The sequence below is a fragment of the Equus caballus genome, chromosome 9, assembly GCF_041296265.1.
Source record: "Equus caballus isolate H_3958 breed thoroughbred chromosome 9, TB-T2T, whole genome shotgun sequence".
Lineage (NCBI taxonomy): Eukaryota > Metazoa > Chordata > Mammalia > Perissodactyla > Equidae > Equus > Equus caballus.
The window spans coordinates 80,959,752-81,103,930 of record NC_091692.1 but is presented as its reverse complement, the minus strand read 5'-3'; the positions used below and the strand labels follow the sequence as shown (position 1 = coordinate 81,103,930).

Here is a 144,179-nt window from a genome sequence, read left to right as displayed (position 1 = left end):
AATTATGTACCATTTCGTTGATTTTATAACTAACAGTGCTAAGAGAAGCACATTTAGAGAACCTCATAGGCATATATTCATTCCTTCAGCAAATGTTTATTGAGCATCTCCTGTATGCCACACACTCAACGAGAATGGAGTGTGGGGACTACTTAGCCCCTTTTCCCACACTGAGCGTCAGAGGCTGGACTGTAATAGTTACAGCATTCTGACCGATACCTCACTGCAGTTAGAACTAGAGAGGTTCTTTAACTCGGTGTTCTACAAAGGGGACAGAAGGACTTGTTTGGAGAGACTGTCTCTTGCCTCCAGAATGAGTACTATACCCTCAACATGTTTACCTACAACCAACCACACAGAAGGGGCAGCGGTGTCAATACGGGCCTCCAGCTCCTCCTCACGGATGAGCTGATGATCACCCCCAACCAGGGGCGCTAAGTGAACCATTCGGGTTCAGGCTGGACTATTCTTTCTGGTCCTAGGGATCCTCATGTATTTCCAAAGTTTCTGGTTCTGTACCGTCTGTACTAGAACAGTCACTTCTTCCTTCAAGGCCCTTTTAAGTAATTACAGAAAGGTTCTTCATTTTGGCTTATCTATTTGTTCAAAGCACAATCTTCAAGTGAGAAGTCTTTACCGAGAGATTTCTATAAAACAGGCTCCTCAAAGGCTGGCCCTCTGCCTTTCATATTCCTGAGAGCGATGTGGCAGCTCTCTATCCCTTCATCCTGAGCACTCTGTATATGTCTTCTTTTAGGACAGCTTTGTCCTGTTCATCAGGGTCTAACTTTGCAAATGGTAGGCATGCAATAGATGTTGGGTGGGTGAACGGATGGCTGGATGGCTGGATGGATGGATGGATGGACAGATGGATGAATGAATGGATCGATGGATGGATGGATGGAGAGATGGACAGGGAAGGATGGATGGAACCTGCCTCCCTATAACTTCTAACTCTGTTCTCCAAAATTTATTTAAAGCAAATGACCAACACTTCCTCTTCCTGAATGGTACGTATCTGGTGTGTCCCAGGTTTCCAAGCACCAGTGAGTACAAACCTGTCACTTTTATAGTAATCCCAAATCTTGATGATTTAAGCCCACATTCAGCAACACTAAGTCTAGCTTTTTAAATAAGCATTCTCCACCAAGAATTTCTGTGAATCATCAGGGGTACTTACTACTATAAGATGAATGTGCTCAAGCCCCCACTAGCTTGTGAATCCTATGTAAGGTCATTTTCAAGGTCCTGATGAAATGGAGATTCATAGAGAATCAGAGTCATGGCCTTCAGGCTTTATCATGCTTCTGCTCCATTACTCTGAGTCAACCATTCAACCACCAAAATTCCAACCTCTGTCAGACTACTAATCTCCACTTTTCTTCTCCTTCTACTGCCTAAGACCAGCTACTTCCAAAGTTCCCACAGAGCCACGCTGGGCCCCTAGTGACACAGTTCTTTCCTTTAATTCCCAGAGTACAGCACTTTCAAGAGAATGAGAGAATGAGATCAAGGGTGCCTTGCATTAAGGGGGAGTAATGAGGAGGCACATCCTACATTGTACCTGCCACCAGCGATCCCTCTAATCTCCAGGCCTCATTGCTCAGTCTGGTCCACTCAGTCAGATGTCTTCTTCACGCAGAGTGAGTTTCTTTCAAGAAGCTATTTTAATCTCATCTAGCAAGGATTGCTTTGAGGAGCCCTGGTCCATCAGACAGGCCTGAATATGTCTAAACTGTAAATGAAGACAGGGTTCATTTGGCTTCCCTCCCACTAGGCTCCTGAACCTCATGCAAAACAAAAGGTACAGATGGACATCTGTTTTCAGTATTCCTAAACATTCTGTGAAAGGCAATAATTCCACAAACACTGTAGGACACAAGGGGTGACTTGCGCAAACACACTGAGGATCTAGCTCCACACAGAACATCACAAAGTCTTATTTCCAACCCAGTCAAAATACCCCATCACAAGTACTTGAATGGACACTGTCTCATTTAGGGAGGGCTAAGCTGCAGAATGAAGACTTACCAATAATCCTGTGACTAACAAAATATACACAAGTTTGTCTCTTATGGAACAGTTCAACAATATACTTTTCATGCAGCTCAGCTCCATAGGGTCATTCAGGAATCCAGGCTGATGGTGGTTCTGCTATCTTCAGTGGGGAGCATCTGAGGTCCTTCTAGTCATCACCATTTCAACCAGTAGGAAAGGGGGAAAAGGTGTGAAGGAGTGGGCAAGCAACGTTTCACAAGTCAGCCCTGTAAGTGGCACACACCCTTCCCCTTACATTCCAATGGTGATAACCTGGTCACATGGCCACAGCTAGCTGCAGGGGAGACTGGGAAATGTAGTCCCTCGGAGAGCAGCCACATACCAGCTGCAACTCTACTACTCTAGAACAAAGGACAGCAAACTATAGTCTAAGGGTCAAAATCCTTGAGCCCCCCAGATTTTATAACCAAAGTTTTACTGGAGCACAGCCACACCCATTCATTTACATATTGTCTATGGCGGCTTACAGGCTACAAAGGCAGAGTTGAGCAGTTATGGCAGAGATTTTATGGCCTGCAAAGCCTAAAATATTTACTATTTTTCCCTTTATAGAAAACTTGCTATTCCCTTTCCTAGAAAAAAGGAGAACAGGTTCAGTGGGACAATTAGCAGTATACACTTTCAAAATTTATCTCAGAGAGAGTGACATCAACATCACAGCAGAGTGAGCTCTTCTCTTAATCTCTCCAAACAAGATACAACGAAAAGGACATTCATAAACCAATAGAGGACTTTCACACAACACGACAGACATCTCAGGGATCCACACAGCCAAACGTCTGAACATGGGGCTGCTGGACACCCCCCAGGAGGCAGTGGAAGGAGGTAAGCGGCTCTCCTCTCCCTTCCAAGTGGCAGTGACTAGGGCAGGGGTGGCCAGTGCATGACTCTGAGAAGAGAAGGGGGAAAAGGCAGCCCTAGAGGGAATGCTTGCTTTCTTGGAGTTGCCTCCTAGCCTGTGGGAATGCTCCACACCAAGGCAGCTAAGCAATCACAGGGGTGTCCACACCAAGCCAAGCAGCCCAAGTGGGCAGACAGTGCAGAGCAGGAGTGCACAGGATCGTGCATGTGAAAGAAAGTGCCCCTCTCCACCGCACCTGGCACACCAGCTCAGCTGGTCAGCAGGAGCACAGGATCCCTGCCACAGCACCTGTGCCTATGTGTGTAAAGCAGCAGTGGCCAGCAGGCAAATGCAGATGGGCCCTGTCAGCCTAGCTTCCAACAGACAGGCACATCTGCCAGGGGTGCAGTGGGCTCAGAAAACACAGCTCCTGACCCCCTAGTAGTGGCAGATGGAATCTGCAACCAGATACTACCACTATGCAACAGCCAAAGTCCACCCCATCAAATAGCGTGAAGAAGTATATTAACACTCCAGACCAAAAGGAAAATGACAAGTACCCAGAAATCAATCCTGAAGGCACAGAAATTTACAATCTAAGCAACAGAGAATTCACAATAGTTATCATAAAAAACTCAGTGAATTACAAGAAAATTCAGAAAGACAGTTCAATGATCTCAGGAATAAAATTAATGAACAGAGGGAATTCTTCACAAAAGAGACTGAAACTATTTAAAAAAAAAAAATCAGAAATATAGGAGGGGGCCAGCCCTGTGGCTGAGTGGTTAACTTCATGGGTCCACTTCACTGGCTTGGGGTTTCACCGGTTCAGATCCTGGGTGCAGACATGGCACCGCTCATCAGGCCATGCTGAAGCGGCATGCCACATAGCACAACCAGAGGCACTCAAAGCTAGAATATACAACTATGTGCTGGGGGGCTTTGGAGAGAAGAAGAAAAAAGAAAAAAAAGAAGATTGGCAACAGATGTTAGCTCAGGTGCCAATCTTAAAAATATATATATTTTAAAAAAAATGTTGGAGGGGCTGGCCCAGTGGTGCAGCGGTTAAGTGCGCATGTTCCACTTCGGCGGCCCGGGGTTCACCAATTCGGATCTTGGGTGCAGACATAGCACTGCTTGGCAAGCCATGCTGTGGTAGGCATCCCACATATAAAGTAGAGGAAGATGGGCACAGATGTTATCTTAGGGCCAGTCCTCCTCAGCAAAAAGAGGAGCATTGGCAGCAGTTAGCTCAAGGCTAATCTTCCTCAAAAAAAAAAAAAAGGTTGGAGATGAAAAACACAATGAATGAGATAAAGAAAAATCTGGAATCCTTAAAAAACAGAGCTGATACTATAGAGGAAAGAATTAGTAATGTAGAGGACAGAAATATAGACATGCTGCAGATGGAGGAGGAGAGAGAACTAAGACTAAAAAGAAATGAAATTCTCCAAGAAATATCAGACTCAATTAGGAAATGTAACATAAGGGTCATAGGTATTCAGACGGAAGAGAGAGAGGGAGAAAGAAGCAGAGAGCTTCTTGAAAGAAATAATAGCTGAGAACTTCCCAAACCTGGGGAGGGAGCTGGAATTACATGTAAATAAAGCTAATAGAACTCTTAATTACATCAATATAAAAAGACCTTCTCCAAGGAATATATTAATAAAACTGGCAAAAGTCAATGACAAAGAAAAAATATTAAGGGCAACAAGGCAGAAGAAAATAACCTAGAAAGAAACTACCATCAGGCTTTCAGCAGATGTCTCAGCAAAAACCTTACAGGCTAGGAGAGAGTGGAATGATATATTCAAAATACTGAAAGACAAAAACTTTCAGTCAAGAGTACTCTATCCAGCAAAACTATCCTTCAGATATGATGGAGAAATGAAAGTTTTCCCAGAGAAACAAAAGCTGGGGGAGTTCATCACCACAAGACCACACCTAAAAGAAATGATCAAGAAGGCCCTCATACCTGAAAAAAACAAAGAGAGGGTTTACAAAGCCTTGAGCAAGGTGATAAATAGACAGAGAAAATCAGAAAATCATAGCTCTCTATCAGAACAGGTTAGCTAACACTTAATTATAACATTAAAGATAAAGGAAAGGAAAACATCAAAAATAACTATAGGGACTTCATTTCAAACACAAACTCACAACACAAAATGGGATAAGTTGTGACGACAACAACGTAGTGATGAGGAAAGGGATGGAACCTGCTTAGAGTAAGGAAATAAGAGACTATCAGAAAACAGACTATCTCATCTACAAGATCTTTTAAACAAACCTCACAGTAACCAATAAACAAAAAACCAGAACAGAGAACCAAATGCTAAATAAAGAGAAGACTGAGAAAATCATCATAAAGAACCACCAAACTGAACTGGCAGTCTGAAATACACAGGACAAGTAACAAGGGAAATACAGAACAACTGGAAAACAAGAGATAAAATGTCAGTATTAAGCCCTCATGTATCAATAATCACTCTAAATGTAAAAGGATTGAATTCTCCAATAAAAAGACACAGAGTGGTGGGATGGATTAAAAAAACAGATTCAACAATATGCTACCTCCAGGAAACACATCTCAGCTCTAAAGACAAACACAGGCTCAGACTGAAGGGATGGAAGATGATACTCCAACCTAATGGCAAACAAAATAAAGCAGATGTTGCCATACTTTTATCAGCTAAAGCAGACTTCAAGATAAAAAAGGCAAAGAGAGACAAAGAGAGGCAGCATATAATGATAAAAGGTACACTCCACCAAGAGGACATAGCACCTATAAATATATACACACCTAACACAGGAGCACCAAAGAACGTAAAGTAACTATTAACAGACCTAAAAGGAGAAATGAACAGCAACACAATAATAGTAGGGGACCTCAACACTCCACTTACATCAATGGATAGATCATCCAGACAGAAAGTCAACAAAGAAATAGTGGAATTAAACAAAAAACTAGACCAAATGGACTTAATAGATATATATAAAACACTCCATCCAAAATCAGCAGAATATGAATTCTTCTCTACTGCACATGGACCATTCTCAAAGATAGACCATATACTGGGAAACAAGGCAAGCTTCAATAAATTTAAGAAGATTGAAATCATATCAAGCATCTTTTCTGACCATAATGCTATGAAACTAGAAATCAACTACAAGAAAAAAGCTGGGAAAGTGACAAATATGTGGAAACTAAACAACATGCTACTAAACGAATGGATCATTGAAGAAATTAAAGGAGAAATCAAAAAATATCTGGAAACAAATGAAAATGAAAATACACCATACCAACTCACATGGGAGGCACCAAAATCTGTCCAAAGAGGGAAATTCATAGCAATACAGACCTACCTTAACAAAGAAGAAAAATCTCAAATAAGTAATCTTAAACTAGACCTAATAGAGCTGGAAAAAGAAGTAACAAAGCCAAAGTAATCAAAAGGTGGGAAATAATAAAAATTAGAGCAGACATAAATGAAATTGAAACCAATAAAACAGTTGAAAGCATCAACAAAACTAAGGGCTAGTTTTTCAAGAGGATAAACAAAATTGATAAAACTTTAGCAAGACTCACTAAGAAAAAAAGAGAGAAGGCTCAAATAAATAAAATTAGAAATGAAAGAGGAGAAATTACAATGGATACCACAGAAATACAAAGGATTATAAGGGAATAATATGAAAAACTATATGCCAACAAATTGGGCAATCTAGAAGAAATGGATAAATTCTTAAGACTCATACACCCTCCCAAAAGTGAATCAAGAAGAAATAGAGAATCTGAATAGACTAATCACAAGTAAAGAGATTGAAATAGTAATCAAAAACCTCCCAAAAAATAAAAGTCCAGGACCAGATGGCTTCTCTGGAGAATTCTACCAAACATTCAAAGAAGATTTAATACCTATCCTTCTCAAACTATTCCAAAAAATTGAAGAAGACGGAATGCTTCCTAACACTTTCTACAAGGCCAACATCACCCTGATCCCAAAACCAAACAAGGACAACACAAAGAAGGAAAATTACAGGCCAATATCACTCATGAACATAGATGCAAAAATCTTCAACAAAATACTGGCAAACCAAATACAGCAATACATTAAAAGGATCATACACCATGATCAAATGGGATTTATACCAGGGACACAGGGATGGTTCAACATCTGCAAATCAATCAACGTGATACACCACATTAACAAAATAAGGAATACAAAGCACATGATCATCTCAATATATGCAGAGAAAGCATTCAACAAGATCCAACATCTGTTTACAATAAAAACTCTCAATAAAATGAGTACAGGAGGAAAGTACCTCAACATAACAAAGGCCATATATGACAAACCCACAGTCAACATCATACTCAATGAGGAAAAACTAAAAGCCATCCCTCTGAGAACAGGAACAAGACAAGGGTGCCCACTCTCGCCACTCTTATTCAACATAGTACTGGAGGTTTTAGCTAGAGCAATTAGGCAAGAAAAAGAAATAAAACTTATCCAAATTGGCAATGAAGAAGTGAAACTCTCACTGTTTGCAGAGGACATGATTTTATGAACGGAAAACCCTAAAGACTCCGTTGGAAAACTATTAGAAATGATCAACAACTACAGCAAAATTGCAGAGTACAAAATCAACTTGCAAAAATCAGTTGCATTTCTATGCCCTAATAATGAACTCACAGAAAGAGAACTCAAGAATGCAATCCCATTTACAATTGCAACAAAAAGAATAAAATATCTAAGAATATACTTAACCAAGGAGGTGAAAGACCTATACAATTAAAATTTTAAGACATAATTGGAAGAAATTGATGATGACATAAAGAAATGGAAAGATATTTCATGTACATGGATTGGAAGAATAAACACAAAACGTCCATACTACCTAAAGCAATCTACAGATGCAACGCAATCCCAAACAGAATCACAATGACATTCTTCATGGAAATAGACAAAAAATCCTAAAATTCATATGGGGCAACAAAAGACTCTGAATAGCTAAAGCAATCCTGAGAAAAAAGAACAAAGCTGGAAGCATTACAATCCCTGACTTCAAAATGTACTACTAAGCTATCGTAATCAAAACAGCAAGGTACTGGTACAAAAACAGGCACACAGATCAATGGAACAGAATTGAAAGCCCAGAAATAAAACTACACATCTGCAGACAGCTAATCTTCGACAAAACAGCCAAGAACATACAATGGAGAAAGGAAAGTCTCTTCAATAAATGGTGTTGTAAAAACTGGACAGTCACATGCAAAATAATGAAAGTAGACTCTCATCTTATACCACAAGCAAAAATTAACTCAAAATGAATTAGACTTGAATGTAAGACATGAAACCATAAAACTCCTAGAAAAAAAACATAGGCAATACACTCTGACTTCAGTCTTAGCAGTATCTTTTCAAATGCCGTGTCTACTCAGGCAAGGGAAACAAAAGAAAAAATAAACAAATGGGGCTACATCAGACTAAAGAGCTTCTGCAAGACTAAGGAAACCATGAACAAAATGAAAAGACAACCCACCAACTGCAAGAAAATATTTGCACATCAATCTAAGGAAGTATCATGTATCCATTTGGTTCAGCTGACCAGGAAACTTCTGGGAGAAAGTGAATGAACTTTTGGTAAGAATACAAATACAAGGGCCAGCCTGGTGGTGTAGTGGTTAAGTTCGCACATTCCACTTCAGGGGCCCAGGGTTCACCAGGTTCAGATCCCAGGTGCGGACCTACACGCTATTCATCAAGCTATGCTGTGGTGGCATCTGACATACAAAGTAGAGGAAGATTGGCACAGATGTTAGCTCAGTGACAATCTTCCTCAAGCAAAAAGAGGAGGATTGGCAACAGATGCTAGCTTTGGGACAATCTTCTTCACCAAAAAAAAAAGAGAAAAGAATACAACCTGTTAAGTTATTTTATAACTTAGAGCTAAATATAGACCCCATAATTAGATATTTTCATTCAGTTTCAGAGGGTCATTTAAAAAGTATGTGGCTAAAATGAAGAAGATAAATTGTGGCAGACTGCACTATGGAAATACTTTGTCCCGAGCAAAAAGTTTCAGAGGGACCAAAAGATTGTAATCTGATTTACAAATTGCATTTTTGGAGAGTGTTTTTTGTCAGTTTATGAGCACGTTTCCAATCTAGTATTCAAAATTACATCCGGTACAGACAAATCAGACAATGTATGTGTGTAAGTTTGAACTTCCCAGCCACCTTGCCTTGAAATTGAAAACCCCCGGCTTCTTATCAGTTTAGGGAGAAACGTTTATAGCTTTAAGCCTGTTGAAATATCCAGTGGCCATAATCTTGACTTGTTAGAAGCAACAGAGGACATTTGTTGTTTTTTCCACCTAGCACTCCTGCAGTGCCCTTTGGGGAACTCTTCGTTGCACATTTCACATGGCCTGGTGGCCCATGGGTAAAGGCATGTAGCCTAAGCTGCAGGCTTGGACCCCATCCCTGGACAAGTCTAAGAATGACCTGTCACAGTGTTCTCTGGATTTGCTGTATGGATTTGCTGCATCGACGTTCAGAGAGACACATTCTCTCTCCACCAGGACTGCTAAGCTAGGGGTCTGGGAGTTGGGGGCTGTGGGTGGACATCCATGTTGTTGCAACTCAACAACAAAAAACACAAACAATCTGACCGAAAAATGAGCAGAGGATGGGAACAGACATTTTTCCATAGAAGATATACAGATGGCCAACAGGCACATGAAAAGATGTTCAACATCACTAATTACTAGGGAAATGCAAATAAAAATACAGTAAGATATCACCCTACATCCATTAGTATGGCTATAATTACCAAGACAAAAAATAACAAATGTGGGAGAGGATGTGGAAAACATCTGTACCAATCTTCCTCTATTTCGTATGTGGCTTGCTGCCACAGCATGGCTGACAAGTGGTGTAGGTCTGCACCCGGGATCTGAACCCACGAACCCTGACTGCTGAAGCAGAGTGCACTGAACTTAACCACTACGCCATGAGCCAGCCCCCAAAATTGCTCATTTTTACAACTAGGATCATGAAGACATGAATGAGAGCTAGTGCTATATAATGCCAAACATCTTTTATTTGGAATTATATGAATAAAGGCAAATTCCCAAAATTTCATCTTCAAGAAGGAAAGTTGATAAATGTATTTTAGAGCCACGGTTCCCATCTGCAATTGAAGACATTCTTGGGTATCTCAGATCATCAAGAGTGACACAAAATCTTCAAAACAAAACGAATTTTACATCAATTTTATTTTAAAAACATATATAAATAGGCCAAATAACACTCAAGCCTGAGGGGGCTGCAATCTTTTTAAAGAACATAATAGTCCAAAAAGACTAGTACTTATTGCTGATTCAGCTCAGTTAGCAGCCCTCTTCAGACAGCAGCACAACCGCTAGCAAATATTTAACGTGCACTTTTATAACGGGCATGAGATTCACAGAGCCGTGAGCCACAGCCTCACCCTCAAGGAGCTTACAGTGTAGCTGGAGAGAACGAAACACCCAGAACAGACACAAAGTCCACGCATCTATCATAACAAAAGCAATTACTGCGTAAGTCATCACAGGGTTTAACAAATGAGCCATAGGAGTACCTTAGCAAACACACACTACGTCAAGTTTTAACCTGACATATCAACAAAAAGTTTTTATTTATTTTCTGTTCACCCATGTTTCAACTCAACTGAACTAGAACAGGAAAACATAATTCGAAGCCAAAGGTACCATTATGTTTGTTGTCCCAACAAAGGGATGGATGGTTCATGTCCTAGAATTTCTCCACGCTTCTATATCCAGATGTCAGTAGTTCTGACTGCCGAACCGATGCACAAATTCAGACAGGGAGTAGACAGCTCCCCACCCTACCTCAGGATCCATGCTGATGAAATCATTCAGGTTCATTTTGGAATCTAAAAAAGGACACGAGAGAAATGTTCACTGAAAGCATAATTTTGGTTTAACAGCAATAAAACAACCCAGAAGACGAAAAGTAAGGAAAATTATTCAAATAGATAAGAGTTCAACATCACCTCTGTGGTATTTCTTGTCTCAAAGGCATAACCTTAATCTAATCAGGACAAAACATCGCACAAACCCAAACTGAGGGGTCCTCTACAAGATAACTGACCAGTACTCTTCAAAAGTGTCAAAGTTATAAATGAAAAGGAAAAAAAAGGAATTGTCACAGATTGAAAGAGACTGAGGAGACATGACAACTAAATGTAATATCCTGGGCTAGATTCTAGACCAGAAAAAAGAAATCAGTAGGAAAACTTCCAAAATTTAATTAAGGTCTACAAGTTAATATTGTATCAATAGTATTACGTCAATATTTTTGTATCAATTATATTATTTTCTTGGTTTTAATAATTACACTATGGTTATATAACATGTAATGTTAGGGGAATCTGAGTAAAGGTGTATAGGAACTCTCTGTACTGTTTTAGCAAATTTTCTAGATGCTAAAATTATTTCAAAATAAAAAGTTAAGTGAAAACATGCATGAATAATCATACTGCCAGTTTATAGGACTCAACTGCCAATTTACAGAGGAAATTCAGAGGATACAAAAAAGATACAATCAGCAAAATTCAGACTATTTCTCCTAGGCTCAGTTTCTTCAAGAAATAAATTACAAGAAAAAAACAAAGAGATGGACAAGGAATCTGCACATTAAAAAAGATTCTTAAGAGACATACCAACCAAGCACAATCTGGGGATTTTATTTGGACCCTGATTCAAATAAGCAAACTGGATGAAAAAAGATTATGACTTTGTGAGATAACTGTGAATCTGAACGCTGACTAGAAAGATATAAAATAATTTTAAAGAATTACTGTTAATTTGTAGATGTAGTAATAGTATTGTGGTCATATTTTTTTTAATAAGAAATTCTTGTATTTTAGAGAGTCATACTGAAATATTTAGACTTGAAAGGACATAATATCTGGGATTTGCTTTGCTATCAAAGTAACACGAGAAGGGGGAAAGTGGATGAGATATAAATAAATCGACTGGCCAGGAGCTGATAACTGTTGAAAGTCTGATATACTATTGTGTCTGGTTTTGCAAAGGATTTAAATTTTCCGTACTAAAAAATTTTTTAGGTGTGTACAGATTTCTGCTTCTGCCCATCAAAGAACTGTTATGGGAAGTGTACTTCCACTGTAATCTACCAGAAAACTGGACAATATACATGAAGCAACTGTTTCCAGACACTGGACAATGGGCAGCATCCGACCATGACTCCTGAGGAAGTAGAAACAAGCGAGAGAGCCCTCGGATCACTCCAGCTTGCTGCCCCAGGCCATTTCCAGAGCACAGCATAGAGCGGGGAACACAAACAGCCGGGCAGTCTCCCTGAGGTGAGAAGACAGAGGTGGAAGTCCAGGAGGGCCCAGGCAGCTAGATCTGGGGAAGGAGAGTATCAGAAGAGGGAGCTGTGCAGAGAGAGTTCCAGAGACCAGAGGGGACCCACCCCACGCACGCGCACACACACACCCGTCTTTAGCTAAGTACTGATCTCACAAGGCCAGGGAAAGAAACACCAGGAAGTAGCTGGTCTAATAACCCCCAGAACTTCCACAGTCCCCACCAGTGAGGGTGGAGAGAATTCCTAACACACAGGCATTTGGTAGAGTCCTCAGATGGGTCATGCCAGAGGAGTGGGGCTGAATTAGTGGAAGGCTGCTCTCAACCTGCACTCAAGATGCTTAACAGCAGCCTCGAAGGGATCCAACTGACTCCAACTAATTTAACTGCCCGCCAGAAGAAAATCCAACACCATTTTTAAAAAGCACTTCAAGATCCAGAAACTGACAATGTAAAATTCACAACGTCCAGCATCTAACCAAATATCACAAATCATACAAAGAAACAGGAAAATATGACCCAAATCAATCAACAGAAACAGACCGAAATGACAGAGATAATGGAACTAGCAGACAAGGACCAGCATAAATACTGTAGGTTCCATATGTTCAGAAGAGTAGAGTAAAACATGAGCGCGAGGAAGAGAGAAATGGAAGATAGTAAATAAGCCCCAAACGGAATTTCTGGAGATTAAAAATAAAATATGTAAAATGAAAAAAATGCACTGGATGGGATTAACAGCAAATTAGTTAATGCAGAAGAAAAGATCAATGAATTTACAGACAAAAGAACTATTCAAAATGAAGCACATACAGAAAAAGTCTGAAAAATATGAACAGAACATCATTGACCTATAGGAGTAATATCAAGCCATTCAACATACGTGTAGCTGAAGGATAAGAATAAAAAAAAGAGAGGGGTGAGTCAGAAAATAATGGCCAAATGTTTCCAAATTTGACGAAAACTATAAATCCACTAATCTAAGAATTTTAACAAACCTCAAGTGGAATAAGCCTAAAGAAAACTACACTACAGTCCATCATAATTAAATCGCTGACAACTAGTGATAAAAGAGCTAAAGAACTGAAAGAAAAACCATGTGAAGCCAGCATTCATTACCCAACAAAAATATCTTTCAAAAAGAAAGGTAGGCACTTAGGACATAGAAAACTAGAACAGTCACTACCACCCTTAAACAAAAAAAGCTAATCGGCAAAACCAGAACTTTTGTTGTAGTCATCAGAGAGCTGGGGATGCAGGATGACCAAGAAACTGGAAACAAAGGAGAGACAGACACCACCAAGGAGAGGTGGGCGGAAGTTCTTGCTTACCTGGGTAGATGCCAGACTCCACATAAGCAGGATGTAAGTCGGCTAAAACGTTTAACAAATTGCTAAAGGAAACCTCAACTTCTGAAATACAATAGTATTGGTTTTCTAGGACTTCTAAATATAATTAAATAAAAAATGATTACTATCTGCAGGCATTCATTACTTAAAAAGATCAAGGCACAAAAACAAAATAAAAATTTAAAAATGCATATATATGTATAACAAATAAGCATTTGCCTATAACCTCCCCAAGAGGCACAATCACATTTCTATTTACATGAAACTAGTCATTGAGCTCAGCACAAATTAGCCAATGTTACTGTAACACATCTGAGGGCAAGAAGATGAGTGGTATATGCAGACAAGAGGCAGCAGGGGCTCAGAAAGAGGAGGGACAAATTTGGTGTACTCTGTAATTCAGTCTAAGACTTGGGAAATGTCCTTAAAAACTGAGCCATGGGTAGCTGATGCTGGAACTGAGTCTTTAGGGCAAGGCTGTACAATTGGAAATCTAAGCTTCCTTCTTATCAAGAAAAAAAAAATGAGTTCCTTTCTTTAAAATACATTAAATGCTGAATTGAAAACAGTGGTCCTACAGACAAATGGCCCCCAAAATTAGTAAGTGAATAGGCTTAATCTTAATGCATAACACATCAAATATACTAAATTTTAAGTCATAAAAGTCAATCCCATAACTAAATGCAGGGGACTGAGTAAAGCGGCTAGTAAAATATCTAAAACACGTGTTAATTTAAAGTTTGACGTTTTCTTGAACCATTTTTTTCTTTTTTTTTAATAAAACACTACTAATTAGCGAACAGTAATTCCCACTTATCCTAACTTTGAATGGATTCCTTTGATAAATACAGGGCTTGAAGTAACGAATTTACCACATGAAAGAACAATACAATGTGGTTAAATTATTACATGAGAAACCAACATGTTTACCCCACAGTCAGAGCAGACTTCTTTTAGTTTCAACCCCAAGTTCAGAGGGCCGCCGATGAACTGATCACACATGTGGCAAAAAAAGACATTGTTTTCCCCATAGAAACCCCTCCTCAAGCACCGTGTGCTACCTGACCTGCCACTTTCTAGCTGTGCCCCTTTGGCAAAGGGCTGATCCTTCATGACTTCCACCTTCTATCAAATGTGGAAAGGAAAGCTTGCCCCGTTGAGCTGTGGTGAAAACTAAATCAAACTCATATGTAAAGGGGCTGGCAGAAAGCCTGGCACAAAACGGCACCTACTGGGTACCAGTCATCAAAACCCAAAGGGATGACTCAAATAGGATCATGGCTGACGTGGTGTTTACTGAATGCCAACTATGCACTAGGCTCTGCATTAGTGCTCATGTCCAAAAGAGAAATGGGGAGCTGCCCAGGGTGCATTGTTCCAGACCACGCGCTGTACAGCCAGTTGTCCAAAACTCAGAGGTAGACCCATCAAACCGCCTCCTAACCTACGAGCTATCCCATTACTAACGCTGAGGCTGGGAAGCAGGCTGGTGGACCAAAAAGCAATTCCAATATAAATGTTAAACTTACAAGAGCTTTTCACGGAAAGCCTCAAAAATCAGTTTGCATCCTCTTTTAGTGTTCACTCCCTTCGAATATGCCAAATATATTTTTCACTTTCTTCCTTGCTGAACTCTGAATATGGCTGTCCTATTTTTCGGACATGTTGCACAGCTCACAGAGCACTTTCACTTAGACAGTATCGTCCATGAGATGGGATGATCTCACCAACAAATGGCAAGGCTGTGAAGTACTTACAATCATAAATAATGTTCCAAACTCATGTGAAGGCCAAACAATAGCAATAGGGCGAAGAATGCTTTATCAACTTAAATCTCAAGAAATTATTAATTGGCCTGATGCCTAAAAGCACATAACTGAGATGAGCGGTACCATAAAATCCGCTGGCTCTCACCTCCCTCTCATGCAGATTTTATTACAGAGCCAGTGAAATGACATGTCACACATCACAAGGCTGCACTGGGGATTTCTTTCACCGTAATGTGAAACCCTACCACAGGAGGGTGCTACAAGCCCCACTGTTAAATGACACAAACACGCAGATCTCCTGAAGTCCAGTGTCCCAGCAGTAGGTACAACCAACACTCCAGCAAGTGCCGTGGTTCTGCTCCTTATCACCTCTCCTCTCCCACGGGTTCTTGAGCCTCCAGTCCTGCTCTCTGTACCTCCTTTTCTGAATCTAATAAACAAACAGAACTATACTCCCACTTCCCTCCTTCTACTCAGAGAGTTTTAGTAAAAGAATAATGCCATTTTTGTCTTTGGTGAAGGGGAAAAGCTGAGCTGCACAGTGACCGGACATCTTTGGCTCACCTCCAGTTTCAATGCACGGATAGGACGGAGGAGGTTCTCTCCAGTTCCCACTGGAATCTTTCATGTGAGAACGGTCAGAAGCAAAGTTCTTCAAATATGAATCTGCACGGATCACTCTAAATTTCCTGCAGATACATCAACATTCATTTATATCAGGGAGGTATCACAATTGAAATTCTAACTCAATTTTTATACAGATTCATTCTCTAGGACATGCACAAAACTACGTGGGCATTTTTACTATTAGTAATACACGAATATACATGCAGCTTTATTACCTGTCAAAGAAGCCACGAGAAATGATCAGCTGAAATCCAAAACTACAAAGGCACAGAAAGATATCTGGTTCCCTTTATTTACTCAATTATGTATCAGGAGCAAAGAGCATAATTTTCAGGTGCTGCCATCACAGCCCTCAAAATTTTGGCATCATAAGGCATTCAGCTCCCCCACCCCACCCCGCCCGCCCACACTCCCAAAAACAAGAGTACAAGAAAATCCCCAAAATGACTTTAAGAAAATGTCTGGGATCGTATCACACAAATTTTTAAAAGACTGCCAACCATTTATACAGTGGACAACTTTTACAACTTTAAAATGTTTTGAATTATCTGGGTAGTCATTTTCAAGTATCAATTCAATGGTGATGCCAAGACAAGTGATCTTTACGAAAGAAATGCAAAAACAAACAAACTCTGTGTACTTGTCAAAGTATGACTCCAGAAAGTAGGAAAATCCACCCTGAATTTCCTCACCTTCTAAACTGTGGATGGATGTCCTCATCAGACTTAAAGGCGTCTTCTACGTAAATGTCAAAGGGACAGGGAAATGGCAGGACGGTGTCGAGATCGTAAATGAAGCTCTGTCCTCCACTTGAAACATGAAGCAAGACAACATGGTAATCCTAGAAGTCAAAGTTGCTGAAATTAGCCAAGATACTTTATGACGGTGAATTCCAACATTACAGTAATAACGCATATATATCATGAAAAAGGGAAACAAGGCTAACACAGCCCTCCTTATGACACCAAAATAAAACAAACACAAAACACTGAAATCAGATCAAATGTCTAGTGACAGGGAACAGTTAACTAAAAAGTGGAAATGTTCATATACATTAATAATGTATACCCCTTGACCCAGCAATTTTACGTCTAGGAATCTATCCTACAGAAAATGGCCATACGCATGTAAAGAAAATCTCTGCAGCATTGTTTATAATAGTGAAAATACAGAAACAACAAAAACCCACCAAGAAGGGAATAGTTAATAAGCCACGATGTGGGAATATGATGGAATACTGTGCAGCTGCTAAAAACAATTAGATAAATTTATGTGGAAAATAGAAAAAGGTCCATATTATACAGCTGGAAGGAAAAAGCATCTGCAGGATATGTATTATACATTATTTTTAAAAAGCTTTGTGTATATAAAGACACACACGTGCCTTCAGAAATACATTTGCATGCATATGAATACAGAGGGAAAGTCTGCAAGGATATCTTGCAAATTATTAACAAATGGAACTGCTTAAGGTTAGCAAGGAGAGGGGAAGAAGGACTTTAATTTCTTGTTTTATACTACATTTGTAATTAAAAGAAAGAAAAAGCTTGGTTTTCTACTTTTTTTTTTTTTTTAAATCAGCCAAGCCCTAATCCATAACCATCAAGGAAGATGGATAAAGAGAACTTCTCCCACACAGCTCAGGCACAGTGCCTATGGGAATTCCCACTCTCACTCCCAGACACTGGGCACTGCCGGGAGGGATGTGAGGGAGGTTATCAAGGGGCACGAGGGCAGGCTGGTGCTTTGAGTTCCTCAGAAGACAAACGCTCTCAGAGGGAACAGCAGTGAGAGAGAAAAAGTTCAATCACATTAGTACACTAGTAACACCGTCTTACATTTCTAGTGCTTGGGAGCTTACAAAGCACTTTCTCAAATGTTATTTCATTTGACCCTGTGAGGTGGGGAAGATAATTAATTGCGACTGGCCATGGTGCACCATTAGAGCCTGAAGTGCTTCCTTTGGCTCCAATTCTATCTTAGTAAAGCAGAAACAGCCTCAGAAATGGATGCTTTTTCCCTGTACTCCTCGTAATGCAGCCTACTCTCTAGATAAATAAACCAAGAGCTGCTCCCCCTGTAAGAGTCCACAATTCTCTTCCCCTGGGCTTGTTCACATTACTCCCCTCCATCCGCAGCAACCGTCTCCACCTCTCTCCCCACGTCCATCACTTGAGCTCCGGCTCAAATGCTTTCTCCCCCCGAGTCCATTTTTGACTTCTCCCACCCCCAGCCAGAAGTAGTCTCTGCCTTACCCAAAATCTCTTTCTCTCTTGACATCTTCTACCTCATAGTACAGTTTTTCTGAAGTACATACTCTCTATTATTTGTGGGAAACTCTTCTGTTGAAACACAGATATGAAGATGAGAAAGATAAGTCCTGACCCTCAAGGAAATCCCAGAGAAGTGAGTGGGACATGGAAGAATTGTTGCCAGACAGCACGATGATGAGACAGAATAAGGAGGCAGAGAACATGCAGGTAAGGGAATCCTGAAGTCGGGGAGCCTGCTTCAAACCTCAGCCCTTCTACCTACCAGCCTCAGTTTCCTCTTTTATAAAATGGAGATAACTGCAGTGTTTACCTCAGAGTGTTACTGGGAGAATTAATGAGATTATTTATGTAAATGTGTGGTCTTTCTAAAAGCCAACCAAGAAACAGAGGGAATGGAGGCCCAACTGCCAAGAAGAGTTTCACTGAGGAAGGGCAGCCATTGCTGAAGGGAGAGCTTTCCAGAAAGAAGATATGACTTGTGAAAAGGCATTAACAGTGAATACCTGCAACCTGCTGGTTAGTTCAGGTCCATATTCCTACATACCAGACGGCTGATGACTAGGAATTGCCTTCCTAGTGCAAATGTGGAGCCAAGGAACGCAGATTTAAGCAGCAGCCTCACTCTCTGAGCTGGGTACAGGGCTCGCCCAATTGCCAGGGAAAGACCGGGGGCTGGGGGAAGGGATGCCCAGCTAGAAGGTGATCTGCTCCTTGGGGTTTGGTTTCTCTACACACTCCAGGGGGCCTACCCATTTCCTACAAGAGGACAGCAGTGAGGCACGGATAAATCCACCAGGGGGCACGGGGAGACTTCCTGCAACAGGATTCCCCACCCTGAGCTGCCATGAGATGTCGTGTAAGGGGGACATGACCACACGTCCTTTCCCTAAGACAGGAAGCAAGGCCATGACTCAAAATCAGCTGAGTGGCAGCACTGGGGATGACTTCTAGGGCAGACGGACAGTCTGCAACAGGGGTTCCGTGGCATTGCTAACAATAATAGCTAACACCTCTCGAGCACCAGGACCTGACACCACACCAGATACCAGGGTAATGCTTCAAAAGCATTCTTTCAGTTAAGCCCTCAACCCCACGGACCAGTGGAGGACACTGAAGCAAGAGGGAAAATAATATGTCCAGTTCACTCAGTGCAATGGAGGCCTGGCACTTAACCCCAGTCTGCTGACTCCGAGCCCTCGCTCCTAACCCAACACTGCTGGATTTGGGCTTTAATGCTAGAGCAGATCAGCTGCTGGTGAAGGAAGCGGGAACGTGAGCTCCATGAGGCCAGAGATTTGAGTCTATTTTGTGCCTGGCATGTAACAGGCTCTCAATAAATATATATGAAATAAATGAATGAAGGCAATTCAGATGATCTTATTTTAAATAACTATCCAAAACTAGACGTCTGTTACATAATCATGAATGGAGTTTTTCTTTTTCTTGATCTTCGTGTTTATTAGCATAAACAATTCCGTTCTTCAGGGGACCAGGTGAGGGTGACATAGACGTGACTGGAAAGGACGCAGGCCTGACACCTAGTCCCGCCCCGATCGGCTAGATGACCTTGAGCTACTTGCTCTGCCTTTCTGGGCTTGTTTCCTCACCTGAAAAATGAAGGGGATGGAGTAGATCCGTGTTTTTCAAATTCCAGTCATGTCACCTGGCAGTTTGCTAAGAACAGTAATTCCTGAACTCTTCTCTGAATTGACTAAATCAGAAAGCTGTATGCTTAACACAGTCTCCAGACAATTCTAATGTGCAGCTGGACTAGATCCCGCTAAAGTTCCTTCCAGTGCTAAATGGATCAAAGTCTAAAGGATCATAAATATATCTGCCACATCAGCCATTTAAAATCTTTGCTATAATAATGTCAAAATTAAAAGAAAGCATGCCTGTTAAGTGCTTCTCTCTGAGGCCAAATAACATCTATTCTCAAGAAGTCAATTTATTAATAACCATCATAGCCTTTCTCTACTGGCCTATCGTTTCTGCTTTACCAAAACGTAAAGACCACACGGGCAGTCCAGCCCAGCGGCGCAGCATTTAAGTGCACACGTTCCACTTTGGTGGCCCGGGGTTCGCTGGTTCGGATCCCGGGTGCGGACATGGCACTGCTTGGCAAGCCATGCTGTGGTAGGCGTCCCACGTATAAAGTGGAGGAAGACAGGTACGGATGTTAGCTCAGGGCCAGTCTTCCTCAGCAAAAAGAGGAGAACTGGCAGCAGATGTTAACTCAGGGCTAATCTTCCTCAAAAAAAAAAAAAAAAAAGACCACTCAGGGATTACAAGTACTAATGCCTCAGAGGTTCTCTGTATTGACCATCTTACCCAGATCACAGGTCCATCTCCAGGTCTTGCCTGCTGTTTCCAGATAGGTATCTATGAAACACAATAAACTTCATAAGCCACAACTTCAGTTAAACCACTAGTACATTCTTTAAAGAAACACAGAGAGGAAAAATAAAATATTTCTAAGCAACCAACAACCAAGGTGAAAGAATGAGTGAAGAAGAAGAAATCCAAATCCTGCCACATGTCCTTAACAATGAAAGAGCAAAAATTAATTATATGATGTTCTTTGGAGAGTAGAAAGAGACCTGGACTAGGAATCAGGCCTGCCAGGTTCAAGGCTTGCTTTCCCGCTTAATTATTCATGGGACCTCCCTAAGTCTCTACTTCCTCATCCATAAAACGGAGACAGTTGTCTGAACTTTGCCTACTTCACAATGTTTCCATTAGGATCAAATGAGATGATGCTTGCAAAAGCGCTCTATAAAATATGAAGGGCTTACTTTTTTTAATACTTTACATAGGTTTACTATAGTTCTATCTAAACTCCAGAGACAAAGAAATCTTTACTTCAAACCCGAGATACGTGACTCTAATCTAAGCAACTTAAAAAGCTTTAACTTAATATGTAAAGAAAACAGACTTAATCTGTGTAAACACACCATCACTTATTTCCTTACTACAAGGAAGGAACTAAACTCTTCTAAATCAACTATGCCTCGTAAGGAAAAAAAATCTCACTCAAAAATAAATTTTACAATGTTGCTGTATTTTATAAAGCAATTTTAGAAAAGTACTAAACCCACGTTATATTTAGCTTCTAATATCATCTTAAATCTCGTTTTCTTTCTGCACTCACTCGCCAACTTACCATCTTCCTCTCATTAGATATGAAGACAGCGTAACACTCTTCTAAAGGATACTGGTCATGGTTTTTGATGTATTCACAGAGTTTCCAAATATTTTCTTCACTGAAATAAAATGATTGTTTAGTCAATATAATTAAGCAAGAATGCTCTGTCTTCCAAATTTGAACAAAAGACTGATAATGTCCTTAAAAAGTTGGAAGAAACCTCAAACATGGTCTTATCCAACAACTGGGTAATGTTTGACCCTCCTCTAAAACATCCCCCACAAGGTGTTACCCTACCTATACTGTGTGTGCACACCTCTCCAAACACAGAGCTCATTATGCCCCCCAGCAGTGCTTGCGTATGGAGGCATTTGATAACTGATCCAATGCTATGTCAACATTCTACAAGCTCTGGGCCCCGTTATTGGTATACAGCTGGCATTCCAACCCAGGCACTTAAAATGCAAGAAGCTTTGAACATCGTGACCTCTCTGAGGGTCTGCTTTTCTGATTTGTAAAATGGGCATAATTACATCATATTATAAACACTCAATAAATCTTAGTTAACATTGGTTCCCCACTCCCCTTAGGAATGGGCAGGATGGGTATTTTGGATAGGAGGGCTGCCGGCTGGAAAGGATGGGGGCAGTTATGTGATCTGTCCAGGAATTCTTTCAGAAGGAGCCCCTGGGAGTGGGATTCCCCAGACCCTTCTGGTAAGGAGGAGGTCCTGACTTTTAGAAAGTTCTCTCTCATACTGAACTGAAATCCAGCTTCCTGTAGCTCTGCCCCAGATGAATCCCTCTTTTATATGACAGGCCTTTAGTTATCTGAAGCAGTGGTCAGAACCTAAGTAAAGCGATGCCCAGTGGATCAAACCAAGCCACAGTGGTAGCCACAGACACACTCCCACGTGGGCAAGAACAGTCAGTGCTGGCTGTGTTCAGAGCCCAGCCTCTGTGTTCCTGTCTTTTTCCAACGAGCCACACAGCACCTTTGTTCAAAATAAACTACACCAACACTCTGCTCACACACACAACTCAATCTGTCAAGGCCTAATTTCCAGCCATCTACACCACGCTACCTAAAAATGAAGCAATGAAAGGCATTGAGGACTGTCACCATTTTATGGAGTACATACTTTCAATTCACAAGTCTAGCCCTTCTCTACTGTCTCAATGCTCCGTATGACCAGGCTTACAGTACCGAGGTTGAGCATCCGTATTTTTCTCCTATGATTTTGTTTTTCTCTAAAATATCTTAAGAAACCTTACAGAAAAATGGGTGGTAGAGGTAACAGCAGAAAATTGCTACTAACTACTTCCAAAGGATATGTAGAATGGAGTAACAAAAATTTACTGTTTCATAACATGTAATAGCCAAAATTTTTTCAATCTGTATGTTCTAAGACCAAGTTTGGCAAAGACATCTGTCTGTCCAGCCTATAGATGTTTTGGAGAGCTGACCACAAACGTCTTCAACAACTGTGATGTACAAAGCACAGTGCTGAGTGCTTAGGGGCCATAATGATAAATTATACCTCACAGACGGAGAGAGGAGACACACAGATCCATAAATAAGCAAGCATCATAGAAGGCCATAAAAGATGCATAGAGAAAGCATAGAGGAGGGAGTCATTCATTTTAAGGGATGTGGGAAGATGGAAGGGGGATAGGTCACTAGTTTCTTCTTGTTTTTTCCCCTTCCCCCCATCCCGAGGATGGGCAGAGTTAATGCAGAGAGTTTGAGAATTCATATGAACCAAGCACTGGTGGGGGAGGCTGAAGACACATGTGACTTGGACACACTTTGCCTATTATTTTTCAAAGATGTGTGAATGTTACATAGGGAAAAATCAAATTTAAACATAAGAGTTACTGAACTTGTAGTCACTTTTCATCATCAATTTTTTTTTGAAGAGTACAATTAACATCACGTAGGAGGATCTCAAAACTTCTGATGTTAATAAAAAGAGGGCGTTAGGGGCCAGCCCCATGGCCAAGTGGTTAAGTTCGCACGCTCCACTGCGGCGGCCCAGGGATTCGCCAGTTCGGATTCTGGGCATGGACATGGCCCTACCCATCAAGCCATGCTGAGGCGGCATCCCACATTCCACAACTAGAAGGACCCACAACTAAAAATACACAACTATGTACTGGGGAGCTTTGGGGAGAAAAAGGAAAAATAAAATCTTTAAAAAAAAATTTTTTTTAAATCTAGACGCACTGAACAGTAGGACCGATAATATGGAGGAAAGAATTAGCAGTTTGGAAGATAGAAATATAGAAATGCTGCAGGCAGAGGAGAAGAGAGAGCGAAGACTAAAAAGAAATGAAGAAACTCTCCGAGAATTATCTGACGCAATTAGGAGATGCAACCTAAGGATTATAGGTATACCAGAGGGAGAAGAGAGGGAGAAGGGGGCAGAAAGCCTATTCAAAGAAATAATGGCTGAGAACTTCCCAAACCTGGGGAGGGAGATGGAACTTCATGTGACAGAAGCCAATAGATCTCCAAACTTTATCAATGCAAGTAGACCAACCCCAAGACATATAGTAGTGAAGCTAGCAAAGGTCAACGACAAGGAGAGAATACTAAGGGCAGCCAGGCAGAAGAAATTAACCTACAAAGGAATCCCCATCAGGCTTTCAGCAGACTTCTCAGCAGAAACTTTACAGGCTAGAAGAGAGTGGAATGATATATTCAAAAATCTGAAGGACAAAAACCTACAGCCAAGAATTCTCTACCCAGCGAAAATATCCTTCAAATACGATGGAGAAATAAAAACTTTCCCAGAGAAACAAAAATTAAGGGAGTTCATTGCCACCAAACCTCCTCTTCAAGAAATGCTCAGGAAAACCCTCATTCCTGAAAAATCAAAAAAAGGAAAGGGACTACAAAACCAAGAGCAACAGAGATAAGTAGAAGGACAACAACAGAGAGTAGCAGCTCTACATCAGAACAGACTAAACCATGGGACGAGAAACAAAGGAAATTGAAGAGAACCAGAAAACAAGACATAAAATGGCAGCGGTAGGCCCCCACATTTCAATAATCACTCTAAATGTAAATGGATTGAACTCTCCAATCAAAAGACACAGAGTGGCAGGATGGATCAAAGAACAAGACCCAACAATATGCTGCCTCCAGGAAACACACCTCAGCCCCAAAGACAAACACAGACTCAGACTGAGGGATGGAAGACAATAATAATTATCCAAGCTAATAATGAACAAAAGATAGCAGGTGTCGCTATACTAATATCAGACAAAGTAGACTTCAAAGTAAAACAGGTAAAGAAAGACAAAGAGGGACAGTATATAATGATAAAAGGGACTCTCCACCAAGAAGACATAACACTTGTAAATATATACGCACCCAACACAGGAGCACCAAAATTTGTAAAGCAACTCTTAACAGAACTAAAAGGAGACATCAACAACAATACTATAATAGTAGGGGACCTCAACACCCCATTAACACCAATGGACAGAACATCCAGACAGAAAATCAACAAGGAAATTATAGAATTAAATGAAAAATTAGACCAGATGGACTTAATAGATATATATAGAACACTTCACCCAAAAACAGCAGGCTACACATTCTTCTCAAGTGCGCATGGAACATTCTCAAGAACAGACCATATTCTGGGAAACAAAGCAAGCATCAATAAATACAAGAGAGTTGAAATGATATCAAGCATCTTTTCTGATCACAATGCTATGAAACTAGAAATCAACTACGAGAGTAAAGCAGAGAAAGGTGCAAAAATGTGGAGACTACACAACACGCTACCGAACAAACAATGGATTATTGAAGAAATTAAAGAAGAAATCAAATATTATCTGGAGACAAATGAAAATGAGAACACGTCATACCAAATCATTTGGGATGCAGCAAAAGCAGTCCTAAGAGGGAAATTCATCACAATACAGGCTCACCTCACTAAACAAGAAAAAGCTCACATAAGCAACCTCAAACAACACCTAACAGAATTAGAAAAAGAAGAACAAACAAAGCCTAGAGTCAGTAGAAGAAGGGAAATAATAAAAATAAGAGCAGAAATAAATGATATTGAAACTAAAAAGACAATAGAAAGGATCAATGAAACAAAGAGTTGGTTCTTCGAAAAAATTAACAAAATTGACAAACCCTTGGCCAGACTCACCAAGAAAAGAAGAGAGAAATCTCAAATAAATAAAATTAGGAATGAGAGAGGAGAAATCACAACAGATACCAAAGAAATACATGGGATCATAAGAGAACACTATGAAAAACTATATGCCAACAAATTGAACAACCTGGAAGAAATGGACAAATTCCTGGACTCTTACAACCTCCCCAAACTGAACCAGGAAGAAATGGAGAATCTGAATAGGCCAATCACAAGTAAAGAAATAGAAACAGTAATCAAAAACCTCCCCAAAAATAAGAGTCCAGGACCAGAGGCCTTCTCTGGAGAATTCTACCAAACATTCAAAGAAGATTTAATACCTATTCTTCTCAAACTATTCCAGAAAATTGAGGAAGATGGAGTACTCCCCAACACATTCTATGAAGCCAACATCACTCTGATCCCCAAACCTGACAAGGACAACACAAAGAAGGAGAACTACAGGCCGATATCACTGATGAACATAAATGCAAAAATCCTCAACAAAATTCTGGCAAACCGAATACAGCAATACATCAAAAAGATTATACACCATGATCAAGTGGGATTTATACCAGGGACACAGGGATGGTTCAACATTCACAAGTCAATCAACGTGATACACTACATCAACAAAATGAGAAACAAAAACCACATGATCATCTCAATGGATGCAGAGAAAGCATTCGACAAGATCCAACACCCATTTATGATAAAAACCCTCAATAAAATGGGTATAGAAGGAAAGTACCTCAACATAATAAAGGCCATATATGACAAACCCACAGCCAACATCATACTCAACGGACAAAAACTGAAAGCCATCCCTCTGAGGACAGGAACAAGACAAGGGTGCCCACTTTCACCAATCCTATTCAACATAGTACTGGAGGTGTTAGCCAGAGCAATTAGGCAGGAGAAAGAAATAAAAGGAATCCAAATAGGCAATGAAGAAGTAAAACTCTCGCTGTTTGCAGACGACATGATCTTATATATAGAAAACTCCAAAGAATCCACAGGAAAACTATTAGAAATAATCAACAGTTACAGCAAAGTTGCAGGGCATAAAATCAACATACATAAATCAGTAGCATTTCTATACACAAACAATGAACCAACAGAAAAAGAACTCAAGAACTCAATCCCATTCACAATCGCAATGAAAAGAATAAAATACCTTGGGATAAATTTAACCAAGGAAGTGAAAGATTTATACAATGAAAACTATAAGACTTTCTTGAAAGAAATGGACAACGACATAAAGAGATGGAAAGACATTCCATGAACATGGATTGGAAGAATAAACATAGTTAAAATGTCCATACTACCTAAAGCAATCTACAGATTCAACGCTATCCCAATCAGAATCCCAACGACATTCTTTACAGAAATTGAACAAAGAATCCTAAAATTCATATGGGGCAGCAAAAGACCGCGAATTGCTAAAACAATCCTAAGTAAGAAAAACAAAGCTGGAGGCATCACAATCCCCAATTTCAAAACATACTACAAAGCTACAGTGATCAAAACAGCATGGCACTGGTACAAAAACAGGTGCACAGATCAATGGAACAGAATTGAAAGCCCAGAGATAAAACCACACATCTATGGACAGCTAATCTTTGACAAAGGAACTGAGGGCATACAATGGAGAAAAGAAAGTCTCTTCAACAAATGGTGCTGGGAAAACTGGACAGCCACATGTAAAAGAATGAAGATTGATCATTCTTTTTCACCATTCACAAAAATAAACTCAAAATGGATCAAAGACTTAAAGGTTAGGCCTGAAACAATAAGTCTTCTAGAAGAGAATATAGGCAATACACTCTTTGACATCAGTTTCAAAAGAATCTTTTCGGACACTATAACTCCTCAGATGGGGGAAACAATAGAAAGAATAAACAAATGGGACTTCATCTGACTAAAGAGTTTCTTCAAAGCAAGGGAAAACAGGATTGAAACAAAAAAACAGCCCACTAATTGGGAAAAAATATTTACAAGCTACTTATCCGACAAAGGATTAATATTCATAATATACAAAGAACTCACACAGCTTAACAACAAAAAAACAAACAACCTGATCAAAAAATGGGCAGAGGACATGAACAGACATTTCTCCAAAGAAGATATAAGTATGGCCAATAGACACACGAAAAGATGTTCATCATCCCTAATCATCAGGGAAATGCAAATCAAAACTACACTAAGATATCACCTTACACCCGTTAGATTGGCAAAATATCCAAAACCAAAAGTGACAAATGTTGGAGAGGTTGTAGAGAAAAAGGAACCCTCATACACTGTTGGTGGGAATGCAAACTGGTACAGCCACTATGGAAAACAGTATGGAGATTCCTCAAAAAGTTAAAAATAGAAATACCCTATGACCCAGCCATCCCACTACTGGGTATCTATCCTAAGAACCTGAAATCAGAAATCCCAAGAGTCCCATGCACCCCTATGTTCATTGCAGCATTATTTACAATAGCCAAGACGTGGAACCAACCTAAATGCCCAGAAACTGACGACTGGATAAAGAAGATATGGTATATATACACAATGGAATACTACTCAGCCATAAAAAAGGACCAAATTGTTCCATTCGCACCAACATGGATGGACCTGAAGGGTATTATGTTAAGCGAAATAAGCCAGAGAAAGACGAACTCTATATGACCCCACTGATAGGTGGAAGTTAACACATAGACATGGAGAACCGCGGTGGTTACCAGGGAAAAGGGGGGGTGGGGGGAGGGCACAAAGGGTGAAGTGGTGTGCCCACAACATTACTAACAATAATGTACAACTGAAATCTCACAAGGTTGTAATCTATCATAATCTTAATAAAAAAAAAAAAATCATTGTTTGGGGGCTGGCCCCGTGGCCGAGTGGTTAAGTTCGTGCGCTCCGCTGTAGGCAGCCCAGTGTTTCGTTGGTTCGAATCCTGGGCGCGGACATGGCACTGCTCATCAAGCCACGCTGAGGCAGCGTCCCACATGCCACAACTAGAAGGACCCACAATGAAGAATATACAACTATGTACCGGGGGGGGGCTTTGGGGAGAAAAAGGAAAAAAATAAAATCTTACAAAAAAAAAAAATTTTTTTTTTAAAAAGAGGGCCTTATTCTTGGAAATGCTAGGAGTCACTGTTGGAATAGAAAGAGTCCTGGATTTGGTGTGAGTTCTGGCACCAATGTAACTGGTTAAAAAAAAAAAAAAGTGGGATGTGTGATGATAATGTCCTAACCTGTCAGTTGATTATTTTGATAGTAGAAAGGCTAACAAAGCAGCATTAGGGTCAACATTCTGCAAGGGTTACTGGGGATGGGCTGAGGTCAGAGAAGCATAGAGAAGGGGAGGATTCCTGCCACACAGCAGGTGCCCAACAAATGCCGGAAAAATACAAAACAATTACAACCAAATCTGAGTGCTCTGCAAACCACACAGTGCCACACAAATACTGCCTACCACTATTATCATTAAGCTGGGTCTTAAAGGTTAGTAACATCTGACAGAAGCTAACAGAAGCAGAGAGAAGGCATTTATTTCAAGTCAGAAGAACCCACAAAAACAAATGTAGTAAGTAACAACTGTACCTATCTGATGTGTTCAGAGAGAGCGAGCACTGTCCTCACTCAGAGGTGACTTTGCCCCCAGGGGACATTTGGCAATGTCTGGAGACATTTTTGGTTGTCACAGATTGGGGGAAGGTGCCACCAGTAGAGGCCAGGGATGCTGCCTCACATCCTACCACATACAGGACAGCCCCCCATAACAAAGACTTAACATACTCAAAACGTCAACAGAGCCAAGGGTGAGAAACCCTGGGGTAGAGCAGAGAAGGCAAGTTCAAAATGAGGTTGGAGGAACAGACAGTGCCAGATCTTAGAGGGCCTGCTATGCTCAGGATAGACTTTACTGTCTATGCCTGTATTCCTTGAAAAGTAATCGATAGAACAGACTCAGGCCCCTGCACTGCGCTGCTCACACATCCAGACTGTCTGAGGTGGGACCCTAAGATCTACACGGTTTACAAGCTTCCAGGTGATTCTCCAGCACATTCAAATTTAGAACAGCTTTGGGCAGTGTGAAGCCAGCGAAAGTTAGAGACCTGACGGGACAGGAGCGAGCTGGACAGGGAGGCCTGCTAGGAAGGACTGGAACAGGCCCTGACAGCCAGAGAGGGAAGAAACTAAAAGGAGAAGATCTATTGAAGAGACATTCACTTCCCACCATTCTTCCACCAAATCACTCCAACTGTGCCAGCCTCCTTGGTGTTCTGGAACACTCATGGCACACTTCCTTCTCAGATCCTTTGCACCTGCTGCTCCTCCTGCCTGGAATGATCTTCCTCCCATATCCACAAAGCTCCCACCCTTTTTCTTCAGCTCTCTGTTCAAATATCACCTTATCAACAACGTCTTCCTTAAATATCCTAATACTGTAGTTTCACTGGAACACAGCCATGCCCATGCATTCTGTCCACGACTGTATGAAACAGTATGAGTCACCATCCCTCACCTTGTTTTATTTGTTCTCACAGCACTTAACACCACCCAAACATGGCTTACCTGTTTTTGTCTGCAAAACCTAAGAGCCATGAGATCTTACCAGACCAGGGAAATCTATTTTGTTCACAGCTATATCCTTTGTGCCTAGAATCATGCATCACACACTCCAAGTGCCTAGTAAACACTTATTGAATGAATGAATAAAATAATGAATGGACGTTATGGACAAGAGCTAATAGGATTTAGGTGAGAGGCAGGGCAGAAGCATGGACTCAGGCATTGCAGAGGTTCTGGTTTCAACACCAAGACTTGCTACATCTGTGATCTTGGGCAAACAACAGGCACTCTGTGGCTCAGCCTTTTCATTAGTAAAATGAGGATAATGATGGTCATGGAACCTGTCTCCCAGGCATGGATGGAAGCACTTGGCACTAGGCCTCACATGCAGTAGGAGCTGAACAAATATTAAGCTCTTGGTGGCAGTGATTTGTTGACCAGCTGAAAGAAGAAAAGGAGGTTTCAGCCGGCCCTAAGGTTTCTTGTGCAGGGACTGGAAATTGGGGAAGAAGTCATTACTCAGGCAAGGGAAGTGCAGCTGTGGGAGTGAAAAGGACAAAGGTTAGGAGTGATGCTTCTGCTACGCAGGCGGCCTAAAAGAGGGGTACAGCGTGTGGACTCAGAGCCAAACTCTGCACGTACATCCCCATTCCTTCACTCACTAGCTACGTCCTTAGGCAAATTACTTGTACCCCTCTGTGCTTCAGTGTTCTCATCTTCAAACTGCAGAGAACAACACTATCTACCCGCGGTGGGGCTCCTGTGGTTCAAATGAATTATTTTACAGAAAGCACTCAGAATTACAATGCTTGGCATGCAGCAAGTGATGTGCAAGTGTAATCGCCATCAAAATGACAGCACAGCGGTTAAGATCATGGTTTCTGGTAAAAGAGGTCCCAAACTGGATTCCTGGCTGCTACTAGCTGGGTGACCCTGGCAAAGTTACTGCAAAATCTCTGTGCCCCCATTCTTTCTCAAAATTAAAATGACCTTCGCATCAATGTGCAACCACACAGGCTTCAATGGAGTTAATTTCCAAAGGCTCTCTGCCCTCCACCCTCGCCTCCAATCCCCCTTCCTGGCCCCCAAGCACTGAGATCCCGCCGAGAAACGTCCAAGCGAAAAGCGCCAGGCAGAAGTAATGCACCACCGACCCCACTGTTCCTGGGGAATCCGTCCCCCAATCCAAATGCCCACGCTCTACTCAAGAGACGAGGGCTGCCATTCCCGATCCCTCCTCCCCGCAAACTGCAAAACTCGCCAGTCGAGGCCCCGAGCGACCCCGGGGAGGGGCCGGGAAGAGGCGGGGCCCGGCTGGACGCCGCGGCCGAGCGAGCCGGGGAGATGCGGAGGCTGCACCCGCGCCCGCTCACCAGTAGCAGCTGTTGTAGACGCAGGCGTCCCGCGGGGGGCTGGCCGGCTGGTAGTGGGCGGCTGCGGCAGTGGGGACAGCCCCCTCCATGGCGGGCTAGCTTGCGCCGGGGTACCGGCCTGAGACGACCCGCCTGGAACAGCCCCTGGGCAGAGGGGGAGGAGCCGGCGTAATGCGGCCCGCGCTCGTCGTCGGGGCGGCGTGGAGGGAGCCGGGGGCCGATGCTGCAGTTCCCGGGCGGTGGAGCCTGGGACGGGGCGGGCGGGGCCTGGGCGGGGCGAGCGGCGCAGGTTCCCTGCCCGCGGGGCCCCGGCGGGAGGTGCAAATCCGAGTGGGTGGAGCCAGGGGCTGAGCGGGCGGACCCAGGGCGGCCCCGAGCGGACGGGGCCGGATCCGGTGGGCGGAGCCGGGACGGGACGCGTGGTGCAAGTTCCGGAAGGGTGGAGCCGGGGCGAAGTGGGCGGATCCGGGGTGGGGTGAGCGGCGTGAGTTCCCATGGGGCGGAGCCCGGGGCCAGGAGGAAAGCGTGTTCCGAGTAGGCAGAGCCCGGAGAGGTGGGTGGAGTCAGGGGCGGGGCGGCGCGATGGTTCCTGCTGCGGCGGGGCCAGGCGTGCTGCGGGCCGCGGTAACGGCGAGGGTTTGGTCAGCTGGGGGACACGAGAGGTTACAATCAGGGGTGGGCTTGGTGTTGCTAAGCCCTTGGACCCTGCACGGCGCTTCGTGAGTCTTCCGGAGGAGTCTGAGACCCCTCCTCCAACCCGGGCCGGGTTGCCAGCTGGGGAGGAGCCAGATGAGACGCCGAAGGCTCGACTGCTGCGAGTGAAATAGGAGAACCTTGTGTGTGAAAAACGTAGCTTTAGCGCTTGGAGCCGAGAGTCTGCGAGAGCTGGGGAAAGAGGAGGGAGGGGGCCGGTTGGTTCCAAATATGTCCGCGTCAAGACGGTTTTAGAGAGGCATATCACCCCCAAATCTCACCGTATTCGAGCATTTTTTTTAAGAAGGAAAATTGTATATATTGGTTCAGAAAGATAGTTTCCTTGATGTACTAAGTGAAAAAAGTTTAAAAAAGAGTCCGCATGGTATCCATTTTGTGTTAATCATGCATTTGTTTATTTGCTGGCAATCTAGAAGGAAAGATAACCAAACTGTTAAAACAGTGTATATCTCTGGTGAATGAAGGTATGGAAGGCTTTCACTTTGTGCTTTATAGCCTTCTGAATTGTGTGTATTTGCAATGGTCGTAAAGAGCTGATCAGGGCGCTTCCCATTGTAAAAACCGAAATTTTTAGCTTGGTTTATAGGCCATCTACCGTCAGATTTTCTCAATCTCATGAGTTCTAAAGACTGAACATAAATCCTTGCTTCGGTTATCAGTTTATTGCCCCTCAGCTCTGAATACACACTTCAATATAGGCTCTATGATAAATAGTGGATTTCCTTTAAGCATTTCTCCTTTAAAGTGAGCACAATGTTAAGCCTTCTCAGTAAGGTGTGCTGGAGGAAGAAGCTTCCTGCAGTTTCTGGAATTGGAGGTGGTCAAGAGAACATTTAGCAGGGTCTGCCCCAGCTACAAGCCCAGACATGGTCCGTCTGTGACCTTGCAGCTTTAGCTTGACAGTCATCTGTCTGCAGCCCTCTTGACACAGAAACCAGAGTCCCGCGAGACCTCGAGGCAGCCACCTGCCCCTACTCCTTCTGCAAGCCCTTCATGGTGTGCACGCAATTACCTGTGGCCAGCAGGGTCGCACACTGAGTTTTCCCTTTCCCCCATGCCTCCACTCTCCGCAGGCAATCTGAGGCCCTCTGCCCCTGCTGGCTCCAGGCCTCCCAAGGCATTCCCACACCACTGGTGGCCCATGCCAAAGGTGATAGCTCGCCTTTACCCCTCTTCTCTACTTTGCTTAATGGAAGTTAAATGTCAAGAATTAACTATGATAAAAGTGTAGCTGTAAGATACAAAGAAACTCTATATGGTACTTAAGGCTGAGGAAGAGTACTTAAGAAGGACAAGTATGAAAGGGGTTTGGACCTCGTTGGAGAAGGTGTAGGTTGGCTACCAGATAGCAGAGAAGTTCACTGGTTTACCCAGGCTGGAGATGGTCTGGAGCTGCTGGGCAAGCGGTAGAGAACAGAGTACAGAAGAACCAGCAGTCTCTGCCGTAATGTGCTTTCTTTATGCTTTAAACTTTCTCTTACAAATAGGAATTGCTTTTTAAATTGAAAAAATATCATATTTTAAAAATTCATATGATTTCATTATTTTCTTGTTGTTAGTGCTGTTGAGTCGATTCCTACTCCTAGTGCCCGTGTGTTCAGCAGAGTGAAACCCTTCCTGGTCTTTTTGCATCATCCTCTCACCTTCCGGTGCTGTATCAGACAATGCTCCCCTCCTATTCTTAGAGTTTTCATGGCCAATTTTTTTAGAAGTGGGTGGCCAGGTCCTTCTTCCTAGTCTATCTTAGTCTGGAAGCTCTGCTGAAACCTGTCCACCACGGGTGACCTTGCTGGTATTTGAAATCCTGGTAGCATAGCTTTCAGCATCACAGCAACATGTAGCTGCCACAGTATGACAACTGACAGACAGGTGGTGTGGTTCCCTGACCAGGAAGCAAACCCAGGCCTGGGCCACCGTGGTGAGAGCGCCAAATCTTAACCACTAGACCACCAGGGCGTAGTAGAGACTATAAAAAGGGATATGGTTTCAGAGGAGTAGGAGGTGCTTAGAACCAGATTCTGACCTGCAAACGCCAGTGATCTGGATGAGGAAGAAATAAGAGATGCACTCAAAGAAGCCAATACCCAATGAAATCAGGATGTTAAAGGGCAAGGTTTTGGAGGAGGAACACATAACAAAGGAAAATATAAAAAGAGCCACAGATGTGAAAGGGGAGATTCAGGAAGTCTACAGCACATAATACACTGTGGTTTAATAACAAAAGGGGGGTTAATTTTTTATTGGGGGAAGGGATATTTTCAATGCTCAATGTTAAGAGCTAGAAGAAAAAGGAAGAGATAATCTGATCGCTTGGGACCCTATGATATGATGTGATCAGACAACTGAAAGAAAACAGAAATACCCAACATCGATTTTGCTTGCATTTTGTCTATTAAAGAAAGTGACCCTCAAGCTTGAAAGAATAAGGAAAATAGCAGCAAGAGGAAATTAAAGCTAAGATAGGTGCAGTGGTAGAAAGCACCAAGTTGCCTTAAATGGGTTAAAAATCTTCAGACCCAGATGAGTTATATCTCAGTAGACAAATGCTTTAGATTATGACCCCGAAGCCTTTCTTATGGATCTTTAAGAAAATGTTGGAGGAGATGACATAAGGGTAACTATGACTATTTCCTGTCTTGAGTTTCATAAAAGGAAAAAATATGTGCTCCAGACTGGATGCTTATTCCCAGGATGATTTGAGACCATGAAGAAAAGGTGATTATTTAGGGGCCTTTAGTGGTTTACCAAGTCCATTTCGTGTCAAATGGACTTCATTTCATGATCTTGGAAGAATTAATTGATCATTAGAATAGGATTATAGCACAAACAACGTAATTTGATTCTAAAAAACAGCTGGCCCAGTTGTCTTAGCCATGACTCTCAGTTCAAAGTGAAGGCAGAAAGGCTGTTTATCAGCTCGTGTAACAGGAAGGACGCTGAAGTGGCTCTCACAGTCAAAGGATGAGCTGCCGAAACTGGGGCCTCAGGGGACCAAAAGCAGAACTCATTTCCCCAGGCCTTCTTTCTCCCGTCTCTCAGTCTGCTTCTCAGGGCTTGGCTTCATTCAGAGGTGACTTCACCTCTTGCTGTGGGGAGGATGGCCGCTGGCAGCCCCACGTTCATATTTTCCAGGCTTGGCAATCCCAGTGGAAAGAGCAAACATCTTTTTCCTCACAGCAATCACACAGAGCGACTTGTACCCTTATTTTTACATTTCTGTACTGCTTGAATTTTTCACATGTATTACTTTCTAATAACGAATTTTTAAAAATAAAAAATTTCTAAATAAAACCATTTATCAACATTAATATAGAGAGCTGCATGGACAGACTATTGCTCACTTAACTTTCCCCCTACTGCTGTACATTTAGTTTGTTTTGAGATCCTACTTTATAAATAAAGCTGCGATCAACATCGTTGTACATAAATCTCGATCCATGCTTCTGATTATTATTTTAGGATGGGGTCCCAGAAGTGGAATTCCTGGGCCAAAGGTTTTCAATATTTTCCAGGTCTCTTGATACATGTTGCTATATTGCTTTTTAAGAAATGGGCCTATGCTTCAATATCACATTGAGTATTATTATTTAAAAACAAAGATACAGGCAAAACCTCTGGCATTCTCATTGTTATTTTAATTTGCATCTATCTGATTACAACTTTCCTCTGTTAAAGGGATAAAAGGCAGCAAAGTATTAAGGGAACTTTGGGGAGGAGCATCTCACTATGTGGGGGGTGTTGGGCTGGGGTGGAATGCCTGTTATTATTTGTCTTACTTAGAATGGGATGGGAGGAAGGCAGAAGTCCCAGGGCCCTCTGCACAGGCCAGCCCATGCCCCTGGAGTTAGACTCAGGGCTGTGTACCACACCTTGCATGGGAAAATTGGGAAACTGAAGTATATTCAGGGGAGGCTAACAAAGAGGGTAAATCTGAAAAATGTATCATAAAATTATAAGATATCTTCCCAGCTCACTTCCTGTGCCCATGTACCTTCTCTCCTGACCCTTCATTCCTCAGCTCTGGAAGGGGTGTCTGTCTCACGCGGCCTCCAACATTTGTTGTGTCAGTGTCCGTTCTAGGAAACCACTAGTGAAATTTCCCTTTCAGACCTGAAGGCTGTATACCAGTCAGAGTTCTTGGTTGCAAACAACAGAAATCATCTCTGGCTAACTTAAACAGAAAATCAAATTTACTGAAAAGATGGCGGAGAAGGAAGGTTGAGCGGGGCCTGGAGGGGAGGAAGCACAACCAAGTCACATTGATCAATGCTCCAAGAATCAGCTGGTGAGGATGCCACCGTTAATGCCCCTACCTCTGTAACCTCTGCTGCTGCCACCACGATTAAGCAGCCGTGCATCTTTAGGTCACTCCTTCGAGAGGCAATGAATTCCGAGGTGGGAGCAGCCCTCTGACCTGCGGTCACACGCCTGAATCCTAACTGCCAGGTTAACTGGGAAATGAAGTATCTGTCCTTGTAGGATTTCCATCAAAGGAGGCCATCCCCTGTTTAACCCAAACCACACAAAGAGAAAATCTCTCAGATAGGAGAGGTGTCTGTTTCAATGGCAAATGGCAACTATGATCCCCCCACCTGCATGTGATTAATGGTTTTCCCCTTTTGTGGGAAATCCACGAGATTAGCTAATGGATTTAAGGTCACATTTACAACATTCTTGAAAGAAATCCCTGTCCAAATTGATGTTTACTTTTTAACATTGTTACCAAAGAACAGAAAGAGACCCACCTATGACCTCATCTCAAATGAGGTAATGGATTTAGGATTAGCTCTCACTTCAGCCCTGATTTCTGTCTCACATAAGGTAAAAACAGTTGATCCACTTTAAGTAGTCAGGGGTTCGGGGAAAGAACCTCAGTTTCTACTGCCTCTTCTTTTCCTAAATCAAGTCATTCTTATCTACAATAGCTAAGACTTCAGAAAAGGAAAGAACTTTCACCCGCTGAAGACCAGTTCCAGACCAACTCTTTAAGTTCCCTAAGGCTGCTGTAACAAATTACCATCAACTAGTTGTCTTAAAAAAACAAAGAAACGGTGGCCGGCCTGGTGGCACACGGGTTAAGTTCACACGTTCTGCTTCTCGGCGGCCCGGGGTTCGCAGGTTCGGATCCCCGGTGCGGACATGGCACAGCTTGGCAAAAGCCATGCTGTGGTAGGCGTCCCATGTAGAAAGTAGAGGAAGATGGGCGCGGATGTTAGCTCAGGGCCAGTCTTCCTCAGCAAAAAGAGGAGGATTGGCAGTAGTTAGCTCAGGCCTAATCTTCCTCAAAAAAAAAAAAACTCCAGAAATGTATTCTCTCACAGTTCAGGAGGCCAGAAGTCCGAATCAAGGGGTCAGCAAGGTTGGTTCCTTCTGGTAGGCTCTGAGGGAGAATCTGTTCTGTACCTCTCTCGGCTTCCAGTGGTTGCTAGCAATCCCTGCTGTTCCTGGGCTTATCGAAGCATCACTCCAATTCCTGCCTGCATCTTCACATCACCTTCTCTGTGTTTCACATCTCCCTCTCCTTTCTCTTATGACACCAGTCATTGGATTTAGGGTCCACCATATAAATCCAGGATGATCTCATGTCAAGATCCCTTAATTACAAAGATCCTATTTCCAAATAAGATCACATGAACAGGTACCAGAGTTTAGGACATGGACGTATCCTTTGGGGTACACAAATCAACCGACTACACCAAACAAAGGTTGAAACAAGTGTGCTAATTCTTAATATTGTTAGAGGGAGAATAAAGGAACAGAGAAAACCTTTCGGATGGTTCTGCCTCTTGGTGTTCTGAAATTTCTATTTCTTTATTTATTTTAAAAGAACTAAAGTGATGGCTGTAACTTCCATGGCAGTCAATTTGGTAATAGCTAACAAAATTACAAATGCATATGCTTTTTGGGTGGAAGTGCTTTTTATAAATTTTTATTGAGGTATAATATGCATAAAGAAAAGTAAACATATCATAAGGATAGACTATGCTACTTTAAATATTGTTCTTTCCTCTTTCATTTATAGTGAGCAAACAATCATTTAAAGGTTCTTTCCTACTGTAAAAGTAATATACATTCAATGCAAAAAAAAATCAGAAAGATTGAGAGAGTGCAAAGAAACTATGCCACAACCATAGTACCATCCAGAAATTAACCATTACCATTTTGTTGTTGTTTCTTCTGGGTTCCAATGCAAGTATACGCATATACTTTTTAAAAAAAAAAAAAAGATGAACCATATGATACCTATTTCCTTGTAGTTTCTTAACAAGTTACAGTGCATTGTGCACAACTCTCCATATAATTAAATTAACACAGTTACATCACAATTTTTTTTTAATATTTTCTTTTTGCTTCTCCTCCCCAAAGCCCCCTGGTACATAGTTGTATACTTTAGTTGTGGATCCTTCTATTTGTGGTATGTGGGATGCTGCCTCAGCATGGCTTGATGAGCAGTGCTAGGTCCGAGCCCAGGATCCAAACCGGCGAAACCCTGGGCTGCTGAAGCAGAGTGTGCAAACTTAACCACTTGGCCATGGGGCTGGCCCCTACATCATAATTTTTAATGACTATATAGCATTCTTAAGTGAGGCCCCACTGAAGGACATTCAAGTTGTTTGCAGTTTTTTCACATCACAAACAATGCTCCGATAAACAAGATGGTGCAGACATTCTTGAAAACTTTTTAAAAGGCCAAATTTTTGTGGGTGTGTGAGGAAGATTAGCCCCGAGCTAACATCTATTGCCAATCTTCCTCTTTTTGCTTGAGGAAGATTGTTGCTGAGCTAACATCTGCGCCAGTCTTCTTCTGTTTTATTTGGATTGCCACAGCATGGCTTGATGAGCATTGCTAGGTCTGCACCAGCGATCCAAACATGTGAACCCCAGGCTGCCGAAGCAGAGCTGGCGAACTTAACCACTAGGCACCAGGCCAGCCCCTTAAAAGGCCAAATTTTAAGTGCAGAATATACAATAACTTCTATGTCTTAAATGCACATCAAAAGGAATTCTTGATATTCCCTCCAAACTTGCTTTAGCCATAGCTGTCTCCATCTAAGTCAGGTGGTTTCATCTTTCCATTAGCTCAAGCAAAAAAACAGACAGGAAAACAAACATTGGAGTCATCCTTGACTCCTCTCTTTCTCTCATGCCTAAATCCAATTAATCAGCAAATTCAGTTGGCTCTTTCTTCCACATATACCCAGAATTTGACCATTTCTCATTACCTCCACTGCTCATACACTGGTCTGTGTCACTGTTATCTCCTGCCTGGATAATTGCAATGGTCTCCTAACTAGGGTTGCCAGACTTAGCAAATCAAAATGCAGGACACCCAGTTGAAATTTAAGTCCAGATAAGCAACAAATTCTTTTTAGTCTAAGTATGTCCCAAATATTGCATTCTCTGTGCAGCAGCAAGAGGGATTCTTTCGAAAACTCAGAATGTCACTCCTCTGTTCAAAACTCTGCGATGCCTTTTCATCTCACTTACAAGAAGAAGTAAAAAACCTTAAAGCTGAGGCCCTTAACCCTGCAGGATCTACTCCTCGTCACTGTTTCCTCTTTGATCTCATTGGCTTCCCTGTCCTCCCCTTCCCTCTGCTTGCATCTCTCTTCTCCCAGAAATACCTTCCCTAATCGCACTGTTTAAAATTTCACGCTTCCCTTCTCTTTCCCTACTTTTATATTTCTGTGTAACACTTAGCACCTTTAAAAAATATATCATTTAATTTATTGTCTTCCTCCTTCCACCAGGATTCAAGTTCTATGAGGGCACTTTTGCTCTTTTTTGTTCACTGCTGCCTCCCCGGTGCTTAGAATAGCGCCTGGGACATAATAGATGCTCAATAAATATTTAATTTATTGAATTAAGGAATTGTACTTATCGAATTAAGGAAACGTAGTCATCCAAATCAATAACTTTTTTTTTTTTTTTTTGGTGAGCAGCGATTGGCCCTGAGCTAACATCTGTTGCCAATCTTCCTCTTTTTTTTTCTCCCCAAAGCCCCAGTACATAGTTCTATAACAAATAGCTTTTGTTTCTGTTTCACTAGACTCCTTTCACATTGCGATCATTCAGCACGTTGTCTATTTCAAAGTTGTCAGGTAATCGCTGTAATCTTAGAGAAGCCATTTTCTGTACTTCTGTAACCGTAGCTAACATTCATACATACAGACACAGTTCTTAGGTATGATTATATTTTAGAACTTGAGGTATTATTATTAGAGTTAATTTACAGATGAGGAAAGTAAGACCTGGAGAGGGGAATAATTTGCTCGAGATCGTCTGCGTGGGATAAGGCAGCGCTGGGTACAGAACCTGTGTTCTTAACTATAGTGCTCTGCCAGCTTGCTTTTAGCTCCTTTTCTGTTTTCTTTTGGTATTAACTTGTTTTGGTTAAGCTATCAGTACAAAGCTGTTAAGGATCAAAGTCAAAAACTGTCAAAGGCCAAGTGCTTTCTCCCCCTCCAGTCAAGGACTCGGCATTTTGCATTTGAACCCTGCAGGGCGGGAAACGGCAGGCAGGTGTCGGGAGGGGCGGGGAGGGGCCACCAGACCCCCGCCAGCCAATCAGAGCGGGCGGGAGCCTCCCCTCCCCCTCCGCCATCCACGCGCCAAAATTCCAAACGGGACCACGTCCGCTACCCGCCGTCTCCCTCCGCCGAGCTCCGCGAGCCGGAACTATGTAAGAAAAAGAAGTCAGCGTTCTCCCGCCCCTGTTCGCTCAGGTGCTCGACACTGGAGGTGCAGGTTCTCCTCAACTTCGGCCCGAAGTCCTTCCCTCTACAGATGGAAGGAAAGTTTCGAGCCTGCGAGTGTCGGGTGGCGGCGTGGGCGGGACATGCGGCGGAGGGATTCCGGGCGCGCGCGCTGCGGCCGCTGGCGCGGAGCTTGTGGCGCCAGAATTCGGAGCGCGGAAGAGCCTGAGCGGCTGCCGTCCCCAGCTCGGGCCCATCTCCCGCCGCGGACGGCCGGGCGAAGCGGCCAGAAGATGGTGGTCCTCCGCAGCAGCCTGGAGCTGCACAGCCACTCCGCCGCCTCAGCCACGGACTCCCTGGACCTGTCCAACGAGTTCCTCAGCCTGGAGCAGATCGGCCGGAGGCGGCTGCGCTCAGCGACCGCCGCTGGGCAGTCCGCCGTCACCGCGGCCGCCGCGGGCGTGAGTACCGGCCTGGGGCGGGCCCCTAGGGCCGGGCCTGGGGGACCCGTTGCCCGGGTGGGGCCTGGGGGGTGGGCGGCGCGGTTGGGGTGACAGTTGGGGGGAGGGGCTGGGAGGAACGGGATCGAGGACGAGGGAAAGCGCAGCTTCTTCCACCGGAGCCCCGAGGGGTGCGGGGCGGGTGAGGAGACGGGCTGCCTGGAAGAGGGCTGAGCCGTGCGTTCCTGCCGACTTGGACGCAGGGGGAAAGCGAAGCCCTCGGAGCCGGAGTGCAGTGGGAGGCCGGGCCTGGGGTTGGGGCTGCCCCGCCCCCCGCCTCCCTCCCCTCCCTCCGCCAGTCAGTCGCCCAGGCTCCCGCGCGAGGTCCCCATCAATCGAGTGTCACACGCTTTTACAGACTGTATGCGAGATGAATCTTTTCGGGGCCACGGGAATAGAGATTGTAATTCAGGTTCCCCGCCCTTCCTTTACGATCCGGAGAGGTTCGGGAATAAGAGCACAGTGCATAATACCAGGTTGCACAAGGTGAGGGATGGGGACCGACGTGAAGCCCCGTGTCAGCTCCACGAGGGTGGATAGTTAGGGTATCGGCGTTACAGAGGAAGAAGCGGACTCAAGAAGGTAGTCAGTCCGTGGTCGATCTGAAATCGGAGCCTGGATTCTCTGCCCCCAGAACCTTTCCCTTCCTGTTACATCCTGCTGCAGTTATAAACAGTGTCTGTAGGGGAAGTTTCCGAGGGGCTGGAACAGTCAAGTCCTCTCGAAAGAAGGGCTTCTCCGTCTAGGTCTGAAGTCCAGATGGGATTTGCGATTGGCCGAGTTAAGGCTGAGGGAGAGTCCCTCCACCTCCCCACCCCAGCTGCTGGGAGAGGCACGGATGGAGGGGGCAGTGTTAACAATGGGTTGGAGAAGTTGAGGAAGCAGCCCCGTTCAAGTGAAGGCAGCAGGAAGCAGTATAGTTGTGTTGGAGGGAGGCTGGGGATGGGGGTGGGAAAAATAGGACCAGAGAGGGAGGGTTAGGAACTGGGAAGTCAGAATGAGAGACCAGGGGGAGGGATGGCAGAGTGACAAAACATAGTGAAGGGAGGGATCCCTGTAGGAAATTTGCTGTCGGTATCTGTTGTAGATGCCCCATCCTAGTCGCTCCTCTACTGAAGGGAGTGAAAGAGTCTGTTCAGTCTCTGACATGGTGCTTCTGCATTGAAAAAACAAATTCCTGACTTGCAAGAGCTGTTTCTCAGTCACATGCACAAGTTGGTAGACATCTCGGGGGGCCAGACACTTCTGCACTGAACTCGGGTCACTTGACTTACTAGCTCATGTTCAGAAAAGCTAATTATTTCGGTGAATATTCGTTGACTGTTTATCATCTTCAGGAACGATGCTAGGTCCTGTGACTGTAATGATGTACTGAATACTGCTTAAGTAACCGGCACTTAAAACAACTGTTAGGTTTTTTTGTCTCAGCTTGCCAAGCATCAGCAGGTTTCTACATTTGTTAAAAGGGGTGATACCCACCACGTGGGTAGTGAGGATTAAATGTGTTCATGCGTGTAAGGAGATTACCTGAACGCTTGGCATGTAGTTAGAACTCAGTCATTGTCGGCTCTTAAGACCATGGTCAATTTTATTTAATGGCCTCTCCATCTTTCCATTTCTTCAGATCAGAAACCTTAGAGTCATCCTTGACTCCTCTCTCGTTTCATGTTAGCAAATTTTGTTCCCTTTACTTTCAAAATATATTCAGAATCTGACAAGTTCTTAGCTCCCCTCCATTGTTGCCATGCTGGTTCAAGCCATTATCTCTTGCCTGGATTATTAAAATAGATTCTTGACTGACCCCCCTGCCCCCCAGCAGTCAGTTCTCAATATAGCTTACAGAGTGATCTTTTTTAAAGTCAAAACAGTTGATTATTCCTCTGCTCAAAAATCCCTATCTAACAGTCAAAGTTTAAAAGTTTGGGAGCAGCCTTATGCCCTCCTAGCCCCTTCCCTTTATAATGACATCCTCTTGCATTCTTTCTTTTGCAAAACCTAGTCTATTCGAGCCTCCCTGGCCCAGCTGCTTCTGAATACCAGGGCCTTTACACTGCTCTACCCTCTGTTGGGCATACTCTTCCCCTGGATATCAGCATGACCTGTTCCTTTACCTTTTGCATTTTTTTTAATTAAAAACAAAAAAACCTCAGAAAAGAAACTTGTTTTTTACGTCAATTATGCATTTCAGAAACTTAACTCCTTGATCACCCTGATTGATTGGGTATTTCCTGGTCTCCTCAGCCATGTATTTATTGACAGTGTTTAATAACGTGTTCCAAGAATTTTACAAGTATTAACTCAGTCCTCATAACATTATGAGGTAGATGTGGTTACCTTTGTTTTGCAGATGAGAGAACTGAGGCACAGAGACTTAAATAACTTGTTCAAATTCACCTTTATATAAGCCACAGAACTGCGAGTACTACCTAGGAGAACCTAGGAATCCGTCTCTTTCAAGTCTGCTAAAATTCCACCTTTTCATTGATGGTGACCCTAACCACCCTATTTAACATTACAAACCACTCTGATTGACATGCCCTTTTACTCTGCTTCATGTTCCTATAGCACTTACCACCTTCTAACATATTCTATAATTTCCTACTTTTTAGATATTTTTCTCTCTCCCTAAATCAGAATGTAACTCCATAGGAATCTGGATTTTGACCTTTTGTTCAGCAGTGTATTCGCAGAACCTCAAACAGAACCTAGAGTATAATAGGTGCATAAGAAATATTTCTTATTGGTTGTCATTGCTCTAAAGGACCTTGGTCTAGCGGAGGAGACCTAACAGCAACGTACAGAGACTGTTTGCCATAAGTGTTGTGTCAGTGGTGTGTAGTGGTTGAGCAATTAACACTCCGCTGGATGTTGTACGGTGGAAAGAGTTTTTTTCCTAGGCCAGGCTTTCCAGTAGAGATTATACCTTTTTGAGACATAGTACTCCTCTCTTCTGTAAAGCCTCTAGACCAAATTATGGTCAGAGTGTTCCTTGGTGAACATGGGATTGGATCAAAAGAAATGGATAATCTTGAGGGGTAATGTATGTATTAGTGCTGACAAAGCCCACCAATACTAAAAATGAAACGTACGTTTGTGATTGGAATATTTTCTCATTTACGGACTTTATACATTCATTTGATTTAATTATAGCTTGTTTTTTACATCAGTTATGCATTTCAGAAACTTAACTCCTTGATCACCCTGATTGATTGGGTCTTTCCTAGTCTCCTCAGCCATGTATTTATTGACAGAGCATTTCTTAGGGTAGGTTACTTTTACAGATGGTTGAATTTATTCATGTTAGTTCGTTAACTTGAATTTTTCTTCATCTAATCTCAGAGGCTGACCTTATCTTCGAATTCTGAAGGTACCTACGGTCCTATCTATTTATTACCCACATTCTACTTTTACACTTTGAATATAGTCTCACTCAGCTGAGCTTAAGGCTGTGTTAGTTTTTTTTTTCCCTTTACTTTTATGGGTTCCCTGAATTTTTGTTTGTTTTTAATTTGTTTTTTTGCTTTTTAAACTTTTATTTTCATCCTACCATCCTTATGAGTTTGGATGCCCCTTCTGTGGTTTCTTTTTTCCTCTGAATCAGATTAGCCATTGTCTATTTCTGTGCTTTCACAGGTCTGAGGCTCTTTGATTCATTAAATTTAGAGTTGTTTCTCACGCTGAAGAGTCACTTAAGGATAGATAGTAGGGGGGGGGGTTTTGGGTGATGATTGTGCATTACTTTTGGGTTGTGTTTACATACATTTTTATTCTTCCGTATGTTGTTAGGTAAAATAAAACATGGTGTAGTATGTAGAAGGTACTATTTTGGGTTTTTTTTTAGTAGTATGTTTATTTAAAAGTCTGGAAAGATGTTCCAGACTCAACACTGACGTGTATGACATATGTGAGATTTTTAAAAACTTGAAGCATAACACAACACAGAAAAATGAAAAGTATACAGCTCAATGTATCACAAAGAATGGATAGGGAGATTTTGACATGTGGCAATAAATCTTGCTCCCTGGAGTTAGGTGACGTGGCTGCTCTGCATTTGAGAGAGTGTGCTTGGTTTTGTGTAATAATAGGTAGTCCATTTTTGTCAGTTTGTGTTAGACTGGCCCTTGATTTTAGGCTTAGAAGTTGCAACTTTTAGAACAGAGATCTGATGAGTTAGTGTTTAGGATGGATTATAGTCAACAAATCTGGAGTTTGGAAGACCAGTTAAAAGATTATAATGTTAATAGCTACCATTTATATAGCACTTGGTATGTGCCAGGCAAAGTACACACATGCACATACACACATGCATTTGCCCTATAAAGTAACTATTATTATTATATTCATTACAGATACGGAAACTAAGGCACAGAGAACTTATGTAATTTGGACAAGGTTACCCAGCTGTAAGTGACATGGCAAGAATCAATCCTAGGTAGTCTATCTTTAAGAGTTTGGGCTCTTAATAAGTACACTGTTATCACAATAGACCAAAGCAGAGAAAACTAGAGCATAAATATACTAGGAGGAATGGAGAGAAAAATACCAAATAATACTGCAAGGAGTTTGAGAGTTGTTCAGATACAGGGAGGGAAGGTGGTGTTGTTTCCAGCTAAATTGGTGAGCAACAGAACATTGAGAATGTGATGCCAGAGTTTGGTGAGAGGTTAGGACTATATGTCTTTAGGAGTCATCTTTGTAGAGGTGATAGTTGAATCCTTGAAGGTGAATAAAAAACATAGCAAAACAAAAATATTTAAGAAGGTCTGGAGCCATGGCTGTATTTTAAGGGTGAGAAGAGGATGAATTATGTAAAAAAGAATGTCATGTAAACCAGAGTCAAGGCATTTAAAGAAGGGAGTGATCAACTCCGTAGAAGTCAATGAGGTAGAGCAGAGGCCGTTGGCTTTAGCTATTGGGAGATAGCTTTAGATCTACTGAAAGAGCGGTAGAGGTAAAAATCAAATTGCTGGAGCTTGTGGAAGACATCAGTGGTGAGGAATTAAAGATGAAGCTGAGGAAGGATGTCACAACTGGATATACTAACATGTTTACCATTGTGCATTAAAATTTACTGCTGTTCAAGCTTTCAAGGAGGCCTAAGTCTGGATGAATACATTTCATAGCATTATTATAACTGTGATTTAAAAAATCCTGTTTAAACGTCATTTGTTGAATTGATATTTGAATTGACTCAACCAGCTGACCCCCTCCATGCATTTTTTTTGTTATGAATTTAAAGCTTTAATAAGCTTGTTTTTTTGTGGGAAAACAGCATATTAGAATATTTCTCTTATGCAATTGTGTCTACTTTGGGGAAAAAACTTTTGTTATTCTATTGTTGCATGCTCCCTGTACTAACTTACTGATTCTGCAAGATTATAACATACTTAAAAATCTAACGTATATTTTTTCCTCTTTTAAAACTTCACTTTTAAAAAACTATCAGTGCTCTCAATATTTAAGTAGATTTTAGCTAAAGAATAAATGAGAACACTACATCTACAGGTTTAGTTTTCAGATTAAGTATCTTTTCTCTTTGTTTTTTACTTCTTAGGAAATTTTTTTCTAGTAATACATATTGGAAAAATGTAAAAAAAAGAAAATGGAAGTCCCCATTTCTATCATCCAGTGTTAATTAACTGTTAACAGTTGGCATTTAACTTACCTCTAGAAAATTATTTTGATTAGCTATATATTAAACTGTGACTGATCTAGTAACGGTGCTGGTTTCCTTAGATAATTATATGTACACAAAATAATTCATCTAGAGGCATTTATAACACACAGAAATTGCAGATAACCTAAACGTAATACATTAAACAGGTTGTTAAATAGATTCATGTAATGATTGAAATACTATTCATTTAAAAAAAATTTTAGAACGATATTTAATGACATGGGAAAGTGTATTACTAAGAAAAAGTTACAAAATATAATAGTATTATGTATTATCCCAATTTAAAAATAGTACGAATATGTTTGCATGGGAAAAGAATGGTTTATGCACCAAAAGGTTATCTGGTTGTCTGTGGGTAGCTGGAATTAAGGGTGACAGTTTCATCTTTGTGCGTTACATTTTTTTCAATTATATTGGATGTGTATTGCTTTTATTTTTATATTGCTTTTATGTAAACTTTTTTGAAAGTTAATGATATTTTAAAATTCCCCAGTGTGTATTTCTATATAGCTGATTCCCCAAAAACCTGTTTTGTTTTTCTCTCCACTCTGTTAAGGAGAGTCTTTCTTAATGCCTAATGCTTATTTAGGAAGGATGAACTAAGCCGCTCACCATGCACATCAAAGATTCACTCATACCATTTATAAGATTAAATCTTCCAGGTTTCTCAGGGAATCTTTTCTTCTCAGTATTTAGCACCCCCTTCCTTCTCTTTTCTATGGAAACAAACCTTTTATTATTATCCCCGGGAATATAGTGACATTTACTTTTCCTTTTTTATTGTAATAAAATATAGATAACATAAAATTTACCATTTTAACCCTTTCTAAGTTTACAGTTCTGTAGTATTAAGTAAGTGCATTCACATTGTTCTGCAACCATCACCACCCTTCATATCCAGAGTTTTCATCTTCCAAAACTGAAACTCTGTGCCCAATAAACGCCAGCTCCTCGTTCTTCCTCCTCCCAGGCCCTGGCAACCACTGTTCTACTTTCTGTCTCTGAATGTTGCTACCCTAGGAGGCTCATTTAAGAGGAAACATACAATATTTGTCCTTTTGTAACTGACTTATTTCACTTAGCATAATATCTTCAAGGTTCATCCATGTTGTATCAGTATGTTAAAATTTCCTTTCTTTTTAAGGCTTAATAATATTTTGTTGTATGTACATTTTTTTTAATCCCTTCATCTGTCAGTGAACACTTGGATTGCTTCCACTTTTTGACTGTTGTGAATAATGCTGCTTTGAACATGAGTGTACAAATACCTGTTCAGGTCCTGCTTTCACTTCTTTTGAGTGTATACCCAGAAGTAGGATTGCTGGGTCATATGGTAATTCTGTGTTTAATTTTTTGAGGAATTGCCATATCGTGTTCCACAGTGGCCGTACCATTTTACATCCCACCAGCAGTGCTCACAGGTTCCACTTGCTTCACATCCTTGCCAACACTTACTTTCTTTTTTAGATAATAGCCATCCCAAGGAGTATGAGATGGCATCTCATTGTGGTTAGATTTGTATTTCCCTATGACTAGTTATGTTCAACATCTTTTCATGTGTTTACTGGCCACTTGTATATATTCTCTGGAGAAATGTCTGTTCAAGTCCTTTGCCCATTTTTAATTTTTTTTTGTTATAACATAGGAGTTCTTTATATTGTGAATATCAGTCCTTCGTCAGATATATGATTTGCAAATTTTTCACCTATTCTATGGATTTCTGTTTCACTCTGTTGATAGTGTCCTTTGCACAAAGTTTTTAATTTTGATCAAGTCTAACTTATCTATTTTTTTCTTTTGTTGTCTATGCTTTTGATGTCATAGCTAAGAAGTCATTGCCAAATCCAATGTCATGAAAGTTTTCCCCTATGTTTTCTTCTAAGAGTTCCTAAGGGTTTTTGTTTTTGTTTTTGAGGAAGATTAGCCCTGAGCTAACATCCGCCGTCAATCCTCCTCTTTTTGCTGAGGAAGACTGGCCCTGAGCTAACATCCATGCCCATCTTCCTCTACTTTATATGTGGGACGCCTGCCAAAGCATGGCTTGACAAGCAGTGTGTAGGTCCGCACCCGGGATCTGAACCAGCAAATTACGGGGCACCAAAGCAGAATGTGCGAACTTCAGCGCTGTGCCACTAGGCTGGCCCCCCACTAAGGGCTTTTTGTTTGTTTGTTTGAAGATTTTATTTTTCCTTTTTCTCCCCAAAGCCCCCCGGTACATAGTTTTATAGTTTTAGTTGTGGGTCCTTCTAATTGTGGCATGTGGGACGCCACCTCAACATGGCTTGATGAGCAGTGCCATGTCCTCGCCCAGGAGCCGAACGGGGGAAACCCTGGGCCGCCGAGTGGAGTGTGCAAACTTAACCGCTTGGCCATGAGGCTGGCCCCTGTTTGTTTTTTTTGAGGAAGATTAGCCCTGAGCTACCATCTGCCACCAATCCTCCTTTTCTTTTGCTGAGGAAGATTGTCCGTGAGCTACCATCCATGCCCATCTTCCTCTACTTTATATGTGGGACGCCTGCCACAGCTTAGTTTGATAAGAGGTGCGTAGGTACACACCTGGGATCTGAATCAGTGAACCCTGGGTTGCTGAAACAGAGCATGCGCACTTAACAGCTGCACCACAGGCCAGCCCCCCTAAGGTGTTTTTTTTTTTTTTTTAATTCTGTATTCTATACATTTCTAAGCTGCCATCTAAAATCTCCCCACCCCCACTGGTTTAAATAGTTACAATGGAGATCTATTTGTCATCTTTTAATGTTGATGTTAAAAAATAAAACTATTACATCAGACTTCTACAGGTCCACTGGTCTAAAAACCATAGTTATTTGATACCTGTCTTGGAACAGTAAAAAATAATACATGAACAAGCGCTTTTAGTGGTCAGAAATTTTACCTTCATCGTTTTTTTCCCCTTTTAATTTGCATTTCCAATTCATTTAATGTACAGCATTTTATCTTGATACATTTGTATGCTTGAAAGTCATTTATTAATTATCATTTCATACTTGTAAAACAAAATTTGACTTTTTTTCCATTTTTCTGTTATTGTAAGGCTCCAAGGAATAAAATTTTTATGTATTGAATTATCACAGTTATTAATATTCAATTGATCAAAACAGCGAAAGCATTACCTATTTTGATTCAAAATGATTAAACGTAGAAAGTAAGATTTCATTAGGATTTCATGTGGTTGAGTTCCCCTCCTCACTCAGTTAGTTCATGGATCTGTGGGTGAGTCTTACTTATTGCTGAAAACGTTTGGCATCAGTTCCATTGTTTTTATAAATGTAAGCACTGAGAACATTGTTCATATAAATAAGTAGATAGTAATGAAGGGAGTTTTGTTTAGCAGTGCCTCGCAATTTTTCTGGCTTTTATGCTGAAAATCACTTGCCAAAAATTATTTTTAATGGTCTTTTAGCTTGATTAGGTCTCCTTTCAATTTTCTTGAAAGCAAATAATTGGAAACCATCTAACAAAGGAAAGGATTTGTTGCCTATTTTGGTCAGTCTTTTTTTTTTGTGAGGAAGATTGTTGCTGAGCTAACACCTGAGCCCAGTCTTCCACTGTTTTGTATGTGGGGGATGCTGCCACAGCATGGCTTGATGAGCGGTGTGTAGGTCCACATCCAGGAGCCCCACTCACAAACCCCAGGCCACTGAAGTGGAGAACACAAACTTAACCACTACCCCATTGGGCCCGGTGCCAATTTCTTAACACCTACACTAGTGTTTTTCTTTCTTTGGTTTTAGGAAGTGTTTAATGCCTTGAGGCAGTCCACGATAGTAAGATCCAGAATGAGTGAGAGATATGACTTTGTTTTGTAAAATGAGAGAAAGGTAAATGAAAGAGGATGCCTTGTGTTAAGGTGCCTTCACAGGCAGATGAGTTTTAAGGAAAAGTACATATGAAAGTTGAGAATCTGGAAATAGATTCCCTTAATATTTGCCTTGGAAAGTCTTATGTTACACTACACTGATCTAAGATGTAGATGGTTGTTTTAAAGATAATATACCTGCCGGGGCTGGCCCCGTGGCCGAGTGGTTAAGTTCGCGCGCTCCGCTGCAGGCGACCCAGTGTTTCGTTGGTTCGAATCCTGGGCTCAGACACGGCACTGCTCATCAAACCACGCTGAGGCAGCGTCCCACATGCCACAACTAGAAGGACCCACAACGAAGAATATGCAACTATGTACCGGGGGGCTTTGGGGAGAAAAAGGAAAAAAATAAAATCTTTAAAAAAATAAATAAATAAATAAAAAAGTAATATACCTACCTAAAAGTGTTGATATTTTTTTCAAACATCCTTAAATGTAGGTACACTGATAAAAGTGGTAACAAATCATACACGTCACTTAATATTTTATGAAGTACTTGTTTAATTCTTACACAGATGCTTGTATAAATATCCTTATTTTACTTGTGAACCAATCAAATATTCTGCCCAAAACTAATGACAGAATGTCCTGATAAAACAATGAAATGACCGAATAAAGCCAGCCTAAGGTGGGGGGCACTGTTTCTAAAACACTGCCTGTTTTTCTAAAATTGTCAATCTTCAGAGTAGGAATGCATGAATTAGAGTTGATAGGTACTATTGCCTTCTCTTCTAGTGTAAAAGTATTCTTTATATGATTTCAGAGAGATGTGTATGAACTTTTGAATACTTTATGACAGAACCTCTGTAGCTCATAAAGCAGCCCACTGACTTAGAGAACCTCTGGTCTATTGAGCAAAAATAAAGTTACATGGAGTTTCTGTGGTTTTACAACAGATTAACTTACCTAAAGCCAGTCTCTGAATTCAGTTGTTTCATTATCTGGGTGAAATAGATAGTAATAACTCCTTTTTGTCATCCAAGCCAAAATTACAATTCTGATGGTCCAGTTATTTTAAGGTTGCTGCCAGTGGTTGCATGGCAGACAACGAATGGTGTGTGTATCTTTCTAATTTCTGTAGCCTTAAAATAAAGGTGTACTTACTGTTATGGACTATTACAACTTTTTATCACTAGTGGAAAACTAAACTCTCTAGACAACTTATTATGAAATAGAACTATTCATAATAGTTCATAAATAAATATATTAGCCATTTCATAGACGTTGCTAATATTTATCATAAAATGATTGTTTATTCTAAATATTAACTTTCGTAGCTCCCTAGAGAGATGCAAAATGATTCTGCACAAATAGCAGTTGTTACAAATTTATAATCAGAGAAAACTCCTAGGAGGAGTTTAACTTGGGAATTTTGACTAAAGAAAAACTTAGATGGCTTTCTTAATTTTTCTTAAAGGATGGGTCTTCAGTTAAGGAAGTTGAAACCTACCACCGGACACGTGCTTTAAGATCTTTGAGAAAAAATGCACAGAATTCTTCAGGTTCTAGTTTTGAAAAGAATATGGAAATAACGGAGAAACATGCTAATGGCAGGCATTTTACAAGGTAATACAAGATGGTTGAATGCTAATTTAAAATAGTTTTAAAGTAATAATTTAGAATTTGCATTTGATTTTTAAGTGTATTCTTGGCCAGTCATCAAGATTTCAGGGTTGTAAAATGTTATTTATTTAAGTGAAATTACCACAAATGAATATTATTGAATTAAAAATGTAATATGTACACAGTCGGATTTGTTTTTATTGTCCAAAGATGATGTTTTTGATGTGCGTGAATGCAGCTAACAACGTTGGTTGATACGGGATCAGGTCTCTTAAGTACTTGAGTATCTAAAGAGACTGTGACTGTAACTTTCTTATGATATGTGGTTCTGTTTCGTAGTCTGTCTAGAGCTTTTATTCAAAATAGTAGTTATATTTCTGATTGCTTGCTACCAAGTTTTTCATCAGTTCTGAGTCTCTCTTGAATTTCTCTGTGTTGGTGTGCTTATAAAGCAGTCTTCACGTAGAGGCAGAATGTGGGGTTTTTTTGACATGTCTAATGAGACTAGATGTTTTATACATATTTAAACTTTGTTTCCCAAGAAGCATGAGGTAGGTAGCATGAATTCCATTTGAATACTCCAGGAGTTAGTTTCAGTGAATTAAGTAGGTAGTTCATGCAAGTTGGGTTTGTTTGGTTCAGGACAGATTTAAATCTAAGTTTAATTAGCTCAAAACCTTCACTTTTTCCCCCACTTTGGTGGTCCTAACATAAATGGGAGGAAGTGCCAATTAGAATAAAATTTGTTTGATGAAATAATTGTTTTTACATTAATTCTTTTCATAAATTGCTCATGACTTAGAAGACTAGAACTCTCCTACTTTTTTTTATATGTTTACCAGATTTTTTTTTAATTTTGAGATTGGTACCTGAGCTAACATCTGTTACCAATCTTCTTCTTCTTTTTTTTTTCCCCCTTGGTTGTCTTCTCCTCACCAAAGCCTGCCAGTACATAGCTGTATATTCTAGTTGTAGGTCCTTCTGGTTGTGCTATGTGGGATGCCGCCTCAGCATGGCCTGGTGAATGGTGCCATGTCCACACCCACGAACCAAACCAGCAAAACCCTGGGCCACCGAAGCAGAGCACGCAAACTTAAGCACTCGGCTAGAAGGCCAGACCTGAGAACTCTCGTACTCTTAAACAGAATTTAGATTTTGATTTTGATTTTGTGTAGCAGGCTTTCCAGATAAGTGAGGTTATGCCCTTTTAAGTTTTGCATTAGTGTTTCTTTTTCAGTTACTTGGTCTTTTATTATATATTTTTAAATTTGCATCTTATTTCGTCCATTATTTATGGAGTGTTTACTGTTGTATTTCAGGGAATCCAAGATAACAGCAGTTGAAACGTACAAAATTATTTTATAAGATGGTAAAAAAGAAAAAGTAGTGAAAGTTAAACTACAACATGCCATCTCTTATAAGACATCCCAATTTCAGAAACATTAAAATGGGAGAAATGTACAACTTTTAGAATCAGTGAAATACAATTTAAGCTACCCCAGTATTTCTGAAACTTGAAGTCTTCTTGGGGTGGGGGGGGAGTGGGCCATGAATTCTCTGTGAGAATTTTGAAGTTTGTTTTATGATCTGAAGAAAAAAATAAATATTCTGGGTCATCTAAATTGCTACCCTACAGAGAACAGCCATAAAATTCCAGGCCCTACATTTGTTTTTACAACTAAATTGGCACCAAGTAATACTGCTTTAGTTATCTCAGGTTTGTGAGATAACAAAATCTGACCATAATACATAAATGACATGTCTGTTCTAAGAGAAAGCCACGTGATGTGATGTCATGACAAGCTGTTCAAATGAAGGTTTAGAGCACTTCAGATAAAGAGAAGTATGAATTGAATCATCACAATACGCAACAAACAGGATACATAACATACCAAACTCAAGAGAAATTGATAGCAGTCAGTACCACATTCACGCAGCAAATGGCTGTTTTGTTTCAGCAAAACCTCATGTTGTATTAATATTTTTGTTGGTGGTTGGTTTTATTGTATAAAACATAAATGAATTTATATCTAGTTTGGCTTATAGATAGACATAAAAGAATTAATGTTGGAAGTCCTGTAAGTTTTTACCTTTAGAAGGATGTGTACATTATTTCAAGTTTGTGAAACATTGTGCTGGGCTTTATGCTTGAAAAGTATTAAAGAAGTGTATTAAAATAAGTGCTTTTTAATCTGGATTTAAAGATGAGTGACTTGATATTTTTTAATTAGATTCCTTCTAAAATATATTCAATTCCTACCTTTTCAATTAATTATTTTTAAATAACTTTATTGAGATATAATTCACATATCATAAAATTCATAATTTTAAAGTGTAATTCAGTGGTCTTAGAATATTCACAATATTGTGCAACCATCACTACTATCTAATTTGAGAACATTTTCGTCACTCCAAAAAGAAACTGTTTTTTCTTTCATTTGGTACAATATTTTGAAGGTTCGTCTGTATTAGAATATCTTGCCAGCACTTCATTCTTTTTATTTTATTTCCAAATAAGATTCCATTGTGTGAATATATCACATTTTGTTCATCCACTTATTAGTTCATGGACATTTGGATTGTTTCTACCTTTTGGCTATTATAAATAATGCTATGAACATTGGTGTGCAAATTTTTGTGTGGACGTATGATTTTGATTTTTTTGGGTCTATACCTAGGAGTAGAATTGCTAGGTCAAATAGTAACTCTGTTTTAATGTTGAGGAAGTGCCAAACTTTGGTTCAAAGCAGCTGTACCCTTTTACATTCCCACCAGCAATGTGTGAGGGTTCCAGTTTCTCCACAGCCTCGCCTACACTTGTCATAGTCTCTCTTTTTGGTTTTAGCCATTTTAATTGGTGTGAAGTATTGCATTGTGGTTCTGATTTGCATTTCCGTGATGGTTAATAATGTTAAGTATCTTTTCATGTGCTTATTGGCCATTTGTATGTCTTCTGTGGAGAAGAATTCCTATCTTAAAAAAAAATCTCTGTATTCAGATCATTATTACAGGGACTATTTATTATTTTATATAATGATAACATCAGGATCTGTTTGTATAAGAATTATGTAAAGTGGCCTTTAATATTTTTGAATTCTGCTTTGTGTAGTTTTCCTGTTTCTTATTAGGGTGACCCTTTTTGCTGTTGCCAGTTTGCCTGACTGAAGTAATCTCTTTACTTCCTTCCTTCCTGTGTTTTCCCCCCACTTTGTTTTCAAGCTATTTGGGGCTCAAAAACAAGGGGACCAAGACTGTTAAACAGAAAGATTTGAGTAACTATGCCTTGAGGGCAAAATCTGTATTTCTTTGGTGCTAGGGTTCTTAACTAGAGTCCAGTAATCATGGTTTTCAGGGGGCACATGAAACTTCCAAAATAATGTTTAAACTTGTATGTGTATATGCAGTTTTCTAGGGAGAAGAGATCGATAGCTTTCATCAGATTTGCAGGTGTTAACAGAAGTCCAGCCACCTGTTTTTGTAAATGGAATACAGCCATGCCCATTCATTCTGTCTGTGACTGCTTTTCCACTTCAGTGTTAGAGTTGTGTGTGTAGTTGTAACACAGACTTTATGGCTCACAAGCCTAAAATATTTACTATCCACTTAAGAAAAAGTTTATCAACCCTTGCAAAGGGAAAAGGTGCCCCCACTTCCCCTACAGGCAAAAAAAAAAGAAAAACACTGCTTTAGTCATTGTGTCCCTACCATCTTAACAGAGGCCTGGTTTATAAAAGTGTGGACATACATGGTATATAGGCAGAGGCTCCTTTATGAGAAAAGTCTATGAGCCTGTGAACAAACTAGGCCTTCACCTGTAGATGGATTGCTCCAAGGGTTTTGATTTTGTTCTTGGTTCTTATCTGTGTTCCAAGAAAGGGAAGGAATTAGTGATGACTTACATTGTTATGAGGATGCATGAGTTAACTCTTCTGGATAAGATGGTTTCTTTTTATTTTAAAGTATCACATTTGAAATTTCACATGTAAAACCAGCCCAGTTGCAAATAGCCTGATACATGGGTTGCTTAATAGGTATAGCCTATCCAAGTATGGAAAATTAAATCCTTAAAAATAAGTTAATAAGACATAACTATTTTGTTTGCTCAGTGGAATTTTGGAAAAAGGTAAGGGTAGGGTACCTTTTTTTAAACCTTTCCGATTCAGTAGATTCTGTCTGCCAGTTTGTAGGTAGGACATCTGATTCATAAATGGGATTGTTTCTACGTGTACATGTTAATGCATGTCGTGTAAAGACTGTGGCCAGCAAATGTTCTTAGAAGGAAATTAACATGTCACTAAGGGACATTAGTTTTGTTTATAGTTATAAATTCCTCAATGATGTGGGACCATTATATCCCTATGGCATAAAACACATTGACTTGTTTTTGCTCAATGCTTAGTTCAATTATACCTAAACACTTAGGCTAAGGATTTCGTTTCCTGTTTAGGTAAGATACTTTCATTTGATTAATTCTGTTTAGGTTCTCAGACTGTTTAACTGTAACTTATATTATACAAGCAGAGATATTCTGAAGCTGTTTTTTAGGTTTTTAGGTAGCTACGAGTATTTACTCTCCAAACTGATTTAACTTTTTGTCATAGTTTGGAGTATTAGGAAATGTAGGATTTAAAATTATTTTGAATTATGTAATGTATTTTTCTCATATAGGCAGTTGGCCAGACAGCAGGCTGATAAAAAAAAAGAAGAGTGCAAAGAAGGTAAGTAATGTTAAAGGCCTTCCACATTTTAAAAACATGTAATTAATATTTTGTTTATAGGTGTATTGAGGTACATACAAGAAACTGTCCATATTTAAAGTGTACACATTTTTTGGTTTTGACATAAGTATATGCCATGAAGTCATCACCACAATAAGATAGTAAAGATAACCATCACCTCCCAGAATTTCCTCAGGCCCCTTTATAATGCCTCCTGGCTCCTTTTGCTTCTCTCCGTGGCCTCTACCCACTAAGATTCCTGAGCAACCACTGATCTCCTTTCTGTCACTATAGATTAGTTTCCGTTTTTCTGGAGTTTTCTATAAATCGAATTATACAGCATGCATTCTTTTTTGTCTGGCTTTTATTCAGCATAAATTACCTTGAGTATCATCCATGTTGTTGCTTTTTGTTACTGAGTAGTATTCCACTAAATGGATATACCACAATTTGTTTTGGTTTTTTTACAGCTTTATTGAAATATAATTGAAAGTTTAAGGTGTACAACAAATATTAATTTAATACACTTATATATTGCAAAATGATTACTACCATAGCTTTGGCTTACACCTTCATCATGTCACATAATTACCATTTGTTTTTTGTGGTGAGAACATTTAAGATCTATTCTCTTAGCAACTTTCAAGTGTATAATACACTATTATTACTTGTAATCACTATGCTGTACCTTAGGTCCCTAGAACTTACTTACAGCTGGAAATTTGTACCCTTTGGCCAACATCTCCCCTTTTCCCTCAAACCCCCATTCCTTGGTAACCAGTGTTCTATTCTCTATTTCTGTGAGTTCAGCTTTTCTAGATTTCACACGTAAGTGATATCATACTGTATTTGTCTTTCTCTGTCTGACTTATTTCACTTAGCATAATGCCCTCAAGGTCCATCCATGTTATTGCAAACGGTAAGATGTCATTCTTACAGCTGAATAATATTCTGCTGTGTGTATATTTCACATCTTCTTCATCACATTCATCCATTAATGGACACTTAGGTTGTTTCCCACAATTTGTTTATTCATCTTTTGATGGATGTTTGTGTTGTTTCCAGTTTGGGGTTATCACAGAACTGCTTTGAACAGTTGTGTACAAATCTTTGTATTATATATCTTCCCTTTTCTCTTGAGAGTGGAATTGCTGGATCATATGGTAAGTATATACTGTGTTTCTTGTAACATTATTTTTGTTTTCTAATATTTTTAAGAAAGGTAAGTTCGAGACACTAAAATTTTGTTATATGAAAGTGTAGCTATTTAATTGTTCATTTTAGAATTATTTCATAAATGCTGTTATTTCAAATCTTTTCATTATTTTTATGTACACATCTGTAAAGACAAAGTGATTCCAACTACTCGGTCATTGAGGACTAGGAACATTGTTCAGACTACAGAACACTTGCATGAAGAGAATGGTGATGTTGAAGTTCGCCGCAGTTGTAGGATTAGAAGTCGTTATAGTACTGTGAACCAGTCTGTGCTGTTTGACAAACTTATAACAAAGTAAGTAAAAATTATTTACATTGTAAGATGATTTATCTGGCAAAAACCTTTTGTTGAGGCGGGATCATAAATTTTGAATAGCGTGAATATTTAACGCATTCAGTTTGTGTAAAGTGTAACGGAGAATGATTGTTAGAGGACTTTGTAATGATTCTGTATACAGTATGTACCTAAATTCTTAGGAAAAAATTTTAAAAATATTTTTACACAAGTAAATCAATGCTATTTATAGAGATATTTAACACCCCAACACTCAAAGAGTACAATGGAAGAAAAATTGTTTTTAAAAATATACTACTCTTTTATAATTTTAGCTTATATTTATATCAATTTTTTTAAAGCACTGCTGAAGCTGTACTTCAAAAAATGGATGATATGAAGAAGATGCGTAGACAGCGAATGAGAGAACTTGAAGACTTGGGAGTATTTAATGAAACAGAAGAAGTAAATATGTTCTTCCATTAAGGGGATGGTTTAATCTCCAGTTTAACCTTTTCTTACGTACCTATCCATTTTTTGGTTAAATTATTCATTTTGTTCAGCATTTGTTTGATCAGTCACTAGTTATTGCTGGAGTTGTAAGCATTTATAGCTGAAAATATCTTCATAATTAAGCAAGATTGGAAGATCCTACTGTATTTTTATTTATAAATATACTAGATGTTTAATCACTTTTATTTAAACATTTTTAGGGGAATCTTAATATGTATACAAGAGGAAAACAAAAAGATATTCAAAGAACTGATGAGGAAACAACTGACAATCAAGAAGGCAGTGTGGGTTAGTTTTTTCTTTTCTGTCTTCTGGGTTTGAATTTCAGTACTTTTAATTTAGTAGGATATAGCCTTTTTATTCAGAAGCTGTGACATTTATGGTAGTTTGTGAGAGATCAGAGAATTGGTCATAATTTAAAAGAAAAAAGTGAAGACAAGGGAGAGCTTAGAAGGATAGTATGTTTTGTTTGGGAAACTACTTGAAATCAACAATTCTAAATCAAATAAAATTGGTTTGCTTGTGTAATACATTTACAGACAACACATATATATCTCTACATATTTTAGTTAAAAGGTAATTAAAATTAAGTTTTGCTATTCTGTTGAGGACTTAGTACTGTAATTTATTAGAACTTTTCTTGAGTGAAACCAGTTTTCTGAAATGCATTTTAAATGTTTGGTAAGGGTATTTTACATTATCATAAGTAGATTGATTTATGCTGCATGTAACTAACTCAGTGACAGCCAGAAGGGCTGGATAGAATGTCAAACTTAAGTTTAAAAGGCAAAAACTAAGTGTGTAGATACTCAAATTTGTCTAGAGGTTGCATTAACCTGGAAGCGTAAGTATAGTCACCTATATTAATGAAATTAGCAGTAATACCATAAACTTTAGTTTGGTACTTACAGTAGCTTTTAAACTTCTTTCTCTACTTTCATCTTTCCCTTCCTCTAGTTGTTTTTAATTCTACAATTTTTTACTTGATTTTTAAAAATCTTCATTTAATGTTGCAAAAGAATTACAGATTCTTTCTATGAACAATGTAGAAGTAGATAAATTTTTAAAGGAGGGTGTCTTTCTTTTTTTCCCAATTTCCCATGTTAGAGATTGTTAACATTTTGGTGAGTGTCCTTCTGAAAGTAAATGTTTCTTAATTGTAGAATCATCTGAAGAGGGTGAAGACCAAGAAGATGAAGATGATGGTGAAGATGAAGATGATGATGATGATGATGAAGATGAAGAAGATGGAGAAGAAGATAATCAGAAACGATATTATCTTAGACAGAGAAAAGCTACTGTTTACTACCAGGCTCCATTGGAAAGTAAGTGCTATATATATTTTTTCCAGGTGATATAATTGTATTACCTTTATCTTTACTACCTTTCCTCTATTATTATTATTTTTCATGTTTGCAGAACACTCATGGCTATTGTCTTTCTTAACCTATCCTAAATGTACAAGAAGTTATGCCAAAGAAAGTTAAATGTTAGCCTTGACCAAAGCAAATAATTGGGCTATTTTGAAATTTCGTGTATGTCTTTAGATTTCATAACTTTGTACTTAATTTATTTTGTCAGTCTGCATAAATAAGACTGCTTTTGATTTATGTTAAAAGTTGTGCCTTAGTACTTATGAGCATATACCTGGGGGCTAATAATCAGCTGTTATGCATCAGTATAATCATAATGGTTGTTTATGGCCAGTGTATGTTTTGGTTGGTTAGTGTCTGTGCTATACATATTTTCAACAGCAACCTTACAGACATAAATTATTTAAAACATGAACAGTAAAATATTCCATAGTAGATACGTACTAGTATTTTCATGGAAGGCAGCACTTTTGTAAGTATATAGGTGAAGAGCAAAACTGTCTTCATACATACTTATATGTCATGTAGTTATAATTCTTTTTTTTAGAACCTCGTCACCAGAGAAAGCCCAACATATTTTATAGTGGCCCAGCTTCTCCTGCAAGACCAAGATATCGATTATCTTCTGCAGGACCAAGAAGTCCTTATTGTAAACGAATGAACAGGTTTGGTTCTGAAATAGTGATTGATTTGTGACAACATAATTGTGGCTATGTTAGGATAGGATTCTAGAATCCTAGGATTGGATGTATCAGGATGGAATTTTAGAATCATGTATTTGGGAGAGTTAGCTCTGTGCCTTTAGTGCTCTAATCCCCACTACCACTGATGTTTTTGCTTTTGCTTCCACTAATAGGAATTGTTAGTAACTACTGTGATAAGGTAGTTTATTCCACTTGTTCCACACTTTAGTAATAGAGCTATCTTTGCTTCAGTATTTACTTGATTTTTGGCTTGGTCTTAAGCATTTTACAGACTGTTTCATTTAATCTTTACATTAAGTTAAAATAGCGGTTTAGCCTTGTCTTCGCTATCATGGACATATTTTCCTACCATAATAAATATTATAAGTTACGTAACTTCTAGACTTCTCATGACTCTGACCATCCTTTTCTGGATGTGTTTTTTGATTTGTTTATTTTATAAAGTAGGAAATATTAATTTTCTTTGACTATTCAAATCGTGGGTTACTATTCCTTCTACATCCCAACGCTTGTTGCTTGTCTGTCATATTTAAATCCAAAGAGGTAATTCTTGTTATTTCCTCATTCTCCCAAGTAATAAAAGGTTTTCTGATGCGTTAGAACTTTCTGGGTAATAGAAGCATTATAGTAGTTCTTTAATGAGAGAGCTTCTTGAAGACGAAAAAGGCAGGAAAGAAATGACACTGATGTGGGAAATGGTACTTTCTTCCTAACATTATTAGTTCGCTCAGAAGTAAGAGTAAAGTCCTATGAGACTTCAGCTATTTGAACTGTTCTTGCATCTCTCCTCTTAGAAGCAAACTATCTCTTCATGTTTTGGTCATGGAAGGTGACATCTTCATAGGTGCTGAGAAATTCCTCTCTTTTAGGAAATACATGAACTACTACTTGTGTCTCTGGGTCTTTTAATTTCATTTTCTGAGTGTCAAAACTACAAATGTACATTCTGGATTTCTTGTTTCATCATCCCTTTTCACACAAGCACGACCTGGAAGGATAGAGGATCAGGAAGGCAAACTCAACTTGTCAACCTTCCCAAGATGAATTGCACTGGAAAGAGGTTGAACTGTTCTTACTTTTCATAGGACCCTTAGAATGTTGTTAAAGACTGACATTTCACTAGTGAAATTTAATAGTCTTCTGAAAAGGAGAGTAAGGTTTAGTGCTCCGTGGAATCCCCACGAAGCATGGGGCTCAGGGCAGCTGTCTGGGTAGCCTGACTCAAGGGACAGGCCTCTGTGTGATCCAGCAGAAGTGAGAGACGGGCAGTTACTTTGAGATTTAATTTCTTCTCCCATCTTTAATGGATTTATATTTCTGGAAGTAACATACTTGATTGACTGCCTCTACACTTGTCACCTACAATGTATCTTACAGCAGGTTGGAATTTTTTTTGTCACTTTGGTGCTCAAGTTCCATATCTGGTTCACAGTCTACTCTTTCCCTATGGAAAGTGTCTCACATTGTTGCATAGCTCCTTGGGTACAGGATTTTTTTGCCCTCCAATTATTTAACAAATGTATGAATACTGCCATGTGCCAAACACTATGGATATAAAAATGATTAAGCCAGGATTCCTACCCTTGGATCTCATAGACTAGTAGAAGATTCTGACACATTTAAATTTAAGTATGAACTAAGAGATTTAAGCTGTACCCTGAGTCACATTATTTGACTTAATGACCTTCTTGGTGTTGGTTTTGATAAAGCCCTTTAAGACTTTTACTTTTTCTTTTTCTTTTTGATAACTTTATTGAGATATAATTCATATATACCATGTAGTTCATTCATTTAAACTGTACAATTCAATGGCTTTTAATATAGTCACAGAGTTGTGCAACTATCACCACAATCAATTTCAGAAGCGTTTTCAGAACAATTTCACATAAGTGGAATCTTTTGCGACTGACTTCTTTCACTTGGTGTAACATTTTCAAGCTTCACGCACATTGTGGCATGTATCAGCTCTTCATTCCCTTTTAGTGCTAAAGAAGATTCCATTGTATAAATATATACCATATTTTGTTTATTCATTTATCAGTTGATAGACATTTGAGTTGTTTCCACTTCTTGGCTATTATGAATAATGCTGCTGTGAACATTTGTGTACAACTTTTCATACATGTCTTTTTCATTTCTCTTGGGTATACACCTAGAAGTGGAGTTGCTGGGTCAAATACTAGCTGTGTTTAACGTTTTGAGGAATTGCCAGATTATTTTCCAAAGTGGCTGCTTCATTTTACATTCCCACAAAGAATGTATGAAAGTTCCAGTTTCTGCACATCTTTACTAACACTTGTATTACCTGACCTTTTGAATATAGCCCTTTTTTTTTCCCTTCTGAGGAACCTTTGCCCTGAGCTAACATCCGTTGCCAGTCTTCCTCTTTGTATGTGAGCTGCCGCCACAGTATGGCCCTTGATGAGTGATATAGGTCCATGCCTGGGAGCTGAACCCAGGCTGCTGAAGCGAAGCGCACCAAACTTAACCACTAGGGCACTGGGGCTGGCCCTGAATATAGCTCTTTACACCTTTTTTATGTTATTAACTTTCTTGCCAAGGTGGTGTGAACATCTCATCCCTTTTAACAACCTTAGTGGTAGTCATTTTGCTTAGCCTCTTTACTTTTTCTTGAAGAGACCAGCTTCTGTTTATAGTTGATGTTCTACTTCAGCTACGTAAGCAATGGAAACAAAGCACACTTCTGAAGAATCATTTGAATAGTGCTCTTAGTATCCATGGCAAATGGTCACGAAGTCTTGCAGCCACAGTGCAGGATCTTCCAAAGGTCTTTTGGCATACTTATCATAGAAGAACTTCAGGAATGCTGCCTTTGAGCAGGCTTTTCTTGCTTAGGATTGCTAACCTCTGGTCATCTAAGGTTTATTCTTTAGCTTCAGTCTGCAGTTTCTGGACTTTCTAGTCCCTTTGAACAAGAAGGTGACAATAGCACAATTGCTTCACCAGTTTTCCAAAGTGCTCCTTACCTCTTTCAACTGGCAACTCTAGATGCTCTGGTTAGGTTCAAAGTGCTGGTCCAGTTCTTCTTTGTGCCAGATTTTTCAAAAGTTTTTAGTAAAATGAAAAAAAATGAGTGAAATTGTTTATGTGTGTTTAGGATCTTTTAAAAACTGAAGTAATGGCCTTTCTACAGAATAGAGTGCTTATAAATAACCTAGACCCATGACTAGGACAGCCTGGGTTGCGAGCTCAGCTCTATGTCTTATGAGTGACCCTTGGCAAGTTAGTTAAACTCTCTGTGCTTCAGTTTTTTGATACGTAGAATGAGGATGATAGCACCTATCTCATGGTATTGTGAGAACTAGATGATTTAATACATGTAAAGCATTTAAAGCAATATCTGGCACATATTAAGTGTTATATGTGTTTGTTATTGTAACTGTACTTTCATGTTTAAAAATAATCCTTACTTTGCAAGTGAAACATTGGAAACTTTGTCAGTCTACAAGGTTTTGTTGTTGGCTTATAACTTGGTTGGTTTGTGAAGTAAACAACTGGAGATTACCAGTGTAGTACTGTATAGCATGTGGTTTTTGGGAATAGGCAGACATAAATTTGAATTCTGACGCCATCATTGACTAATTCTGATATTTTGAGCAAGTTACATAAGCCATGAGCCACATTGGCCCTGACTGTAAAATGAGCCTATAATAAGTACTTGTCCAAAGTTTTAATTAAAATTAAGTGAGATAATATGTCAAGCACCTGGTACAAGAAGCACTCACAAAATGTTCTTTTTATTAATTGTGAAGTTAGTGTTAATTATGTGGCTACATAGTGAATTCACATACAATTATGTGAATTATGTCATAACAGGTTAGAATCTCTTTGAAATATTAATGGTAATATTAAATGTCTTCATATAAAATTGCAGACTTGTACTAGATAGTTTTAGTTTCAGGCTGCTGACAAAAATGGTCTTGGGTGTGTTTGGGTAGGTGGATGGTGGAAGATTATTTTCTCACTTAATTTTGTGTTTGCACAACCCCTTATCTAAAACCCTTGGGGCCATTTGTGTTTCAGAATTCAGATTTTTTGTTTGTGGGGGGAGGGGACTTACAAAGGTAACATGCAACATACATAATATGTAATATTAACATCTTAGGGGTGTCTAGGCCAGCACTTCGTAGTCAGATATATTCTATAGCAAAATATATGAGTGATCGTAGTCTGTGTGACAAATAAAGACTATGAATTGCCTTTATGACATTTTAGATCATGTTTTGCTGCTAAGTGAATAATGGAAAAACTTGTTTTCAGAATTGTTAGGTACAAGATTCTCAACCTACATTATGCAGATAGTGGATTGTGAACCTTTTATATTTTTGGAAATACCTACTTACCATGATTGCACTCTGACTCAGGAAAAGCTCTAGACCCTGAGCCAATAGAATGATTAAAGGGTTTTCCAGCCAGGTTCTTTGTTTTTCCTGTGGGTGTTTTGCCACTGTCCAAAGGTAGAAGTGATTTAAAAATTTTTTAGGGTCCGGCCCCATGGCCGAGTGGTTAACTTTGCCCGCTCCATTTTGGCAGCCCAGGGTTTCGCTGGTTCGGATCCTGGGTGTGGACATGGCACTGCTCATCGAGCCATGCTGAGGTGGTGTCCCACATGCCACAACTAGAAGGACCCACAACTAAAGATATGCAACTGTGGGGGCTGGCCCGGTGGCGCAGCGGTTAAGTTGGCACATTCCGCTCCTCGGCAGCCCGGGGTTTGCCTGATCGAATACCAGGTGAGGACATGGCACCGTTTGGCATGCCTTGCTGTGGTAGGCATCCCACACAGAAAGTAGATGAAGGTGGGCACGGATGTTAGCTCAGGACCAGGCTTCCTCAGCAAAACAAAGGAGGACCGGCAGTAGTTAGCTCAGGGCTAATCTTCCTCAAAAAAAAAAAAACAAGATATGCAACTATGTTCTGGGGGCTTTGGGGAGAGAAAGGAAAAATAAAATCTTAAAAAAAATAAAGTAAAAATTTTAAACATTTGTATTGCTTTGTATCTTATTTAATACTAACAAGCAGCCTAACAGCTTGATGATATTTTTATCCTTTTTTGTAAGGGAGAAAATTGAGGCCTACGTGGGTTGAGTAACTCATCCACATTTGCACAGCTGTTAAGTGGCAGTTGTGAATTTAAAGTTGATGATATACTATAGATAAAAGGCCATCTTATTCCTCACTGTTTCCTAGAATTTTTTTTTTTTGAGGAAGATTAGCCCTGAGCTAACTACTGCCAATCCTCCTCTTTTTTGCTGAGGAAGACTGGCCCTGAGCTAACATCCGTGCCCATCTTCTTCTACTTTATACCTGGGACGCCTACCACAGCATGGCTTGCCAAGTGGTGCCATGTCCGTACCTGGGATCCGAACCAGCGAACCCCAGGCTGCTGAGAAGTGGAACCTGTGCACTTAACAGCTGCACCACCCGGGCTGGCCCCCTAGAATTTTTTTTTAACCCTTCTTGATCCCTTTTTGTTTATATAAAAATTCTCAGGACCAGCCCAGTGGCAGTGGTTAATTTCGCACACACTGCTTCGGCAGCCCAGGGTTTCAGTGGTTCGAATCCTGGGTGCGGACGTGGTACCACTCATTGGTCCATGCTGATGCAGTGTCCCACATGCCACAACTGGAATGACCCACAACTAAAAGTACACAACTATGTACCGGGGGCTTTGGGAGAAAAAGGAAAAAATAAAATCTTTTTTAAAAAACAGTTAAAAAAACCAATTCTGATGTTCTCCCTTTAAGGTTGACACTTGAAAATAGGTGATGGCTTTCAGATGTGAAATTATATATAGTATAATATTGGAAAATACTTTTTAAAATTACAGTCTCAAAGGTTATGATACCCTCTTTATTCCATCTTTCTCTTTGAGAATAACTGATTTATATTAAGACTAAGAAGTCACTCTGCCTGGACCATATCCTGTCTTAGTGAACATTTGATGGTTGACTCTATCACAGCCCCCTGACTCTTTTTCCCTTCCTCTCAGCTATCCAAGTCTTTTATTTTATGCCTTTCAAAAGATTCAGCCAATAAGCTTACTTCATGGGTTCAGGAAATATATTGATTTTATGATAAACCTTTGTGGATATTAGGTATTTCTGATGTTTGCGTCTTACGCCTTTTTTTCCCTGTCCTCCTCCATCATGATTTCAGTTTTTCTCTGTACTTTAGGCGGCGGCATGCAATCCACAGTAGTGACTCTACTTCATCTTCCTCTTCTGAAGATGAGCAGCACTTCGAGAGGCGAAGAAAAAGGAGCCGTAATAGAGCTATCAACAGGTAGGTCCCATAATGATGCCTTTCAAAACTACCAGCTATTTTATTTAAGTGGTGAGAAAGCTGAATAATTGGGAAATAGGTACAGTTTGATTAAAGAATTACACAACAGTTTAATGTGTAAACTTAGAATGACTTCTAGTTTGAGATCTACAGTTGAAACTTATAACAGGACATATGTTTTCTTGCACAACCATTATCTGCCCAAAATGGTGTTTGGTAAACACTGACTTAAGGAGATAACTTTTTTTCATTTCAAATATTTTTTCTATTTATAATAATAATACTTTTTATTGTAGAACTGTTAAAGAATATTGAAGGGTTTGCTCATTTCATAATTCCTTGTAGTATTAGTACATATATACTAATCAACTCATTTGATTTTCACAGTAATTATATGAAGAATAGGGCAAGGATTATTCCCATTTTACAGATGTGGGTAGGTGAATGAAAAGGCAGTGCTTCGATTCTAGTAATATAGCATTCTTAGGGTAGAAAGTAATGCTTGATGAAGCAATTAGAACATGATAATTGAAGGGGCATGCGAACCAACTGTTTTTTGTATCTATTCTTCTATCATGTTAGATCTACCCTGTCCATTATGGTAGCCATTACCCACATGTGGCTCTTGAGCACTTGAAATGTACCTAGTCTGAATTGAGATACACTAAGTTTTTGTAAAAAAATACACTCTTGTGTTTCAAAGACTTAATACAAAAAAAGAGAATGTAAAATGTCTCAATTTCTAAAATACTGATTTTTCATGTTGATAATATTTTGGATATATTTGGACAAGTAAAATATTAGAATTAACTTTGCTTTTTCCTTTGTTTAGTGTGGCTAATAGAAAATTTAAAATTACCTTTTTTGCGTGTATTTCATTTCTATTGGACAGCAGAGGGTTAGATCATCCAAAAACTGTATACTTAGACAACTTGGATTTTTCTTTGCTTTCGTTCGTAGAAAGGTTGTGGATTTTATATTATGAGGTTATATTTCTATGAAGAATTATTTAAGAAATACCCTTTATTTTTTTCCCCTGCTTTTTCTCCCCAAATCCCCCCAGTATATAGTTGTATATTTTAGTTGTGGGTCCTTCTAGTTGTGGCATGTGGGATGCTGCCTCAACGTGGCCTGATGAGCAGTGCCATGTCCGCACCCAGGATCTGAACTGGCGAAACCCTGGGCCACCGGAGCAGAGTGGCAAACCCAACCACTTGGCCATGGGGCCTGCCCCAGAAATACCCTTTTAAAAGCCGCAATTGAAAACTTGTCCATCTTACATTGCACAGTATAAATTCCTCATGGAACTTGGGGCTAGCGAGAATCGTCACTTGGGGTGAGCATGGTATGCTTTTACTTGTGTTCAGCTGCACCAGTCAGTCTTTGCTTAGTCATTCTGTTACAAATATCTTAATCTCTAACATAAGCACTTTTCGTTCTTCTGTCTATAAAACAAGCAGGCTCTTCTAGGTGTAGTCTTTGTAACCTACTGTAACTGTTTTGGAAAGTATTTGGAAAGTAGTGATTCATTCTTGCTTGAGAGGATTGATATGGATCCAAATGCTGGTGGACTATGAATATTTTGCTGAGAGGTATTGTAGCAGGTCTGGAGACACATTGCTTGGGCTTGATTCTTGGATCTGCACTTACTAGTTGTGTGACCTTGGGCATTTTAGTTAACCTTTCTGTGCCTCAGTTTTCTTTAAATAGGGTATATAATAATACCTACTTCATAAGACTGTTAGGAGAGTTTAATGAGTTAATACATGTAAAAGCACCTAAAACTAAAACAATGACTGGCAAGTGGTAAACTCTATATATGTTAGACACAGTCATTGTAATGAATGTTGATACTGTCTGCATTTTCAACCATGAAGTACTTTATCGTGCTGTGGCATCTTGAAAACTGGTATTTTCATTTGATTGTATATCTTTAATAATAAAGCTTCAGATATAAACATTTCTAATGCTTAAGTTCTCAACCTATGAAGAAAATGAGAAAGTTGAATTATGTAATCTCAAGATCGCTCCAGTTGAAATTTAATTATTTTTTTAATTCTTAAGAAAAATGTCCGTATTCTAACATGGAATTTAGGGAGGAAGGTGAATTGATGGATTTTTTTTAACAAAATCTTTTTTCAAATAGGTGCCTCCCACTAAATTTTCGGAAGGATGAATTAAAAGGAATTTATAAAGATCGAATGAAAATTGGAGCAAGCCTTGCTGATGTTGATCCAATGCAACTGGATTCTTCAGTGAGTACTGTTTTGAGATGTGTGCTTGAACTATAATATTGTTCTTTTTAGTTTAAAGTTAAAACAGAAGCCAATTATTTTATCAGAAACTTTGATCTTTACAGACTTTTTTTCCTTCTTTCTTTTTTTTTAAATCTTCAGACCACAACTAAAATACTCTTACTCAGTTGACCCTGTGCAGGTTGGGTATACTTGGGGATGAAGTGACATTTTAATCTTGACTCTAAATCCAAGAATGTCAGTGTTTCCCTTTCGTTACCAGGTACGATTTGATAGTGTTGGTGGCCTGTCTAATCATATTGCAGCTCTAAAAGAGATGGTGGTGTTTCCTTTACTTTATCCAGAAGTCTTTGAAAAATTCAAAATTCAACCTCCAAGGTAATTTAACTATGCATTTTATTTTAGCCAAAATTTGTGCTGTGCTACTATTGTCCAGAAAGATAATGCTTCTCTCTTGAAATTTTTCAGGTCTGCGGTAATTTGTTACACTTTTCCTGCAAGGTCCTGGGTGCTTTGAATATTTTTAGTTTCTCAGTGTTTAATAAGAATAGTGGTTTCAAAATTAGTTCTCCATGAAAAAAAATCATTCTCTGTGGCTTTTCATACATTTATTGAAATTCCTCCCATACATACTCTTTTTTTTCTTTCATTTTAAAAATTTAGTTTTAAATTTGTATCAAAGTAGTATATGTGCATAATTTTAAAGATAAATAGCACTGTAAGTTTCACAAAGAAACAATGGTGGTGGTCCCTCCTCTCCCCTTCTCCGTTTCGGTTTACACTTCTTAGAGCCAACTACTTTCAATCCTTTAACTGTTCTTTACATGTACATATCTAAATAATATGTTTATACTATAATTTCTGCTTTTTCTATTTTAGGCACAATCTGTAGACTTCTAACTCTGAATAGTGACTATTTGGCTCTTTTACCTACCCCATCTTTTACATTGACACGTTTTTTTTCCCTTCCTCATACACTCCCAATAGTTTATTTATACATATGTAAAATTGTTGAATCAGTTTTCAGTGTTTGCTTTATGACTGTGTAACTATTTCTTACAGTTAACCCATATATAGTATATTGACTTACATTTCTTCTCTTTTACAACTCTCCTCTCGCCTCCTCAGCGTTAATACTTGTCTAATTTTTGTGGGTTTTTTTAAATTAGTTTTATATATACTTATCAATTCATCCACAAAGTCTTCACTAGAGCTATAAAACTCTTTTCTGTACAGTTAAACATATCAAGTAATCTGTTGGCTCCTTGTTTTTCTGGACACATCTTCCTGGGGCCTTTTTCTCCTGCTTCCGTCAGGACTGGTTGCTCGTTGTCTTGTAGCACAGCTAAGCCTTGGGACTTCCATCCCCATCATTATGGAATTGCCTTTTATGTTGCTTTCAGTGCTGGGTTCCCTACTTCCTTGGTTCAAGTAAGACCTTCTTGGTTTATAGCTGTGTTTTGATGGAGCACGTTCTAGAAATATCCTGAGAAAAAGAGTGCATGGGAAGTTATTTTTATTTATTTTTGGCAGCAGTCCTATAACCTCACACTCTATTGATATGTCTTTTTCCTCTCCTCCACTTCACTGTGCTATACCTTCACAATCTGGAAACGTGTCCTTGATTTCTGGGAAAGTTTTTGGTATCACTTGAGGAACTTTTCCACTCCAATTTTTCTTTTCCCTCAATTCATGTCATTTGGATGTTGGACATTCTAGATTAATCTACTCTTCTTACCTTTTCTCTCTTGTTTTGGTCTCTCTTGATATTAAGTCAAGGCTTTCCTTAAGTGTCTAGTGATCCTTGACTCTCTGTTAATATTTAAGAGTGAAGCATGTTTTTAAATCTCACTAGTAGGGTTTGTTAACTTGTAGGTCTCACCTTAGGGTAATTGGTGGGGCTGATTCTTTCACCAGAAGTCCTCAAAGTCAGTATCTAGGGGTGTTTTATCCCAGAGATGAATCCTTCAGTCTCTGTCTGAAGCTTATGAAAGCCTGGCTGCCAGCGTTTTAGCAGAAGACCTGAGAAGTGTTAGTAGTCTCCACCATTAAGTATGGAGTTTTTAATTTAATTCCTGCAGTGTCTCATCTTGTTCTGTACCAGAAAGTGAGCTGTCCAAGCAAGTTACCTGCACAGGGTAGGGGAAGGGAATCAGGGTCGTCTCACTGTTCTTTAATAATGTCTTACTCCATTCTCCTGTTTTCAACCCCACCTTTCACTCCTGCCTTGAGATATGTTGCCTCTAAATTCTGTGAGGGGTTTTGCAAATTAGCTTTCTTACTGGGGGCTTCTTTTTTTTAGATTTTTTTGCTTTTTCGGGTCTGCTAAGGTCTTCTGCATTCTAACTTGCAAAATTTTGTTGGGATATCTCAAGTGCTATCATCTCATTTTGTTGTTCACTTTGTTCATTTTATGCACTTAAGCAGAATTAAAGGGAAGAGCACAGACAAAACCATATACTCAATCTGTCATGTTTACCTGGAAGTCCACTCTTGAACTTTTATATCACCATAATTTATCCTCTTCCTTTTTCTTCTAGTTCTTATATGTTATTAACCCATTTTTTAAACCCTAGTCTCTGATTCCCTTTTCCTTATACAGCTTTTCTCCCTGCATCACCCTGTATGGAAATATTGATTTAAGTAAACTTTTTTAAATTAGTAAGCTTTTTTCCCTTTCCATTATAAAAGTTATGTAGTATAAATTAATCACAGTTAAACATTGGTGAATTTTAAAATTTTAAAGATCAGAAGCATATTAATATTAAATAATAGCATTTACTTCTTACAGGAAATGTTGGAAGTACCTAGTTAATTTAGTGAATTTGAAAGACACAACAAATTCCCCCAGTTTTTTCTCTTCATTTCTCCTTTACAACATACATTACCCCCAGTAAAAATCAAATATATGGTAGTGTGAACCTGCCGTTTTCATGTTATGTTCTCTTTCCATTTTAATGACTGAATAGTATTCCATTATGTGGATATATCACGTTTTATTAAATTGATTCTGCTCTTGCTGGCTATTTAGTTTTCATTATCACAAATGTTAATGTCATGAACATCTCATTGCTTCCTCTTTGTGTGAATCCTTAATTCCTCTTTAACATGGTCTCACAGGCCCCTGTGAGACTGAGTGCACACGTTCTGCTTTGGTGGCCTGGGGTTCGCCAGTTTGGATCCCGGGTGTGGACATGGCACCACTTGGCAAGCCATGCTGTGGTAGGCATCCCACATATAAAGTAGATGTTAGGTCAGGGCCAGTCCTCCTCAGCAAAAAGAGGAGGATTGGCAGCAGTTAGCTCAGGGCTAATCTTCCTCAAAAAAAAAAAAAAAAAGATAGTCTCACAAATAAGATTGTTAAAATCACTATGGTTTATTCCATTTGTTTGTCTGATTGTTTTCTTAAAAGTTGCTTTTGTGTGTGTGTGTGTTTACATTTGATTATGTCCATTTCTTCTTATTTTTTCTTTAATATTTCATTCTTAACTTTTAATGTATTTCATTCATCACTTGTGATTTTTTCCTGCTACTTTTATTTTGTCATTTCTGTTTTTCTGGGATATTCCTTAAGTGTTTCTTTTCAAGAGCAGTTATTTGATGATGTGAAATTGGTTATCAATTTCATATTACTTTGGTAGAATTTAACCCCTCACGTGTTCTATTTCTACAGCCTTTTTAAACTTCTACTGAGAGTTATGAGTATAGCCCATTTCCTCAGATTTCTATCTTAAGAGTAGTGAATAACTTTGGAATATATGAAAAAGCTGCAGGTTATTCCATGGCAGTGATGTCACCAAAAATTATTTTAAATTATTTACATTGGCCTGGTCCCTATCACTCAACTACCATTTCTTTAAGTTCTCTCTTCTTTTATCTTACTTTCTCTCCTGTTCATTCCCAACATGTTTTCTTGCAAAACTTTTGGTATTACATTATTGATGCGGAAGACCGAAGACTGTAGATGAAATCTGCTCTTCTTTCCCCTGATAATGTTACAAAAGTAAACTATCAGCTCTTTTTAAGCATGACTTCTATGCAAGGTAAGGTAATACATCGGCATGATGAATTAATAAAAGACAGTATGTTTCAAATAAAGAGTTTTGTTTAGTTTCAATGTTAATTTTGTGGTGTCAGTATTAATTCCCTGGTTTTAAGTTGTGCTTTGTGGATTGAAATGATATTTCCGTTGTCTTATTTACTTTTTCATTCACTAATGAAGTGCATTCATGGAATTGGTTTCTCATTTTGTTTAAATAGTCTACTTTTTAATGTATAACTAAAATAATACTTATTCTTTTACAGAGGTTGTTTATTTTATGGTCCACCTGGAACTGGAAAAACTCTGGTTGCTAGAGCACTGGCCAATGAGTGCAGTCAAGGGGATAAGAGAGTAGCATTTTTCATGAGGAAAGGTGCTGACTGTCTGAGTAAATGGGTAGGAGAGTCTGAAAGACAGCTACGATTGCTATTTGATCAGGTATGATATTAAAACTTATCTATATAGGTCTATAATCAATGTAGATGTAAGTATGTAAGGATTAGATACAGCCTGCACTTTATCACTTTTCATAGAAATAAACTCAGAAGAATTAGACCAAATATCTTTCTAGATTATTTTCTTTTGTATGTCAAGATAAGACTGACCTACGATGAACAGTTTTATAGTAAGAAGAGAAAGGAATAATTGGATCTAAGTTCTTTGGAGTCTTAGGTCCCATACCTAGAGAGCGAGCGATAGTCTCATACTTAGAGAGACAATAGTAGTGAGTTATGTCTCAATATGCAAACTGAAGATTAGTTCTGCCCTAGAGTGGCTTTCAATTTCATATCCCAGATTGTATTGACAGCACATTGTGAGATAATACATTCTAATCTACCGAGGCACATTGCTGCAGATGCTTTTAAATCTCTTTATGGAACTCACTGAGATTCTTTATTTTAACTTTACAGAAATAGATTTTTTTTAAAAAAGCTGTAGCATCTTGCTAAATGTTTCCCCATCCTGACATGGAGGAATGCCATATCACTGTCTTCTATTCTTTGTCTTACTTTAACAGTTGGTGTTTTAGATATTTTTTGTGTCCCAATAACTAAAGCTATATGAATTCTAAGGTATATAACCAGTAGAGTATGTATTTTGAATATTGCCAGTTGAGAATGCAAATAAAATTGAACTGTGTTAATATAATTTAGTCTGATCTTTAAACATAGTTCTTGAATTTACATTTAGATTTATAAGCTATAAATAAATGCTAGTAAGCAAGTTGGAATGAAAATGGATTAAAATGGTTTATAGTAAGTCTATATATTTGAAGTTTTTCATGATAATGTGCAATCACCGGACCTACTTTCTAGGCTTATCAGATGCGCCCATCAATTATTTTCTTTGATGAAATCGATGGTCTGGCTCCAGTACGGTCAAGCAGGCAAGATCAAATTCACAGGTAAAACTTGCTTGATGGCACTTCTGCCTTTCTTCCTACATTCTGAACTATGTTGATGTTATATGAGGGATAGAATGTTAAATGGTAAAAGAAACTTTACGAACCAGTAGTTTCCCTTTTTTTGGTAGTAGAACCCCAGTATATAGTACAAAAAGAAAAAATGAATGTGTTCTGGGTGGCAGGATATTCTCAAGCACAGCATTAAAATGTTGGTTACAGATTTAACGTGTGATACAAAACTTAAGTGCCCACAGTCCAATGAGGTAAGGCAAATAAAATGAGTGAGGCAGGCCCGTGGTGAGAGTGGGACTATGGTTGAGAATATGGCGGTGTGTCCAGTCATAAGAGCATAGCCAGTTGTTTCTAGCTCCAGCCTACTGTTGAAGTGCAGAAGCTGACTCAGACTTGAAAAACAAAGTTCCTCTCTTTCTTACACTTTATATTCAGATTTTTGTATGAAATATCTTTAAATGTTGCCAACAAATTTGGATGTTTAAGACACTGTCTGAGCCCAGCAAAATATGTCTTAGCGCATTACTACTAGTTTAAGATTTTAAAACTAGCCCAACCTCCTCATTTCAGGATGGGAAAATTACATCTTCCCTATGATAACCTGCTTACCCAAGGGAGCACTTCTCCTTAGTGGCACTGCCTTAACTTGAATTTAAATTACTTTTAATCCCAGTTCATCTTCACTTTTTCAGAGCTTCTTTTCAAATGGTCGTATGAATTGTCTGTAATTGTTTAATTAATTTGGGATACCCTAAAGCAAATGTTTGTGTGCCTTCATATATCCAGTATTGTTTGTTTATTGTAGATAATATAAAAGAGGAACAGCATATAATAATGTGAGTGATAGGGAGGTTCTGTCTTCTCCAACATCTAACAATATTTACTGTATTCTCGTGGCCTCCTTTGACTTGATGCTGTACAATTTTGTTTGTTGCTCTGAGTAAATTAAAATGTTAAGTAGTATGGTAAAAATAGCTATGTCTGTATGTGTCCACATTCCATCATCAGCCATACTGTATTCATGTGTTAATAGGGAGAAACAATTACAATACTGTCATCACTTTACAATCAAGTAATTGAGTACTTACTGTATTTTGGAACAGTTCTAAAGAAATTGGAGAAACTTTAGCAACAAAAATTATAGAGTAATTTTAGCAAGCACATGCCATCTCAAATACACACATATATTTTTTTTTTTTTAAGAGAAACTTAGTGTACAAGTTTTTTCCCCCAAAGAATTTAAAAATCTCAGAGTAAACCTTGTTGTTAAACTCAGGCTTTTAGAAGGTAGCACTTTGAATGTGATTAAACCGTATTATCTTATTGTTAGTAATAATATTGTAGGATAATGCAAATAAGTAATTATGTGAATGCATTAGAAAGTAAGATTTTTAGTCTAAAAGGATCCAAATATAAAATAAGTTAAATTAAAACCCTAAAATCTTTATTTTGAATTGGAAATATAAGTATGAACTCATGATGAGGTTTTTTTTTAAAAGAAAAAATAATTTCTAGCTCTGGACACTAAAAAGGCCTAGAAGCAATCACAATCCGGTAAGCACTTCATACTCCTAGCACCCAGAATGTGATCCTTAAATAGTAGGACTCTTAGCAGAGATGGTGGATTGCAGAACTGAGGCAGGAAATAAGACAAGCCTGGAACATCCTGTAATACATGGAAACAAGCAACTGAAGACTACTGGGGTCATATCAGAATGACATAGCCAATTTTGAGGGAGTTTCCACTGGCCAAAGATGGGGCAATTTGATCGTCAAAAATAATAATGACTGCAATAGATTGAAATGCATCAAATACATAAAAACTGTTAGTTTTTATTGATTTAAAAAAACATTTGTTACTCCAGAAGTTGCTAAGATAGTGATTCATTACTCTGAAAATTGATAAAGGGAATGAATCAAGCATTTCTTTTTCCTGCCCTGTAACCATCATTTGGGGTAATTTAATAGTTGATGAAGTAACCTTGTTCTTTATAGGAAAATCACAGTTAATAAACAGAAAGGAAATCATTGAATTAGAAAATCACCATTTTGCAATACCTTATGAAATAGTGGCTTTGGACCTGTGGTTTTCCACTGGGAGTGATTTTGCCCCCAGGGGGCAAATGTCTGGAGACATTTTTGATTGTCACAACTGTTGAAGGGGGCCACAACTGGCATCTAGTGGGTGAAGACCAGGGATGCTGTTAAAACATCCTACAGTACAGAGGACAGCTCTCCACAACAAAGAATTTTCTGGCCAAAAATGTCAGTTGTGCCAAGGTTGAGAAACCCTGATCTAAGCAATAATTGTTAATGATTGCTAAAACAGTAAGGTAAAAAGGTTGACAGTGAAGTTTATGATGAGTGGAGTAAGTTGATATAACACCTCGCCTAAACCCAACCACTGATCTTAAGTGAGAAACTGGTATTATTTGCCTCCTGAGATATACTTAGGAAGTACATGGTATCTTCCTATGAAATATGCTGTCCAAATAGTTTTAACCTACATCTATCAAACTTGTAGAACTAACTACCATTTTACAGGGAATACGAAAATAGAGGCTAAGTTAAATGACCCCATCAGGAAAGATTCAGCCCAATCCAGAATGTGGGAAGGAAGTTCTACGAAACAAATGACCCCATTTCTTCAACAAAGAAATGGCATGGAGGAAGAAAGAAGTGAGGGAGGTGTGCTGGGAACTGTTAGAGATCTGAGGGACGTTTGACTAAGTGCAGTGTGTACATCTTTGCTCGAACAAATCAAATATAAAAATATAATTAGGGAAAACTGGATATTCAGTGAAATTAAGGAATTATTGTCATTTACATTGGTATCATTGTAATGTGGGAGTTTTTTAGCATTATCTCAGAAATACATACATGAAGTACTTAACATGAAATATTTATGGATTAAATGATCTTTCTGAGTGTTTTTGTTTCAAGCTAGTGGGTAAAGACATAAAAAAATATTGTTAATTGTTGAAACTGGGTGATGAAGATGTGGAGACCATTTTACTACTCTCCGTGGTAAAAAAATTTTAAATGTAATTAAAATCCTTTATTTTTATGCTTTATGTATATTTTATTTTATTTTGGGGTCCTTTGATAATGTGTACACAATGGAACATTTTATAATTTTTAGATACTGTTTGTCTACTCAGTACTTACTGGTATTTTTTTTATGTATCCTTGTTTGGGAACTCTCAAGTTCCTTTGTGAAATGGTTTCCAGGATTTATTTTTGGCATTCTAAAGACCATCTGTGTTTTCTATTGATTTACTCTCTACATGCTATTTAGTATGTTATTTTACAGATTTTTTTTTCAATCCATTGAAAGTCGTGGGATGCACTAAGAAAATTCATTCACATGTTTAATGTATTAAATCTTACTAAAAGAAGAAATGATACATTCAAGATTCAGTTGATTAATCTCTTCTCTCTTATTTTTAAATTTAGTTCTATTGTTTCCACCCTGCTAGCTCTTATGGATGGACTGGACAGCAGAGGAGAAATTGTGGTCATTGGTGCTACCAACAGACTGGATTCTATTGATCCTGCTTTACGAAGGCCTGGTCGTTTTGACAGAGAATTCCTTTTCAGCCTACCTGATAAAGATGTAAGAATTTAACATCACTCAAATTTTAACAAAATATGTTGCCTTTATCATGAAAAAGTCTTGGTACAGTGAAAATTTGAAGACTGTGTTTTGTATGTTCTGAAGCAAAGCTGTATGATTAATATCCAAACATGTTTGTATGTATTTTCAGGGAGGCATTACTTTATTTAAAGAGAAGAAAAGAACTCAGATGGTTTCTTATTCTTTTCTTTAAATAAAATAATGCCTCCCTAAAAATGCTCTTAAAATTCTTTCAGTTTGAGCACAGCCTTTGGATGTTAATCATACATCTTTATTTTGCTTCAGAGCATATGACCTAATGAACAGTCAGTCCTTAGTCAACTTGTTAGCTTTGGCTTTTTCATGGGTACCACCATATAATCCTCCCCAGCTATTTTAAAGCCACTTAATCTTTTGAGAACCAAGCAGGAAAATATGGGTAGAGCTGTCAGTACTTTTTAAAACAATTCTTCTTATGTACCAGAATGAACAATAGTTGAGTAGTTATTTAATTTCTCTCATTCACATTTATGATGAATAGAACTCGAGCACTATAAATGTAAATCTGTTAACATAAATTCTTTAAAGTCTTAAAAATACATCTTTTTTTTCATTTTTACCATTTCATATTTCTGTTTATATTAGGTATTGATTTCTTTACAATTTTAGGTAAAATATTTTAAATTGAAATTCTAATCTGAATACCACTTTATTATAGATATAAAAAGTGAAATTGTTTTTGTATGTAGGCTCGAAAAGAAATTCTGAAGATTCACACAAGGGATTGGAATCCTAAACCACTGGACGTATTTCTAGAAGAACTAGCAGAAAACTGTGTTGGTAAACATTGCTTTAAGCATTAAAAAGAAATATTATTTGCGTTTCAAAGATGGAACAAGTTGTAGTCTTGCAAGATTATATTTGTTTCTCATCTCATATTTGTGACATGTTTTCTTCTTAAAAAATCCCAGATATCGAATAGAGGTATTTGACAGATTGGCTATCAGGGAACTTGGAGAGCAAAGTAGACAATAAAAATAATAGCTGTCTTTGCTCTTTACATTTTTCTGATCATCTCATTAAGTATTTACCTATATTCTTTCAAGTAATTCTCACATCATTCCTGTGAAATACATAGCATTATCCCCATTTTACAGATGTTGAAAATTGCTGAGAAATCATAAATGATTCTCCAAAGATCACCCATCTAGTAAATGACAAACTGGAATTTGAACCTACTCTGTCTGATTTTAAAATTCTTGCTCTTGGCCCCATGCTGTACTTAGTGCTTGTATATTTCACTCACAAAAGTTGATCTCTTGATGGTTATTACCACCATATAAGTTCATTGGGTGCATGAGGGATTTTAGCTTTATTACTCCTAAATATTTTGCTACTATATTGCTATGCTGATTTTCAATTTTATTTTAACCATGGTTATGCTAATAGGGTAGTGGTTTACTTTTACCATTTTTGTGGTTGCCTTGAATAGGATACTGTGGTGCAGATATTAAGTCGATATGCTCTGAGGCTGCTTTATGTGCTCTACGTCGCCGCTACCCACAGATATATACCACTAGTGAGAAACTGCAGTTGGATCTCTCTTCAATTAATATCTCAGCTAAGGATTTTGAGGTAGCCATGCACAAGATGATACCAGCCTCCCAAAGAGCTGTGACATCACCTGGGCAGGCACTGTCCACCATTGTGAAACCACTCCTGCAAGGCACTGTTCACAAGATCCTCGAAGCCCTGCAGAGAGTATTTCCACATGCAGAAATCAGAACAAATAAAGCATTAGACTCAGGTATGAAACTTGGGTGCCCATTTAGTTTTCATTATCAGTAAAGCTAAATCTTTTATACATCGCTGAAGTGTTTCCTTTTTTTTAATTTAATTTTTATTGAGTTGATAGGTTACAATCTTGTGGAATTTCAGTTGTACATTATTGTCTCTGAGTCATGTTGTAGGTGCAACCCTTCACCCTTTGTGCCCACCCCCCACCCGACCTTTCCCCTCGTAGCCACTAATTTGTTCTCTTTGTCTACAAGTTTAAATTCCTTATATGAGTGGAGTCATAGAGATTGTCCTTCTCCAGCTGGCTTATTGCACTTAACATAATTCCCTCAAGGTCCATCCATGTTGTTGCAAATGGGACAATTCTGTTTTTCATGGCTGAGTAGTATTCCATTGTATATATATACCACATCTTCTTTATCCAATCATCTGTTGATGGGCACTTAGGTTGCTTCCACATCTTGGCTATTGTAAATAATGCTGCAATGAACATTGGGGTGCATGGGACTTTTGGAATTGCTGACTTCAAGCTCTTTGGATAGATACCCAGTAGTGGGATAGCTGGATCATATGGTAGTTCTATTTTTAATTTTTTTGAGGAATCTCCATGCTGTTTTTCATAGTGGCTGCACTAGTTTGCATTCCCACCAGCAGTGTGTGAGGGTTCCTTTTTCTCCACAACTTCTCCAACATTTGTTACCATTGTTTTAGTTATTTTTGTCATTCTGATGGGTGTAAGGTGATATCTTAGTGTAGTTTTGATTTGCATTTCCCTGATGATCAGCAATGATGAACATCTTTTCATGTGCCTATTGGCCATCCATATATCTTCTTTGGAGAAATGTCTGTTCATGTCTCCTTTCCATTTTATGATCGGGTTGTTTGATTTTTTGTTGTTGAGTTGTGTGAGTTCTTTATATATTATGGATATTAACCCTTTGTCGGATGTATGACTTGCAAATGTTTTTTCCCAGTTAGTGGGTTGTGTTTTTGTTTCAATCCTGTTTTCCTTTGCCTTGAAGAAGCTCTTTAGTCTGATGAAGTCCCATTTGTTTATTCTTTCTGTTGTTTCCCTTCTCTGAGAAGACATGGTGTCCAAAAAGATCCTTTTAATACTGATGTCAAAGAGTGTACTGCCTACATTTTCTTCTAGGAGCCTTCTGGTTTCAGGTCTCACCTTTAGGTCTTTGATCCAGTTTATTTTGGTGAATGGTGAAAAAGAATGCTCAATTTTCATTCTTTTACATGTGGCTTTCCAGTTTTCCCAGCACCATTTGTTGAAAAGACTTTCTTTTCTCCATTGTATGCCCTCAGCTCCTTTGTCAAAGATTAGCTGTCCGTAGATGTGTGGTTTATTTCTGGGCTTTCAATTCTGTTCCATTGATCTCTGCACCTGTTTTTGTACCAGTACCATGCTGTTTTGATTACTGTAGCTTTGTAGTATGTTTTGAAGTCAGGGATTGTGATGCCTCCACCTTTGTTCTTTTTTCTCAGGATTGCTTTAGCAATTCGGGGTCTTTTGTTGCCCCATATGAATTTTAGGATTCTTTGTTCCATTTCTGTAAAGAATGTCGTTGGGATTCTGAATGGGATTGTGTTGAATCTGTAGATTGCTTTAGGTAGAATGAATATTTTAGCTATGTTTATTCTTTCAACCCATGTACATGGAATGTCTTTCCATCTCTTTATGTCGTCATCCATTTCTTTCAGAAAAGCCTTGTAATTTTCGTTGTATAGGTCCTTCACTTCGTTAGTTAAATTCACCCTGAGGTATTTTATTCTTTTTGTTGCGATTGTGAATGGTATTGTGTTCTTGAGTTCTTTTTCTGTTAGTTCGTTATTAGAATATAGAAATGCTACTGATTTGTGTAAATTGATTTTATACCCTGCAACTTTGCTGTAGTTGTTGATTACTTCTAAAAGTTTTCCAATGGATTCTTTGGGGTTTTCTGTATATAAGATCATGTCGACTGCAAACAGTGAGAGTTTCACTTTTTACCTCCCTATTTGGATTACTTTTATTCCTTTTTCTTTCCTAATTGCTCTGGCCAAAACCTCCAGTACTGTATTAAATAAGAGTGGTGATAGAGGGCATCCTTGTCTCGTCCCTGTTTTCAGGGGGATGGCGCTCAGTTTTTGCCCGTTGAGTATGATGTTGGCTGTGGATTTGTCATATATGGCCTTTATTATGTTGAGGTAGTTCCCTTCTATCCCCATTTTGTTCAGAGTTTTTATCATAAATGGCTGTTGGATCTTGTCAAATGCTTTCTCTGTATCTATTGAGATGATCATGTGGTTTTTATTCCTCAATTTGTTGATGTGGTGTATCACGTTGATTGATTTGTAGATGTTGAACCATCCCTGTGTCCCTTGTATGAATCCCACTTGATCATGATGTATGATCCTTTTGATGAATTGCTGAGTTCGGGTTGCCAAAATTTTGTTGAGAATTCTTGCATCTGTGTTCATCAGCGATATTGGCCTCTAGTTCTCATTTTGAGTGCTGTCCTTGTCAGGCTTTGGTATCAGCATGATGTTGGCCTCGTAGAATGTGTTAGGAAGTGTTCCATCCTCCCTAATTTTTTGGAATAGCTGGAAAAGGATAGGTATTAAATCCTCTCTGAAAGTTTGGTAGAATTCTCCGGGAAAGCCATCTAGTCCTAGGGTTTTATTCTTTGGGATGCTTTTGATTGCTGTTTCAATCTCTTTCTTTGTGATTGGTCTGTTCAAATTGTCTGCTTCTTCTTGACTAAGCTTTGGGAGACTGTAGGAGTCCAAGAATGTATCCATTTCCTCTAGGTTATCCATTTTGTTGGCATATAGTTTTTCATAGTATTCTCTTATAATCCATTTTATTTCTGCAGAGTCTGTTGTTATTTCTCCTCTTTCATTTCTGATTTTGTTTATTTGAGCTTTCTCTCCTTTTTTCTTTGTAAGTCTGGTTAGGGGTTTGTCAATTTTATTTATCTTCTCAAAGAACCAGCTCATTGTTTCATTGATTCTTTCTACTGCCTATTTTGTTTCAGTAGCATTTATTTCTGCTCTGATTTTTATTATTTCTCTCCCTCTGCTGACTTTGGGCTGTTTGTTCTTCTTTCTCTAAGTCAATTGGTGTAGTTTAAGATTGCTTATTTGGGATTTTTCTTGTTTGTTAAGATGTGTCTGTATTGCAATGAATTTTTCTCTTAATACAGCTTTTGCTGTATCCCATGTGAGTTGGTATGGCATGTTATCATTTTCATTTCTCTCCAGGTATTTTTTTATTTCTTCTTTAATTTCTTCAATGATCCATTGCTTGTACAATAGCATATTGTTTAGTCTCCACATCTTTGTGCCTTTCTCAGCTTTTTTCTTGTAATTAATTTCTAGCTTTACAGCATTATGATCGGAGAAGATGCTTGTTATTATTTCAATTTTTTTAAATTTGTAGAGGCTTGCCTTGTTTCCCAACATATGGGCTGTCCTTGAGAATGTTCCATGCGCGCTTGAGAAGAATGTGTATTCTGCTGTTTTTGGATGAAGTGTTCTATATATGTTGATTAAGTCCAACTGTTTTGGCTTTTTGTTTAGCTCCACTGTTTCCTTGTTGATTTTCTGTCTGGATGATCTGTCCATTGATGTGAGTGGGGTTTAGGTTTGTTAATTGTTGCTTTATGAACTTTGGGGCTCCTGTGTTTGGTGCATAGATATTTATAAGCTTTATTTTTTCTTGATGAAGTGTCCATTTGATCAGTATATATTGGCCCTCTATGTCACTCTTTACCTGCCTTATCTTGAAATCTGTTTTGTCTGATATAAGTATTGCGACACCTGCTTTCTTTTGTTTGCTATTAGCTTTGGAGTATTGTCTTCCACCCCTTCACTCTGAGCCTGTGTTTGTCCTTGGAGCTGAGGTGCGTTTCCTGGAGGCAACAGATTGTTTGATCTTGTTCGTTAATCCATTTTGCCACTCTGTCTTTTTATTGGAGAGTTAAATCCGTTTACATTGAGGGTGACTATTGATGCATGAGGGCTTAATGCTGTCATTCTGTCGCTCATTTTCCGGTTTTCCTGTGTTTACTTTGTTTCTTGTCCTGTGTGTTTTAGCCTACCCATTGACTTCTGCAATTTCTTATGCTGGGTTTCTTAGGTTTTTCCTTATTTATGTTTTGTGTCTGTGTTGTGTTTTTTAGTTTAGTGGCTACCCTGAAGTTTGTATTCAGAATCTCCTGTATAACATAGTCCTTTTTCTAGTGGTCTCTTACTTCCTTAGCCTAAACTGATTCAGTCCCTTTCCTCCTCCCCTCCTAAATCATTATTTTCATCTCTTGTTCCAACTTGTGTTGTGAGTTTGTGGTTAGAGTGATAAGATTGTCTTTGCTTTGGTGATTTTCCTTCCCTTTATCCTAATGCTATAGTTGAATATTTGCTATACTACTCTGATTCTATGTATTTGTCTCCCTACTCTGTGTTTTGTGACCCCTTTCTCCCTTTTTTTCTTTTTTCAGGTATGAGGGCCTTCTTCAGGATTTCTTGTAGTGGAGGTCTTGTGGCTACGAAGTCCCTTAGCTTTTGTTTGTCTGGAAAAGATTTAATTTCTCTGTCATATCTGAAGGATATTTTTTCCTGGATAGATTATTCTTGGCTGAAGATTTTTATCTTTTAATGTTTTGAATATGTCATTCCAATCTCTGCTAGCTTGTAAGGTTTCTGTAGAGAAATCTCCTGAAAATCTGATAGGGGTTCCTTTGTAGGTTATTTTCTTCTGCCTTCTTGCTCTGAGTATTCTTTCTTCATCATTCATTTTTGGCATTTTTACCACTATATGCCTTGCAGTGGGTCTTTTTACATTGACAAATCTAGGAGATCTGAAATCTTCCTCCACACATATTTCTCTCTGAATCCCTAGATTTGGAAAGTTGTCCTTTATTATTTCGTTGAGCACACTTTCTGCTCCATTTTCCTTTTCTATGCCCTCAGGAATACCGATAATTCTTAAGTTGCATTTTCGCATTGAGTCAGCTATTTCTTGGAGATTTTCTTCAGTTTTTTAAATTCGTAGTTCTCTTTCTTCCTCTATCTGGAGCCATTCAGTCTGTCTGTCTTCGATTATGCTAATTTTCTCCTCTATGGTGTCTACAAGGGCATTCAGGGAATCTGTATTCTCTGTTATCTGATCCGTTGTATTTTTCATCTCTAGTATTTCTGATTGATTCTTCTTCATAGTTTCAATCTCTTTTGTGAAGTAACTCCTTGACTTGTGTCTATATTTCCCTTTACCTCATTGAGCTTTTTGATGATAACTATTCTGAATTCGTTGTCATTTAGTTTACCTATTTCCAAGTCCTCAGGACATACTTTTGTGTTTTTATTGTTTTCCTTCTGGTCTGGAGCTTTTATAAATTGCTGGATGGTAGAGGAGCGGTTTTTGTGCATAATGCTATTATTCGGTTGCAGTTACAGCCTGTTGCCACTAGATAGGGGTCGAGAGCACGTGTTCTGAGCCCTCTGACTTCAGCCGCAATGGCGGCGCACAGCGCAGGTTGGGGGACGAGGGGCACTTTCTCTTGCACGCCGACCTGCATTCCGATCAGCGCTCGCTCTCTGGTTTCCCAGGGCCCTGGCTTGATAGGGTCCTCCCACGCAAAAGCTTTCCCTCGTTAGAGGGTTTCCACTGCATGGGCCTGTGGGAGTCCTGGACAATCCCGCGGATGTGCAGCCCCTCCCCTACTCCTTCCCTCATGGAACCTCCGGCAGCAGGGATCCCAGGCTCTAGGGGAGGGAGCAAAGTTCTCTCTTACCCCGTTCCAGCTCCTCCGAGGTCAGCTCCAGCCTCTCCGCCATCCGTCGTTTGGCTGCTGTGGGTCTCTGATGATTTCCGTGCTATTAGGATTTTTTTGTTGGAATGCGGTTGTTCCTTTTGGTTGTACTTTGGAGGGGAGAGAGTCCCAGGTGAGCTCACTCCACCATGTCGCTGATGTCACTCCCCGGAAGTGTTTCTTTATAAAGAGCCTCTTAAAAGGAATTTGGGGGCCTGGCCTGGTGGCACAGTGGTTAATTTTGCACATTCTGCTTCGGCAGCCCGGGGTTTGCCAGTTCAGATCCCAGGTGCGGACATGGCACTGCTTGGCAAGCCATGATGTGGTAGGAGTCCACATATAATGTAGAGGAAGATGGGCACGGATGTTAGCTCAGGGCTAGTCTTCCTCAGCAAAAAGAGGAGGATTGGCGGCAGATGATAGCTCAGGGCTAATCCTCCTCAATAAAAAATGAAAGGAATTTGGTCATGCTTTGCCTGGATATTTGAAGGAAATTTACTTCACAGATTGCCTTTAACTTAATCTATTTTAAGTTTGGAATGCATTTTTGTATTTATTTGTTATTCATATCTACACAAATATTTTTGATCCTTAAAATACAAATTTATCGAGGTACACTGATTTGCTAACTGAAGTATTAAAGATTTGGTTTGCAATCCTGAAAAGTTACTAATATACAATTTTTTTGTTTTATAGATATTTCTTGTCCTCTGCTAGAAAGTGACTTGGCATACAGTGATGATGATGTTTCATCAGTATATGAAAATGGACTTTCTCAAAAATCCTTTAATAAGCCTAAAGAAAATTTTAATTTTCTTCATTTGAATAGGTACATTTCCCTTGGAAATAAATATATCTTTTGGTGTGTAAATTCCCTAAAACTAAATGAGGTGGTGGTTGAAAAGACAAAAGATGCCAACTAATCTGCTGTTTTTTTAACTTATCAGAAATTTTGTTGTTGTTACAGTTGTCGCTATAGTAGAAATTACACGGTATAAAGTATTCCTATACACTGTATAAAGTATTCCTAAAAATCTGTGGAGGTTGATTGTTTCCGAAAACCGTCTCAGCTGTGCTGTTATGATGGGCTGGCTGTGTAGTCAAAACTTTTGACTTATGAAAGTTCATAATTGGTAATTTGGGAGGAAAATGTAAACCTCTGTTTTTTCTAAAACATACTCTATTTCTCATTTCTTTCAGAAATGCTTGTTATCAGCCTATGTCTTTTCGACCAAGAATATTGATAGTGGGAGAACCAGGATTTGGGCAGGGTTCTCATTTGGCACCAGCTGTCATCCATGCTTTGGAAAAATTTGCAGTATATACATTAGACATTCCTGTTCTTTTTGGAGTCAGTGCTACATCTCCTGAAGAGACGTGTGCCCAGGTAATTTATTGTTGTCCAGACAAATAAGCTGTAAGACAAAGCAGTCTTCTTGAGACAGAATCTAGAATTGCTGCGTTCTTTTTGTTCTGTGTTTTTTTGTCTTTCTAACTTCAGGTTTATAAAATGGAACTATGCGTTATTGCTTAGACATTAAAGAGTATGGGTTTTAATTCCATTTACACCACTTAACATCTGTGTGACTTTAGGAAAGTTATTAGATCTCTCTGCCTTGTTTTCCACATTTGCAAGATGGAGATAATAATAGTGCTTATCTTGTGTGGCTGTTGTGAGAATTAAATGAGTGAAGTACTTAAAACAGTGACTGCTCTGTTTTAAGTACTCAGATATTCTGCTGCTTCTGTGTTTGCTATTTTTATATTTATATTTAACCTTGGTTACCACAACAGAAAAGTCTTGTAGATTTCTTGAGCTGTTTTCTAATTGCTTGAAGCAATTATGTTTTCCTAAATATGAGACTTGCACAAAACATTCAGAAATAAAATTGTGGGAATCCAATGTTACTACAATAATTTAAAAAAAATTTTTTTAATAAATAAATAAAAATAAGATTGTGGGATTGAGGGAAGCATTTTGAAAACTTGAGGACTTTATATGATAATTTTGGAAAGTAAAACATTGCTCGAGACTAATAAAGCTAGCATTACTTATGTGCTGACTCTTTAACTGAATGTAATTTTTTTTCTCTACTAGATGATTCGTGAAGCTAAGAGAACTGCACCAAGTATAGTGTATGTTCCTCATATTCACTTGTGGTGGGAAATAGTTGGACCAACACTCAAAGCCACATTTACCACGTTATTACAGAATATTCCTTCATTTGCTCCGGTTTTACTACTTGCAACTTCTGACAAACCCCATTGTGCTCTGCCAGAAGAGGTAGTTTATGGGGAAGAAAATCATTATACTTTAAAAAGAGAGTTATTCATACCAAAGTAATAAGAACTTATTGTAAAAGTTCCAAGTGCTACAAAAGTGAATAAAATGATAAGGAAGAGTTTTCTTATCAAAGATACCATTGTTAACTTTTGGTATATGTGCTTATTGGGCAGGATGGTGTGTATATAAGTGTATGCATATAATAAGGCTACATTATCAGTTTTTTTCTCTTACAAAAATAGGATTGTATGATGCATATTCTTCTGCAGTTTGCTTTATATATTTTATGTATTTTCTAATTCGTAAGTCACATTCTTTTTAAGAGTAGCATGGCTTTTTCCATTGTCTTGATGTACTGTAATTTATTTATTCAAATCCTTGTTCATAGGTATTTTGTTTTCCAGGTTTTTTCTATTGAACTGCTACAGTGAGCATCCTTGGCTTATAATTTCTATGAGCATTACTATGTGAATTTTTCTAGCATCTCTTCCTAAAAGTGGAATAACTGCAGCTTAGTCAAAGAGTGTGCGCATTTAAAATTTTTGACAGTATCATTACTGTCCTACTTAGATGACTACCAATGACGACAAAAGTTCATGCTTCTTCTGTGTAGAATACTCTTCTCCTAGATATTCGCCTGGCATAATCCTTTTTTTCTCAGGTCTCTGCCCAGATCACCTCAGAGAGGCCTTCCCTGATCGGTTTCTCAATTATAGCAATAGCTCCTCTGCCCATCACTCTCTTTTCCCTTACTCTGCATTGTTTTTATTACTACCTGCCATTAAATATTAATTTGTTTGACTCTGTCTCTCCTAGCAGAATGTAAAGTACATGAAGTCAGGGACTTTCTTTTCTACCTCTCTGTCCCCACAGCACATAGGAAGCAGATACTAGGCTTCTGTGGCTTTTTTTAAATGAGTGAATTTAATACTTTTTTCCATAGCTTTGACAAAATTGTTTTACAGTTTTTAGAATAGTAGTAGGAAGATAAATTCAAATGTTTTCTTAAAGAACTATCTATTGAGTGTTTATTCTGTGCTGTGCATGGTTCTAGGCACTGGGAATATAGCAGTGAACAATGTAGACAAGAATTCATATCCTCTTAGGGCTTACATTTTAGTTGAGGGGGAAACAAACAAAAATAAATAAAATATATAATACTAACCTATGCTATGGAGAAAAATTTAACTAAACAGTGCCAGAAGAGTGCGGTAGGGCCACAGTGTTAAATAGGCTAGGTAAGGCCTCACTAAGAAAATGGTATTTGAGCAAAGACCTGAAAAAGGTAAGGCAGGGTCCTATTTGAGTATCTGAAGGACAAAGGTTCCTGACTGAGGAAAAATAAGTGCAAAGGCCCTGAAGCAAAATTGTGTTGGGTCTGTTGGAAAAATAGCAAGAAGGCTAGGATGGCTAGAATGAGTGAAGGGCAGAGGAGAAGGAAATGAGGTCTCAGAGTTATCAAAAGACCAGGTTATGTCCCTGATCACTCTGTTTTAGTAGTTGATTGTGAATTATTCCTGTAAGTTGAATACGCTGAGAAATGAACAATAAGTATATGTTACAGACTCTTAGGGTGGGAAGGGGTCTTAAAGGTTTCTAGTTTAATTAATCATCTAGTTCAGGACTCTCCTTTATGTGGATATCCCACCTTTGTGGAAACACTTTCTTCACTATTCACTTTGTTAGCTCTGACTCCTAAAAAATCAGCTTATTTTGAGAGGCTTCCAATGCTTAATCTCTGTTTATTTCCAGGTACTATATGAAACCTGCCTAATCTGTCATTCTTTGTATATTTGAATATTCTTTTATGTTCATTTCTCTCTGCCCACTCTGACCCAAGCTTCTTTACACTAAACATTTCTTCTATGATATGCTATATTCCTTAAGGTTGTTAATACAATAGAAGTTTATTTCTTACCCACTTAACAATACTAGGCAGGTGAGTAGATTGGCAGGTCTTCTCTCCCCCATGCAGTCATTCAGACACTCGAACTGAGAGAGCGTTCTCATTTTTATCACATGGCTTTTCAGGTTGATTTCATTCCATTCAGCCTGAAAGGAGTGGCCCATTCATGGCCTCATCTGAAAGTGATGCATATTATTTCCTTAACATTCTTTTGGCTAAAATTCAGTCACATAGCTGTACCTAAGTATAAGGGAGATAGGAAATATGATAGCAGTGTGCCCAAAAAGAAGATTACATGGAGTATGGTAATAGCAGGCTCTGCCACACATCACACATATTTTTAGTTTCTTCAAAATTCTAGTCACTCTCCTGAACGTCTTTCTCTTTATATTCCTTTTGAAAGGCTGTACCCAGAATGAATTAAGTACTCTAGCAGTGTTCTGATTAACAGAGTAAAGAAAAAATGCTGTTTAATAGCCACGTTATACCATTGACTTATTGTACTCACTGTCGGTGAAAACTTTGTTAGTCATTTTGAAATTAAAAACAAAGATAATAAGTTTATACTCTTGATAACAAGAGACTAGCTGAACTTTCTTTATATGGTTGTGGGGAGATTGGAAAACTGTAATCAGTTTAATATGGGATAACTTTATCAAGAATGTGGGAATTCTGTACTTAAAGATCGTTTTTAAAGGATAGCTTCTCTGTTTCCTTAGGGTAATATTTCCTAAGCATACAATTGTAAAATGGGTAAAGTACCCCAGTACCACACTGTATAGTAAGATGGAATGGGCACAGGACCAGAAATTGCTCATTTTAAAAAATGAATAATCTAGTTTATATGGATGCAAATAAGCAAGTCTACTTTGAGCCTTGGTGATTAGTAATTCAATGATACTGTCTGTATAGCATTGGGCTATAATATATGAGAAATACGGTGTACCATTATTAGCTACATTAAAGTTTGTCTATCTCATAACTGCAGTCAGGCTACCTATATGCATGAGCCTCTAAGTCAAAAATGAGTGGACCCTAACAACTCAGAGCAGTATGGGAAAATGGGGAAGAATGTCGTCAATGGATTAGAAACTTTCATGAATCCATGGAAGATAAAGCAGTGGGGATTAGATTGATGAGGTTAACCACAGTTCAAAGCATGAACGTGAAAGGACTGCTTTGAAAGATGGGAGTGGTTTCTAACTCTGTGTCAGTGCTAGGAACGAATCGAAAGAGCCCTTGGACAACTTTGGGATAATTGGCTTTCTTCACTTCTGGCCATGCCAGCCAACAGTCAGCAGAGTTGTTTGTCCTCATCTAGAGCAGTGATGGTGGGTTCAAGGACTAGTGTAGCAGAGCAATGACTTATCTATGGCTGCTGATATCAGGAGGAATGGGGAACCCTTGTGCCCCAAGGACAAATTACAAGCACATGCTGTTTCCGATATAGTCTAGCTTCTTCCATAATCACTGGAAGTAGAAGCTAGAATAAACAGAAAAAGCATCTAAGTATGCAATTGAGGAAGGACAACTCTGGGGATAATCATATCCATGCGTCACCAACAGGCTGTTGTGGAAAAGAACCAGTTGGAGTTATAAATGAAATAATTCCCTCCAAATAAATCCCACAGTGCTGAAAAGGAGCAGACACAGATGAAGAGTGAATTAGCAAGATGGAAGATCATGAGGCCAGGAACTCTTACAGTGTGTGATACAAAAGAACAAAGAATTGAAAAGTGAGGAAAAAGTTAAAGGAAGCAGAGGAGCTAGATTTAGGTCTAACATCTATTTAATGAGATTTATGGGAGGAAAAAAGAAATGTGGAAGAGAAAATAGTCACATAATAGAAGATTTCATAGAGTTAAAGAATAGCATACGTCTTCAGATTTCAAAGGCCTCTTGTGTTCTAACTGATGGATATAAAAAGGCCCACATCAGGGCTGGCCCAGTGGCACAGCAGTTAAGTTCGCACGTTCTGCTTCGGCAGCCCAGGGTTCGCAGGTTTGGATCCCGGGTGCGGGCATGGCACAGCTTGGCGCACCATGCTGTGTTAGGTATCCCAGATATAAAGTAGAGGAAGATGGGCATGGATGTTAGCTCAGGGCCAGTCTTCTTCAGCAAAAAGAGGAGGATTGGCAGCAGTTAGCTCAGGGCTGATATCCTCAAAAAAAGAGAAAGCCCACATCTGGATAAAATTTCAGAAGCCCAAAAGTACAGAAAAAAATCTAAAAATCTGCCAGGAGAAAAATATTACTAGAAAAGACTGAAAACCAATTTACTTTTCCCTTTTCATTGATAACACTTGCTTCTAAGGAGACAACTGAGCAACATTTTCAAGTTTTGAAGGAAAATAGTTTTGAACTTGTAATTTTCTGCCCAAGAAAGTTAGCATTTGAGTGCGAGAGAAGATATTTTTGAACATGCAATGCCTAAGAAGCTATTACCCGTAAACCTCTGACTGAAAGAATTATTAAAGGATTATTTCTCCTCTTGGATTTTTATTTTGCAGAAGTGGCATATAACCAGCATTGATCAAAGAAAACAGTAAAACATCACAAATTGTGATAGAAAAAATTTTTTTAAAGAATATGAAACTAAATCTAAGTTGGTCTTGGTCTGAACTTGAAATGACAGGAAAGACAGTGAAGGAGGAGAAGAAAGTAAAAGCACGTTCAGATTTTTGTCTGATATGTAGATATTGGTTAACCTTACAGTTTGGTAGAAAAAGCAGCTTCGATATGTCTGTTAAAACTTAAAAGAATAGAAATACAACATATAACTTCCAGACCACAGAAAGGGGGGAAAGGTACGCATTCCAATAAAAATCCCAAGATACGTGGATTCTAAAATTGAATGTAGAAGAAAAAAAGTGCTTAAATTTCCAAGAAAATTTTGAAAAAGCAACGAGGAGGTTCTTGGCCCACCAAATATTAAAGCATATCACAAAGTTAGTGAATAAAACTCTGGAATTTGGGCCACAATGGACAAATTAATGGAATACAGTCCATTAGTAGACTCTTGTATACATGGTAATAAATGAATTAGCAAAAGTAGAGATTTATTTCATAAGTGATGTTGAGACAGGAGGAAAATATTCATATCATAATGTATTAGAGAAAAACATTTTCATGATTTTGGAGCATGGAAGGCCCTGCAAAGCAGAAAATTCAAAAGCTATGAATGTAAACTTTTCGCTATCAAAGATACCTAAATAAAGCACACAAGCATCCTACAAGGAATAAACATTGCTATCCTCTAATAATAATATTGGAAAAGGTCTAGAGGTTTGTTTAGAAACATCTTTTTGGCATCTGTTTTGCTTTTATTCTTTTTTTGGGCAGTAAAATCGACATAAAATTTACCATCTTAACCATTTTTCTAAGTGTACAGTTCAGTGGCATCAAGTACATTGCATTAAGTATATTCACAGTGTGCAGCCATCACTGCTATCCATTTCCAGAACTTTTTCATCATCCCAAACAGAAACTCTGTACCCATTAAACAATTACTCCCCGTTCCTTCCTCCCCTCAGCCCCTGGTAACCTTTGTTATAATAGCTTTCTGTCTCCAAATTTACCTATTCCAGGTATTTCATATAAGTGGAATCATGTAGTATTGTCCTTTTGTGATTGGCCTATTTCACTTAGCATAATGCTTTCAAAGTTCATCTATGTTGTAGCTTTTGTTAGAATTTCATTCCTTTTTAAGGCCAAATGATAGTCCATTATAAGTATGTACCACATTTTGTTAATCCGTTCATCTGGTGATGAACCTCTGGATTGTCTCTCCCTCTTGCCTGTTGTGAATAATCCTGCTATGATCGTTGGTATACAAGTGTCTGTCTGAGACTTTGCTTTCAATTCTTTTGGCTATATATCCTGGGTTACACAGTAATTCAGTGTCTAACTTTTTGAGGAACCACCATAGTGTTTTCTACAGTGGCTGCACCATTTTACAGTCCCACCAGCAAAGGGCTGTAATTTCTCCACATGCTCACCAACATTTGTTATTTTCTGGCTTTTATTCTTATTGAACAACTGCTTATTTTCATATCTCACTTTTGGCTGTGTAAGTGAATTAGCTGATCTCAACAAAACCTTTTAAGTAAAATATAACCAAATTAGTTACCATATGAATTATAGTTTGGAGTCTTAGTTTTAAAGAAGATCCCATGTGTTTTGGTTATTAATCTATTGCATACATGGTTTTTATGTAAATGCAACATATGTAAAAGATTTGTTTAAAACATAATTTCTTTAATACACAATTTAGATTGTCATTAAAAATGTGTATAATCTACGGTTGTGTTGAATAATTGACACATACATAGCATGTGTGTGTATACATACATAATGCATTTACTTTCTTTTTTAAGGTGCAAGAATTATTTATTCGTGATTATGGAGAAATTTTTAACGTCCAGTTACCTGGTAAAGAAGAACGGACAAAATTTTTTGAAGATTTAATTCTAAAGCAAGCTGCTAAGCCTCCTCTATCAAAAAAGAAAGCAGGTTAGTTCTTCTATCAAAGTTAATATCTAATAATTTCAAGGAAGTGGGAATAAAATATCAGTTAATGGCACTGCCATCTTCTAAGAACGTAAGCTCAAAACCTTGGTCATGGGGGCCAGCCCCATGGCCGAGTGGTTAAGTTCACACACTCCACTTCGGCAGCCCAGGGTTTTGCCCATTTGGATCCTGGGCACAGACATGGCACCGTTCATCAAGCCATGGTGAGGCAGCATCCCATATGCCACAACTAGAAGGACCTACAACTAAAAATATACAACTATGTACTGGGGGGCTTTAGGGAGAAAAAGGAAAAATAAAATCTTTAAAAAAAACCAGAAAAACCTTGGTCATGAGGTTGATCCTCTCCTTAAAAATCTCTATGCTGCCCATTAAATAGACTAAAGTTCTTAAAGCACACACAGCCTTTCATAGTATGGCCCCAATGCATGTGGAATTTGAGCCAGAATTCATAGTATAGCCCCCATCTGTCTTTCCAAACCATTTTTGGCACTTCTGTTCTCCCTCCTTTCCCCCACCTCTTTCCTTACAAAGCACTCTTATCTTTAAACCATACACAATATATTCCTGCCCTTTCATAATTTCGTTAATACTTACTTTCTCTCAGTATTGTTTCTATACCCATCGCCCATGTCTGCCTAAGGAACTACTCATCCTTTATAACTCATTTTTTGTTCCCTAGTATAGCGAGGCAAAATTAATTTTCTACCTTTATGACCCACTGTACTTTTTTCATACTACATGACATTGCGGTGATGTTATGATTATATGTCTTACTCAATAGATTGTAATCTTATTGGGGCAGCACTGTCATAGCCCCTTTTTAATCCTGAGTAGTCGGTGCATATCTGTTTAATCAAAATTAAACTTTTGTTATATTTGAAAACATATCACAATTCTTTATTAGTTCAAAGTCTTTTTCACTGTTAGAATATTCTTGGAAATAATGCATTTTCAAAGTTTTAATAGTCTCTTAAATGATCCTAAAATGGAACAGAGGATGATTTAGGAATTAGTATTCCAAATGACAAGTTATCAGTTATTGCTGGGGGGGATGTAGGGGTAGAGATTATGGTAGCACTTTAGTATTCCAAATCTTCTGAGTTCTGGCAGATGTAAGGAGGATAACTCCTGAAAGCCTGGTTGCTGTGTGCACTGAATCATTTAATATGATGGGAGTGTAGTAACTAAAATCTTCTATTATGTGAAGTTTTGCAGGCCTTGGAGGTGCTTCCAGTAGCACCACCACCTGAGCCAAGACCACTGACTGCAGAAGAAGTGAAACGACTAGAAGAACAAGAAGAAGATACATTTAGAGAACTGAGGATTTTCTTAAGAAATGTTACACATAGGCTTGCTATTGATAAGCGATTCAGAGTATTTACTAAGCCTGTTGACCCTGATGAGGTATTAATTTAGTCTTTGTATCAAATGTGTTCTAAACTATAATGCTTCAAAATCAGAATATTTGAATTGTTTGTGATTTCTTCTCTATTTTATTAACTTGTTTTTTCTGTACAGAAACATGTTAAGTAGTGTCCTAGACAAATGGAGACTTCAAGAGCTATGTAACGCATTTTCCTTTCCTACAGAGACTAGGCAACGAACTTTGGCCCAACCCAGACGTTCTAGAAGCAATTTGAGAATGTCTTAATGCTACATGACATTATTCTGACCTACATGGTTAGAGTGAGCTGGAGAGTGAGGTCTTAAGTTGACACTGAAGGATGGGTGGCATTTGGATGAAGAAAGTGGTATAGGATGTTACTGGAGATATAGGTGCCCAAGAGTAGCAGTAAATGCAAAACAAAACCAGCCTTAAATAGAGTCAAAGATTTCGTATTAATATATTGTCATTATCTCTTACATATTCATTCTCTCTCCCCTATATTCCCTGAAAGAGAAACTTAAGTCAAATGTTTTTTATGTTCAGAGTTAATTTAATGATTTGGTCATTTGCTTGAATTTTAGGTTCCTGATTATGTCACTGTAATAAAGCAACCAATGGACCTTTCGTCTGTAATCAGTAAAATTGATCTCCACAAGTATCTGACTGTGAAAGACTATTTGAGTGATATTGATCTAATCTGTAGTAATGCTTTAGAATACAATCCAGATCGAGATCCTGGAGGTGAGCATTAGTGGATTTTTTTTCAGGGGCTGGAATGGGGGCTGCTGACCCCCTTATTGAGGGTTAATTTTATGTCAGGTGCTATATTATAAACATTTTATATTCACAGTGCCATTTAATTCTCACAACAACCTTACCCCTCATTTTATAGTTGAGGAAAATTAAGTTTAGAGAAGTTTAAAAAGTTATTCAAGGGCCGGTCCGGTGGCACAGTGGTTAAGTGCGCACGTTCTGCTTCAGCAGCCCAGGGTTCCCTGGTTGGGATCCCAGGTGCAGACATGGCACCACTTGACACGCCATGCTGTGGTAGGTGTCCCACATATAAAGTAGAGGAAGATGGGCACGTATGTTAGCTCAGGGTCAGTCTTCCTCAGCAAAAAGGAGGATTCGCAGCAGTTAGCTCAGAGCTCATCTTCCTCAAAAAAAAAAAAAAACTTATTCAGAGTCACACTCCCAGGAAGTGGTAGAGGCAGAATTTGAATACAGGTTTTTTTCATTCCAAAACCTCTGTGTTTATCAACAATTACATGATATATCCTCTAATGGGACACAAAAATTGCATAACAACTTAGCTTGTTTTCTTTGTTAGCAGTGCTCTTTCTCAAAAAGTGGAAAAGTAAACACTTCTCTGTAATAAAATAGGTTTGAAAGGATTTTCTTGGTTAAGACCATTATAATTTTTATTAAAAAAGTAATGCAGTGTAATACTTGGTAATAATAATATTTTAAAAACTAAGTCCCCCATTTACTTTCTCCAAAGATGAACACTGTTAAGTTTGGGGATATTTTTCCAGCCCTTTTCTATGCACATACTCATTCCACCCTTACCTACTCAGTCTATTAATAAAATTTATAAAGTAAGAGATTTTTTAAATGATATGATATATTCAGATATCTACATATTTGATATAAACTTGTCCATTTCCAAAAAACATTCTTTCTCAAGTGCTTCTTTTCCCTAGCTTTCTAGAAATTGTTTTATGGAGGCAGTGTCCTTAACTCTTTCAGTGGATAATATGTTTTTTAATAGTTGTGTTTCCTGCATTAACTCTCTCCTCCAGTACATTGGCTTTTGGTTTTTATAGTCATGTGTCGCTTAACGATGAAGATACATTCTAAGAAATGGATTGTGAGGCAATTTCATTGTTGTGTGAACATCATAGAGTGCACTTACACAAACCCCGTTGGTATAGCCTACTACACACCTAGGCTATATGGTACTAATCTTATGGGACCACTGTTGTATGTGTGATTTGTCATTGACTGAAATGTTATGTGGTGCATGAATGTAAATTGGTAGTACTTATCAATTAGATTGATTAGCATAGGAACCTACTGAGAGTTTCTTCAACAGTTGAGAAATCCACTATTCTTCCCTTCCCAGTCCTCTGTCCCTCCTTCCCTGGCTTTTCTGGATAATTTAGAGTTCTGGAGTTAAACAATGGAAAACAGGCCACCAAGCTGGGAACACCTCTTAATTGTAGAAAGAAGGAAGCATTTACCCTGGAGGCAGAGGGCTTTTTCTGTTTCATTGCAATCATGCTGCTGCTGCTTCTCTTTCTGTTCATTGTGACAATCTAAAATTACTTTAGGGCCGGCCCGGTGGCACAGCGGTTAAGTTCACACGTTCCACTTCTCGGCGGCCTGGGGTTCGCTGGTTTGGATTCTGGGTGCGGACATGGCACCGCTTGGCACGCCATGCTGTGGTAGGCATCCCACGTATAAAGTAGAGGAAGATGGGCATGATGTTAGCTCAGGGCCAGGCTTCTTCAGCAAAAAAGAGGAGGACCGGCAGTAGTTAGCTCAGAGCTAATCTTCCTCAAAATAAAATAAAATAAAATTACTTTAGACCAGTGGTGTTCAAACTTTAGCAGGCATCAGAATCTCCTAAAGGACTTGTTAAAATACAGATTGCTGGGCCCCATCTCCACAGTTTGTGATTCTGTAAATGTAGAGCCTGAGAGTTTGCATTTCTGAGAAGTTCTTAGGTAATGCCAGTGCTGCCACACTTCGGAAACCAATGCTTGGATGTGCCCTGCCTGTCTTCAGTCCCAGATGCCATGTTAGAAGCCCCCTGCAACATCCCATCTGATATGGTAGCTATTGCTGTCAGCTATAACCTGGGTGTGAATATTGCAACCTACTGCCCTGTGAAGGGGGCTGATCCAGGCATTCAAGCTATCTGCCTCTGCATATCCCAGTTTACAGTACTTGTATTCTGAGTTTAGTATTTTTTCCAGTGTTTCCTGTGTAGGGTTGCTCTTTCATTGTTGTTCAGTTTTTCTGTCAATGTTGTACCGTCCTCAGTATCTCTTCCAAAATTTTTTTCACATCCCTTGTTCACATTAGTGAACTGATAGCCTTCCTTACTGTTTTTGTTGTTATATTGTTGTGTTGTTGTCTGGTCTTGCTGTTGTTTGATTCTTATATTTTTTTGGTATTTCAAAGTGATCTAGATAGGACAGAGCAATCAAACTGTTTGAGTTTACTCTGCTGTATTCAGTCAGATGTCCAGACGTCAGATTAAATACCACCAAAAACAGAATAACACAGTTCCAGTAACTTACTATTCGTGGTAAAAGTAAAAAAGAATTGTAATGACTGCACTCTTAGCCCAATATGCTGAGTGTATTTTTGGTAAATTATTAAAAGGAGAAACTTTAAATTGTATTCTTTAATCATTTCTCAGATCGTCTTATCAGGCATAGAGCCTGTGCTTTAAGAGATACCGCCTATGCAATAATTAAAGAAGAGCTTGATGAAGACTTTGAGCAGCTGTGTGAAGAAATTCAGGAATCTAGAAAGAAGAGAGGTAGGAAGATGATTTTTCCTGAGAAAAAGATGCTTCTGCCTTTTAATCAGTCATGTAATTGTGAAATCAGGAAATTTGATTTGATATCTCACGTCTGTTTATAAGGTTGTAGCTCCTCCAGATATGCCCCATCTTACTACCATGTGATGCCAAAGCAAAATGCCACTGCTGTTGGTGATAAAAGGTCAGATCCAGAGCAGAATGAAAAACTGAAGACACCCAGTACTCCTGTGGCCTGCAGCACACCTGGTAAGTGTGCTTGGGTAATTTTTATGTAGGGGATTGTAACTTTATTCTCTTCTAATGCTGTTTACTTTTTCCCTCAGTTTCCTTTGTTTATATTGGTGTAGTAAGTTACATTGATTTTGTTAATATTAAGACAACTTTGCATTCTTGAAATAAATCCAGATTCCTAATGATGTACCACTTGCAATCCCGGTTCACCTTCATCTAATTGTGGCTGACTTGATTTGAAACTGATTTTCATTTCCTATGAATCCTGGTGTATTTTCTGTTTCTCATTATTCTTAGGGTATATCGCCACAGGGTACCAACCCAAACGCTGTGGGTTTTCCTGAGGACTCCTTTCCTTGGCAGGCTCTGAATTCCAATTTTTGCTCTTTAAGCCCCATGAATGTCAGACTCTCCTCAGCTTCTTAGCCTCTCAACTATTCATTTTTCCCCACATATTTGGGTGTCATAATTCCTCAATGCCTTGTTAGATCTCCAGTGCTTTTAAACAATTTTTAAAATTCTGCGTGTGTATGTATTTTACTGGAGTTGGAACCTTGCCTTATTGTATTGCAGGTTTATCCATCCAGGGGTAATTGATTTGAAATAAAGTCCTTCTTTTGTAAAACTGGGAGAAGGAAGCTGGGTAAGGGAGGATTAGAAAGGCAAACCAGCAAGAGACTTCCACTGCCAGAATGCTTTCGGTCAAATCAACTTTAAGCAAGTATATATATGGAAATTGAGGACATGAAAAATGACTCCCTTAAAACAATCCATTCCTAGCTATATACCCAGCAGGACTGCATACATTGTGTTCGTGAAAAGACATATATAAGAATGTTCGTAGAATCAATATTCATAATAGCCCAACACTGGGAGCAACCCAAATGCCCATCAACAGTAGAATGGAAAAATAGGGATTATTACACAACAGTGAGGATGATTAAACTTCAAGTACTGCAATAGTATAGATGAATCTCCCAAACATCATGTTGCTGTGTGGTTATACTGTGTCTAGTCTAGAAAAAACATTTAATCTCTGTATATCTTAGTTTCTTCCTCTCTAAAATGATGTTATCAGTAGTAAGCTTGATCAGGTTAAAATGAAATTTCAATGAGTTAGTACACATAAAGGGCTTAGAAGAGTTCCTCTCATATGACAAGCACTCAACAAGTATGGGCCATTTCTAATCTTGCCCTTCCTCCAGTTTATTCCTCATACTACTGCCAAAGTGATCTTTGTAAATATAGACATCAAACGGATAACATAATTGCCCTCCTTAAAATTATTCAAGATTTTAAAAAAATTATTCAAAATAGAATCCCAACTCCTTAGAATGACAGGTTATTGCCCACTTCTCTACCTGCTTCTCACCGTATTCTCTACTTTTGTTTCCATATTCTACCATACAAAAACTACAGTGATTTCTCAAACTCTCTATCCTCATATCTCAGGAGCTATTTTTTTCGCACTTACTTAGACTTTAGAAAATTGTTCAATATTCTTTTATCCTTTTTCTTTACATTCTTTGAAGCCCAGTTGAAGAGAAAAATTCGCAAAAAGTCGAAGTGGTACTTAGGCACCATAAAAAAACGAAGGAGAATTTCACAGACAAAAGATGATAGCCAAAATGTCGTGAGTGACAAAATTGAGAGTGATACAGAGGAAAATCAAGATACAAGTGTAGACCACAATGAGACTGGAAACACAGGAGAGTCTTCAATGGAAGAAAATGAGAAGCAGCAAAATGCCTCTGAAAGCAAAATGGAATTGGGAAATAATACTTCGAGTAATTGTAGTATTGAGAATGAACTTGAAGAATCTGGGAAGATTACAGCATGTACAGAATTGAGGAAAGATAAGATTGTTTGCAATGGAGATGCTTCTAGCGCTCAGATAATAGATACTCCTGATGAAAATGAAGCAAAAGGTAAGTCTTTCTCAAGTAAACAACTTACTGATTTTAAAAGATGTTTACTCAGAGTTCTTAAGCAACTAATTACCCTCTCAATTTCTTCCTTTTTACGTGTCTTTCATAGTGCAGGGGTTAATTAATTAGGAAAAAATACCATTATCTTTACTTAATGACTATTGAGCTAGTAAATCACTATTGTTAAAAGCAAACTGTAGCATCAAACAGACGTGGATTTTAATCCCTAGTCCATAGCTTAGTAGTTTTGGACCTGGGCAAGCTTCTTGACCTATCAGCCTCAGTTTTCTCATCTGCAAAATTGGGGTAGATAGTTGCAGGATAATGAGATATTTTGAGGATTGAATAAATAATCTATCTAAAGCATGCAGCTAAGTGCTTGGCTGTACAGTTTTTAAAAGCTGGCAGGATACTGTCTTATTTTTAAGCAAGATAAGCAGTTTCCTGTGATGCTTGCTGAGTGATGTAGAACTGTTACTTACCTCTGTCATTCCTCTATCCCTGTTGTGGGTTAAGTCCAAGATTATTTACATTTATTTCAGTGATCCTGCTCCCAAAGTTATTCATTTGGAATTGTTGTCTGTCTGAATCTTCCTGGACCTTTGGAAGTAGATTTGTTTGGTTTTTGGAAAAGCCAAACATTATTTAGTCTTACAAAGCAAAAAGAGGGGTAACAATCACTTTATTTTGGTCAAAAACAAGTATTGACTAAGTTAGAGACTGGTTTTTTCCAGTGGCTTATATGCTGTAGGTAAATCTTTTTCAAGGACTTCCTTGAAATGAGTCCTAGTGTGAGTAATAGCAAAATGGACTAGGACATAATAGCCTTTCCAGTGTGGACATTTTAAATGTTAGTCCTCCAGCTATATAATTTAGTATGTTTTGTTTGGGTTCAGAGTTGTTTTATTTTTCTTTTATCATTATCTTTTTTCAAAGGACACTATTTAGTGGGACAGGTAGTTGTTTACATATCAGGAGATTTGGGTTCTTGTCCTGGTTTTTACAACAGCTAGGTATGTTGGCCTTAGGAAAGTCTCTTCCCCCTTCTTGGCCTCATTTTTCTCATCTGTCAGTGAGTAGATTGTTAGAGATCAGGGATAGGCAAACTTTTTCTGTAAAGGGCCAGATAGTAAATATTTAGCCACATAATGTCTGTCACAACTACTCAACCGTGCCAGAAAATCCACATTGACTTGTGTGTGTAAAATAGGTGTGGTTGTATACTAATAAAACTTTATTTATAGCAGTAGGCCAGATTTGGCCTAGGGTATTAGTTTGCAGCTCCTATTCTACGTTACTGAGGTCCCTTCCAGCTTTTAAATTCTGAGTCTTATGCCTGAGTAGAAGGATCCCCTAAAATTCTCAATTTGAGAAATACTTTCTCAAATGTCCTTAATTTTTCAGTAAGTGGCAGCATCTTAATCTTACAGTGAAGTCAATATGCCAGAATTGGTGTTTGTGTCTTAGTAAATATATCCTGCTATTTAATCTGTCTAATATTTATTTTAGGCACTATAATGTCTGTGAACCAAATAATAGTCATGTACTTTTTCACTGTAGAAATGTGTGTTTTGCGAATGACTCGAGCTAGACGTTCCCAAGTCGAACAGCAGCAGCTCATCAGTGTTGAGAAGGCTTTGGCGATTCTTTCTCAGCCTACCCCCTCACTTGTTGTGGACCACGAGCGATTAAAAGTACGTAAAGTGAAATTGTAATGCTTTCATTGTGCATGTTAGTAGCATAACCCACCAAAAGAGAGGCTGTGATAGTACATTGTGTCAATTTGGCATGCAATAAATAATCATCTTTTATGAAAGGATAAACTTGGTATGGAATAACTTTTGTAAAGGCGCTGGTTGGAGATGGCTAGTGTGTTTATATTATAGTTTTTAACATACTTGTCTACATCATTGATCCCATAAATGTTTTAATGACCAGTTCAGTTGGTTTTTACTTAACCGTAATGGCATATTTTTGTTGACTGTGATATGTAATGATGCCTGCTAGGGCCAGACTTGAAGAATCACGGAAATCCAGTGTGGTCATTTCAGTTGTGAGAAAAACACTGAGCAATGGAAAATTTTTTTATAAGAGAAAGAACCCTGACCTGGTGAGGCAGTTCACCATTTATGTACCATCTCTTTTTTTTTTTTTTTTTAAAGATTTTATTTTTTCCTTTTTCTCCCCAAAGCCCCCCGGTACATAGTTGTGTATTCTTCGTTGTGGGTTCTTCTAGTTGTGGCATGTGGGACGCTGCCTCAGTGTGGTTTGATGAGCGGTGCCATGTCCGCGCCCAGGATTCGAACTAACGAAACACGGGGCCGCCTGCAGCGGAGCGCGCGAACTTAACCACTCGGCCACAGGGCCAGCCCCAATGTACCATCTCTTTTTGTTTTACATAATGAATTAGTTTTAATCTACTTGTAGTACCATCAAATACCTTGCAAAAACTGCTTTTTTTCCTATTAGTCTAATTTGAGACTATTTTTTAGTTCGTAGAGATTTATGGCTAGAAATTGAAATTGGCAACCTGCTCAGCTATAGTTTTTAGAATGGGAGTTACCCAGGGCTGAGGCCAGGATGATAGAATACTGATAGCTAACAACGGCTAAATGTCAGAGGCGCTATTAGAGGCTGCCGTGTCTTGTCAAATGATTTGGTCTGCCCTCTCTCTGGCTTATATGCTAGAAATTCCAAGAATCTTCAAAATTAAAATAATCTCGTCTTGGGGAATTTATCTCTTAGGTATGTAAACACTCATGTTTTCTTTTAGAATCTTTTGAAGACTGTCATTAAAAAAAGTCGAGAGTACAATATTTTTCAGTTGGAAAATTTGTATGCAGTAATCAGCCAGTGTATTTATCAGCATCGCAGGGACTATGACAAAACAACACTTATTCAGGTAAACTAATCTATATAATAAATTAAATGATTTTATAAGAATTTTTAGAGACCATTTTTTCATATGTGGATTATGGATTATTTCTAGGTATAGCTGAGTTCCATAGTTTTTTTAATCTAGCACTTCATTAGTTTGTGTTTCTTTAATAAAAAGTGGTCCTATAGTATCAGTAAACTGTGAAAAATCTTTATTTTATGTGTGTATTAATGAAGATATATGGCTCCTTTTTAAGGTAGACTTAAGATAGACCTATTGGTCTTTACTTAATCTTGCTTTATAGTGAGCGTTAGAGTACTAACTTTTAAAAATAGATATTGAATGATACCTATATAGTATAATACATATATTACTGGTACCTACTAATATGTAATATGAATAGGATTTAGTATGCTTACTAAAGTATACTATGGTACCTACATAATATAATATATGTATGTAATACTAGTGCCTATAAAATATTAATATCTATTAAGTGCCTTGATTATAACTATTTGAAATTAACATAAGATGAACACATCTCAGACTCATTTCAAAGGGATTTAAATAATGAAGTCCCATCAGCAATATCAATAGATGTGATAGTCTTAAATACTGAACTAAATTTCTATTTTCACTGTCAGATATATACATGGGTAATAATATCCTTAAGGTTGTTTACTGGGAAAAAAGAAAAACAGCAATGGAGTAATGTTTCTTTAGCTTTTTCGATATTGAAACTTACTATTTTTCCTTCCTACCCTTTATCTAGAAAATGGAGCAAGAGGTAGAAAACTTCAGTTGTTCCAGATCATGATGTCATGGTATTGAATATTCTTTATCTTCGTTTCCTATTTAATCCACCTTTGTCGTGTCCACATAACTGATGCAAGATGAAATCCTGCATCTTTAAGGAAAAGATTAAAATAGTAAATAAAAATAAAAATATTTAAACTTTCCTAGTATTTATGTACATATGTAAGATAAATTACAGAGATAAGTGATAAATATTGGCAGTTGGATTGAACAAGGCAGAGTAAGAGTAATGCTGTGGCATATCAGTAGTTGAAGTGTGGCCAACTCGTAATGAAGTTATTTTGATAACTAATGTTTTATGGCATTTACGAGTAATTAGTGACATCGACATTTTCTGTTTTAAGCACTTTTAATTTTATCCTTCCTAAAAATAGTTTATTGTACCAGACTAGAAATTTACTTAACCATTGTGTCTTTGCCATTGTTTTTGTTGTCTTTGTCCTCCTTGGTGCCCATCTCTGATCTGCCTTTAGCTTCCCCTGCCCATTCACTTAAAAGCCAATGTTCAAGTCATGATTTGCAAAAGGACATGAACAACTTCTGGCTGCACCACAATTCTGTACTTGACTGTTCAAAATTAATGCTTTTTATATAAACATTTTTCTAATCCTGATTTGGGTTAATAGAAGTTTTAAATATTTTTTGGGTTATTTTTATGATTATACACACAACAAATGTATTAATAACTACTTTGTTAAACAGCTTTTTAATACCACAAAGTTTTTATATTTGCAAACTGTTTATATCATTCTAAATTTATGCTTAGGTTGTATTCTATAGATAGCTTCTATATACAATTATATAAATATAAATATTATAAATTTTGTATTAATGATACCAAAAATATATGTCTTTCTTAAAGCAATAAAGCCATTCATCACCATGCATATTCTTTTTTTTTTTTTTAGGAGACATTCTAATATTAGTTTGTAAAATAGCTTCTGTTGGAAACTTGTTTCAAAGGAATAGGGAATAATGATCTCATATGAGAGATTCCGGATTCTAATACAGGTTCAAAGTTGAGCTGCCTTTTGTTATTGATTTATGTGGATATTGTATTTAAAACTTTCTAAAACCGAGTAATTCAGATAGCTTAATTAGTAGATACTATCTTATGTAACGCATAAAGCAATGTCAGTCACTGGAAACATTTAAGTACTATGTGTATATTCCTGAATTCACACACACACATATATACTCATGTGTATTGAAGTTTATTATAACTTATTCCAGATGCATCTTATGTAACTAGGATTTCATTTTGTATGTATAGCTTCTGTAATAAATTTTAAAGGTGAAAATTGCGTCTCAAAATTATTTGTTTCTTCATTATTTTAAAATGTCCTAAAGATAATTCAGTGCAAAACAAGTGCAAAAATCTGTTTCATTACTATTCATAATTTAAAATGCTGTTCACACTGGAATGTTTGTATGGTATATGTTCTCTAGCTACAAAGACTAATGTGTTTCCTGTCCTTTTCATGACATACTGTCAACAGACGTAGGAAGTAATATGTCTACATTTCTATGTAGACTTTCAAAACCATGCTAAAATTGTAAACCTAGAATGTTTTTCTCATTTTTTTGCTTAAAAGTGCAGTCTATTGTAAGTAGGCAAGAAAAAGAAATAAAAGGCATCCAAATTGGAAAGGATGAAGTAAAACGCTATTCACAGATGACATGATCTTACATGTAGAAAATCCTAAAGAATCCACAAAAAATCTGTTAGAGCTAATAAATTCAGCAAAGTTTCAGGATAGAAGATCAACACGTAAAAATCTGTTGTATTTCTGTACACTAGGAATGAACAATCCAAAAAGGAAATTAAGAAAGCAATTCCATTTACAGTAGCATCTAATACAATAAAACACCTAGGAATAAATTTAACCAAGGAGGCACAAGATATGTACACTGATAACTACAAAAATGTTGCTGAAAGAAATTCAATAACACCTAAATAAATAGAACGACATCCTCTCTTCATGGGTTGGAGGACTTAATGTTGTTAAAATGGCAATATTCCCCAAGCGATCTGTAGACTCAGTGCAATACTTACTTACCATAATCCCAATGGCCCTTTGAATTTTCCTAAATTCATAATGGAATTGCAAGGGACCCTAAAGAGCCAAAACAAGCTTGAAAAAAATTTTAGAAGACTCATACTTCCATATTCCAAAACTTATACAAAGCTACGTTAATGAAACTGTGGTACTAGCATGAAGGACAGACGTACTTATCAATGGAATAGCATTGAGAGTCAGAAGTAAATCCATATATCTATAGTCAATGGATTTTTGACAGTAGTGCCCAAGACCATTCAATAAGGAAAGAACAGTCTCTTCAACAAATGATGCTGGAAAACTAGACAGCCACATGCAAAAGAATGAGGTTGTACTTCTACCTCACACCATATACAAAAATTAACACTAAATGGACTAAAGACCTAAATTTAAGAGCTAAAACTACAAAATTCTTAGAAAAAAACGGGCAAATTTTTATGACCTTGAGTTTGGCAATGATTTCTTAAATAGGGCACCATAAACACTAGCAACAAAAGGAAAACTAGATAAATACAATTTCATCAAAATTAAAAACAATCATGCTTCTAGTACAGATACTATCATAAAGAACTGTTAAAACTCAACAACAAAAAGAATCCAATAACGGATGTGAATGTTTTCGATGACAACAATTTTGAGGTGTTTGGTCAAGTATATTGGAAGATGCCCCTCTTGAGATTTGTCTGTTTTTCTTATGATTTGATTGGGATTCTGGATTGTTGGGAGAAAGATCACGAAAGTAAAGTGATTGTATCAAGGTTACATGTTATCAATGTGATTTATGACTTGATTGACCTTGATCACCTGCAGAAGTAGTTTCAGGTTTGTCCATTGTAAAATTGCCTTCCCCTCCCTTTTCGTGTTACACTTTGAAAGATTACTATGCACAGCCCACTCTTAAGGAGTGGAGAGTTAGGCTCCCCTTTGCCTTTTTGTTTTTAACTGATTCTGTCAGGGATCCCTGTAAATATGCACTATGGGATCAGTTGAGGTTATTTCAGACTCACTTGTCTTCACTACACGCACATGCACACACAGTACTTTGTTGCTCAAAATATTGCAATTGAGAGAGTGCTCCATAACATAAGGGACTTTGTTAGGACTTGAATTTAAGGTAACTACTTTTTGCTGAGGGATCCTGTGGGCGTAAAAACTCACTTTATATTAGGACATTAAGAAAAAGATTGCCAGTTTGCCTCCTAATATCCATTCTCTCATTCCTTGTAACAAAGTCCTGGAAATAAGTAAAAATAAATTAATTCATAAAATAATAAAAATTTTCCTGCTGAAAAATGTTTTCTTCCATTGCAGCAAGATGTGACTAAGTTCTGGCCAATGAAATACAAAGGAAAGTGAGCACAATTTCTAGGAAAGCTCTTTGAGAGCCCTCTCTGCCCTTCTGTGCTTCCTTGTACCTGCTGCCTGAAATATATATGTGTATATTATATAAATATGTAAAATATATATAATAAAATATATATTATACAAATATAAAGTGGCTGTATATATATAATGACAAGGAACTCTAGAAGCTATCTTGAACTATGAGGTGACCTTAAAGATGGAACGCAAGCCCTACTTCATAAAAGTAGAAAAAGAGCCTTGCTCATGATCACTTTAGGGGATTGCTGTTCAAGCCCTTAACTGTATCTGGACTTACTTGAAAGAGAAATAAACTATCTTGTTTAAGTTGCTGTTGTCGAGTGGATCTCCATTATTGAGAAGGGACTGCAAGAAAGGATACATAAAGAGTTGGGGACAATATTTTTGATGCTTAGGGACTCAAAAGGTCTTATTCAGGACTTGCTGTTTATAGGAAGTAAAAGCTGGAAAAATAAGAAGACAGTGCCTCCTTGAGCACACAGGTAGCGTGATCAAATGGACTTGAAAGCTTTTCTTGGATGGTCTAGAAAAGTGACAGGCTAGAGGAAGGAGAATGAAAAGGAAGTCTTCAGAGGTGTTTTTGTAAAGGAAAGCTTAGTAAGGCCTTGTTTGGTAATACAATGCACCTTAAAGATAATTCCGGAGTTGTAAAGATAAACTCTCAGGGGATCGGTGGGGATATTGACAGCGATAGAGAACAGGTGCCAATTTCAGGGATGAGTTGGGTACACTTGGAAACATCTTGATTTTCGGGTAATATAGGGATGCTGGAGAGGCAGAAGACAGTATAGTCTTCCTAGTCTATATTTTGCACCTAACTTTCGTGGTAGACTGAAACATGACCATCCAAGACATACCTTCATCCTAATCCTGGGAACCTGTGAATGTTTCCTTTAGTGGCAAAATGAAAAACGAGAGCGTTTTTTAGAAGTAATTAAATTAAGGATCTTGAGGTAGAGTGTCCTGGATTATTTGTGTGGGCCCTAAATGCAATCATGTATCCTTATAAAAGGGAGACAGGGAGACTTTAGAAGAGAAGGCAATGTGACAGTCAAGTCAAGGATTGGTGTCATGTGGCTATAAGCCAATGAAATGCTGGCAGCCAGCCTCCAGGAGGTGGAAGAGGCAATGAACAAACTCTCCCTTAGTTCCTCCGGAGGAGAGCAGCCCTACCCACACTGGTTTTGGCCCAGTGGGACCGATTTTGGCCTTCTGGCCTCCAGAACTGAAGGAGTTGTGGTTGTCTGGAAGTACCAGTGGTGAGAAAGAACCACCATTTTAAGTCACCTTGAGATGAGTCTCCCTAAGAAGAAGAGGAAGTTGTCATGAGAGTAAAATGAGGAAGGAAACGAAAGAGGTTCTGAATGGATTTTATACGGAGGGGGATTTCTCACCTTGTGGTAGGAGTGCTGCCAGTTTCAAAGCAAAAGGAAGGAGAATAGCTTTGCTTGTTTTTCTCTTGTTTTAATCAGGGAGAAGGGCATGATTGGAATGGGGCAGGACAGGTTGCAAAAATACTTCTTCAAACTATTCTTACTAAGGCCACTAGTGACTGCCATTTTCCTAAATCAAATGTACACGCCTTAGTCTTTTTCATACTCTGCCACTCTGCATCCTTCCGTGACACAGAGCGCGTCTTTCTTGAAGCGAGTTTTCTCCTGCCTGCCGTGACGCTACGCTCGTGGGTTTCCCTCCGGAGTCCAGAAAAGAGCTGCTCTGTACTTTTTTTCCTTTTTGATGACCTCCCTCTACTCTTAGTCTTCATGTTGTTCTCCAGAGCTTGATCCTGAGCTCTCTTCTCTCTGCGCTCTTTCTCCAGGTGTGGTTCCCTGCTCTCAAGGCTTTAAATACAGGTATTTCAACTGTATATCAACCTCTCCCAAATTTATATTTCCAGGCCATATCACTTTTCTGAACTACAGACCAACACATTTTGATCTTTCCTTGAAACCTGCTGCTCCTCCCAAGTTCCTCTTTTCAATGAATCTACCATCTACTACCATCCATCCAAACGCCAAAGCCAGAAATCTAAAGCTTCCCTCTCTCTCAACTTCCAATCCATCACCAAGTCCTGATTTTCTGCCTCCCAAATACCTCTCAGATCTCTCCATTTCCTCCCCGGCTCTCTCAACCCACTATAATCACATGCCTGTCCTACAGCAAGAGCCTCCTGATGAGTCTTGCTTATACTCTTGCCCCCACCATCCATTCTCCAACCAGTAGCCAAAATATTCTTTTAAGAAACTCAGATCTGATGCCATCATTTGCTCGTGCTCATTAGTGCTTCCCATTGCTGATGCTTGTTATGGCTCCTGCCTACCTCTCAGCTTCATCTCCCCACTTTTCTCCTGGCCCACAATACGCCACCCATGATAGCTTTTTTTCAGTTCTTTTTTTCTACCTCTAGGCTTTTCAAAATCCTCTTCCTATTCTTCATTTCTCAGCATAAAAGTCACTGTCTTGGAGAAGTTTTCCTGACCCTCCTCAATCTAAGTATTTCCTATTTTAATCTCTCATTTAATCCCCAATATTCTTACATGACACTTTTCGTAATTTGTAGCTGTATATTTTATAATGTTTATTTGTTTAATGTTTGTCTCACCACGAGACATAGGCTTTTTAAGGTCAGGAGCTAAGTTTGTTTTGTTTTATGACTGTAGATCCAGCCCTTACCATAATAGGACCATAGGTGACACTAAATAAGTCTCAGTTGACTTCATGACTGGGTAATGGATAAGGAGAGCAGAAGATTAAGGAGCAGAATAGGAAGATAGGAAGTTAATGGAAAATGGAGGCCCATGGGGGCTATGGTGAGGGGAAGCCCACACTTCAGAAAAGGAGAATGGGATCTACCTAATAGCGTCTAAGTTTTAAAAAGACACAAAGTCATCCCAATTTTATTTTTAGGAGCTGCTTCTGTTAGATTTATCCAATTCCAAGGCTATGTAAGAACACATTTTCACTTTGGTTTGCTGAGAGTTAATTGTCCACGTATTAGGCATCCTCCTGAGACTGAAACCCGTCTAATCAATAATTGTATTTTTTTAGCTTTTCATAGTCATTCCATAAAATGACTGTGAAAAGACTGGAAGGTTGTGGGGTTTTTTGTTAGTTTGCTTGTGTGAGGAAGATTGGCCCTGAGCTAACATCTGTGCCAATCTTCCTCTATTTTATGTGGGACACCGCCACAGCATGGCTTGATGAGCAGTGTGTAGATCCGTACCTGCGATCTGAACTGTGAACCCTGGGCCTCCAAAGCAGAGTATGTGAACTTAACCACTATGCCACCGGGCTGGCCCTATGTTTTGTTTTTTGACTAGCTCTGGAAACAAGCACAAAATACCAAGAAATATATATGTATATGTAACTATATATTTATATATTTACAATAAATTATATTTAAAATAAACATAAGATAGAATTTATATATAAATTAATTGTTTATTATATATAAAAATGAATTATATTTCTATATAAATAGTGATAAGAGAGTAGCTATCAGTTAAAGTGTTGGATTACGAATAGATGGGTTTTATTGGTTAAGATTCTTTTGGTTGCAATCAACAGAAATTCTCTCTGGCTAACTTTAGCAAAAAAGGCGTATTTTTGAAAGGATGTAAGTTATCTCGTGGATGGTCAGAACAACCAAAAGTCGCTGGAGAGAAACAGGGCTGCTCTAATTGTTATTAATGTGACTCAACAGAGACACCCAGACCCAGTGTTTCTCTGTTTTAGATTTCCAAGTTTCCCCTAACAAAGAATTGGATTGGTCTTGATGTCCTTCCTAGCTATGGCTAGAGACCAGGGCCATATAATTTAGACATTGCTATAGGAAACCCCCATTATAAGGAAGTGTGAACCCTGCAGCTACCCTAAGATTTGTCTGTCATAAAGGTTAACAAAGCTGCAATTACTGACATAATTTCCAGTATCCATTTGAGCCAGTTCTCTGAGACACACGTGAAACTCTCTCACCTTGTGTGCAGTTTGCACACTGTATCTTATTTAATCCTTACAAAGACCCTAGGAGGTAAATTCTAGTATTATTTTCATTTTACAAATAAAGAAAGGCTTAGATAGATTAATTTGCTCAGTTTCACACATAAGTGGCAGAAGCAGGACTCCGCTAGGTCTGTGTGATTGAAACCCATGTTTGTAAGCACCTCCCCTGAACAGACACTGCAGGTGCCCTTCTTATATGCTCTTGGCATCCAACATTCAGGTACGTGCCATTGGCAACCTCCTGCAAACATTTGTAAACCACACCTGAGGCTTTTCTCATGGTCCATGCTGGATGTAGGCTAGAAGTGAAGGGAAGTTAACATGCCTGGGAATAGCTGCCATCCAGACATAGATGCGAGTTGGGACAATTCTGAGGTGTGTTCTACACGTTGTCTCTAGGTTTCCCATTGGGATTGAGGCCCGAGTCTCAGAGCAATCACCTGCCCCAAACTGCGCTCTATGTTAGCTTCCTTCCCTTCCCCAACCCACTCCTCCACTCCCCTGCTTGTATTTCTCAGCATCGCCACCCAAGTAACCCCTTGCCCTCGCATCCTTTACTCAGGGGATGCTCTAGGGAGAACCCAACCTAAGCTCCCTTGATAAAAAGTAGAAAAATATGAAACGCCCTGACAATAACTATAAAATTTTTTTAGGTTTCTCAGCTGTTATTGAACCTCACAAACCAGCATTATTTCCTTAATATTTTATTGTGACGGCCTAACAATTTTATTTTCAAAGTTCTTCCCATTTCAAAGATTATCTTAATTCTTTTGGAGCAATGTGGAATTATGTCTTTATTCTGCTTTTAAGAGGAGAAATCTGGAAGCTTCATGTTTAGGCTATGTAATTTTAGTATGCAAAGGTTGGGAATGAGATCACTACATTTGAGCAATCAGCCCTGCCAACATCCGCGCTCTGGCTGGGAGTCAGAGAACAGCACTTAACATGCAGCGAGAGGGCTCCGGGAATACCACTACCTTCAGAGCACACGCCAAATCCAAATGATTTCAACATTCACAAGATAAGGGACTGGAACCCTTAATGGATCAAACAGTGCCCAACATGGGGCCCCTGAACATGCAGACGTTGTGAGCTACAAGTGTTGGTTTAAAGGACCATTGTGAAACTTCAACTGGCTTAAAGATTGACTGGGGGGAAGAAAGGGTGGCTCGTTGCAATAGATAATGTATTCATGAAATAATTTGGAAACTGATTACGTGTGATGAATCCTAATTATAGCTATTTACTGTGCTGAATATTTAAGAAAAGCAGGGTCTTAAAAAAAGACACAAGGTTTTGCTTTAATCATTTAGGAAGAAAAATAAGTTACCGAATCTTACGTTCTGTAATTATTTTTTTCATTCAGTTTACGTGTTTTATATTTAGGAACACAGCATATGTCTCTTCTGTTTCTTCCTTAAATTTTTCTTGTCTCCTTCCCCCCCCACTAGGGAGAAAATGTAAATTACCACCATCACTCAAATGAATTCCCTGGTTTCTTCTGAACCTTCACCTCACAGCTGTTGCATGAAATATAATCACTAAAATACTAGCTAAATGAAAATGTCTATCCAAAATGACAATTTTCTAATATTCTTACACAAAATAACCTTGCAGGAGAAGAAACAAAGATAACTGAACGTATTTTCTTTCATCTAAAAATAGCTAATCTGGAAATACATCAAAATGCTAATAGTGGTTAGGAAGAGAGAACCATGGATAGAGTCTTATCTCTATTTTTTTTAAGTTTCCGCAAAGTGATTATATTCCTTTGGTAATACAAATGTTTTATAAAAACATAAAAGTTACTTTTAAGCTCTAGTATTTATTTTAATTATGAAATCTGAAATATTTAAAGGAAGGTAAAAAATCAGAAAAAATATTCTTGTGTATCTAAACTGAAAAATTATGTCCGTGTATTTTTATATTATCCCTAACTGTCTTTGGGCAAGTGTTTTTCAAAAAAGTTGTTAAAAGTCTGCAGACCTATCTGTGTGCTCAGAAAGGAGATGTGTAACCTTTGGGTACATGCATAACATAAGCCTAGTGTTATATTACCCTGCTGGCTGTAAGCTGCCGACCTCTCATGCAGCTATGAAGCAGAAGGGAAAGAAATGTGTAAGGATGAGGGAAATTGCAAATTGAGAAATTAACTTAATGACACGTCCAAGCCAACTGGTCTGTATTTTCAATTTATAACATTCACAATTAAAATGAGATAATGGGAGTTAAACTCCATTACAAATGACAAGACACAACACTCATATGTTATTATTAGAGTATTTTAATTGTAGTTATGAGGGCAGGGACTATTTCTGTTTAGTCCAATTAATATTTGCTGAATTTATGTATATATGTATTACTGAGGACCTACTGTGTGCAAGGCATTAGGAGAGAGAAGAATGAGATGTGGCCCCTGCCCCCCAAAGAATGTACAGCACGGTAAAATTACATATCAACACACCTAAATTGCCTCATACTTCACTAAAGAAATTAGGTTTGCCTTTACTTTATCATCCAAGGCTGAGAGGATGGACTATTGACTTCACTCTGGTGGAAAAGGAGGGCCTGTGGAATCAATATGGGTTTCAATCTTCTTGAACATCTTCTCCACAAAAGATGCCTTTGTTAAGGTAACATGGCCGAGATATTTACCTCTCACCAGACTGTCCTTGTGCTCCTCCACGTTTCCGGTGACTAGGGCTGATCAAAGAACTCTAAGCAGAAGTACACGTGTCACTTCTAAACCGAAACATTTAATAGCTGGTGGAAATCTCACTTCCCCCACCCTGGGCAACCTGGAAGACCTGTACACAACATAGCCCAAAAGAGGAAGCAGCCTGGATCCCCGAGCCACCATTCGGTAGGGAGTGGCCCCAGAGAGACACTGAGAGCTACAAGACAGCTCGATGAATGAGAAATCCTGACATGTGAAGCCCAGGGTAGCTGGGTTTGTTACAGCAGCACAGCCTAGTCTGTTTTGACAAACAGAAATACTAATATACTCACTTAATGGTTGTTGAACCTGTGATGGAGGAATCAGTGTGAAGGCGAGACTATGAGATCTGTTTTCTAAAAGTGGCCAAAAATTGATGTGTCTTTCTGTGCTGATCCCCTCCACAAACAGTGGAAAAGATGTGACCAGCTGCCAGCCCAACCCAGGCCCCTTCTACCCAATATTTAAACCTGAATAACCTTCTGCCCCCACAACTTGTGGGACCCGACCAAGGCAATCTTCTTGAGCATCAGTTTCTTAGTCTATAAAAAGGGGGATGTAGTACTAATATTCATAAGATTGTTTTGAAAATTAAATTATATAGAAAAACACTGAGCTGGGGGCCTGGCAGGGAGGGATGCTTCATAAGAGTTGTTTGCCTCCGCTACTCTTTACCTGAGGCCAGCGGTTCTCAACAGTGACTGCATTTTGGAATTATTAGGGAAGCTTAAAAAAAAAAAAAATCAGTGCCCGTATCCCACCCTAAACCAAATCATCAGAATCTTTGGAGGTGGGGCTGGAGTATAGATGTGTTTTTATTTTTTTAATTTTTTTTCCTTTTTCTCCCCAAAGCCCCCCGGTACATAGTTGTATATTTTTAGTTGTGCATCCTTCTAGTTGTGGCATGTGGGATGCCACCTCAGCGTGGCTTGATGAGCGGTGCCATGTCCGCGCCCAGGATTTGAACTGACGAAACACTGGGCTGCCGCAGCAGAGCAAGGGAACTTAACCACTCAGCCACAGGGCGGGCCCCTAGATGTGTTTTTAAAATGTTGAGAAACATTGCCTTAGGCAATGCGTAAGTGAAATATTTGATTATATATAATCTAAAATAAAGCCTTCATAATAAAAGAAAACTTCAAAGTACATAGTGGGACCACTTTTTTCACAAACGTGGAGCTTTATAAAAGGCTTATTTATAAATAGCAGACACAAAGAGTCAATAAATAGTTACTGGATGCTCTCAGGGACTGAAGGGCATTCCGATAAGCAGAACTGCAGATAAGCCCAGTGATGTTGCAACGGAAAGAACAGGCTCAGATACCATTTACATTGTTTATAGCGATGACTGTTTTCGTGTTGTTATGGGCTGAATTGTGACTCCCTCAGAATTCACATGTAGAAGTCCTAACCCCAGCACCTCAAAACGTGACTATATTTAGAGATAGGATCTTTGCAGACGTACTTAAGTTAAAATGAGGCCATTAGGATTGACCCTAATCCTATATGACTGGTGCCCTTATAAGAGAGGAATCTGAACGCAGACATGTACCGAGGGAAGATGATGTGAGGACACTGGGGGAAGACCACCGTCTGTCTACAAGTCAAGGAGAGAGACCTGGAACAGACCTTCCCTTACAGCCCTCAGAAAGAACCAACCCTGCCGACACCTTGGTCTTGGACTGAGGGTCTCTGGGACTGTTTCTGCCAGTCTGTGGTACTTCCTTATGGCAGCCCTAGCAAACCAGTACACCTGTGCACAGCTGAAGGCGTGGTAGGTGTTTGGTCAGTGGGTGGGAGAAATAGCCACCCTGATTCCACTTTATCAAGAGCTGTTCAGAGAGGAGGTGGGTTTTTATACGGGCCCGGAAGTTGAGTATTTTGACTATATGATGGGACGGTAGCTTAAAATATTAGAGAAGGCTGCCTGTGTCCGGGTAACGTGAGTGACTGTGTCTGCTGGCTCACACCCATCTTCTGAGGAACTGCCCTTGCTCACAGCCTCTGCTGCCCACATAAAGCTGCCCTTTCCCCCCAGGTCTGCCCACCCCTCCTGCCATGGCAGATTGGACTAAGCGAACTTTTTAAGAAAAGATGTGCTGGACCAATCAGATTCTCTCTCTCGATTTTGAAGTTGGGACACTGAGAACCAGGCCATTTAGCTCTAAGGAACAAAGACTCCTAGGTTAAGGCCACTTGGCTGGGCCACGTTCTAGAGGAATCTTAAAAGGAGAGTCAAGGGAGGAGAGGATGGAGTGCACATGCAGGGACAAACAGTAGCTTTCGCTTCTTTGGTTGAGCCAGCTTGAGCGGGATTCTGTACCACAACCAGAAGAGTGTTAACTGGAACATCATGAAATCAAGATGAGAAAATCAGTCACCCCTGTGACCAATAGCCAGCCAACCACTGGAGGTGTGACTGAGGCTGTCCTAGATGAGCCAGCGCCTGGATGATCCACTGAAGTAAGAATGATTTCATCCTGGACTAGGCAGCCCCTAGACAACCCACCTGCTAACCACAGATGCATCAGTGAGTCCAGCCAAGATCAGCCAAACCCTGCCCAGATCATCAGAACCACCCGGCCAACACACAGACTTATGAGCTAAATGATTGCTGAGGCTTTTAAGCCACTAACTTTGGTGGATTTGTTACGCAGCAACAACTGCTATTGTAGAGAATCTGGGACTTGAACAGAGGACCATCTGACTTCAACACCAGTGAATGCTCTCAAATCTTCTGCACACTGTCACCTGGCGAATCCAATGCCTTCCTTCTGGGAAGCAGCATATGTAGCATCGTCATTAGATTTTAGGATCAGTCAGCGTGGGTTCAAAACCCACCTTTCCTTGCAGATTACTGGGCAACTGACTAGGCAGGTTACCCTCTCTAAACCTTGGCTTCCTCATGTTAACTGCAAACAATACCAACTACCTCCCAGAGACACCAGAAGGGTAAAATGAGATAGTATATCTAAAGTGTCCAGAGTTTAGTGAGCCATGAGGTTTCCCGGAAGATGGAAATCTGCAATGGGTCCAAAAGTTCTTGATGACTGAAGTAGAATTCCCCTTCAGTGTTGATGTCCAACCAACTCACAGTTCTAGGAATGGATACCTCTTCTTAGAGATAGTGACTTTTTATAGCTTGTAATTCTTGGTTCTACAAGGCTGCAATAAGTTTTCCCCCAATTATAACCACTTTTCTAGATCACTATTTCTCAAAGTGAAGGGTCATCAGCTGCCTGTCAAATGTAGATTCACAGCCTCATCCAGACCTACGGAATTAGACTCTCCTGGGGGACGCTACATTTTAAACAAAGTTCCCTGATAATTTTCATGCACATTAAAGTTTAAGACCTGCTGCTCTAGACTCCTCTGCTAAGACTTTAAAACACAGCGAAAACTAGCATTTTCTTACTCTAGCATTGCCTTCTGGTTGGATGTTCTCCTAAAGTTATTTGCGTCCTAAGATTTTAAGTCAAAAAAGATACACTGGCATCTTTTTTTCAGAGAGTGTTGACATAGACACTAACTTGTTGGTGGAAATAGAGTGCACACCGATGAATGAACCAACCCAGACGACACCATGATTGTTTTCAAAAGAGGTGTATCAACATGTTACTCCTTGAACAAACACTGGGAAATCAGTTTTTCCTATTTTTCCTCTTTTGAGTCTATAGTCCTATATAGAAATATATGGTCTCATACTGGATACTGAAGTATGGGAAGAGTGGAGTGGGAGGACATTTACCAAGAATATTAACTCGTCCTTATTGTTGTTATTATCAATAACACTATTATTTTCACAAAGCAAGCATTCAAAGGAAGAGGGAATGACCTGACCCTGAACTGACTTTGAAAGTTTGTTCAGCCTGAACTAGCTTTAGCAGGAATGTTCTGTCCACCTTCTGAAGCAGCCGTTAGAGGGAATTGTGGGAGTGTTTCACTAGGGCAAAATTCTCAAATTCACCTAACTATAGCTAAGAGTTTAAAGTATGTTAGCTTGATGTCTTTTTGGCTGATCTGTTTCATGATATCAAGTTTTTTAGGAGACTTTGTCACCAAAAGTAGAAAAAGGAAAAATAAAAACAGAAGGAAACTACCCCAAAAAGTGCTGTTGGAAGCCTGTTCCTCTTAAGCTGACACCAGTGCTTCGAACTTTTGATTCAAAGCTCTTGAATTCCCTACAAATATTTTTTTTCACTGTTGCAAAGGTGGACGAGGCTCTAAATAGCAAGAGTGCTGTGCTTTTTAAAGCCTGCTGGACAACTTCTCATCTCTAACACTACTGAAGTTTTGCCACACCAGACTGTGTATGACAAACCGCAAAACATATGCATAAAAAAATCTAGACTCTTCTAATTGAGCCAATCCTTGGGTAAAATCTTACTTCTGGAGTCCCACAGCTGTTGAAATCAGTCATATTTACAATTTTTACAAATGAGTTTATTTTAATAAAAACAAGTTACTCTGAGCATGATCTCTAAACAGATTTATGTGGGCTGGCACAATCTGCTATGCTAAACATATATTCATAATGCTTAGGTCTGCAACCAATTTTTTTGAGTGTGATAACAGTCTTGCTTTGTAAAAGGATACCAAATAATTGGCAGCAATTCAGCTAAGGACACTGTTCTCAGCACTGTGCTATTGAAATTCTTTTCCTGGACAGAATTGCCCTGTGGGCATGGCCCTAAATTGGAAGGACTCTGGGCTACTGGCATTGGGCAGTGAACCAGGCAGACAGCTTATAGAGAGAAGGAGGTGACTCTATAAACTGGTACTACAGAAGAGGAGGAGGAGGATGGGTGGGAGAAGAGGAAGGAAGGAAAAAAGGAAGAGAGGGAGGGAGGGAAGAAGGGAGAGGAAGAGAGACGGAGGGAAGGAGAGAGAAGGGAAGGTGACATTTATATTCGTCAATCCGTACCTTTAAAGGGGTCTCTTTATGTCTCTCTCCTTGATCTCTTCTCACCTCTCCTCTTGCTTGATGTTTTTATGCTCATGTTTTTTGCTTGGTTTCTAGACTGTAATCTCCTTGAAGACAGAAATATCGCCTGACTCAGCCTGGCAGCTCCCACAGTGCCTGATATAATACGCTGGTGCTCAAAAACCTGATTGTTAAATGCATGAACGGAAGAATGAATTTCTGTATCTGAAGCGTTTCCTTTCTTCAAGTCCTAAAGCAGAGGTTCTCGGTGGGCACAGTACTGCCCCCTGGGGGGCATATTGAAATTTTGTGGGGGCAGTTTTTGTTGGGTATTGTTCTCATATTGGTGCCAGTGTATTTGTATAGTGAAAAACGTATTATCTTTTATTGATGTTAGTATTGTATTTTAGAATAAACTACTTTCCTCTTTTTTGCCTTTGTATTAATAGAACATTACATTGGTTTCTTGAAATTATTTGTGTAGTTTACATTATCTATGAATTTAATTCCGGGAGTGTAAAGTGGTATTCAATTTTTGTTGTAAATACAGAGTGTTGAGTATGGCAGGAGCGAACACCTCTGCTTATAAGATCATTAAGCTTTGCTCGATTCTGCTTCCACAAGTTCTGGGATTCTAAGACGAAACATACAAATAAAAACAAGCTGGTGTACGTTGATTTCAACGATCAGGCTTTCTCTGTAAGCAACTGCATATTTTAGGATTAACGTGGCTCAGTGGAGCGCTGAGTCGAAGCACAGCGGGTCCGTGACTGCGGTGGGGACTGAACATCAAGGCACCACGCTCTCACACGTCCAGGCCCGTGACTCTACTACTCTACTGTGCTGAGTAGCTTGGATGGTGCGTGGTTTCTCTTGGCTTTGGTTTGCACTTTTCTTCATCCAAAAAATGACGTGGGTGGTGGAGGGAAGGGGAGGTGGGAGGGGCAGTGACGCCGTCCCCGAAGCCCGGGTCCGCAGCTGGCCCCCTCTGCGGGGCTGGGTTCACACTGAAGCTGTCTGGATTTAGGGACCACGGCTTGAAAAGAAAGCCCTCCAGAAAAGCGAGTCGTGAGGGGGGAAAGGAGGATTTTCAGAGAGCAGAGGGACCCGAGGGTGGCTCCGTCTAGCACGGTGGTTCCAAGCGAGGTTGAACTTTTAGTGTCAGCGGGTGGAGCTGCGGCTTGTGCTGGAATCGGGACCGGAGGCAAGAAGAGGCGGGGCGGCGGTTGACAGGAGGTGGGGCTTCGGGCTAGAATCGAGACGGGCCTCGGGGAGGCGGGGCTTCTATTGACAGTGGGCGGGGGCTCCGCGGAGAGGAGGCGGGGCTTGGATAGTACCGCCGCGGGGAGATGGGGCTGACGATAACGAGGGGGGTTTCTAGCGATCCGGCAGCAACACGAGGCAGACGGAGAGCCCAGAGGGCGGGGCCACAGCTGACAGCAGGCGGGGCTGCCTTCTGGATGGACCTGAGTGAAGACCAGACTTCAATCGATAGAGGGCGGAGCTATCCCCGGCAAGGGGCGGGGCCGCCTCGAACCTGGAGAAGGCGGGGCTTCTGTTGACAGAGGGCGGGGCTTAGGCAGACTGGGGCGGGGCTTCTGTTGACAGAGGGGCGGGGCGGCTCCCTACCTCCCGCCGTGCGCCACTCAGGCGGGTAGAGGCCCGGGTCGAACCCTAGCTGAGCAGCGGGGGCCCGGATCGCGGAGCCAGGCGCGGAGAGGGGTGGGGGCGCGCGGAGGGCGCGCGCGCGGAGGGCCCCGCCTCGGCCGGCTCTTCCCTCCCCCTCCCCGCCCCCGGTCGGCCGCTGGGGCGCGCGCCTCGCCTCGCACCCCCACCCCGACCCTCCAAGCTCCGCGGGGCCCGCCGAGCCGCAGAGGCCGTGTGCCGGCCCGCTGAGCGGTTCCGGGGGTAGGGTTCACAGGTCAGAGTTGACTCCCTGAAAAGTGCAGCCGGTTTGAAATGCAAGATGGCGGCGGCGGGGCGCTGAGAGGCGCGGCGGCCCCTGCAGGTAGCGGCGCGAGCCGGCTCCGCGACAAGCGGGCCGGGGCACCCCGGGACTGCGGGTGGGATCCGGCGGCGCGGAGCCCGCGGCGGGCGCGGCGGGCCGGACGGAGGAGGGCAGCCCCGGGGCAGAGACTCGGGGGCTGGGCGCTCGCCGCGGCGGGTGGCGGGGCGGACCGGCGCGGGGCGTCCGAGGGGGAGGGACCGGGCCTGCCTGGGCCGGGAGCCGCCGCCGGGGGACTGACCCTGCGCCGCCTTCGCGCTCCCGGGGTCTCTGCGGCCGTGGAAGGAGCTGGGGGTGGGCTCTGTAAGGGAAATTTCAGCCCGCCTGCTGAAACTGAGCAACTTGGGATTGTTGGGGGAGCGCAGACTGCTCTCCCTGGGGGCGGACGCCTTAGGGATGGAGGACCCCCGCAGGGTTGAGGGTCCTAGGGGAGGACCCCCGCGAGCTCTGCCCTGCGGGGCGTGTGGCCGCTTCGGGACTGTCTCCCTGAGAGTCAGGAGAGATTCTCTTGCTGGAGCTGGGCACCCTGGCATTGGGCTCGAAGCCCCGGGAAACCCTGGGTGGGGGGGAGGCCGTACCCCACTTCAGGGAAGCCTGGGCACCCACTTCGGGACCAGGACGTACCCCGACTTTGGGGCAAGACTCAGAGTTGAGTCCTTAAGAATTCTGTTACGTTTTAGGGAAGCCCTGGGACTTCGGGAGAAGTTAATTAAAGAGAATGGAAATGTTCTCCAGCCCTTCCAGGAGGGAGACAGGGAGGCTGACCAGGGACTCCTCCAAACCTTAGGGCCTAAAGGGAGCAGTCTCCTCATGCTTGCGGGGAATGGAGGGCTGGGAAGGAGATGTGAGAGGACGGGGCTCTAAGGGCAGGAAAGAAGAACCCTGGCGGATACCCTTTGCCTGTGTATTTACACCGAAGTTCTAGGTAAAGGGACTTGAAATTCTTTGTTTCAACACGTCTCTCCTCTGTGGGGAACAGTAAGGAAAGGGCAAAACCCCGGAGCAGGAAAAGCTTCCATTTGATATCCTTAGGTTGGGTTAGAGAAGGATCAAGCTATGGCAAGGCTTCAGTGGGAGACTCTGGGTGGGAGAATTAGGAAGCGGGAAAGGAGATGGATAGAGGAGGAATATAGGAAAGAGGTTGGGCAGGGCGGGAATTCCACAGCGCTTTTCTGTCATTTCACTCCAGCTCTAAAGAAACACGGGAGGAGAGGCTAATCTTTGCACGGGGTGGGGGTCGGGGCATGTGTAAGGGTAGGCTAATTGATAGAGGATTTGTAATGTGATTAGGTTGGGGTTCCATGTAACTTAAAAGAAGCAGCAGTTCTCTTGGAGGTTAAGAGGATAGCAGAAAAGGGAAAATCACAGGATTGGGAAAGAGAGTGGTTTACAGTTAGGGAGGAAGAAGCTGCTTTCCCCCAGGAATAGTGACTGTTTGTTGGGTTGGCGTGTATGTGTGTCTGTACCTACAGAAGTGCACCTTTAGATTTTTTGGTATTGGTCATTATTTCTCAGTCTTTGTCTGAAAGCTTCAACTGGTGTTATATGGAGCTACGTGAATTATTCTTGCTTCTGAAAAATTACCCTGAAAAAGTCGTTTGTTTTTATGCCAACAGTGAGGATGAACAGGAATTAATTCTAACAGGGATATTGGCCCTGTCTGGGCATAGAGTTTTTTATTTCTTAAGTAGCAATTCTGACTCTTGATTTTAAGCAAAAGAAATGTGAGTGCTGCCAAAGACAATAATGCGCTAACAGGATGTTAAAGAAAAAAAGGCTTTTGTGAATATTTTTTCCCCTTAGTTTTTCTCTCCTTGCTCTCTAAGCATTTCAGGGCTAAGCAGACTAATTTTATGCAAAATAAAATGTAAAATCTTGGGTCCTTTCAATATATAAGTGATAGCATTTCATTTACCAATGAATCTTTTCATAGGAGAACCTTTTCAAATGCTTTATTTGGTGACCATGATTAAAATGAGAAAAAAAGAATTAAAGTAAGACTTGGGTAACTGATGACAGCTATGATTCATACAGATTTCTTGAACCATTCTAGTTTTTTCAAAGAGAACTTTAACGTCTTCGATGGAAATGTTTGGAAAAACACATTTTAAGTATAAACTAGTTTAGAGCTGCGCATTTGGAACATTATTATACATGTGTGCTGTTCTTTGGTTTCTGTAAAGTGTGCGTAGCTCTGGTTTTATATTCAGTTCTGAACAGATTAGGCTGCGTGAACTGGAGTGGCGTTGACGCCAGATGGTTTGAAAATATGCTAAGGCTGAAAACCTGACTGTGCGTGTGCTGGTGAGCACTCATTAGTGGATAGATGTCCTTCCCTTATAGCCAGCTTATTATTTTACTGGATTCGGAGGACAGTTTATGAATGATGTAGCAACTATTTGACCTTTAGTGACACTTGTTTTATAAGTTTTTTTTTCAATAAATGTGAATGAAATTTGACAATTATTTTATTAATGAACTTAATAGCATAGACGGCAGTTCATTTTGGAGAATCTCTCTCTTTTGTATTATATTTCACATTAAAACTGAAAGGTGATGTTATGATGTATTATAAATTTTCTTTCTTGTAATGTTCATTGGGCACAAAAATGTGATCTTTGGGACTTAGTTTGCTTTAAATTATGCCTTTATACTTAAATGGAAGTACTCGTAAGATTACTAAAATGATTACAAATGTAGCTGAAGAAATAGCCTTTTTATGTACATTGCAGCATTGTGGATTTGGGCTCAAAAGACTATTTATTTGAATATTAACAGTGTTGAAAGTTCATTGCCTGAGCTAGTTTTTAATCTAATATCATAGTCAATAAATTCAGGGAGGCGTTTGGGAACATCTGTTTCACTGTTTATGGGAATAGCCAGTATAGCACATTCACTTTTACATCTCATTTTTTTCTAACTTAAAATCATTTTAAATCATTCGATGTAATTTCAAAAGTAAGTTAAATTACACTTCTTTGAAGGGAAAAAACTATGATACTAGCCACTGAATAATAGCCAGTGTTGCCATAATATTACTGAAATATTTTATTGTGTCCTTGTTGTTCTGATATGTTTGTAGTCGCCAGCAACCAGATTTACATGCCTGAAGCTGCTGATTTAGATTACTAATGTGGATATACTTTTGAGTTTTACATTTTGGAGATCTGTATTTTAGAGTCAATTTTTAAAGTAAATATGTAGTTGTCAGATTTTGGACTCATCTGTTTTATTATATGATGTATATGGTTGAGGTGTCTCCTTTAACTTTTGAAGTTCACTCTCATCCTAAATGTTAGAAAGATACTTGGAATTAGAGAGAAGCGTTCTAATGTAATCCCAGTATCAGGACCTGACAAACCGCCGGGCAACCATGCTTGTCGTCCAGAAGTACTGAGGAGCTCTTCATCGCTCCTCTCGCTGCCTCGTGCCTTTGCATGTCTCGGCAGTTCTCCTCTAGAGACTCCCTTTCGGTAAAACATCTTGCAATTGCTGTGTGATTTAAGAATGGATTCAAATAGGTTACCAATTTCCTACAATATTAATAATTCATTTTGGAAAATAACCGCCCCTCTTTGGCAGCTGTTTCCTAGCTTCTCTTCTAGTCTGCATCCTGTAGATGGATGACTAAGGAGTGGCTGAACAAGGAGATACCAGGAAATGAAATTGTAGAACCCCAGGCTGCAGAGATCACAGGCTGCGCGCTGGGCCTACCAGGAAAATGCTCTTTTGCTTTTCATGAAAATAGTGTAACTGTTCAGCCTAAGCTTTAACGTAACCTAGAAGTATTTTACTAAAGAACTGGTGTATTTGCATTATTTCTTGACTTAAAAGGGATCTTCATAAACTTGTATGTAATAGTAGCAGGAATCAAAGGATAAAGTATTGGAAGGAAATCATTTTCCTTAATATTCATTCACTGTGGTTTACAGAGTTTCAGCACTTAAAGAATAACGACAAAAACGTTTCAACCCTTCAAAAGCATTATTTACTGTTATTTAGTAAGAGAAGCAGTTATAGTTTTTATTAAATTTTCCTGATTGGTTTAACTACTCTAAGTAATATACCATATTTTTGGACACACATCTGAGTTTTCAGAGAATGCTTTTCAGTCTGATTGTACAGTTGAATGCTTCACGAGGCACTGACTGAGAGCCATTGGTAGTAGCTTTCTTGCAAAAACAAACCAGTTAAACACCAGTCGTTCTGTTGGATCCTGCATGTTTGGGGCAGAGGATCGCTAGTTTATTTGAGTAGTAGTGGCTTGTGGCCAGCCTTAATAATCTGCTCCATTCCAATTAATACAAAGTGAATTAGGATACAAATATCAGTAGGTTTATGTATAAACACATACCTCCTCCTAGCTCTTCATTTATCTAAGTTGTCTTTCAAAACTTTTGTGTGCTAATTTTTTAACAACTCCCAATTTCTTCATCTCAGCTGTCATATTACAGCCTGTATATATTTACCTTTGGAAAATTTTTATTGAAAATAGTATAATAGTGACTTGGCTGTTTGATATAATATAAATAGAACTTTTTAGAGTGTAGTTTTCAATTTTGTGTTTCTTACTAACATTGAATTCGTCATTTAGAGATTCTTTTAAAATTTCTGTGAGGAAATTTAAAATTACATTTATTTTTAAAAGCCAAGACATAAACTTTAAACTTTCCTAAGACTGAATCATATCTAGAATAATAAAGTGATATTACTTTTTTTGTAGGAGATGGCAGATAGATACTTTGGACCTGTTGGTAATGATGGCCTGAGCTAAACACCTCCTAATTTGAAGGGACACCCTTCCATGTCAAAGAAAATGCTGAGGAAGCTGTGGCAAGTATGTGTTTTGTTGTTTTGTTGTGGTAAAACTCAGATAACTGAATGTGCCCATTTAGATGCCATGATACTATATTTGGCTAAAGTTTTAAAAGCTTTTCTTAAAAAAGCAGCAAATATATTCTTAACACTTTTTAAAGAAATGTACTTTCAAACTTTAAAAATATAGGAGTATTGGCTGCTTTAATTTTAAAGGAAACAGCATCATACTTCATAATAAATCTATGTGGTATATTTATAATTGATTTTTCAATTAATATTTGCTGAAATACGCTGTGTGTCAGGCACTGTACCAGGTGCTGTGGTAACTTGTAAACAAGACAAATGAAGGTCGCAAGGGCAGAGAACTTTAGTGTGGGGAAATTGACCTAGAAATTTTATTGGTTTTTTGCCTATATCCAGAAAAATGCTTCAGGACTTACAAGAACAATAAGTCAGAGAAAGGCAAAAATATATGATTTTACTCATATGTGGAAGACACACACATAGATAAGGAGAACAGATTAGTGGTTACAGAGGAGAAGTGGGTAGGAGGAGGATGAGGGCAAAGGGGCACATATGTATGGTGATAGATAAAAACTGGGCTGTTAGTGGTGAACATGATGCAGTCAATACAGAAACTCAAATATAGTGATGTACACCGGAAATTTACACAATGTTGTAAGCCAAAATGACCCCAATAAAATAATTTTTCAAAAGACCTCTAAGAACAATTCCTGAAAATATATTTTCAATATGTAGCCTACTAATGATCATTAATTATAATTATAAAAATTAGGATATTAATAATTAAATACTTTGATTTAGATTAAGCATATCAATAAGTATTTGAATGTATTTGTACATTATTACTTTTATATTTTATTTACCTGATATAAATTGGCTTTTATAAGAAGCATTAGATAACATACTATACTGTTTGAAATATTTATACTTTAGTCCAATAGTTATTTTAGATGATTCCAGAAAGCACTAGGAAAGATTCCATAACCATTAATGTGGTAGTTCACTTTCATTTTTAAAAAATTCATAAAGTCCTTACAAGTTGACATTACCAATACTAATTACTGTTATCTTTCAAGGTGTTTTTAAAAATTGAATGATTATATCCTGAGTGAAATAGGTAACAGTTACTTTATTTTATAAATGGGGAAGATAAGGGACAGATGAATGGGTTTTCAGCCTCTCAGTGATAATCTCACTTGGAATCCGAATAGCATTCTCATGTTAGACTGTCTGTGAAAGACTTAACACACCTCCTTGAGAAGAGTAAGGGAAAACTATTTTTGGTATAAAATTACTTTGGATCATACTCACAAACTTTAGTAACAAAGATTTCATTATAGTGCTAGTTTATATGTCATCTCAATATGTTACATCCGTGCCAGCAGAAGATAGAAAACCAGGATGTTAGTGTCTTAGAGACCTTTCAAAAAGACACTTTACTCCTCAAATCTGGGGTCAGAGCTTTCCAGGAGAAATCTGTCCAGCTTGGATTCTCCTTTTAATCTATAGCGGCATTAAGAATGGCTCTCTCAGGTGGAAAAAAACAGGTAGAGGGGACAGAGTTTCTAAACCTTTAAGCCTTAATTAGCATCAGCAAAGGGATCTTCTGAAATTAGATTATCTTTGGCCACACTTTCTTAGATGCTTTCATTTTGATCACATTCACTCCTGTCTATATTCACCTTAATCCTTGAATTTTGATTGTTTTGAGACCATCTTGGCAATCTTCTTGAGATTTATCTCTTAGGCAGTAATTCTAGGTTACTGTCATTTTTAGAAACATTTGTTGTGGGTACAAATTTGGGTTGTCAGTTTCTCATTTAATTTTTTTTTTTTAAGAACTTGACTATTGGATATTTCTAAATATTTTTACATTTTAGCTTTGAAAATGCCTCAAGTATGTAAAGGCCAAAATGTTTTGTGTTTTTTTTTAATTAAAAAAAGTATCCTCTTGGACACTTTTCTTTTTTTTAGCATGGTAGTCTTTGTTTTCCTTTGACTCCATTATTCTTTGTTCCTACTGTTATTTCAGCCATTCTGTGATTTTGGTGGATTTGTAGCTCTTAGTTTGAATACAAACATGTAAAAATAAGTATTTTCAGCTGGCTAAACAGAACTCTGACTCAGAGAGAAGTGAAACTAAATAGAATACAGTCCTAAAACTTCTCAGTATAGGTATGAATACATATTCCAAAGAATTCTTAGTTTGTATGTTTTAGCTACCCTAAATTAAAATTAAATTATAGTTATCTTCTAAGTGTTCTTATTTGACCCAGAATTGGTATAAAAAACAAAGCTTGTTTTTATGCACATAAAATCTTCCAAAATAACATGCTTTTGTGGCTAACTAGGCCAATAAACTTATCTGTTAATTATTTAATTTGAAGTACAAGACAGTGAAAAAAATAGAAGCTTGGAAATTCAGTGTAATTATGGTTCTGCTTAACTATAAAGTTTTTTAGACTTTTTTAAAGTACTAAGCATAGAATTTGAAACAATTCGCTAACTTTTTATAGTATATTACCTTGAGAGCTTATTTTTTAATCTCTTTAAAAATCTCGACACCATTAAAGTATAGTTTTCTCATGGAACAGAGAAATAAGGATTCTAGGTTCAAATTTGCATTTGCTGTTTTTACAAGAACTATGCCCTTTTCTTTTAATTTCACTGCAGGACTAATTCTTTGAATGAATGTATCTCCTTTGTTTCATTTTTATGTAGTCCACAAATTTAGATATACACTATTCATACATGAGACTGGTTTGGTACAACAGAATTATAGATGTTGGTAAATATTTGTTGAACATTCATGCTATATTTTAATAAACAGAATGTTATATATTTGAGGATTTTTAATATTCTAATGACTAAGGTAATTTTATTGGTAAGGATTTGACCATTGAAAGTAGTCTCCTGTAAAGCAAGCACAGTTGCCCTTTGTAGCACCACTATAAATGAATGTTTAATGAGTGAAATGTATGTTATAATACACAATACAGATATATTTTAAAGATTTGTTTTTCAGCAAATATCATTGGGACCTTGATAGGCACTGTTTGGGGCCCTGGGAATATAGTGGATAGCTAAACAGACATTCTTTCTGACCATGTAAAACTGCTCCAAATTTTTATACTGTGTTAAGATAAATTTTACTTTCATTAAATACTTTTCTGTATAGAAATTTTGTTGTAATTATTTTGATGAGTTAAGAATCATGAATTGATTAAGGAACATCCCACCCTCAGGAGAAAAACCAGGATGCAGATAGAACTATGGAAAGTGGGTTGGCCCAGATCTGCTCCCTGGAGATTGTGCTCTTGAGGGCTGTTAGGACCAGTCTGACTTCTCAGACCGCGGGGCAGCAGCTCCAAAAACTGTCTGGAAAACACCTGAATGCTATACACACTCAGGGATTCCTGCTCCCCCTGAGAAAACCTTTATGTAGCACATGTTTTTGCCTTAAAAATAGACAGTAAACTTTGTTTCCAGCTTGAGACAAATGACCATAGAAATATTTGTCTATTTGCAATTTTAAGGTCTTGAAACTATTGTTTGTTGTATTTTTTTTTAATTTTTATTTTTTGCTGAGGAAGATTCACCCCGAGCCAACATCCACTGCCAATCTTCCTCTTTTTGTATGTGAGCCACCACCACAGCATGGTCACTGACAGACAAGTGGTGTAGGTCTTTGCCCGGGAACCAAACTGAGTGTACTGAACTTAACCACTAGGCCACCAGGGCTGGCCCATGTTTGTTATATTTTAAAATAAAGCAATGTTACAATAATACTAAAGAAAACTTTTAAATACCACCCCCATAATGTCATGTGAAAATTTCACTTTTTTATATTCTCATGTAGTCTTTGTCCACATGCATACATATTTTCCCATGGTTATTTTATAATTAATATGCAAATTTTGCTCTGATTTAAAAGTTAAATAAAAATTTAACAGTAAATGGATATTTTCCATATTCCTTAATTACTCTTTTGATTATCATTTTTAATGGCAGTATAACAATTAACTGATTTGATCAATTTTTTAAAAAAATATTTCTTTACTGAAAAGTTAACTGAAAATAGTTTTCAAAAGTAATTATATTTACCATGCTGGCTGCATTTAGAGCATAATTTTTTCTTTTATTTGGCAGACTTCACTTTAATTGTGTTTTAATTGCAGAGCACCTGGCTACTCAGTTGTGCAACTGAACTCTAACCTCTTTTACAGGTAAATAGTACAAGATTCCCCAAATTGATTTTGAGCCCTGTTTTTAGTTGACCTTCAAAAAGAGGATGAGATGCCTGTCAGCTAATAGTGATTTCTCTATGGCAATTTTCCTGTCCCAGCCCCATTGCACTTTAATGACAAAAGGAGATGAATTGGAACCATACCATAGAAATTCTTATTCTCTATTTTTATCCCTTCTGCTTTTTCATTCAATTTGTGTGCCTTGTCAGCTGATTAAATTGCTTGAGAGAAAGAAAGGGAAAGAGAAAAAGAATACTACTAAATAAATGGTATTTCTTCATCCCTCAAAAGAATTTTTCAGGGAAAGTAGCATTTTTAATGGAAAATAGCATTAATTAGGCACCTACTGTTTATCAGAGTGTGTGAAGCATTTTTATTTGATCAGCTTCTGAGGTAGATACCACTATTCTTATTTTCTCCAGGGCAGCCTTCTCTGCTTCTTTTCTCGAAGCCTCCTGCAATGTGCTGATAGTGTTCCTGATACTTCCTCTCTCATTGTGTTGATCATAGTTATTCTAAGTAATTGCTTACTGCCTGTTTTCCTTGGTCGACTGCTAGTATCTGGCAGACCAGAGACAATCTGTCTTGGTCACTGCTGTATCTCTAGTGCCTAACACAGTGCCTGGCACATGGTTGACATTCAGCAAACAGTTAGTGAGTGAATTTGTTGAATTGAAGAATCTTGGTTTTATAGGTGAGAAAACTGAAGTTGATATTGAGTAACTTTTCCAGTCACCTAACTACTAAGTGACAGAAGAGACTCCAAAAACCTATGGTTTTACCCTAAACCACAACGCCTCTGTGAATTTATTCCTTTGGGCTTGGATTTCTTCCTTCATAAAAATGGGACAATTGTACTGAGGTCTTTGCTTCCCCCAAATTAGGACTTTATAATAAGTACCCTGCGGATGCCTTTGTTTGTGCTTCGGTCTATTTTTAGGCTATATACATTATAAAATTGAGCCATTGGACCAAATCTTGAGGCTTTTTTGGTAATTCTCAGTCTCCCTTTAGAAATATGTTAAATAATATACTCACTCTGGTTTTGTTAGCTAAATGTGAGCAGTTTGAGGAGTAAAGAGGAAAGAGTATTTCTCCAACCTGTGTAGTTGGGTATAGAAGTAACCTGAGGTTGAGGTGATCTGTAATACCCAAGGTAATCAGATTTTTGGTCTTTTGCATTACTGAAGACTTTTTTTTGAAGTATCTCTTTTAAGTAGCTTATATATATATTGCCAAGACCAATGCTTTCAAAGGAAAAAGCACAATTGTGCATATACATCATTAGATTGTAATACAGCATATGAGTATTTTGTAATTTTTATGACTTTAGCAAAAAAATTTGTTTTTCAAATTTGTTTATATCTGCTTAAATGCTTACGAACTGACCATTCTGAGCTAGTGAACTATATGGAAGAGAAATAAAAGTAATAATTTGGTAGCACATTCCTATTTTTATGCTAGATAAGATAAAAAATAAGAAGTTTAAGCCAAGAGCTAGAATAATAAAGGGAGCTTAGCTCCTCAAGTGTCTCTTCTGTATCTCTTATTGGTACTGGCTACTCTGTTCTACCCCTGCGTGCCCCAGTCCTGCCTAATACACTGAAATAACCTGAAAGGACACATTAAATTCTCTTTAGATTTGTTTTCAAATTTCATGGCTTGGCGGTGGGAAGCTGGGAAGGATTTCTGATAGAACTGATATATTGTCTTGAAAGTGTTTAATGTTTTTAAGGCAAAGGCTTTCAAACACATCTCGGAACCCATCAGAGGTGGAAGTAGGGATTGTGGGATCCATAGGATGGGGTCACGAAGTAGTTTAGCCTCTCTACTTCTCTAGCCAGACAGCTACTCTTTTATCTGTTTAGCACTGGGGCCTCTCATAGAATTTTGTTTGAAGAAAGGGCTCCCCTGCTTACAGCAAAAAGTTTGAAACCACCACTTCAAGGAAAGGTAAAACTACCACTTCAAGGAAAGGTAAAACCCCCCTATCTTTGACCTTTGGTTATTAGTATACACCAATTAAATATAATCTCTTTGAGATTCTAGGAGAATAACAGTCACAAAATTGTTTACTCCCTGGCCTTTCAACAGTTCTCCTTCACTTTCAAAAATGTGGGTGCTCCTCATTTGCTACTCTGCCACTTACTTAAAGCTGTTTGAGGAATTCCCTGTTTCTAATGACAAAAAATGATCAAACAGCTATGCTGACTCTTGAATAAAACAGTGGCATCCCCTATTGAATTGAATAGGAGAGATTGCCTTACCTTAGCTTATATGATTTAGTTAAGAAATGGTTTTAAATTTCAGTGATTTCCTTATAGTCCCTTAGAAATCAAAGGAATTTTATAGAAAGAAAGAATGACACCTTTGACAGTTGGGATTTGGTCTGTTGATTCTACTATTATTAGTAAGCCGATGCTCTTTATTTTATACTATGGGAAATCAGGGAACAAGGGACATTCAGTCCAACTTTCCATCTGTTGCTTGGATCCATCAAATGGATATGTAGTATGTATTTGAATAATCCTGGGGAGGGGATCTTACCCCTTCGAAGGTAGGGCATTCTCTCTTTGGACAGCTGTTTCCTAAGAATGTTTCTCCCTTTACTGAGTCAATGCGTCTCCTCACAGAGACCTAGTTTTGCTTTATAATCTTTGAAGCAAACTTTTCCTCTTCAGTTCAGCTAGGAGAAGGATTATGCTGGTAAATAATAATTTGTGGTAGAGAATAAGTGAGACCACTTATTTTATTCATTTTCATTTCATTTAGACTTCAGAAGCACACCAACTTTAACTGCTTTCACATCAACATTTTATTTTAAATATTTGGGGTACAACATTATTAAAATATATTTGTATAAACATAATTCACTTTTTCTTGATGATTTAAGGTCATTCTTGTAAATTTCAGCTAATGTTCTCTATGGTGATTCCCTCAGGGCAGGCTGAGTTTTGTAAAACTGCTTTTCTCTTCATTCTAGTTTAAGTTAATAAACATGTAGTGAGTCCCTACTTCTAGGCTTCTTGTATGCAAAGCAGATACAGAAATGAATGAGAAGTCAGCCTAAATAGCTCAGCTGGAAGAGTGTTAGATTGAAGAAATAAAGATTCTTCGTTCAATCCAGTTTCAGGAGCTTTGTTATATCTCAATAAAGCTATTACTTAAAAAAAAAAAGATTACCATCAATATGAAGTCTTATTTAACATATTTTTTATTTTACAGTTTATTCTGTGAATTTCCAGTTATAATTAAATATACAAATATTTTCCTATGTATTCACCAATCTTATTAATAAACAGGTAGAATGATTAAAAAAAAACAGAGAGAGAGAGAAGAAAAAGAATGAGGCACACACTTGTAATAAGGAGACCAGGAGTGTGGATAGGTTGCAATTCAGAAATCTCACATTGCTCTGCCACAATATATGGAAGTGCTGGGCTGGAAAATAAACTGGGGAAGAGGTTAGGCCAAGTTAAATGGAGAAAGTGATCTATAGGACAGACAGAAAGATCATCACACCCAGTGCACAAACCAGTGTCCCGGCATAAGGGACGGCCTGCATTGAGTGTGCCTAGAACAGCAAAGTTTCTACTGATGCTGAAGCCTAAGGAAATAGGACTCAGGAGAGAGATGGCAGGAAGAAAGTGAGGTCAGGGTCAGCGTGTGAAGGGAACTACATAGCCTTAAGGAGTTTGGAGTATTCTTTCAGCCTTGGGGACCCATCATAAACTTTAAGTCAGGAGACTGATATGAGTAGATATATTTTATAAATTCTGGTAGCATTGTAGAGAATGATTAAGAATAATGTTTCTGAAACTTCGATCATTCGTATCCCACCTTTGCTGCTTTTGCCATACTTGGGCATGCTTTTGGGATGATGAGGCAGACCAGTAGGAAGAAGAGGGCGTAACTGATGGGACTGAATTTCTTATACACTTAACAGCCATATGACTGAGTATATGTGACTGCTTTTTAGAGTTTTAAAGTTCCTCCCTTTTTAACAGATTATCATTTCACATTGATAATAGCGTGCCTGCCAAAGCAGTCTCTTTCCCCCACTTCCCTTCCAATATATAGCTGCCTGGAAATCCAAATAAACAAGTCTAGGGGCTGACCCATGAGGACAGGACATGCCCTTTAGTGAACTGGCTTGGAGACATCTATTTTGATCCTTAGAGGACTTGTTTCCTGGTTCTTGTCTTATTCTAGATCTTTATAACTGAGATATCCAACAACTTCATATAAGTGAAATATAACTGTAATTTGTTTAAAGATTACACTTTTCAAAAAGTGTAAAAGATCACTCATTTAAAAACATTTTATATTTATTTTAATGTAGGTGATTGGCGTTATACTTCAAATATTTCAGCAGTTCAGCAGTATTTTATCTGCCAACAACAAGCTCTTTACTTGATTGCACCATGAAAAAGCTGCTAATGAGACTTGTTGAGCACAAAAATGGACTTGAAGAACCAAAAGCCATTGTTTTCAAATGAAGAATACTGAACAGTTTTAAGCTTCAATGTTTTTTAATAATCACCACTGAGATTTTCCCCATAACATCAGAATGGCAAGCAGGCGAAAATCAACAACACCCTGCATGGTCCTTGCCAGTGAACAAGATCCAGACCTCGAGTTGGTGTCAGATTTGGATGAAGGTCCTCCTGTACTTACACCTGTAGAAAATACCAGAGCAGAGAGTATCTCAAGTGACGAAGAAGTTCATGAATCTGTGGATTCTGACAATCAGCAAAATAAAAAAGTTGAAGGTGGCTATGAATGTAAATATTGTACTTTTCAGACTCCAGATCTAAATATGTTTACTTTTCATGTGGATTCAGAACATCCCAATGTTGTGCTAAATTCATCCTATGTTTGTGTTGAATGCAATTTTCTTACCAAAAGGTATGATGCACTTTCTGAGCATAATCTGAAATACCACCCAGGAGAAGAGAATTTTAAGTTGACTATGGTGAAACGAAATAACCAGACAATCTTTGAACAAACAATAAATGATCTGACTTTTGATGGTAGTTTTGTTAAAGAGGAGAATTCAGAGCAAGGAGAATCTACAGAAGTTTCTTCTTCAGGAATATCTATCAGTAAAACTCCTATCATGAAAATGATGAAAAATAAAGTGGAGAACAAACGGATTACAGTTCATCATAACTCAGTTGAGGATGTCCCTGAAGAGAAGGAGAATGAAATCAAACCAGACTGTGAAGAAACTGTGGAAAATCCAAGTTCTTCAGCTTCTGAATCTACTACAAGTACTTCCGTTGTAAACAGAATACACCCAAATACTGCCAGCACAGTCGTGACCCCAGCAGCAGTTCTGCCTGGATTAGCACAGGTGATAACCGCCGTATCAGCTCAGCAAAATTCCAATTTGATCCCCAAAGTCTTAATCCCTGTTAATAGCATTCCTACCTACAATGCTGCATTGGATAACAACCCCCTTTTGCTTAACACCTACAACAAATTCCCTTATCCAACAATGTCAGAAATTACAGTTCTTTCTGCTCAAGCAAAATATACAGAGGAACAGATCAAAATATGGTTTTCAGCCCAACGTTTAAAGCATGGTGTTAGCTGGACTCCCGAGGAAGTAGAGGAGGCAAGAAGAAAACAATTCAATGGAACAGTACACACTGTACCTCAGACCATAACTGTTATTCCTACACACATTTCCACAGGGAGTAATGGTCTACCATCCATTTTACAGACATGCCAAATAGTTGGTCAGCCAGGTCTGGTCCTTACCCAAGTAGCTGGAGCAAACACCTTGCCGGTAACAGCACCGATAGCCTTGACAGTGGCAGGAGTTCCAAATCAAACGAATGTACAGAAAAGTCAGGTACCTGCTGCTCAGCCTGTTGCAGAGACAAAGCCAGCAACAGCAGCAGTTCCAGCCTCCCAGCTTGTCAAGCATGAAACCACACTGGCAAACCCTGATTCATTTGGCATTCGGGCAAAAAAGACTAAAGAGCAACTGGCAGAACTAAAAGTGAGCTACCTTAAAAATCAGTTTCCCCACGATTCAGAAATTATCAGACTTATGAAAATCACAGGGCTGACTAAAGGAGAGATTAAAAAATGGTTCAGTGACACAAGGTACAACCAGAGAAATTCAAAGAGTAATCAGTGCTTACATCTCAACAATGATTCCTCTGCCACTATTATTATAGACTCCAGTGATGAAACCACAGAATCCCCGACTGTTGTTACTTCACAGCATAAACAATCCTGGAATCCTTTTCCCGACTTTACTCCCCAAAAGTTTAAAGAGAAGACTGCAGAGCAACTTCGTGCCCTTCAGGCAAGTTTTCTTAACAGCTCCGTACTTACAGACGAAGAATTAAATAGATTAAGAGCGCAAACCAAACTTACCAGAAGGGAAATTGATGCTTGGTTTACAGAGAAGAAGAAATCAAAAGCTTTAAAGGAAGAGAAAATGGAAATAGATGAAAGTAATGCAGGTAGTTCCAAAGAAGAAGCTGGAGAAACTTCTCCCGGAGATGAATCTGGTGCACCGAAGTCAGGGAGTACAGGCAAGATATGTAAAAAAACGCCAGAGCAGTTGCACATGCTTAAAAGCGCATTTGTCCGAACACAGTGGCCGTCACCAGAAGAGTATGACAAGTTGGCCGAAGAAAGCGGGCTGGCTAGAACAGACATAGTTAGTTGGTTTGGGGACACCCGTTATGCTTGGAAGAATGGAAACTTAAAATGGTACTACTACTATCAAAGTGCCAATTCAAGTAGTCTGAATGGTCTGTCTTCCCTTAGGAGAAGGGGGAGAGGGAGGCCCAAAGGGAGGGGAAGAGGAAGACCCCGAGGCCGGCCCAGAGGAGGCAAGAGAGTGAACAGCTGGGACAGGGGGCCGTCGCTCATCAAGTTTAAAACGGGAACTGCAATACTTAAGGACTATTATCTGAAGCACAAATTTCTCAATGAACAAGACCTTGATGAACTTGTCAACAGATCACATATGGGCTACGAGCAGGTCAGAGAGTGGTTTGCAGAAAGACAGAGGAGATCAGAGTTAGGTATAGAATTATTTGAGGAAAATGAGGAGGAAGATGAAGCTATTGATGATCAGGAAGAGGACGAGGAAGAAACAGATGACAGTGACACTTGGGAACCCCCACGACATGTGAAGCGGAAGCTTTCTAAATCAGATGACTGAAATGTAAGTTTTTAATCTAAGTGTGTATTCATCAACCACATACATTTGTAACAGTCACCTGTAACTGTCATCTTTTGATAGTTTTCTTCTAAAACAGTTTTTCTTTTACCTAATAACAAGATTAGGTGCCACGAGTATAGCCAAGAGATATGTGGTCATCATGTGTAGTCTGATTATTATGATTACAATGTTTATTATGTAGAGTTTAATATTGCTTTAATTATTTTTTATTTGAAATGTTTTTTACTTTATTTTAACGGAAAGTTACCCATTCTCTAAGAAGGGAGATTGGTGGGTAGGGGGACTTCCCAAATACTAAAGATAACTAAAATGTATTTCTTGCAAACCCTCTTCATTAAAGCTTCATTTTTTGCCTGGTTATGGAAAGAATTCAAAAACGAAAATTAAAAAGAAGGGGAAAAGTATACTGAAGGAAAGACCACAGGGGTGAGGATTGCTCAGTTTTAGGAAACTAGGTGAAAATGGGTGTCTTTTTTTATTCATTGTATTGCCCCCCAAACTACTAGATTTTTAACTGGAGTTTAAAATGCTTTATGTATTAAAATTATTCAGTATTTTTTCTATTAAAAGCCAAAGTTCTGTTTTAGGCTTACATATAAATTCATGTTTGCGTAGGTGGCATCTGTTTTTGGAAACTGTGATATAAATTATTTCTGTCTTAGAGATCAAAAGGTAAATAACAGATTTGATAGTAAATTAACTCAACTGCCTGAAATGTCTTTTCATTCTTTGATATAAAACAAACCTGCTACCAGCAGAAATATTGTATTTAGTTAAAAATATATCTCTGTAATCATAAAAGTGCAAGTAAATATGCTTTCAATTTGAAAGATTTGGCATGCTCCTTAAATCTCACTTCTTTTCTAGATTGGATTAATTAAAATTTCACTGTAGTTGCAAATCAGATACCTGATTTGGAGTTAGAACTTCAATTCTTAAGGCTTTTGGAATTCAATAGCATAGTTCTATTGTTTTTTATCCTCTGTTTTGGAGTGTTCCAGGATAAAAGTTTCCTTTTTTGAAAATAATGAAACTGTGTCGTGAAATGTTTGTATGTCTACCAGTAGCGCAAGAGCATCATGTTCTCAGACGTTACTGCAAATGACTGTTTGAAATTAGTGTTTGAGAAGTGTAAGGGAGGAGAGGAGGCAGAGAGCCTCCTTATCATGTGAGCATGTTCACTTATTTCCTTAGCTTTTTGCATCTCTACCCCATCCTCTACTTTTATGCTGTCTTACTCTGTGCAGTATTTCCTTAATTCCCCCATGTCTTCCTCCCTGGTTTTATTTATTTTGTTTTAACAATTATTTATAGAGAGCTTAATATGTACCAGGCACTATTCTTATTGCTTAGCAATCATTTTCCGGGTTTTCTTTTCATCAGCAATTTTTTTTCAGGCTGAAAAACAGATGAAATGAAAAATGCACCTATTTTAGAATAAATCTCACTCCAGGTTATAGAGCATAACGTATCATTGTAGGTCCCAGGAAGTTAAACAGTTGTACAGCTTTAGCCTGAAGCGCAGCCTCCATTTCCCAATGTCAGAAATCTTCACGACAGGCTTTCTTCTGACCTAGATGCATACAGTATTTTTAACAGGCATTTTTTTTTTATTGCTAAACACAAGAATGCACACTCAGCCAAGATTAAATCAACAAATTTGTTGCTGCAATGAATTGTTGTTGTTGTTGTAGTAACCTCTGCAGAGATTTTGTGGGGAACTACAGTCTTCTTAAAATAACATGAACTTTTCTGTACAGTTTAGTTTGACCTTACTTTAAGTCTGTGTGGGTAATTCTTACATATTAATACTGGGATGGATACTATGGTCAGAAACTCACACAAAGCCAGTTACCAAAAAACAGTATCATATATGTTATACATGCATTTTTGTGGTATGTATACAGGCATGTCTTACTTTTAAAATTTGCAGAAGTCTAAAATTATAAAACATTAATTAGCAAGTTATCATTGGATTCACAAAATAATTTTTCATGTTATAAAAGGATTCACCATAAATTTCCTCTAAATAGTTACTTCTCCATTTAATAGTTACTTCTCCAGTCAATTTACAAAAAAGAAAGTAACCAAAACCTTTCCAAAATAGTTATTGCAAAAAGTGAGATCATATATATCTTTTGCACAAGCCAGCCTTATATATAAATAGAAAAAAATATGTCTTTAGATTTCATAGTCTGTTTATTACAAATACTGACAATGAAATATATACTTCCTACTGATAATTTTTTTATAAATTATTACATACAGGTCAAAAACGTCTATCAGCAAATCTGGTCTATGCAGAACAGATACATAGGAGTTGCACAGAAAATCTAGTGCATTATGTAAGATGTATGTGGCTAGTGATCTTGGTGTTAATCGGCAAATACCGAGGATGTATTTCCTTGGCTAATTTATATCATTTTCATTTCTAAAGGTGGTGAACATTAAAATATGATTTTCTTTAAAATTTTAGTTTTTTATTATGTTTTTCTTTTATAGCTGCCTAAAACATTGGAGGAGAATCAATTCTTCAACTCCAGATGCCTGATTTACTGTGAATGGGCCCATTCTTTGATGACACTGAAAACGTTTTGGGGCATACACATTCTCAAAAAATAGGATCCAATACCCAAAAGAAATGGAACTTAATGTTGTGCCAAAGTTAACTACTGCAGTGGCGGAAGTTCTGCAATGTAAATAGAACACTAATTAAAAACAACTTGTAAAAAGTCAAATTTTAATACAGGACATTTTTATTCTGCTATGATGGAGACATTCTGATTCTTAGACTTTCTGAGGGGGTTTAATGACCACTAGAGCTTGTCCTCATACTTTGTCCAGCTTAATACTGTCTATCTAGCAAGATGGGCCTTATTGCCTGTATTCTTTGATATGTAATTAAGCTTATAGCTTTGAGTGACCAAACATTTTACAGAGTAAAAATTGTTAGAAACAGGAAAAAGAAAAACCTGATTTGTTTCTATGTCTTATTTATCAGGCCCTGCACTAAGATTGAAAGTTGTGCATGGGCTTATACAGTTTCAATGTAAGTGAAAAAAAAGCCTGTTGACACATGTTGGAACAATAAGGTTTTCTGGTATTATTAGCCCTTAATGAGTGGATCTTTCACTGAACACATTCATGGATACCACTATGACACTTGTAATAATTTTGTTACTTTTTTCATTAGAAGCTGAATTTGCTTTTTATGAAACTGAAGAAAATCAATACTGAAGAAGGAAAAGAAACTGGCATAATAATTTGGATAGGGTGAAACTCTGAAATAAATATTGTACCAAAAATGTGAAAAAGAATCATGTAGTAAATATATACTTAGTGTTTTCTTACAATCATATGGAAATCAGAAATGTTTGTACAGGTGTCAGATCAGAATTTTCAAGAGTTATCTTTTGGTGAAATTCTACTTTGTGTAACACTTTCAGTGAATAGAGAAAAAATTCTGAACTGATCCTAATGAGTTAAAAGTTAGCTTTTTGCTTCTGAATCACAGGAGTGTTAACTGTTAACTCTTGCCCTTATCAGGAGACCGAAAGCTCATCCTAACTTAGAAACTTTGTAAAGACCGGTGCTGTTCATTCATGTTGAGAAGGACCTTTTCTTTTGTGACTATAGGACCATTTTTCAATATGTGCTTTCTTCATAGAAGAAATGTTCAGTTTAATTAGCTTTGGATTTTAAAATGTTTTTCTGAATGACCAGAAGTAGTGGGCTTGGCCAGTTTATTCTATCTAATTTAATGAATAGTAAACATTAAGCTCTTGTTTTTACTTAAATGTTTGTCGGCTAATGAAAATGTTATGAAGAAGCCTTGAATATGCATGCTGCTTTCATTTTTATAAGCTTTTTATTTTTTAACTATAGCTTTATTAGCAATTCCAAAATGCTGCAATTTAGCTGATTTCTTCACTCCGACAGCTGGCTTTGTGGGTGGCTTTTTCATACTACTGTTAACATTTTTTAAACGAAGCAATGTAAAGACTAACAATTTAATGCACTAAACTGTTCTTTCTTTTACACGTTTAAAAACTTCTTAAAGCACTCTGTATTATAATGATTAAATTGCTCCCTTTTTTAAACCATTGCTAATGTGGTCTGAGTTTTGTTTGACAATTTTAATGTTTTCAAAATTTGAAATGTCAAGTATTGGAAATGAAGCCTTTGAATATATTTATATTATGTTTCCCTTGCGATCTGTTAATTTTGTATAGCAGTCAATAACTGTTAGTAATTTTCCCCATCTCTTTTATACGCTTGGCACTTAATTCTGCTCTGATGTTGGCTAGCTTTTAAATATATTTATTTGACAGAGCAAAAGAACCCTCCTCTCCTGGTTGATGTGTCCTTGAATAGAAAATAAAAGTTAGCAGTGATTAGTAGTTTTCAGTGATTTCTTTTCCATGTTATTAACTGAGTTTTTAAAAAATTATGGTAAACTATACATAACAAAATTGTCAATTATATACATTTTTAAGTGTACAATTCAATGGCATTAATTATATTCACAATGTTCGGCAACTGTCACCGTTTCCAAAACTTTTTCATCATCCCAAACAGACACTCTGTAACCATTCGGCAATAACTCCCCATTTCCCCTTCCCCCAGCCCTTGGTAACCTTCAATCTACA

The 144,179-nt window shown here is 38.8% G+C and overlaps 3 protein-coding genes and 1 long non-coding RNA gene across 11 annotated transcripts; 2 read left to right on the top strand and 2 right to left on the bottom strand.

Annotated features, from left to right (window-relative positions):
* Positions 1–10,159: 10,159 nt before the first annotated feature.
* On the bottom strand, positions 10,160–32,382 carry NTAQ1 (N-terminal glutamine amidase 1). Its single transcript, XM_001497710.5, has 6 exons — positions 31,563–32,382; positions 21,483–21,582; positions 20,651–20,701; positions 16,739–16,887; positions 15,984–16,108; positions 10,160–10,839 (listed from the first exon to the last, which is right to left on the bottom strand). Exons 1-6 carry the CDS (start codon positions 31,649–31,651, stop codon positions 10,730–10,732), a joined length of 624 nt encoding a protein of 207 aa, XP_001497760.1. The 5' UTR covers positions 31,652–32,382; the 3' UTR covers positions 10,160–10,729.
* An 8,500-nt stretch (positions 32,383–40,882) lies between these two features.
* Positions 40,883–107,439, top strand: ATAD2 (ATPase family AAA domain containing 2). 3 transcript variants are annotated; one of them, XM_023648919.2, is made up of 29 exons: positions 40,886–41,433; positions 52,444–52,592; positions 57,258–57,307; positions 58,655–58,820; positions 59,162–59,264; positions 59,513–59,600; positions 60,476–60,637; positions 61,233–61,350; positions 67,588–67,695; positions 69,842–69,950; positions 70,213–70,328; positions 74,256–74,430; positions 75,309–75,397; positions 78,866–79,025; positions 79,775–79,865; positions 80,518–80,832; positions 87,317–87,449; positions 87,821–88,007; positions 88,719–88,904; positions 95,186–95,321; positions 96,550–96,746; positions 97,311–97,470; positions 100,160–100,282; positions 100,388–100,531; positions 102,049–102,444; positions 104,005–104,138; positions 105,218–105,346; positions 106,095–106,146; positions 107,047–107,439. In XM_023648919.2, the coding sequence occupies exons 1-28, from the start codon at positions 41,116–41,118 to the stop codon at positions 106,137–106,139; spliced, it is 4,287 nt and encodes a 1,428-aa protein (XP_023504687.2). In that variant the 5' UTR covers positions 40,886–41,115; the 3' UTR covers positions 106,140–106,146; positions 107,047–107,439. The 3 variants fall into 3 exon arrangements, with proteins under 3 accessions (XP_023504686.2, XP_023504687.2, XP_023504688.2); XM_023648918.2 differs by having other exon boundaries at positions 40,883–41,433; positions 106,095–107,439; XM_023648920.2 differs by lacking the exon at positions 40,886–41,433 and adding an exon at positions 41,525–41,958 and having other exon boundaries at positions 106,095–107,439.
* On the bottom strand, positions 70,542–121,436 carry LOC138915445 (uncharacterized). The gene is made up of 3 exons (XR_011421389.1): positions 121,224–121,436; positions 90,823–90,986; positions 70,542–71,436 (listed from the first exon to the last, which is right to left on the bottom strand). It is a non-coding gene; the product is annotated as an uncharacterized lncRNA (long non-coding RNA).
* Positions 121,437–122,832: 1,396 nt separating this feature from the next.
* ZHX1 (zinc fingers and homeoboxes 1) lies at positions 122,833–143,930 on the top strand. 6 transcript variants are annotated; one of them, XM_023648917.2, is made up of 5 exons: positions 122,834–123,231; positions 127,952–128,065; positions 132,249–132,296; positions 136,660–139,512; positions 142,033–143,930. In XM_023648917.2, exon 4 carries the CDS (start codon positions 136,888–136,890, stop codon positions 139,507–139,509), a length of 2,622 nt encoding a protein of 873 aa, XP_023504685.1. In that variant the 5' UTR covers positions 122,834–123,231; positions 127,952–128,065; positions 132,249–132,296; positions 136,660–136,887; the 3' UTR covers positions 139,510–139,512; positions 142,033–143,930. The 6 variants fall into 6 exon arrangements, with proteins under 6 accessions (XP_023504683.1, XP_023504685.1, XP_070077893.1 ...); XM_070221792.1 differs by lacking the exons at positions 122,834–123,231; positions 132,249–132,296 and adding exons at positions 123,431–123,531; positions 123,909–124,153; XM_070221793.1 differs by lacking the exon at positions 122,834–123,231 and adding an exon at positions 123,909–124,153.
* The last annotated feature ends 249 nt before the right edge of the window (positions 143,931–144,179 follow it).

Bases quoted from the DNA above. Each gene is read 5' to 3' on its own strand.
- NTAQ1 (XM_001497710.5), bottom strand. From the start codon at position 31,651: ATGGAGGGGGCTGTCCCCACTGCCGCAGCCGCCCACTACCAGCCGGCC. The intron at 20,702-21,482 runs GTAAGTTGGCGA...TGTGTTTCATAG, and splicing joins TATCTAATGAGAGGAAGATG to ATACCTATCTGGAAACAGCA. The intron at 10,840-15,983 runs GTGAGCCAAAGA...GTCCTTTTTTAG, and splicing joins TCCGTGCATTGAAACTGGAG to ATTCCAAAATGAACCTGAAT.
- ATAD2 (XM_023648918.2), top strand. From the start codon at position 41,116: ATGCGGCGGAGGGATTCCGGGCGCGCGCGCTGCGGCCGCTGGCGCGGA. The intron at 104,139-105,217 runs GTACGTAAAGTG...GTTTTCTTTTAG, and splicing joins TGGACCACGAGCGATTAAAA to AATCTTTTGAAGACTGTCAT. The intron at 105,347-106,094 runs GTAAACTAATCT...CCCTTTATCTAG, and splicing joins ACAAAACAACACTTATTCAG to AAAATGGAGCAAGAGGTAGA.
- ZHX1 (XM_023648915.2), top strand. From the start codon at position 136,888: ATGGCAAGCAGGCGAAAATCAACAACACCCTGCATGGTCCTTGCCAGT.